The 144179-nt window shown below is 36.2% G+C and overlaps 3 protein-coding genes across 8 annotated transcripts in view; 2 read left to right on the top strand and 1 right to left on the bottom strand.

Moving 5' to 3' along the window:
* Positions 1–14618: 14618 nt before the first annotated feature.
* sem1 (SEM1 26S proteasome subunit) lies at positions 14619–16392 on the top strand. The gene is made up of 3 exons (XM_067412094.1): positions 14619–14756; positions 15270–15363; positions 16159–16392. Exons 1-3 carry the CDS (start codon positions 14681–14683, stop codon positions 16199–16201), a joined length of 213 nt encoding a protein of 70 aa, XP_067268195.1. The 5' UTR covers positions 14619–14680; the 3' UTR covers positions 16202–16392.
* Positions 16393–30332: 13940 nt separating this feature from the next.
* LOC137037348 (electrogenic aspartate/glutamate antiporter SLC25A13, mitochondrial) lies at positions 30333–86288 on the top strand. Of its 2 annotated transcripts, XR_010897276.1 has the most exons (19): positions 30333–30385; positions 30507–30561; positions 32548–32690; positions 42095–42210; positions 46024–46163; positions 48758–48904; positions 49932–50070; positions 54044–54137; positions 54899–54983; positions 59331–59415; positions 59962–60120; positions 61734–61786; positions 63264–63344; positions 69619–69759; positions 76607–76745; positions 79841–79999; positions 82853–82943; positions 85061–85822; positions 86199–86288. XR_010897276.1 is itself a non-coding variant. In XM_067411272.1 (18 exons), the coding sequence occupies exons 2-18, from the start codon at positions 30550–30552 to the stop codon at positions 85227–85229; spliced, it is 1953 nt and encodes a 650-aa protein (XP_067267373.1). In that variant the 5' UTR covers positions 30333–30385; positions 30507–30549; the 3' UTR covers positions 85230–86254. The 2 variants fall into 2 exon arrangements, 1 of the variants encoding a protein (XP_067267373.1); XM_067411272.1 differs by having other exon boundaries at positions 85061–86254.
* Positions 86289–89518: 3230 nt separating this feature from the next.
* Positions 89519–144179, bottom strand: part of dync1i1a (dynein cytoplasmic 1 intermediate chain 1a) — an 84945-nt gene continuing 30284 nt past the window's right edge. For 3 of the 5 annotated variants that reach the window (XM_067411277.1, XM_067411275.1, XM_067411276.1), the window contains 11 exons: positions 138446–138541; positions 133564–133726; positions 132348–132447; positions 132041–132166; positions 115087–115233; positions 111415–111528; positions 111201–111334; positions 109912–110056; positions 99398–99538; positions 92113–92238; positions 89519–89655 (listed from right to left, as the gene is read on the bottom strand). In XM_067411277.1, the coding sequence (XP_067267378.1) occupies positions 89545–89655; positions 92113–92238; positions 99398–99538; positions 109912–110056; positions 111201–111334; positions 111415–111528; positions 115087–115233; positions 132041–132166; positions 132348–132447; positions 133564–133726; positions 138446–138541 (1403 nt within the window). In that variant the 3' untranslated portion in view covers positions 89519–89544. The remainder of the gene's footprint in view (positions 89656–92112; positions 92239–99397; positions 99539–109911; positions 110057–111200; positions 111335–111414; positions 111529–115086; positions 115234–132040; positions 132167–132347; positions 132448–133563; positions 133727–138445; positions 138542–144179) is intronic. The other 2 variants (XM_067411278.1, XM_067411274.1) reach the window with 1 other exon arrangement.

The raw sequence follows: 144179 nt of genomic DNA on the forward strand, positions 1-144179 counted from the left end.
TCATGGAACTGTAGTTATATGGGTTTTATTTCAACAAAGTTATTACATTGCAAATCTTTAAAACGGTCAAAATGACTGCCTTGGTAGTTCTAGTGCTAGTGAACTAGGGAGCTGATTGAGACGCACGCTATGCGTGCTCTGCCAGTTCTTGGCAATACCAATAGATGTGTATTATTTCTGTATTTTTGCTGTTTTTTTTCTTTTACATTCAAGAAATATAGTTGAGAATGTCTATTTCATAAATGTTTATTTGCACTACTGTTTCTGACTACCATCTCTCATATATGCCATTTAATATCTGCATTTTTATATTCTTTAACTTTATTAATATCATAAATATGTTTATTTGCACTACCGTTAAGCACAAGCGCCACATACTGTCAGGGAGTGAATTTGCACGTTCACTCTGCGCATCGCCAGTGAAAATCATTTGGGTGTGAACACAAAAAACGTCTCGAAAAACGCTGGCGATAAATGTGTACAGGCCTTGAGACAGCATATGATTGTAAATTCAGTTCTCTTTCACGTCTTATTGTGCCTGAATAGTCAGATAAATGCTCAGTAATGTGTCTTAAATTAACGTTAACAGTTGGCTGAAAACAAGATGTGTGTCAGTATATCGGATCAGTGAATTCGGTCTTACAGGGACAGCAGCATATTGTACTACTGTCTGTCTCATTAATGTTAATCAAACAATAAAAGATAACGAGAAAATCACTCACTGCTCTTGACTGAATCACTTGTATCTGTAATAAGAATCAGTTCATCTTTGATTCATACAGTGAAGACTATGAAGTTTTAGTTATACTCTTGATTATTCAATTTCTTACTACGTTAAATAAACCAACTGTAGCTGAAAAACAAAGTTTATTAATTTGTATCTTTGCTCTATTGTATTTGTCCTACTGTTTATAATTTGCTTCTTTGTTCTTATTTTTAATAACAAACATAAACTAAAAATAGCTATATCAAGATATAGTTATTGTGAAATATAGTTTCTAATACCATGAAATGGTCATTTCGCCCACCCCTACATTCACTATTAGTTTGGTGTTAGAATTACAGTTATTCAAATCATTTATGAGGAATTCATATTGAGAAAAAAAATGTTATTAATCACAAAAACATGCACTTATCCATACTAGACCTACCACTGAAAATGTATCATACTTGCAGGTAATCAACACTCAAATTTTCCATAATGCTGCAAAATCGCAGACGATCTTAGTGATCAAAGAACATATATAAATACGGTCTAAAAGAGGCTCCCCAAACAATTAGTAAGCTGAGAGGCTTTTTTGTTCAGCCCAGATGCAGCGTCTCGCCTTTGAGGACAAGTGTGTGGCTTTGACCTCCGTTCGGCGGTAATGACGCAGTCTGACCCCTGAAATACTTCTCCACATTAGAATCACTATTCACATCCTTTGCTAGCGATGTGCCTTTCGCAAGCCTCCAGCCGACAGTCGGGAACGTGTGCATTGTTGTATTCTTGGAACGTTCAACCTCCCCCTCTTCCTGCTATCTAGAGAACTAATCTAAAACCCTGCTATTATGATTCTTGTACTTGGCGTATCTGAGGCCAATTTAGAACATCAACACCATCAATCACAAGACAGAGGGGCCAACACTGCTGTCCTGAAGGTTTTCTTGTCACCCAGGTCACGTCCTTTTCCTACATAAGACTTGTTCACTCACAGGACAGGCCTGCGTGAACCCACTCAAACCGCTGTCTGTTATTGTGCGTTCTGACGAACTTTCGATGACCAGGCGATGTGAGTTCATCCAAACAAGGGCACCGCATTCTCTCCGCAGTTTTTGAAAAGAATGGGACAAGGACAGGAGATGGAGGAAGAAGACGGACAAAAAGAAGTTGAAAAAGAAATAAGATGAAAGGAAAGGTATTTTCAGCCTTCAAAATGTCTGCTTTTATCCTAAAAAAAAATTACGCACTAAATAAAGCCTCCGAGCAAGCAAATAAACAAGAAGCTCTGAGTCATCACCTAGTAAAACATTGTCAGGGCTTGTTAGCATGAACGCATAAAACAAGAACATGTCTCAGGAGGAAAACAACTTTGCCCTTTTCTATTCCTTAGTATGCAGAGTTTATAAGACTATAAAACTCATATAAATGGCCTACAAAAAATTAATCTAGCCATAAAGTGCTTATTATACGCATGTATTTCCAGCGCATTCAATTTATCTGTGCTGCACGGACATTAGCGAGAGATGTGTTTTAATCAGTACAAAATATTCAAATCACTGCGGTAAAGTATACATTGATGAACAAATGCATACTAGACAAAGGACTGGTTGCATTCATTCTCCTCTGCTAATAGAAAATGGCTGGGCTACTGGCACAGTGCCACAGTTGTGCTCATCAGTGGATGATATCACATGTAATTATCCTCACACACCCACCTAAGCTTCTCAATATCATCAAAACACACCGAGTACAAATAATCATGTGAATGAAGGGCTTGGAGGATGCTGCATTTACAGTACAATCCAAACGCCATTACAAATGTGTGTGTGTGGAGAGTTTTAAATATTATTTATGCCTCAATTGGAGAGAGGGAAAAGAAAGTAGTGGGGAGAGCCTGATAACGAAGACGAATTTATCAAAAGGGAAAATATTGAAAACAATTTCAAGGATGCGTATACATCACGTCATATTTACTCAACACCTTAAATATACACTATCGTTAAAAAGTTCAGGATCAGTAAAAATTTTGTAATGTTTTTCAAATAAGTCTTTATGACCAAAAACACAGTAAAAACTTTAACATTGTGAAATATTATTACAATTTAGTTTTCTATTTTAATATTTAAAAAAATATATAATTTATTCCTGTGATGCAACGCTGAATTTTCAGCATCATTACGCCAATCATTCTAACATGCAACATTTCTTATTTATATCAATATTGAAAACAGTTGTGCTGCTTAATATTTTTGTGGAAACTATTATACATTTTTTCAGGACTCTTTAATGAATGGAAAGTTTTAAAGAAGAGCATTTATTTGACATAGAAATCTTTTTTAACACTATAAATCGCTTTACTGTCACTTTTGATTAATTTAATGTGTGCTTACTTGCTAAATAAAAGTATTAATTTCTTTCAGAATATCTTTTTTCCCGAAAATATTTCATAAATATAATTTTTGGGGAATTGCACAACTTAAAATAACCATAAAAATATCAAAATTCGTTTTAATTCAACATACAAACATGCTCATGATGGTGTATTCAATTCATTGTATGTATGAATTGCACTTTTAAGGTGTTTGTTTGTGAATAAATAATAAATACAACAAAAAATGTAATCATGTTATTGACTCCAAAACAGAACTAACTGTTCAGGCAGACCTTAAAGGGATAGTTCACCCAAAAATGAAAATACTGTCATCATTTACTCACCCTCAAGTTGTTCCAAATTTCATTCTTCTGCTGAACACAAAAGAAGATATTTAGAAGAATGTTGGTAACATAACAGTTGATGGACGGATCCATTGACTTCCATAGTATGGAAGAGAAAAAAAAAACTATGGAAGTCAATGGGGTCCATCAACTGTTATGTTACCGACATTCTTCAAAATATCTTCTTTTGTGTTCAGCAGAAGAAAGAAATGGATACAAGTTTGGAACAACTTGAGGGTGAGTAAATGATGACAGTGTTTTTATTTTTGGGTGAACTATCACTTTAAAAAGTCTAAGTGGGCTGTTCTTGGCCAGAACAAATGGAGACTGGACTAGATTATGTCGAAAAGTCTGGCTATGCACAATTTACAAACAGTTGCCCAATTTAACCAGCTGCTTCATCCATTTTAATATCATGGCAAATGATAATGACTTGCTAAGGAAGTAATCAAGCAAACAAAGCAACTAATGTAGACATAGATCATCATGAGGGACATTTTTGACTACATCTACGATTCAAACTCACTGCAGTTCTATCATCTTGCTTAGTGGTGGTGTACCCTGGGGCAAACATTTTTGGGCAAACGCCCAAATAGAAAGTCACTGCCCTAAAAGGAAACAAGTGGTACATGGTTCTACTGTCCCAGACATGTCACGCCATCTCCAGACCCTGTCTAAGATGGGGGAATCCCCTGAAATTTTGTGTGTGCTAAGGATGATATGTACAAATGTGATAGATTTTGTAACAAATAGCTGACAAATTAAAATAAATTAAGTGTTTGATGGTAGTTATTGTGATGCATTGGTATAGCGTAACTAATCTCTGAATATGCAAAACATGCAATACCATGGTAGGGAGGCTGACAGAAGAAAGCTCTAATGCTGACTCTAGTATCTAGGAGGAGACATATGCATCAAAGGCCAAGAACCACCCCCAAACAAGCTAACAGAAGAAAAATTATTGGAAAATGAAGCATTTTAAGCCAAAATGATTCATGCAAAAACGATTTTCCTCACAAGCACCTTGCTGTTTGAGCAAACACGATAAATAGGCCTATTGTAAGATAGATTTATAATAGGAAAGACAAAATATGACGCACTGCAAGGATTTGAGTGACAATCTGAGTGAATTTATATTTTCTTTCCGTGTGTGTACGGCAAACAGGAGTCACTCCCGAAACTGATGACTGACACGCTGACAGCAGGCCAATGACTTCCCACAGCCATAAACTAACATGGACAACTCATGAAATATGATCGCGCGGTAAAGTATTATCTTAATAATAATATTAATATGTCCTGGACTCGACGTAAGTGGCGTGTTTTGTTTCCTCTTTTTAATCAGCACGCGATTTCTGGATCATAATCTATAAGTTTCCCCCCGAAAAAATGTTTTATAGGTTTCCATATGGCATGCAGTGGAGAGAGACAATTTCAACATTTGTGAGTTTGTCAAGACTCATACCTGTTTCTGTGATTTTCTACTAGCACCTCAGTAGAGCTGCAATTGTCCAAACGACAGCGACGTCACTTCTTCAACACCTGTCAGTTTTAGGGATTGACAACCGCATTTACTTAAAGCGTCAGTTCACCCAAAAATGAAAATTCTGTCATTTATTACTCACCCTCATGCCGTTCCACACCCATAAGACCTTCATTAATCTTCAGAACACAAATTAAGATATTTCAGTTGAAATCCGATAGAAAAAAAAACAAAATAACGACTTATTTTGTGATGGCCGATTTCAAAACAATGTTTCAGGAAGCATCGGAGCACAGATGAATCAGTGTGTCGAATCTGCTGTTCGGAGCGCCAAAGTCACGTGATTTCAGCCGTTGGCAGTTTGACACGCGATCTGAATCATGATTCGACACACTGATTCATTTATGCTCCGATGCTTCATGAAGCATTGTTTTGAAATCGGCCAGCACTAAACTAGTCGTTATTTTGTTTGTTTTTTGGCGCTCCAAAATATTTTTGTCGCTTTATAATATTAATATTGAACCACTGTACTCACACGAGCCGATTTAAATATGTTTTTAGTACCTTTATGGATCTTGAGAGAGGAAGAGTCCATTGCTCCCTATGGAGGCCTCACGGAGTTATCGGATTTCAACTAAAATATCTTATTTTGTGTTCTAAATATTAATGAAGGTCTTACGGGTGTGGAACGGCATGAGGGTAAGTAATAAATGACAGAATTTTCATTTTTGGGTGAACTAACCCTTTAAAGGTGTGAGTCTCGAAATGTCCCGTTCACACAGCAACTTACAGTCGCGTCTCGAATTATTGTCTGTATGAACGTGCAAGCCCATCTCTTACTAGTAGGCTAACCATAGTGACAATGACCAAAGTAATATCAAAGATGGCGACGTCCATAAAACTGAAAAGTCTTATCACTTTTGATAGGACAGAGTCAGATTAAGCCGCGTTATCCATTTAATATTCATTAAATCACACAGCAGCTTCCTTGTAAATATGCGCTCGCCCCGTCTCACGTGCTTTGCAGCGTCTTGCGCATGACACTCAGAACACAAATTAAGACATTTTTGATAAAATCCTATGGCTCAGTGAGGCCTCCATTGACTGCAAGATAATTAACACATTCAGATGCCCAGAAATCTACTAAAAACATATTTGAAACAGTTCATGTGAGTACAGTGGTTCAACCTTAATGTTATGAAGCGAGAATACTTTTTGTGCTGCAAAATAAATAAATAAAGACTTTATTCAACAATATCTAGTGATGGGCGATTTGCTTCATGAAGCTTCGATGCTTTACGAATCTTTTGTTTTGAATCAGCGGTACAGAGTATATCAAACTGCCAAAGTCACGTGATTTCAGTAAACAAGGCTTCGTTACGTGATAAGTTTTGAAACATTTCGAAATTTCAATGGTTCATGTGACTTTGGCAGTTTGATACACGCTCCGAACCACTGATTCAAAACAAAAGATTCGTAATGCTTCGAAGCTTCATGAAGCAGTGTTTTGAAATAGAGGCCTCACTGAGCCATCAGATTTTATCAAAAATATCTTAATTTGTGTTCCGAAGATGAACAAAGGTCTTACAGGTGTGGAACGACATTTCATTTTTGGGTGAACTAACCTTTTAAGGACTCAAATACAGGACTGACAACCGAATTCTGTTGCTGTGTGAACGTGGCCACAAATTCGTTTCAATGCGCTTTGTAAATGTTTATAGCTTAAATGTCTCACCCTGTACAATCGCTTATAAACTAAATAATGCCTATAAATAATGCTAATAGAAACATATTGTAGAAGGATTGTAAATATGCTGTTTTCTGATAACTTTTTCTTTATTTAAACCAACATTTATATTATCATTAATTATTCAAAACTTGAGATTATAAAAGTTTATTTTTTATTACATTTATATAGTTATTACTAAAATAATTTTATGTAATAATTTAATAACTTATAACCATCCAGTGCTAGTTTGGATATTAGGCTATATTTATTGCTTTGGATTTATATATTTATTTCTAATTTAATAACTTGTACAAAACATCCAGCGCTGGTTCGGATATTATATTTACTGCATTTATGTTTAATTTAATCAAATGTTATAATTGATATACTTCATATAATTTTAACAATTAAAAGGTTGGTTCTGTGCATATTATGCAGATTTTGTATGACTGAATTTTTTGGAAGTAAATTGAGTTGTAAAACGTCACTCTTGTAAATGATCTGTGTGGACAGAACGCCATTAAACACTCAATATTGGAGTGACACTGTATTTTGCTGCAGTGTATGAGCCTCATATTTTTGTCAGAACTACTTGTTAAAAATATCACATTTTTGTAAATCTTTCTCAGACATGCCAAAATTTGTATTACATTTCCAGCACAGATCTTCCCATATAGCTCTGTTACAAGAAAAAAAAAAACTAGCATTATATTCCTCACAAAGAGCTTGATGTGTGTTCTGAACAAGGCAGGTATAAAAACCATAAATTGGACCCTTGGCATCACTATTCTTTGAAAAGTCCTAATGACAAATCACTACTTTCCCTTTCACCCCCTAGTATTTCATCTGCAGACTACCCATGGTGCTCTGGTCTCCTTAAAAGCTTGTCACTGGCCGAGCTGTTCAAACTTCGCCTTTGGCTATACTCTAGACAATTTTTCTTGGTTTCTTGCCCTAACTTACAGACACACAAGAGAGGCTTGATACTCTCCGCGATGGTTTAAAAAACCCAGGCAGTCACATTGGTTAAATGCGACCTGTCTACAGCTCAGAAACAGAGACGATTTTGCTAATGGCTCAATATGAAATATTTACTTAATCATGCGCCTCCTAACATGTATGATCCTTGCGCAAGTGGTGCCGGAGTACTCAAGCATAAATGGGGTTAGGGCAAAAATGTATCCAGGCATTTTTGTAAACAAACAGCTAATTTGATTCTCACCCATTCCATATTAATTAGGGGATCTTTTAGACTGCAGGGTGTGTTAAAATATCATGAGCCAAAAAACAATAGCGACTTTTATGCTTGGTGTGTTTTGTGACCACCACACTTGCATAATTCTCAATTAGCCGCTAACTGCTCTCTGTATATGCGAATGTTTTTGTGAACTTCAAATTAAACGCTATCTTGGAAATAAGCTGTCTCACTCAATACGTCATGCATAATTTTATTTTCTTGAGAGTTGCAAAAACATTCACGCCTCCTCCACTTTACGGCGACTTCTCTTTTAGCCTGTAAAGCGCGGGTCAAGGGGACAAAGACTCATTGGAGGTAATGCTGAATGTTTACAAGAAATGCTAATAATTATGTCGCTAAACAGCCCGGCAAGCTGTAAAAACACACTACTTCAGACCTCAAGGGAGAAGAATGAGGATTATGCCCGTTGTGTTATCTTGCCAGCTCGCAACCAAGAGTCCACCGTTGACCAATGGGGTCTCAGAACCAACAGACACACACCCAGGTGACCACTGCATACACAGTCTAACTACTTAATAAGTGGCTGTTAGAGGTTTTCCTGGACAAAGTCCAGAGCTGAAAGGGCATGCTAAAAAACAAGGACAGCTTCATTTATCAATCAGTCCAATCAGGGCTATTTCCGGGCCTATGTAGTCACATGGTGAGCATTACTCAATTCCATATTGCAACCTGAAATCAAGGAGAGTATAAAACACTGGTTAAATCAATATCGTTTCAGTTATGATGGACGACAATATATATGGTTTATAGTAGGCCTATGTATATTTGAACTGATCATGGTCATAATCAACAGCAGTTTGACTTCTTTGATCAAATCCAAAACACATTTTCCCTCTCCATTTATATGTTTTACAATATCCCTCTGTACGCTTTGGAGGTCATTATATCCTGAAGAATGTTGCTTCATTTCCAATCCTCTTTATAGATGACAGATGAGAAGCGGGCAGGTATTAGAGTGGAACACTTTATCACTTACTCCGTAAGCCCCTTGATGAGCGACATTCACTTGAGAATGTCATTCCAGAGAGAAAGAGAAAGAGAGAGAGAAGCCACCAATCACAATGAACTACTGTAATGTGAGGTCGGACAAATATGACCATTGCAACTCCTAAATATTGTGTTGCCAAATTCGGTTTAATATGTAATCTACTAATTTAATAATGCTTCATTTGCACAAGCAGGGCCGAGGCCCAATGTTTATTGTCATTTTAAGCGGAATGTGGGATTAAAAAATGATTGTGCCCATATTTTGATAGAGGGTCTGATGAAATTGCGGCTCATATATGCTTCACACTGTTCATATATGAACTTCACATGTGTGACCCATAATATGCTATTCATCTTTTTTATGCCATGAATCATTTTGTTAAGAGCATTTAATATAAATAATGAGTAAAATTAACATTATATGCAGAATATGGCTTTGGGTTGTTTATGTAGCCATGACTGATGTACTCTAAATAATGGAGTGTTTACATTGGAAAACATTTTCTTTATTCTGAGTTTATTTCGAGTTGCATGGAGTTCTTTGTTTCTGAGTATGTTTGTCTTGGACGGATATGCATTTCGCAGCAAATCTGGGGAAAAGCTGTGACAGAATGATGGAAACAGATCTACTGATGTATTATCTAAAATGTATGGAATAAAAAAGCATATACTTCCTTTTCACATTTTCAGGTATTTTTTATAATACTGCACAAGCTGAAAAACATCAATTCTGTCTAACCACTGGATATCTGCATCAGTGGTGGTTCAGTGCTGAAATAAATGTCTGTTCTTGCAACTTGAGATAGACCTCCCATATTTCATTTCTCTCTTGCTGATAGCATTTATCAGCAAAATCCTGATAAATACAAAATATGCAACTTAAGCCTGAGCATAACTAAGCCGCAAAGGTGGACAGGATTACCGGACGGCTGGGACAGACATCAGATTGTATTGCCGTAAAGGGTCATTAGGCTGTTGGCAAACTGTACCTCAAGCTCCAGCTGACAGGCCTTTTCAAGAAAGACAGATGAAAAATATGAGAGTAAAATTCCTACTGACAGACAGTTGAATTAGAAAGGAAGAAAGATGGGTTGATTTTTTTTTTTTTTAAATATTTATTTTTTTCACAAATTAACATATAATACCCTTTCGGAGTTCTATCACACTTTTTGACCTATTTATTTTTGTTAATAAAGTATTAGTTTACTTTAAAATTAAAATTATCCCAAGCTTCACTCACCCTCAAGCCATCCTAGGTGCATATGACTTTCTTCTTTCTGATGAACACAGTCGGAGTTATGTTAATAAATATCCTGATGCATCCAAGCTTTATAATGACAGTGAACTGGACCAATGAGTTTGAAGCTGAAGAAAGTGCAGCTATTCATCATAAATGTACTCCACACGGCTCCGGGGGGTTAATAAAGGCCTTCTGAAGTGAAGCGATGTGTTTGTGTATGAAAAATATCCATATTTAACAAGTAATGAAGTAAAATATCTAGCTTCCGCCAGAATGTATTCTACTTACGAAGAAAGTGTAAAACTCTCAGACTTCACAACTTTTATGCTACGTCCTACGAGTACTATATTAAACTTACGAAAAAAGCGTAAATGATGTGATTTCGTAAGTCGAATACAGTCTGGTGAAAGCTAGATATTTTACTTTATAACTTGTTAAATATGGATATTTTTCTTACACAAACACATCGCTTCACTTCAGAAGGCCTTTATTAACCCCCTGGAGTACATTTATGATGAATAGATGAACTTTCTTGAGCTTCATTATAAAGCTTGGATGCGTCAGGATATTTATTAAAGGTGCCGTAGAACGTCTTTTTAAAAGATGTAATATAAGTCTAAGGTGTCCCTTGAATGTGTCTGTGAAGTTTCAGCTCAAAATACCCCATAGATTTTTTTAATTAATTTTTTTAACTGCCTATTTTGGGGCATCATTAAATATGAGCCGATTTAGGCTGCGTCCCCTTTAAATCTGGTGCTCCCCGCCCACGGAGCTCGCGCTTGCCTTAAACAGCAAAAAAAAAGTTTACAAAGCTAATATAACCCTCAAAATGGATCTTTAAAAAGTGTTCGTCATGCAGCATGTCTAATCGTGTAAGTATGGTATTTATTTGGATGTTTACATTTGATTCTGAATGAGTTTGATAGTGCTCCGTGGCTAAAGCTAACATTACACACTGTTGGAGAGATTTATAAAGAATGAAGTTGTGTTTATGAATTATACAGACTGCAAGTGTTTAAAAAATGAAAATAACGACAGTCTTGTCTCTGTGAATACATGGTAACTTTAACCACATTTAACAGTACATTAGCAACATGCTAACGAAACATTTAGAAAGACAATTTACAAATATCACTAAAAATATCATGTTATCATGGATCATGTCAGTTATTATTGCTCCATCTGCCATTTTTCGCTATTTTCCTTGCTTGCTTACCTAGTCTGATGATTCAGCTGTGCACAGATCCAGATGTTCTGCCCTTGTCTAATGCTTGAACAAGAGCTGGCATATGCAAATATTAGGGTCGTACATATTAATGATCCCGACTGTTACGTAACAGTCGGTGATATGTTGAGATTTGCCTGTTCGTCGGAGGTCTTTTAAACAAATGAGATTTATATAAGAAGGAGGAAACAACAGTGTTTGAGACTCACTGTATGTCATTTCCATGTACTGAACTCTTGTTATTCAACTATGCCAAGATAAATTAAATTTTTAATTCTAGGGCACCTTTAATATAACTGCGATTGTATTCATCATAAAGAAGAAAGTCATATACACCAAGGATGGCTTGAGGGTGAGTAAAGCTTGGGATAATTTTCATTTTAAAGTGAACTAATCCTTTAATTTAATATTTAATGGGTGTGATCAGATGTACATGACAGACATTTAGGAAGCATATCACTCAGAGATTTCAAAAGACCAAAGCTTTTTATTTAATGATTAAACTTTTTTTTCTCTTCATGATCATAATCATTATCCCCAAGAGTCAATCCTTCCTATTTGGAAAATAAGTTTTTCATTGCAAAACCAAAAGTTCATATATAGCACATGCACTTTTACGCCAACAGTCGGTCTTCAGGTGAAGCATTTGGCATTCTTCTATTTATGCCGAATGAAAGGGGCGATTATCTCATCAAGAGCACTTGGACAGGTAGACAGGCCCATGTTCTGGTGTGTTGTCACTTTCACTGGCAGAAGGAGAGTCGTGTCATTAATCTGAATGATCAGTGAGATGGGAGCTGGGGGTGATGACGGCCTCCGTCCTATAAAACCCTCCTGTCCCCGTTGCTCGTCTTATAGCACCCCTCAGGCCATATTGTGATCTCCATCCTGATAAGGACCAGTGGAAGCGAGACTGCCAGACTGGCCGGGCAGGGTTGGAGCCTCTATGAGGACTCAGTTGCGATACTGTCCTGGAGGGGCCAATGAAAGGCATTCTCACATACGAAGAAAGGCTGCGAGTCAGTCTGGGCAGCCCCGCTGACGGCCCCCCTCCCCATCTCCTGAGACTCCAGGCGCCACAGTGTAACTGCAGTCTCAGGTATGCTCCACGGACACTGTGAGAGATTCCCAGGCCCTTACCTGAGATGGACTGCAATGATCCTTCCACTTTATTCCAAGGCTTCTAAGCCTTATGCAATTATTTGGATTAGTAATTCACCATCTTTCTGGCACTAGTATAAATCTGAAGCAAAATGGGATTCTCCTCATCTCCATGTCCAGAATGTCCTCTGTTGTTTTACTGAGTAAGCTGGATTTGTCAGCAAAAATGAGCACACTGTCATCATCCTATCTAAATGACTTCCTTTTGCTGTCTACTTATATTTGGAGTTTGGATGATTACAAAATAATTTGAAAACAGAATTACTGAGTAGAATCTTGGTCAAAGTTTTCATCGTCTGTCAGCAAATTGGAGCCACAGGACAATTTTCATTGTGGCATCTGTGGTTTTGTGGTCTATGTGCTGTCATTTATCTAAACTAGTCAATGTTCTTGGTTTTGGCTATAAGATGTTTTTTTTTTTTTGAGATACACCTTCTTTGGAGTACTTTCTACTCATTGCAGAATTTGTGTGTGTGTGTGTGTGTGTGTGTGTGTGTGTGTGTAATATAATATGTAATATATAATTTATATATATATATATATATATATATATATATATATATAAATTATATATTATATATATATATATAAATTATATATTATATATATATATATATATAAATTATATATTATATATATATATATATATAAATTATATATTATATATATAAATATATATAAATTATATATTATATATATAAATATATATAAATTATATATTATATATATAAATATATATAAAAAATATATTATATATATAAATATATATAAATTATATATTATATATATAAATATATATAAATTATATATTATATATATATAAATATATATAAATTATATATTATATATATATATATATATAAATTATATATTATATATATATATATATATATAAATTATATATTATATATATATATATATAAATTATATATTATATATATATATATATATATAAATTATATATTATATATATATATATATATATATAAATTATATATTATATTACACACACACACACACACACACATACATACGTATACATATATATATATGTGTGTGTGTATATCTGTGTATATATGTATGTATACATATGTATGTGTGTGTGTGTAACATTATTTATTTATATATATATATATATATATATATATATAAATTTTGTGCTTACATGATGTATGTATGTGTATTGTGTCTATTTATTATGTATATATAAATACACAAACATGCATACATATATTTATCAAAAATATATTATATTTATATATAATATAAATTATATATATATATATATGTATATATATATATATATATATATGTATATATATATATATATAAAAGTTTGTGCTTACATGATGTATGTATGTGTATTGTGTCTATTTATTATGTATATATAAATACACAAACATGCATACATATACAGTATTTATCAAAAATATATTATATTTATATATAATATAAATTATATATATATATATATATATATATATATATACATATATATATACATGTAAACGTAAATATTTCTTTAATAAATATGTGTGTGTGTGTGTGTGTGTGTGTGTGTGTGTGTGTGTGTGTGTGTGTGTGTGTGTGTGTGTGTGTGTGTGTGTGTGTGTGTGTGTGTGTGTGTGTTCTGTATATATTATGTAAACATAAACTTTTATTTTGTATGTGATTAGTCACGACTAATCGTTTGACAGCACTAATATATATATATATATATATATATATATATTATATATGTTATTTTAAATATTATATAAAGAAATAAAGAATATAATGGTTTATTTATATATATTTACTATAACAAATACATATTATTATAATATATTGCTATATATTATATTTTAAAGTGTGTTATTTGCACAATTTAAACACAAACAAATAAATGTATATTTCCATTGTTTATTTCAAACAAATAAATAATGAAAATATATATTTTCAGAGAAAATCTTTTAGAGAATTACTATAATAAAGCTTAAAGCTTATTCAACTACATTCATTATACAGACCCATAAACTCTTCAAAGCCTAGCTCATATAATAAATGCAGTGAAACCCTTATGCAATGCATATCAAAGAGCTAATGTAAGCCCTAGCCATACGCATGCGCACAACACATTCCGTTATTACGTCGAGCGTGCATGAGAAACTGTGTTGAACTGCTGAATCGCTAGCACAACATGTCAGAGAAAAAACAAACAGTGGATTTGGGGCTGTTGGAGGAAGATGATGAATTTGAAGAATTCCCAGCAGAAGGTAAGTGAACTGAAAATGATTGTGTGTTTGGCTAGAAATGCGCTCTTTTGTCAATTATAAACGCCAACAATATGACAGTGACTCAGCTAGCACTGCTATGCTAACCGACACAATATTATTTGCTTTATTCAACAAATGGTTGGTTTGTCGCACTTGAAAAGAAAAGACATGAATGAAACACAATGTGCGTTGTTTCTTATAAAATGTTTGCGTGCTCTAGTCAACATACGTAAAGAAACAACATTACTACGCATTTATTAGCAGCTAGCATTTTCTAAAGCTAACAGTTTAACATTGTTTGCAGTGATTATTTCTCTTTTGCTTTGTCATTTAAATTCATTGACAATCATTGGGCGTATGTACTGAAGTTGGCGACCTTTAAATAATTCATTTAGGCTGAAATGAACATGCTATACACAGCTTCTCACTATGCACAATGACTCGTGTTTGTGGACCTGGGCTGGCCTATGCAAGTACATCATCAGCCTCATTGAATTGTCATGTCATTCCCAGACTGGACAGGCCTGGATGAAGATGAGGATGCTCATGTTTGGGAAGATAACTGGGATGATGACAATGTAGAGGATGACTTTTCTAATCAGCTAAGGTAGGTTTTTACTTGCTGAATTTATGTAATTATACATACAAAGAGGAGAAGAACGTGGGGCACGTTTTAATTATAGATGGTTAAATACTAAAAAATATGGAGTGTACTAACCTAATCTAAATTCACAACGAATGAATCATGGTAGACGAGACGTACTTATTATTGTGTTGTCCTCTTGTCTGTTGCTAGAGTCTTCAGACCCTGTGAAACCCACTTTTTTCTAAAGAATTTTGTGCGGTTACACTCATTTAGAAGAAAACAGTCCCTAAGGGATCCAATGTCCAATGGCTAACCGACACTCATGGTGGCCTCAAACCACATTTACAAACTTTCCTATGTGTGAGGACTTGACCTCAGTAAATATAGCCATTTAATATACTTGCATATGCAAAAAATATGAGTAGATCGCTATTCTGAAATGCTTTCCATCTGTTCCCCATATTAAATGCATTCATTTCCCTTTTCCTGAAGCCTAAAAGCTATAAATCTATTGATATTTTTCTGGAAATGTTTATGCTAGTGAATCTGTACAACACATTATTAATGAGACTTAATTGAGAAAAATAGTAGAAAAAAATTGTAAGTTTTAGATTATTACAGTTTGAAGTTAACATATTGAGATTGAGTTTTAAAATAAAAGTTAATAAAAATAATTTTTAAATTTAAATAACACTTTTTTTTAATATTCATAATAATGTTACAAATGTGAAAATGTAATTCTTTCTATATTTTTATTTTTTTTTTTAGTTATTGCACTGTTTAACTTTCCCCCCACTTTTTTTCCTTTCTTCTAAGAGCGGAGCTTGAAAAACATGGATACAAGATGGAAACCTCGTAACGGTGGATTACTTGAGCTGAAAATAGATTTTTCCACATTTGAATATTGTCAGCTTGGTCTGTCAATAGAAAATGTGATTTCTCTTATTACTTCTGTAAGAAGCCCAACATTGTAAAACGGGTCAGTTGAACCTGATATCAATGTTTTTCCCACTCCCTTGTGTTAATAATTGTGATAATAAAGAAATGTTTTCCCTATTCTGTTTCAGTTTTCTTATTTTATTTATAAGTAGAGCATTGTTTTGCATGCATGATTTGTAATTATTTTTTTCTAATCATCAATCTAAAAAGCACAGGAAAGTCTGGTAAATATTGTTAGGCAGTGAGCAGACTTTCATGAAACATTGAGTGTGATGCAGCTGCACACATCCATGGAGGGGCTCCAAGCCTTGATCTGAAACTGCTCCCTTGTGCCCTGACTCTTCCCCCTGAGCCCATACAGGTTTGGCAGAGTCTCTGGTGGGGAGATTATCCAGTGAAGTGTTTGTCAGAGGCATGGAGGTGGTCACAGCGTGAAGCCCCAGCCGGTCTTGCCTGGGCCTGCCCCCTCCCGACCGGGCCCTGCTCTTTTGCTCTTCACAGCGAGGGCTCCCACACGGAACCAGAAGCCAATTTGCCCAGCCGCACTCCCCCCCAGCAAAATGATTTCTCTGGATTTGTGGCTGCGTGTCCTAAGGCCATAATGAGCTGAAATCAATGCCAGTAAGGCATCTCCTACCGCAGAGCAGTCCACCATTATTTCACTCGTTTTAAAGCCTCGTATTGCGCATCTTCTCTACCATAATTCAAAATACCATTTGTTTTATAGCATAAATTCTTTGTGACTGAAATGTGCATGTTTGGCTATGACATGCATCACATTGGTTTATTATCACTGGGGGCTTTTCACACTGAATGTCATTTTAAACCCCGCTTTTAACCCTGGGTAAAGGAACGTTTCACACTTTTGATTTAGATGCGGGATTAGCACCACTTTTTATCCGGGGTTAGTAGGCCTACCGCTCTTGCGCTGTTAAAGGGATAGTTCACCCAAAAATGAAAATTTGATGTTTATCTGCTTGCCCCCAGCGCATCCAAGATGTAGGTGACTTTGTTTCTTCAGTAGAACACAAATTATGATTTTTAACTCCAACCGTTGCCGTCTGTCAGTGGTATAATGCAAGTCAGCAGGAACTTGGAATATAAGAGTAAATAAAACACGACAGACAAATCCAAATGAAACCCTGCGGCTCGTGATGACACATTGATGTCCTAAGACACGAAACGATCAGTTTGTGCGAGAAACCGAAAAGTATATAATTTTTACCTTTAATATACCACTATGTCCATCTGCGTTCAGCACTCTCTTAGTGAGGTCTGATCGCGCTCTGACAGCCGAAGTGATGTCTAGCACTCATTGAAGTATATGTGCGAGACATCACTGCCGTTGTCAGAGGTCATTTTAGAGGTAAAAAATGATATAAATACTGTTTGGTTTCTCGCACAAACCGATCGTTTCGTGTCTTAGGACATCAATGTGTCATCAGGAGCCGCAGGGTTTCACTTGGATTTGTCTGTGCGTGTTTTTTTGACTCTTATAGTCCAAGTTCCCACTGACTTGCATTATACCACTGACAGACGGCAACGGTTGGAGTTAAAAATCATCATTTGTGTTCTTCTGAAGAAACAAAGTCACCTACATCTTGGATGCGCTGGGGGTAAGCAGATAAACATCAAATTTTAATTTTTGGGTGAACTATCCCTTTAACCAAAGTCCCTTTTAAGACAAGTCATTTCACTCGGCGGCCATCTTCAAACACCTCTCAGGCATTCAAGTGCAGCTCCTATCTCTTTGAATGAGGAAACATCAAATTCTCCAAAGCTGTTCACCAAGCTTTCGATTAAATTTCATATTTGAAATCACCAATAAAATTTGACAACTCTCATAAATTTTGTTTCTAAATGCTCAAATCATGGCAAAAAACAGCATTTTTTTCAGGCTGGATCAAGTTAATGAGCATGCGCAGTCCTAAGTGCACGTCTCTATAGACCTTATTTTTCAGAGAAACAAGCGCGCCGCCATCTTTAGAATATAATCTTTGAACTTCCGGTTTTGCGGTAGCCCTGTATATTTCTATGTAAATAATAAGAATAATTAACTGATGAAGTGGATTTACCTGTTGTACAGTCAATGAAAGTTATCACGATCATTGTTATGTTTAAAGCAGATGTCTTAACAAATGTCAGTAGACCGGGAAGATTTTAAAATGAGCAGTTCATTCATAAATACAAGATCGCTGTGGAAATACAAGCCGGAAGTCAAAATACAACGAGCGCAGCGCTGAAAAGGGGCGGGGCCTCACTTTCCCGCCGGAACGCGCTCCCTCAGCTGGACTGAGTGGCAAAAGAACCTGCTGCGTGACTGGATTTAATAGGAGAAACTGTGAAAAGGCGAGTAAAACAAATGATTACACTAAAGTTTGGGCTATATAGTGTTCCTTATAGCATGTCAAAGAAACCTAATCCATGGATATTGACATGCAACCAGGAATCGTGTTTCCTGACATTTATATGTGCCTGATTTTGACGCTGGGGAAATACATAAAGCAAATTTGCCTGTGAACGTTTTATATAACTACAATATAGGGTAGGTCTAAAACCGGGGGATCACTTATATCAATGTTAGGCTATCGTCATATCGTCCAGCCCTAAAACGTGTATAGTTTTTGTCAGTGTTTATTTAAAAACACCCAACTATGCAGAATATAGGATTGTAAATATTTAATTGATGATCTGTCAACACAATATATAACAATACAATATATAGGGTATGATTTTACCCCAAAATCCAACATTTTGACAAAATAACTGCAAAATATGTTTCTCTGCCAGGAGTCCATTTGTTTCTGTGAATTGCAGAGACCTATTTACTTCTTTTTTTCTGTAGCTTTCAGCAGTCTGTAAAAATATACCTCAGATTTTGTGTCAAAGCTATTTGTACAGTCAATCGCAAAGCTCTTTGCCATTTTGGATGTGTATTTCGCTGCATTCGCGTTGAAAACCAATGCTTCAACCCAGTCTTTTTGCCACTCAGTGGGCGTAACCGCAGTCATAATGCCAACGGTGACGTCATGCACATACCAGTCGGAGGTCGGAACCGGAGCTTCTAACTGTGCGTTGCACTTTCTCTGTCAAATGGTGACAGAAAACGAGTCAGTTGAAGTGAATAAGAGACCATTTCATTCTTACCTTTTATAGCCCAAAAAGTAGGCCTATGTTAAGGATAAATTTGACAGTCGGCAGTATGTGAGGACTTGTCATGCTAAAGCCTTTATTTAATCAATATGGCGTGCCGCGTTCGTCCAATCAGTGAGTGACATTGAATGCAAACAAGGATGTTAACCCGGAGTTTAGGAACATACAGTGGTAAACGTCAGCTTATGAATATCCAGGATTGGATAAAATTAACCCAGGATTCAGTTTACCAGGGGTTAAGAATGTCCCAGGGTTAACTATTTCAAGTGTAAAAAGCCCTTAAGTGTGCATTTATGAGGCTGCATCTACTTGCCAAACTACGTGTTTTTTAAATAGATTTTCAGTTGTTGTTTCTGACTTTAATGACCTGATGTCAAATTTATGATTACATCCTCTTTTTCTGACATCAGGGACACCCACATCTCGCAGGCACACACAATCATAACATGTAAATCCACCCATGCCCTTCAAAATAAGTGCTCTGCGCTGGATCATTATTTTAATTGTTGAAGAGTCATCGAGGTGTGAAAATCACTAAGTGAGAGCAACAGTGGAGATTCCAGGGCCATTTTGTTTGTGCCTGAAGGCGGAAGATTGGCCTCTTGTGTTTGAGCAAGGTGGGTCTTTGTGGCTTCCCCAAAAGTCAGTTTCACAGTTCATGAGAATGATTAAGAACGCATATAGTATTTTCCACTATATTATTTCTTTTGTCCTGTTAGCAATTGATTGTGAATTTGGATCCTTTTAAATTCTGTCAACAGGTCACTCGTCCTGACCTGAAATCAATGGCGACAAATCTTAAGGTTTTTTTAAATGTATGAATCAGTCAGGAAAGACAGATTCAATGCTTTAAAATAAAAAATCTGATATTTTTAAAAATATGTAAACATTAAACACTGTAAAAAATTATATGATCAGTAAATCATGGCAACTTATGTTTTTACATTACTTTAACTCATCAAAATAAGCTATTTATAAGTTATATGAGATTCAACTCAATTTTTTAAGTCAAAAATGTCAATAAGTGTAAAATAAATTAAGTTGAATTGACTAATCAGCCAGTTTGATTATACTTAAACATTTAAGGCAGTAACTGAACTGAACACTAATGATGCATTTATTTGATCAAAATACAGTAAAAAGTAATATTTTGAAAAATTATTACAATGTAGCTAAAATATAACTGTTAACTTTTTGGTTTTTAATATATTTAAAAATGTTATTTATTAAAGCTTCATTACTCCAGTCTTCAGTGTCACAAGATCCTTCAGAAATCATAATATGCTGATTTGTTGCTCATTTCTTAATATTATCAATGTTGAGAACAGTTGTGCTGCTTAATATTTTTATGAGAAATCTGATTTTTTTTTTTCAGATTCAAAAAAGTTCAAAAGAACTTGAACTTGAAACTTTTTTAATATTATAAATGTCTTTACAGCCACTTTTATTCAATTGAATGCATCCTTGCTAAATAAAATTTCTTTAAAAAAACATAGTATATGCTATATAAGTAATTCAATATCAATATATCTGAAAATAGAATTAAATGTAACATGAAATGAAATGGAAGGTTCTTCATGGTACCATCAATGTCAATAAAGAACCTTTATTTTTAAGAGTGTTTCTGTGGTGTTTCTGACACACAGGATGGGTGTTGCGGTCGCACTGGGGTGTTTGCAACCACAGCAAGCATCTCCACCATGAGCCAAGAGAAGACAGGGGGCCGTCGTGCAGGGAGCACGCAGCTGCTGCAATAATAGGCCTAATTGCACGTTTCTTTTGTGGGTCTGAAATTAGTGGCAGAGCACAGCTACAATGCCCAAACCTTGAGTAAAAAAAAAAAAGACTCACAGGGGCAACTGTTCAGCAGTGCGGCCCATCACCACCACCCACAACTCCCTGTCCCACACCTGCACTCGCCCTCGCTAAAGTAAACACAGATAATAAGGTGTAATTACTTCAAAAAATAATAACGAGAGCCCTCCATGTGACAATGGTTGGCCTGTTTATTGAGGGTGGAAAATAACTTCTGAAGACACAGATGAGGGTTCCCCCATTGAGGGACTCTAAAAGGACATGTGTATCAGTGTAAGTGAGAGTGTTAACCTCATTTCAGGCCCCTTTTCTCTCTATATGTATTTCTTTGTCTGTCTTTCTTTTCCCAATGTATGGACTGTGGCACTAAAAGAAAGAAGTCACTTATGGTGTTTTTAGCTGTTACTCTTCATTTACTCTGCTGTTCATTTGCCTGTACAGCCCATTGTGACATTTGGGAATATTTCAGTGTTTTGCTGTGTCACTAAAAAAAAAAAAAAAGAAGAAAGAAAGTAAAGCCCTGTTTATGTAATTTTCTGCTAAAGAGACATTTTCATGACTTCTACATATAGGAAATTATGTATTTATTAAATATATAATTTATATATTTATTTATACATATATAAATAAATGTACTATATATATATATATATATATATATATATATATATATATATATATATATATATATATATATACATCATTAAAATGTATTAATATTTTATTTATTAAATATATATTTTATAATTATAATATATAATAAATTTTATAATTTTTAATTTATAATTAAATATATATAATTTATATATTTAAACTAAAGAAATAAATTTATAATATATGTGCATCAATAAAATGTATACATATATATATATATATATATATATGAATTTTAGTTCTGAATTTTATACAGCTAAAAAATTTCATTTCTAAATGAAATAAATCTAAAAATTAGGATAAATAAGGAAATTAAGTAAAACAGGTTTTGTCAGCAAATGCACCATATTATTTTTTAGGCTAATTGATAAAAAAAAGACCATTATTTAATGATTAAATAATTCTGCTCTCATATTATTAAAATGCCATAAATGGTCTTGGTTGTTTGTTTAAAGTGTGAAAAGGTTTTATTTATTTGTTTATTTATGTAGTTCCCCACTGGGCCTCTAAACCATCTTTGAGCTCAGTGATACCCAGCAATTACAGGTTGTTTTTATTCAATCATATTTTAAGCATGCCCAACATATCAAGGCAACCCACCGCACTTAATAACCCTGGACAGTCAGGAGGAAAACACATCAAGACTTGTCGGGGCAATTAAGCACTCTTGATGTTGTCCTCGCTGGTGAATTATCAGACCTCTGGTAATTGTTATTAATTAATCATCTCATTCACTCAAGATCTCTCATTTCCACAATAACTGATAGGTGACTCCAGGTAGACTCCAAATAACCTTTTCGAATGTGGGGAACACTTTGTGTTTCTCTCAAACCATTAATATTTACCAAACAGCTTTTAAAATGGTGAATAGAATGATTGAGATTATACACAAAATCTTAACATACTATACCAGTGAAAGATTTAGACACACCTACTCATTGTTAATTATTACTACTGATCACAAGTTATAAAAAAAGAAATATATGCTGTAAAAAAATTATTTTCATGATTTATCACAACTTTTTTTGTTTTGTCAAATCAACTTAGATAATAAATGTGGTTCAGATAACATAATATTTTGAGTTTCTGTTGATTAAACCAATTGCCTTTATTGTATTAACTTGCTGCTTAAAAGTACATTTATCTCTTTAAAAAATATTTTCGACCCCAAACTTTAGAGTGCTAGTGTATGTAGTGTTTTGCAATTTATAATTATATATAAAATACTTTTTAAATATTTGTGTGTGTGTGTGTGTGTGTGTGTGTGTGTGTATATATATATATATATATATAAATAAATTATGCAGATGGTTCATCTCCACTAAAATGACAATAATGTGTTCTGATATTTTTTCCAACTTTAAATTGCTTTCATAGCTGAGTTTGACAATTAAATAAGGACAAAATGGAAGCTGTGCGGAGGCCCAATAGACTTGTGAACAAATGAATTGTGGAGTGCAACTGTATAAATCTGGAAAAATGCAGCTTTGGGGTTTGAGAGCCTGGGAGGCCTGGCGGAGGCACAGGCTTATAGTACGAGCTCAACACGGAAACAATTTATCATGTGTGAGCGGCTGTCTGCTCACAAGACAACAACAATGTTCCAAATCTCACCCTCAGGCAGGACACGAATCCAGCAAACCGCTCAGGCATGTGGGCCATATCTCTCTCTCTTACACACACACACACATATACGCACGCACACAGGTGGTTAATGTGCTATCAAGCACATCTGATTCCTTACTATACATCCTAATGGGAATACGCACTGAAAACACCCCCTTCTTTTTCAGGATTCAATAATTCAGTCCTTTCATTGGTAATTTTTCATACATGGCGAATTAATGACCCATTCACATTGCTTTTTCTCCTTCTAAATGCAGGATGGGAAAACCAAAATTTTACATTTGTCAACCTCATTTCAAAAGCAAACTCAAGCTTTTTTTTTATTCAATGTTGGGAAATGTAGTCATCACTTAGTCATCTTTAATTTAACCGTTTGTCCTCTGAGTGGCAAACTTCCTTAAAGTGAGCCAAAGCAGGCAACGCCTACTGAAATGAAATGGAAAATGTGCAGTTTGTTTCGTACCGCTGTGTTTGGGATTGGGAAATGAAAGAAACACATAAGCAAACAAAGAACTGGTGTGTGTTTCACGATGAAGCGTCTGCTGGCCATCACGCAGCTCGACGAAATTAGGAGTGACACGTGTTACTGAAGGGCTCCCTGCTAAGGAACGCTGTTCTGTCATGAGCTTTGAATCATGGCTTATTGTGCTGGGTTACATATCCTCTGATTAAGGGAAGCAGAGTGTGTGGAATCTCACCCATTTTTCTCAGAAGAGTCCACATACGGCAGTGCGTCATTAAAAAGAATATTGTACTCATAGATTGTCCTGGAAGATTCAGTGATCTTGACAGATCAGATTCAGTGCAAATAAAGAAAATAATAGCTCTTCTCTTTCATTTGGAAAGGCTCATCTCTTTAGTCCATGTCTGAGAACACTTTTTGTCCTCTCGTCTTACAGGCTCCCGTCAGTTCTGACAGAACAGTGAACAGGATTGTTCGTTTTTGCTTGAAATGGATTGAGTGACATGTAACATGATGCATCCTTGGTGATTTTTGTTTTGTATTTTTGCACGGGCCACTCTGTAGCCATGAGAACCGCAATATGCAGTGTCTTTGTTCCTCATCCAAAATGCAGATGTCAAAATAAAAAGAATAGAGCTATCTGTTGATGCACATCCATTCATCCCTGAGATGTGCATTTTGTGTTGTCAAAATCTCTAAAATATCATATCAAATGTTTTGACTAGGGAAGCACAGTATATCAGTACCACATCGGTAATAGAAGTAAATATTTTTTTAATTTATCATTAGCATTCAATTTCAGACATTTGAGATATTCTTTTACTAGTGTGCATGACACTATAGTTTATGTAAGTTAGGACAGCAAAATAAAGTAAACTAAAATACCCACAAATTCTCCATACAGTGGACTACACGTAAAATTTATAAAAATTTGGCACCAAAATGTATACAGTCAAACCAAAATTTACCTTGAACTTTTCATTCATTAATGAAATTCATTCATTTCTGTTGTTTAAACCAATTGAATTCATTGTATTAACTCAAATTTTAAATTTCAATGAACTCAAAATTTAAGGCAACCACGTAGCTTACTTTTTTAAGTTAAACCAACAATGATATATATATATATATATATATATATATATATATATATATATATATATATATATATATATATATATATATATATATATATATCAGACAATATTACACTTATTAATATAAATTTTTACTATAGGCCTATACTTGATTCCCATATTTCCACATTTAGATAGCCTTCATTGTTATCTAACACTCACAGAAAGTTAATCTTTAAATAACACCTATTAAATTTAATCTTTAGCAAATTTCAATATTAATATCAATTTTTTTATACATTATAATGTTGCCTTTTATAGATTATAATGATGCCTAAATTTACTGTATCACCAAGGCTGCATTTATTTGATCAAAAATACAGTAAAAACACACAGTATTATTGTGAAATATTATTACAATTTAAAATAAATTTCTGATGTAAAATGTAATTTATTCCTATGATCAAAGCTGAATTTTCAGCATCATTATGTCAGTCTTCAGTGTCACATGATCCGTCAGATATCATGTTGGAAATATTTCTGATTATTATCATGCTTAATATTTTTGTCGAAACTGGAATATATATTTTTTCCAGGATTCTTTCATAAATAGAAAGAATATTTATTTTATCAAAAGAATATTTATTTTAAATATTATAAATGTCTTTACTGTCACTTTTGATCAATTTAATGCATTTTTGCTAAATAAAAGTATCAATTTATTATTATTAATATTTTATCTTACTGACCCCACTTTATATTACTTTATATTGTACAGAATTGTAATCCATAAAATGAAAATAATTATTGGCTTAAACGGCTACAACATTTCCATATATATATATATATATATGGAACACACATAGATTTTTCTAATGCATCCAACAACTTTCCAGATTTCTAGCACAGCCTGTGTATCTAGATCTGTGGCCAGGTGGTATGTCCTCAGGAGAAGGAAAAGGAAAAGACTTAAAGATTTTCTGGTGTTCTTGTTTTGTTCAAAGACGAACAAGGCTGATAATTTCCCTCCCACAATGCTGTTGAACAGCTCCTATGATCAGCAGCTATGAGAAAGAGCAGGAATCTGAGGTCCAAGTGTGCAGCCCAGAGCCTTTGAGTCACTGCGCAGTGTTTGTGGGCTGCATCTGGATTCACTTAGGTGGAGGGGTACCCTTCGTCCTCTCAGGTTGCAGGTCTGAGTGTGGGCTCTTGTTTTTCGAAATGGCTAAAGCCTGCTCGCCTGGACCTTCTCAAACTGCCCCGACGCATCCGCCCGTCCCTCCAGAGGGGCAATTTCAGCCCATCCCATATGCCCCAAAGCATGTTTAGTGTAGTCTCTCATTTGAACCGAAAGATGTTAAACAGATTCATTCAGGAGCCGGACTCCATGAGGAGTGAGTAGGTTCAGGTGACTGGAGTGTACAGATGTGTATGTACAAGTGTAAATACAGAGGAAATGCATGGCCAATGAAATCAATAGTGAAGAGTTTTACTCTATAACTGTGTAAACAGTGCAGTCAGTCTTTTCCTTGGTCAGGTTTAAAGATCTAGTTTGAAACAACAGTTGCTCATTTGTCCATTGTCAGAGCTCTTTATTGTTTTGCACATTGAATTGAACCAGACTTACTAAGTTAGCTGGTGGGATGTTGTTCAAACATGTTTATTTTTGTGTCTGTCAAGGCCCATAATGCTCATTCTGCTTTTGTCAGTGAGATTCTATGTACCATCTGATTGCCTTCTGATTCATTAGAGAAAGATAAAAGAGAAATTAGAGACATAGACTGAAATACAGAATAAAAGAATGCAGTAACCATAAAACCTTTGAGTGCTGACAAATATTTCAATAAGGAAAAAAGCAATGGAATATTGTGGATTTCGGATGTGCAATTTAAATTACATTTAAAATATCTTTGTGAACTAGTTTCTGGGGTTCTGTGCTATGTTGTGCTGATATATATGTAATATATATATATAGATATCTAGAGAGAAAGATGAATGGATGGATGGATGGATGGATGGATGGATGGATGGATGGATGGATGGATGGATGGATGGATGAATGGATGGATGGATGGATGGATGGATGGATGGTTTAACTTTAAAAAGTAAGTTACCTGGTTGCCTTAAAATTTTGAGTTCATCGAAATTAAAAATTTGAGTTAATACAATGAAGGAGATTAATTTAATCAACAGAAACTCAAAATATTTTGTTATCTGAACCACATTAATCATCTTAAGTTGATTTGACAAAAGAAAAAATTTGATAAATCATAATATTTTTTTACAGTGCGGATGGATGGATGGATGGATGGATGGATGGATGATTAGATAGATAGATAGATAGATAGATAGATAGATAGATAGATAGATAGATAGATAGATAGATAGATAGATAGATAGATAGATAGATAGATAGATAGATAGATAGGTGAATGGATAGATAGACAGATAGATAGATGAATGGATAGATAAATAGATTGATGGATGGATATAGATAGATAGATAGATGGATGGATATAAATAGATAGATGGATGGATGGATGGATAGATAGATAGATGGATAGTTAGATAGATAGATAGATAGATAGATAGATAGATAGATAGGTGAATGGATAGATAGACAGATAGATAGATAGATGAATGGATAGATAAATAGATTGATGGATGGATATAGATAGATGGATAGATGGATGGATGGATGGATGGATGGATGGATGGATGGATGGATGGATAGATAGATAGATAGATAGATAGATAGATAGATAGATAGATAGATAGATAGATAGATAGATAGATAGATAGATAGATAGATAGATAGATAGATAGCTTGGACACATGATGTAATGTCTAACTTTTAGAAATAAAGTCTTGACTATTGATTTCATTAAAAGATTTATGTTTAAAAGAGGCAGACAAGCTCAAGTAGAAGTTAAATCATGTCAGTCATCCTCATCAGTGCTTGAAACACTATAATTAAACTGTCAACATCTCAAATAGACACAACTTTGTAAACCACATCTTCATGTCTGTGTTACTTAAAACAGAAGGTATTTAACCTTAGAGACCTCTGGAGTCCCCAGTCGCTGACCATTATTAGAGACTCTCCAGTGGTGAAGGGCGACAAAGTGGTTCAATCATTTGTTTATTAGTAGTTCTATTTTTAAAACTCTCAGTTTAGACAACTGAAAATAGAGGGGTTTTGCCCCAAAGATGTCCGTCTAGCCTTCCAGTCTTTTTTCTTCAAAGAAGTGTTTGTCCCAGGAGAGGTAGAAGGTGACCCTGACCAAGACATGTCAAAGGTCTTCTGGTTGAGCAACAAATCCAACCACTGGGGAGTCGAAGCACAGATACGTTTTAATCGTTATTTGGTATAGGATAATATATCAGTGTAGTTAATAAAGGGAATTTTTGGTACTTTTTTAAATATTTACTTATTACTTTTTTGCCTATACAATGGAAGTCAATGTTTTTTTATTTTATTTATGATCGACTTCCAGAAGTGTTAACACAATGCATCACTATATAAACCGCTTTAGAGATATATTTCTGAATATAAAATGGAGCAGGTGCCATGGATATTTGGGGGAAGAGAATTTCCCCTGCGAGGCCCATTTGAGTGACGGAGAAAGCCTGCTGTGAAAAATACTGTGGTTCCTACTGGTTCTCCAAGAACCCTGAAGCCACCAGAAAAACACTTATTTTGAGCTCAAAATGCATTTTATTTCTGAAGACCATCCCCTGTCAGAGACCCTTTCCACCTTTAAATGTTTTTTTATACCAAGGGAAAATTATAAACTTCTTCTTTGTTCAGTAGTCAATGGTTGAATAAAAAAAATTAGATTTCCAGCATGTCATCCAGCTCTTATTGTAATTATTTTACTTAAACTCATAGCTTATCAAAACTCAAAAGAGTGTATATATTTAATGCATTTAATTTCACCATGATGTAATCATTCTTTTAGATGACATGACATCAGTTATTCTCCATTGCTGCAATTATGATCTTTCCATTTCATCAGCGTCATCATGAGCACATCATGTTTTATTATAGAGATAAAGGGTCTGAGAAGACATGGGTCATTCCTGTTATGCATTTTAACTTTTTAAGAAAGAATATGTTTTTATATGACAGACTTTCAGAAATATGTTCAAGCTCAGGCACTAAAACTTGAAATTATAATGGAAATAAAGAGCTAACATTAGACATTGCTCAGTGAGACATTGTTACCAAAATGATATTGACTGATGCCATGAATGGCTTTTTGTTTAGGTTAAGAAATTTGTAATTACTTTTATTTATTAGGCTATATATTACGAGACTATCAGGATTTAACTAGATATTGACAGCACAGGAAAAAAACCCTATCAAGTGATACATAATATGTGCTTTGTTTGAAATATTTCGATAGAGAAAACAAAGAAACACCAAGAATATTAAAAAAAAATCCTGTGAAAAGTTACTCAGAAAATGGCGTCAATATCCGCTCAAACCAAAGCAGTGAAATTATTTAAAATTTGATTAACATAATTAACATCCTTACAAATTGTGAAACCGATTTTTTATCCAATATATTAATATATATCTGACAAGGACACGATTCACAACAATCTACTTCACCGGAACGTGCGCGTTTCATCCGCTTTCCTCCACGCGCAACAGCCGTTACAGACCCGCACGTGATCTCCATGGAAACGTCATCAAGCTAGAGAAGTCTATTAGTTGTGCGCTAGCTGAGCATGGCAGCGAAGGTAAGCTCTATTCTCGCACAGAAACAGCCTGGCTTTCTGCAGACGAAGGGTTTGATCGTGAAGCACACGTATATGTCCAGAAAACATCATCGCGAGACATTGGAGAAACGCGGATTAACTGATAACCTTCTGTACACACAGTAGCCGGTGTGATAGAGCTAGTTAGCCTGCTAATGACCTGGGTGAATGTTAGCGTCTCTCTATGACATTGAGACATAAGAGCACTTCAGAGAGCTCTGATGAAGTATCAAACCCCTGTAGATAGACTGTCCAGCGTCTGCTTGAGTGCCTGAATGGGTGTCATGGGGTTTATAGGATGCTAAACATGCCTGAAGTGAGCTTGGGTTGCTTAGAAATAAGATGCTTTTAATAATAATAATAATAATAATAGATCATCATTACAAGTGGAATATCATATCATTATAAAAAAACAATTATCCTATAATAATGTTAATAGACAGCACTGGACCTAATGTATACATTATATATGTACTTCACAATGTGTTTATGTCAACAGGTAATGATAAAGCGGGCTGATCCAGCAGAGCTCAAGTCCATTTTCTTGAAGGTATGTCACCTCTAATCTCCCCTGAGAGTCTGGAAATGAACGGATAGGAGCCATAGCCCAACATCTAAGCACTGGTGTCAATGAGATCTGATGTAACCATTTAATAAATTTCTCATTACAGAAAGAAAACCTGAGGATTAATTTAAAAATGCACCGAGCACTGTATGGAACTCATAGTAAGTTCACATGAATATACGAAAGCAGAGTTCCTTAAAAGCACGGGAAAAAACTTTGCATGAGTAACGTATAATATAAGTAACATCCTAAATGAATCTAACAGCAAATAATTAAAAAAACTAACAAATGCTTCATTAATATTCCTTTCAATAATCAGCCTTTTTCTTGCCTTCCGATATTTGGGTTTAAAGGTAGGGTAGGCAATTTCGGAGAGGCTAGCTAAAGGTCGTCTGAGACAAATTTTGAGAATCCTAAAAGATTCATTGGCAAAAATCTGTAGTCTTTGATCGCTAGTTTGACATGTTCACCGACACCCGATTAATGGCCGTTGCGATAAAAGTTTACCTCCGACAAAATTCTGGCAGTGTCAGGAGATTTGGCGCACAGTACTGCAGTGTGACTTCTACCACAAATTGTCTTAGTTTTTCAAGATAAGCCGTGATCAAAATTAACGCTAGAGATTTCTTTGTTAGCCACCATTTCAGTTCCGTGTGTAATGCAGCTCACTGTCACCGAATGTGTGTGGGTTGATGATGTAAAACTCAAGTTTTCAAGCGCGTGTCCGTTTTTAACGCGTCTTGACTGTCATACAATCTGACATATAGGACAGCTGAGATCCCACAGTGTGACATGAGGATCATGTTCGTACAGTCTGACAAGCAACAATCGTAAAGGACTAAATTGCACAGTGTGCACCCAGCTTTGCTTTGAAAGCATTAGATCCCACCCTCCCTTCAGAGCGACTCCAAAGCAACGCCTCCTTTAAAACACATGAACGCACACAACAGAGTATCGCGAGAGACTGCATTAAATTACCTCATGTTTCAAAGCACAAAACATTACAATAATAATGAACATAAGCAACTTACAGAGCTCGGTCTTGTACCACCTGACTGCTACAGATTAAGTTCGGCATTAATAGTGCTGACATAGAAACGCATCAATCTGAATTTGAGGATGTGAAAAGCTCCGGGCAGAACTCGTAATTACGGTTACGTCATGGCATGAACGCAGCACAAACTCCTTGTTTTGGTTCAGGAGGAACTGTAAAAGGTGGCTGCTGTTTGTGGTGCTCAGTGACTGTCTGTCTACAACTCTGCATAGCCTTACAGAATGTGCTGATGACGTGTGATGCAGGGTTGCCAGGTGTTCACAACAAAACCCGCCCAATTGCTACTCAAAACTAGCCCAAAACTAGCACAATCGCATTTCAGGGGGTTCCCCCAGTAAAAACCGCGTTCCGGGGGGTAAAATCCGCTTCTTGGCAGGGCTCCCCTAGTAAAAATCGCATTCCAGGGGCTAAATATCATGTTATTTGGGGTTGCTTCAACCCGCAGAGTGTGCAAGTGCACAGATGTATGGAAATACATATGATTGGACGAATTGTTTTTGGTCCTGAGACTTCCGCTAAATATATATGTGCATGTTTTAATATTTAGACCACTTCTGTTATTGATTGCTATCAGGATGTGAAGCGTTTCAACCAGTATAACAAAAAGTGTTTTAAAAAAAATATTGCCTACCCTACCTTAAAACAGTAGAATCTACCATCTTTATGATTGTAAATTGATGATGTTTTTGTTTATTTTCTCTTTAACTGTGAAGATTATTTTTCTTTCTATTTTGTCTCGGGTTTGTTGTACTAAATATTTATGGTTACCATTTTGATCTATGCGATATGTGATTTTAATTGAGATGTGATTGGCCATACTTCTTCATATAATACTACATTGTACAAGGCACTGTATTAAGTGACTATTTCAATGACTGCTTGCTGTCTTATTATTTAAAATGTTTTGTATAAAATGCATTGTATAGACAAGTTTGCTGGTTTATTGTATAAAATGCATCAGTTACATATTTTATGTTAATTAGATTGCTGGTATTTTGTGAACAGAGTATTTTTATCCACAATATCAATTCAGTACTGCAGTGGCCTCAGCATAATATATATAATATTGGCCCAGTTTTCTTTCCCTTCACAGTATGCCAGTGTGGAGAAGAATGGAGAGCGCCACATGTCCCCAGAGGACTTTGTGTTCAAGTTCCTCCATGCACAAACAGATATAAGGCTGTCCAAAGAGGCCACCGTTCTACTTGCAGGTGTTCTGGACCAGACCAAAGATGGGTTTGTATTTATTTCTATTGCTGCTATTAAAAGTTTGTGCTGCACTTGAACCTTTAGCTGGTTTTAATTTGAAAACAAATCAAATTGTGCTACCAAACAAAAATGCCCCCTAAATAAGACTGTTGGTTTTTGTTTTTAAACCACAGCGTGAATTTGTTTTTCATTAATAATTCACAACATGTGTAAATTACAGTTTATAGTTCATTTGATTCATAAACAAAGCATTTGCTGTGAAATGGATGTGGATTATGCGGTGGTATCTTCCGCTTTTAATCCTGCATTAGGATGAAGGGTCAGACATCTTAACACGCCACACTTTGTTCAGGTGCTGCTCCATTCAGGCAGCACGGCTCAACCCCTTTTTGCATTAATATGTATGCTTTTAATGATACATAATGATGGCCAATGATACGCAAGCGTAAGTCCAAAAAGATTCTGCGTTACCATGGCAACCAGCAGGGCCACATGCATGTGGTCATGCGGCACACATTATTAGGGCTGCCATAGACCGGGAGAGGTACACACGCACTGTAATTGCCTGTGCCATTCAGCTCTCGTGCTTTGTGCGACTTTGAGGATGGATAAATTGCTGCATCTCAGCTATTAACGGATAACTATTAGGGAATCATGGCTTGAGCTCTCTCTCAGAACATGATTTTTTATTTATTTGCAGGGCTTTGAGTAAAAAAATAGAGAGGGATTGTTTGATTTAATCAAGATTATGGAAATTTAAGTGCTGTGCTTTTCAGTTTATCTTTGGATCTTTTTTATGTTATTCACACAATGTATTTAGGTTACTGAGCTAGTTAAATAAGGATCTGGATATATATGGATTTCTATATATGGATTTCTTTTTGGTCAGCACCTTCATGCCGTCAGGGTTGTGGAATGTTACAAATGAAGAAACGTTTGTTTTGAGGCCTTCGTCCCAGAATTGCGATGACATAAAGTTCTAACAGGAATTAATTTTTTTGTACAAATGAAGCTTGTAATAATATTAAAACGTATTCAAAACCATAAATGAATCTAACAGCAAATGTTTTAAAAAACTGACACATTCTTAATTAAAATTCCTTTCAATAAACAGCCTTTTTCTTGCCGCCTTATATCTGGTTTTAAGAGTAGAAAGTACCTTCTGGATGATTGTAAAATTGTTGTTTTTGTTAATTTTGTCTTTAACTCTGATTGATTTTGTTAATGTTGTCTTTAACTCTGATTGATTTTGTTAATGTTGTCTTTAACTCTGATTGATTATTCTGTCTTGGGTTTGTAATGCTACAGATTTATGATTAACATTTTGATCTATGCAACATGTGATTTTAATTGAGATGAGATTGGCCATACTTCATGGAATACTACATTGTACAAGGTGCTGTATTAAGTGACTATTTCAATGACTGCTCCGAGTTTGCTGGTTTATTGTATAAAATGTATCAATTACATATTTTATGTTAATCAGATCGCCAGTATTTTTATTAGGAGTGTAATGGTACACAAAACTTGCCTGGGAAATCCAGCCTCCCCACTGTACTAGCGGATGAGTCTGGTCGGCCATTGAATCAATTCGATTTCTAGGGCGGAGCGAATCCGAGCAAACAGGAAGCGGAGTAAACCAATCAGAGAAGGGCGGATATGACGTTAGCAAAGCGACAAGAGAGTCAACAGCGAAAAGTAAATAATTAATGTGTTTTTGGTCATTTAAAACTGAATTCACGCCTGAATAGAACAAACTCTCGGGTCTCCCGTGCGCAATCTTTGTTGATATTGAAGGGACTTTCACCGCACTAGAGTGATGTTGTTTGCGTCACTGAAATAAACGAATCTGATTGCACGGTACGGTTTGAAGTTGACTTGAATCGCGACAGAGGGCGGACTGACCAGACTGATATATCTTGTAGAAGATATATCAGTCTGGCCTTGCCAGGCAAACACAAAACGGTATGTACCTCAGTTTTGAAGTCATGGTTCGGTTTGGTACAGCAGTGGGAGAAAACTAAACTTGCTTTTTTTTATTAAACAGTAGTTTAAAGAACAAATTGTGTCTCTGTCTTTTAATGAATTTAATTATAATTAAAAGTTTCTTAAGGACAAAAAAAATAACTCTGCTAATGCTGTAAACTATATAGGGAGCCCCTTACTATAATAACATTACTATAATAATAAAGGTTCAGAGCCCAAACTATTAGCCTAAATTCCATTGCTATGTATTTTTTAGATATAATAATCAACCATTAAAAAAGAAAACGTATGCAAACTTGTAAACTGCACTCAAGGCATTGCATTAACTTCTATCTAATACAAAATTATGTTTTTATTCCAATTCGTTGTTGAAATATAATAATTTACACAGTGGCTGTCATTTTCATGATAGATTCATTTAAACATACATTGAATAATCAAGACACCACTAAGAAGTTAAGTAAAATATAACGAATATATAGGCTAATATAGTGCATATATTTAGCAAAAGATTCATTTCTCTGGCGGACTAACCAGCTGTGGACTCGCCTGAGGTAAATGCTACTTGACACAGTGTTTACAAGCTGTTTTATTGACGTCTTTCCGCCGTTGAAACACTGATTGAACGATTACACGAGATATGACACATTCCAGTAAGTTGTACTGTATCTTTCAACATACTTCAGATGTTCTTTCATGTATATTCTGTAATATAAAGATCAGATGAAGAGATGATCGCGTTCACCCACGCGCCACGCTGCCGCCTAAACTGAGGTGCCTGTACAGTGATCTGTCATGCCACATTAAAGAGCGTCAAAATGGCATTTTTTTTTTGTTTGAATTTTGTGATAAAATGAACAGAATTTTAAAGATGACGCTTTGTTTCGTATTGAAACTAACAAAACGTGGAGCTTATTGCGATTATTGGTGGTTAGGCTAAAATGCTGTATTCGCCGTGTAGATCCAATGGGCCAGGGTTGGTTGGGGCAGCAGGGAGCGGGGCGCATTCGCTACGCCATGAGAGTATCGCGGTTCATATCGGTTCAGTTTGAATATAGTTACACCATAAATTTTATCCACAATATATGTTCTGTAATGCAGCGGCCTCAGCATATAATATTGTTTGGTTGTAGTGGTGGCTGTGGTCAGAACCTTCATGCCGTCAGGATTGTGCAATGTTGGAAATGAAGAAATTTTGAGGCCTTCGTCCCAGGATTGCGATGACATAAAGTACTAACATCAGTTCATATTTTTGTACAAATGAAGCTTAAATAATATTGAAATGTATTCGAAACCTTCAAGCTTCAAGACCAAAAAGCTCTGTTTGTGTGGGTGCCGATGTTTTTGCTGAAAACGAAGTGTTTTACAACCTCGGTAGGTTTTCATCTGATTGAGATGATTCACAGGTTATCTCTGTTTCATGAGATGGATACAAACAGCATGATGCATTTTCTACCTCCTCCTGAGCTGGAATAAATCAAGTGATATGGTGACATCCATCAGGCACCGAATCACTTCTCCTTTATTCAACTGCGGCATCCTGCCAACGTTTCTGAATCAGTCATTCAACACATGTAGACTTCCCTGCTGATTCAAAGATCTGCCATTCTCTCCTTTTCTGCCTCTATCTTTTCTCCCCTCTCCATTTTTGATGGAAAAACTCCTCAAGTGTGAAACTCTGCAGCCTCTTGGGGGTTAAAACTTTGTAAAGAGCACATGCTGAGAAAATGGCAGTCCGTGCCCATGTGGTTTCAGGCTGGTCTGAGGTATGCACTCAGGGAAAGCTAAACCAGCCCGCGTCCCTCCGCATGTACGCTTGTCAGTGACAATGACAGGGCCAGAGCTTATTGAAGGTGCTCTCTCTTCACCTGTCACGGATAAAAGCTACAACGCTAAACCACTGAAATAATAAGTCTGTAAATAGTGTTTCTGCTAAGGACAGTGTTTACCAGCACCTTTCGGTTTTAGAAACAACACAATTTAAAGGTGCGTGGCACCCACTGGGAGATATGCTTTGTACAAACGTATTCCTGTTTTGATTAGCGGAACACATTAAAATTTAATAGCAGCATAGTATTATTTTGTTTTATGAAAATAAATTTATTGATTTCTACAGTCTTCCACTTCTGAGTTTTAGTGATTGTAACATAAGATCAAGAATTCATAAATGTTCCATATTACACTATTCAAAAGTTTGGGGTATGTAAGATTTTTTTAATTGTTTTGATGTCTTTTATGCTCACTAAGACTGCACAAAAATACAGTAATAACAGAAATATTGTGAAATATTATTACAATTTAAAATAACTTTTTTTTTATATTAATATATTTTAAAATGTAATTTGTTTCTGTGACGCAAAGCTGAATTTTCAAGTAAAAGTCACAAAAGTATTGATTTCTTTAAAAAAAAAAACTTTTTTTTTTACTGACCCCAGACTTTTAAATTGTAGCACATTTAACATTTTCCAGGTTTTTTTTTTTTGTTCCACAAGAATTGTCCATATTATTAAATCGTTTCAGTGTCATATTTGAGAAACAAAACATTTTGCATTCCCCATGTTACACTTCTGGTTCTGTTCCATTTCAGTTGATGGTTGGAAAATGTTCTTCATTGGGCTTATTATTTGAGCTTGGGTTTAGTTTGTTTTACATGGCTACGGCATCTTAGTGTGTTTGTGTACCAGCATAATTGTTCTCTAGTAGTCAAGGAACTGCTAATCAACCATCATAAGCCTCATGCCTGGCATGGCGCTTGGGAAACTACATGCACAACTCATTTTTGTGTACGTTGATTGGAGGGTATTTAATGCAGATACACTCCAAAATCAATTACAGTGACCATCAAGCTGATCTGAAATGAAAGCGATACCATCTGGTGATTAGAAGTCCCTCCTTGCCTTCCGGTGGTTTCCAATGTTGGAGATGCGTTTTAATACTGTGTGTACCGGAAAGCATACTGAAACTCAGCGAGGGATTATGTTGCCTTCTCATGATATCGGAATTATCAGAGTTTCCTAGTTAAAAATTGGATATGAACACACTCTCAAGTCGTATTTACCACTTTTAGTCTCTGACCAAGGCTGTATCTCAATACTAGTTTTTCTTGAACCCAGTGCTGCGTTCAACACTATAGATCATAAAATATTACAAAATTACACTGGTATACAGGGACATTAAAGGTGCCCTAGATTCAAAAATTTAATTTACCTCAGCATAGTTAAATAACAAGAGTTCAGTACATGGAAATGACATACAGTGAGTCTCAAACTCCATTGTTTCCTCCTTCTTATATAAATCTCATTTGTGCAAAAGACCTCTGAAAAACAGGCGAACCTCAACATAACACTGACTGTTACATAACAGTCGGGGTGTACGCCCCCACTATTTGCATATGCCAGCCCATGTTCCCAACATTATGAAAGGCATTTGACAAGGGCAGAACATCTGGATCTGTGCACAGCTGAATCATCAGACTAGGTAAGCAAGCAAGAACAACAGCGAAAAATGGCAGATGGAGCAGTAATAACTGACATGATCCATGATATCATGATATTTTTAGTGATATTTGTAAATTGTCTTTCTAAATGTTTCGTTAGCATGTTGATAATGTACTGTTAAATGTGGTTAAAGTTACCATCGTTTCTTACTGTATTCACGGAGACAAGAGCTGTCGCTATTTTCATTTTTAAACACTTGCAGTCTGTATAATTCATAAACACAAATTCATTCTTTATAAATCTCTCAAACAGTGAGCATTAGCCGTTAGCCATGGAGCATAGCCTCAAACTCATTGTAAACATGAAAATAAACACTGTACTTACGCGATTAGACATGCTGCATGACGAACACTTTGTAAAGATCCATTTTGAGGGTTATATTAGCTGTGTGAACTTTTTTTTTATGTTGTTTAAGGCAAGCGCGAGCTCTTGGGGCATGGAGCACCAGATTTAAAGGGCCACACACCCTGAATCGGCTCATTTCTAATTATGCCCAAAATAGGCAGTTAAAAAAATGAATTAAAAAAAAAATCTATGGGGTATTTTGAGCTGAAACTTCACAGACACATTCAGGGAACACCTTAGACTTATATTACATCTTTTAAAAAAAAGTTCTAGGGCACCTTTAAGGTGGTTTAGATTGTACCCATCAGACCAATACAATTTTGTCTGTTTAAAAGGGGAACATTTTTAAGATAATGTCAGTAAATTATGGAGTGCCACAAGAATCTGTGTTAGGCCCTCTGCTGTTTTCAATATATATGCTGCAACTTGGTAATATTATAAGAAAACATGGAATTAGTTTCCACTGCTATGATACTCAGTTATATATATATTTCATCATGACCAAATGAAATCTCTAAATTATACAAGTTGACACAGTGTAAACAGGTATTCATTGCTTCAATGAGCTCATTGTTTCTGCCTTAAATGAATACATTGCTTAAATTAATACATTGTTAGCTAACTTTGTGATTTGTGTAAGTACATTTCTGAAATTACATAATTTGGACACAGTCACCTCTGATAACAGATTTCTCTAAACTGTAATGTTGACATGCATTTTCTCTTAAAGCTGCTTTGAAACGATATGTTTTGTGAAAAGCGCTATACAAATAAATGTGAATTGAATTGAAATTCCAGAATTATAGATAGTGCTGTGTCAATGAATGGGAATCTAAATATAATTTTGGCTTCAACAAGATTTTCTTAATAAATAGGCAAAAATAAACCTGGTGTCCTCCATGATTCCTGTTCTTTCTGACAACAAAGCACTTGAATGCGACAAGCTCGTAATCACAACTTCAGAAGCGGGAAGTAGGAAATTTCTGATAACACGTAAAGGCAGCATTATCCCAAAGCTTCCCTGTGGTAAATACAACTTGAGAGGGCGTTCAGTGTCCAATTTTTAACTAGGAAACTCTGATAGCAAGTGAAGGGAGCATAATCACTCTCTAAGTTTCGTTACACTTTTCTTTTTGTATCAGCATCTGTATCATTTCTCCTTGCTTTCTGATTTTAATCATCAATGCCTGGGCCCAGCGGATCGCCTTTGTAGCTCTCCACCCACTCTGAAACAGCAGGCTCCTGTTCTCCTACTGTCAGCTTAGTTAATAAAACAATTACTCTTGACTCCACAATGTGGCTGATTTGGCATGCTGGAAGCGCACAAATTCTCAGTTCCTTTGAATTTCATCAGTAACAAAATTAATTAGAGTGGCCACGAAAATGTAATCATTGCTCCCTGGAAATTGAAATAAATTAGAGATGCATGCATTGGGACTGCTCGTTAGCAGTGACCTCGAGTAATTGCTGTATCCATTTGTGAAATTCATAATGGAGTTGAGGCAACTTTGAACTGCGCTTAAATAAAGACTAGATTGCATGGTCCCCAGGGTTTCCTATGAACGCTGAAATTGCTTATTTGATGAGGTAGATACGTGTGTGTGTGCGTTTGTGTGCATGTTTATATGTTTTCTGATATTCAGCAAATGTCATGCTCTCCATTATGATTCAAACTTTCAGTCATTTGCAGAAGTAGTGCTGTTAGTGTTCCCTTTTACTGATATAAATTTTTTAATCTTTCTGCTGGTTTACTTGATTATTTGTTGAACAATAGCACCCATTTACCCTCACTGTAAAGTGAGCACACATATAGGAACTAATGAAATAATCTTAAAATCGTGCCAAATATATGAAAGCTTCCTATCTTTTACTCTAAATGTGCACTGTCAGTCAAACGTTGAGCACATCTTATCATTTGGCACTTTTTAAAATGATAGCAAATATGGGTGTGTGATATGATTTTGGATCATGGCAGTCACATCACATGTTAACGCATAGGTAGGGTTAAACTCACATGACATGGTAATTATTCTCAATCATGTAAGTTTATTATTTGCATGCATCATTTATCCTTGCTGGTTAAATATTTTATTTGCACGCTGTACTGACATGCAATTGTCTTTCTGAGCATGTACACACATTAAAAGCCTGTCAAACAGCATGTGAGTACTGAACTATGTTATCTTTCGCATCTCATATTGATTAAACTGTCAGTTACACACAAGGTTAACATAAACATAGCTGATTATGTCTTAAGTGAACGTAAACAGTTGGGAGAAAACCGGATGCGTGTCTGAATATTGGATCTGAGATCTTAAAGTGACAGCAGCCTAAAAAACCTTCTGCCGCTTGTCATTAAAGTTGATCAAACAACAAAAGACAAAGAGAAAATCACTTACTGCTCTTTACTGAATAACTTCAGTAGCTTTAATAAGAATCAGTGCATATATAATTTAAACAGTGAAGTCCATTTAGTGTTTTATTTTTACATTTGTTTATTCAAATTCTTACTTGAATGCTGTACTGTTAAATACACCTACTGTTAAAAAAATAATTAAAGATTTTTACTAACAAAGATAAAATAATGAAATAAATATTTTCATCTCCGCCCACCCCTACTTTGGCCTAAATATTCTGTCATTCTTTTTTCTTTTATATTTTGTTAACTTGTAAGGCTACATTTTTAAAATAGGGAAATTAGTTTGTCTGCACTGCTCAGTCACTTGCAAAATAGTAAAGCCAACATGACAAAATTGTCAATCGTGATTTTCTTAAAAAATCATGATTTGATATTTTTGTCATGTCACCCACCCCTAATAGCAAATCATTTTGTTTCACTCTCTGGTTCAAATCATTCATTAAAAAAGAAAACGAATTAATATTTTTGTTTTGCAGTAGAAATTTCTTTCATTATATTCATTATATACATTTACAATTATTTTATAAATATATCAAAACAAATATTTTAAAAGATATTTAGTATATTAATGTATTGTTAACTATATATCTTTTGATTAATATATTTATATATGAATATATTTTCAAACATTTTAAGTATTCGCCTGTACATGAAAACACCATGACAAACATTGTCTCCTTTTGACTGGCAGTGTATGTGTATACCAATAGTTCAAGATTATTTCCTTCCTGTACTGCTGCTTGACTTGTTGGTTGGTTCTCTAGTAATCACATTATTTACTGAGTTCCCAACCATCCTGTGGGTCTTATATGAACTGGTCCCATTTTCAGTAAGGTAATGACATTTGACAGTCAAATTGGAAGCACTTCAATCAAGATTGGGATCATTGAATAGCCTGTTATGTCAAATTGTTTTGTCATTCACTTAATCTCTGGGCCTAGAATTGAAGCTGGACTGTGTGTTTAGATGTTTTGTACATCATAATTTTAGGCTGATAATTACAGTTGAACAAATCACTCAAGTGTCAAGTGTTCACAATGAAAATATGTGCTACCTTTTTTTGTTTGGCGACGAGAAGCAGTAATCAGCGAGTGATACCCTCTCATCATTCAATAATGTAATGCCAGGCTGGTGGAGTGAAGTGTCCACAATATGTACGCTGTAAGTCTGTTTGTCTCCATCAGGTTGATCTCCTTCCAGGAGTTTCTGGCTTTTGAGTCGGTGCTGTGTGCTCCGGATGCTCTCTTCATGGTCGCCTTCCAGCTCTTCGACAAAACTGGAAATGGCACTGCCACTTTTGGTAAGTGTGCAATGCTCTTTATAAAACAGAGTTCAGGCTCGAAATTCTGATTGGATGAGCTGCTTTTGAATGTTGATAAAAGTTCACCTGTGTCCGTGCACGTTCTGTGTAAATGGGCATAGTTGCTGTGTTGCTTGGCAACATCAAACAGCCTTCAGTTACAAGAATTAACTATATTACTTGTCAAAAAAGCTGCTTTAATTAATCTATTAATTATTAATAGTAAATATAAATGTTTTTTCGAATATTGGTGTCTTTTATTCAGGCATTCAATAGCCTTGTTACAGTGAATTTTCCATGTTTAAAAGTTTTTAGGCACTTCACATTCTTTAATAACACCCATTTTGTTTTGTTTTGTTTTTGTTTTTGTTTTGTTGTTTGAAGGTTTTTTGGGTTTCGTTTTTGTTTTGTTTTTTTGTTTTTGTTTTGTTTTGTTTTATGCTTTTTTGGGTTTTGTTTTGTTTCGTTTAAATGATAAAAAGTGTGTACTGGTGTTTTTAGTATTTTTTTGTTTAAGGTTTTAGGCACTTAGGCACACCCATTTTGTTTTGTTTTGTTTCTCACATTTAAATGATGAAGTATTTTTTTAGTTTAAGATTGTTGTTTAATTTCCAGGAATTTCAATTCATTTGAATTTCCATCCTATGCATTTCTGTATTTTGGCCTAATCGCTGTTTGTATCAGCTGAATGCCTAAATCAATTAGGTTATCAAGTATAACTCTAAAGCACCTTTTGTTCAGTCACCAGCCTCAAAACAAAGGGCTAATGTTAAGTAGTCTAATCTGAATATTTGCTTTGACAGACAGATTCCTGTCACTTAGCGAAGTACTACAGGATCAGCAAAGGTAAATCTCTTAATCGGGTTCATTCAGCCACTGTCAGAGATCTTTAAAATGCAGATCGATTTCAAACAGACATCAGTATAATCTTCCGCTGTACATTCATTGTGGCTATTTGATTCCAGACAAGACTAAGAACAAAGGATTTTAATACACCAATAGTATGAAATGTTGCATTTGCAGTTACGTTCATGTTGCAAATGAACTTGGCAAAAGAAGAATGCATGTGTGTGTGTCTCATGCGTTAAATTTCCCTAATTGACTTAAATAGTCTAATTTGCCTTTTGTAGGCGAGACCTGTCAGATCAGCTCATTTCAAATGCACTACCCAAAGTGCCTAGGCGAAGAGAAAGAGACTTTCATCAACCTGTTTTAGTCAATAGGGAATAAGATCAGATAATGCATGCACATATACGTAGTTCATATTCATATGACTCGGTTATTTAGATGTGATGTTACAGTGCTGTTCAAAGGTTTCTTGCTGCTCATGTCATCAGGAGTATGTCTGGGTTTAGTTGTAATAAGAATGCATAGGCAGTATTTGTCTCATACACCTGTTTTTCAACTGCTGCAGTCACCTAAACATAAATAGTAAATAACTTCTGACTAAGATTATGGTCATGTCAAAATCACTTTATTGTGATGCACTACAGAGGGTAGGAAAATGAAATGCTGCTCTGTGTTAAAGTGAACAGGAGACTCCCGTTTATAACCCTCTTAATGTCATTAAAAGCATTAAAGGTCTCTTGCTGTTACATTAAACAGTCTTTTTTCACCATTTAATAAACCCTGTCATTGCAAGTCATATTATGAAGGGCTATTTTTTAAGGGTTTGGAAATTTTAGGTTTTAATTAATGAATGACTAGCATTTTTTTTTTCACCCCCCCCCTTCAACTTCAATTAGGTGAATTAGAGGTAATAAACTTGCCGGCTGCCATGCAACTCCAAAGCGATATAATGAAAGAAGGACTGAGAAGTGTTGACAGGTTCATAAACACTGATAAAATAAAGGTCTGGAGTAGCTCCACAGTGGAACTCTGTTGTAATAGTATAAAAAGCATCTGCTAAACGACTGTATATAATTTGTCATAAATGGGAAAAACCTGTTGGAGTTGTTGCACGTTGCATGAGGAATGCTTCTGAGCAAAATGTTAAACCCCATTTTTCTTTGCTTTTATTGTCATGTTCTTCAATGCATAGATGTATTTTGCCACTTCTGTTTAGCATTTTTTTCTAATTTAATAAAAATGTTTCATTACTAGGGCAGTCAAATCACTAGTTAACCCAAATCACAAATTAATAATTAATCGCGATTAATCACATCTAACATAAGTGTTTGTGTGTATATGTATATATGTATATATATATATATATATATATATATATATATATATATATATATATATATATATATATATATATATATATGTATATATGTATATATATACACATACATATACACACTTTATTTAATTTTATATTAGATGAGATTAATTGCAATTCATTGATTTGACAGCACTATTCATTACTAATTTTATCATCAGCTTAAGCGAACAGTTGAATTGAAAAATCAACATGAATATCACAATGTCTTAGTATTTTTCTTACAACTTGAGGATCATATTTTTAAAGATGCAGTCCATAACTTTTTTTGGTTAAAAATTATCCAAAATCAATTTTTGCGCAAGTACATAACCAGCCAGTGTTTCATTACTAGTGCTGTCATATCGATTAATCGCATCTAACATAAATGTTTATGTATCTGTGTGTGTGTGTGTATATTTTACATATACCGTATACACACACACGCATTATGTATTTACAAACTTTATATTAGATGCGATTAATTGCGATTAATTGATTTGTCAGCACTATTCATTACTAATTATATCATCATCATGAGTGAACAGTTGAATTGAAAAATCAACAAGAATATCACAATTTCTTAGTATTTTTCTAACATCCTGAGGATCATATTTTTAAAGATGCAGTCCGTAACTTTTTTTGGTCAAAAATGATCCAAACTCAATTTTTGAGCGGGTACATAACCAGCCAGTGTTTCATTACTAGTGCTGTCAAATCGATTAATCGTGATTAATCGCATCTAACGTAAATGTTTATGCATCTCTCTGTGTGTGTATATTTTATATATACTGTATAAACACACACGCATATTATGTATTTACAAACTTTATATTAGATGCGATTAATTGTGATTAATCGGTTTGACAGCACTATTCATTACTAATTCTATCATCAGCACGAGTGAACTGTTGAATTGAAAAATCAACATGAATATCACAATGTCTTAGTATTTTTCAACAACCTGAGGATCATGTTTTTAAAGACGCAGTCTGTAACTTTTTTTGGTTAAAAGTTATCCAAATGTCTGAGCAAGTACATAACCGGCCAGAGTTTTATTGCTAGTGTTGTCAAATTGATTAATCGCGATTAATCACATCTAACATAAATGTTTATTTGTGTGTGTGAGTATATATTTTATATATACTGTGTATATATATATATATATATATATATATATATATATATATATATATATATATACACACACATTATGCATTTACAAACTTTATATTAGATGCGATTGGTTGCGATTAATTGATTTGACAGCACTATTGAGTGTAGCGTGAGTGAACAGTTGAAAAATTAACAAGAATATCACAGTCTTTTAGTATTTTTCTTAGTTTATTTGATTTAATGAACGCCACAACCAAAACCAGATTCCAGACGATCCAAAGAGCAAGAACATCTGACTTTCATCTCACTTTTCAAAATGCTTTAACTTTGTGTATTTCCATGTTTACAAACAATTTGATGCCTTGTGTATTTTAAATAAGATTTACTTTTAGACGTGTTTTGCTGGTACAATCATAGAAATCAAACAATGCATAGTTTTGTAACTCAATCCTCAACGATGACATTTCTGACACCAGGGTTATCTCTGATTTCAGAGGATGTGAAACAAGTTTTCGGTCAGACCACTATTCACCAGCACATCCCCTTTAACTGGAACTCAGAATTTGTTCAGCTTCACTTTGGCGCAGAGAGGAAGAAACACCTTAACTACGGGGAGTTCACTCAGTTTCTGCTGGTGGGTATGACTGCTGTCTAATTTCTCTCTCTTCCGCCCACCTTTCCCCCCACGTACACCCAAACACGTTCACTTTCATACTATCCCCATCACATACTTTCCTTCCCCGCCGCCGAGCTCAGATCGATGTAATGTCTTGTTTGGTGTATATTGTGCCTGGTCTTGCCTAGATTGACACACAGCTCTGGGCACGCTTTCCAGCAGCACAGCGAGGCATATTGACCTAGTTAGTCATTAATGAAACACTGGAGTTATATTCCTACGCCAGCATTTGTTTCTCATTAGGTGACGTAACCTCAGTGCAGTCTAAACCAGGTAAAGTTTTTCTCCTACACGAAGAATAGCAGTATTCCTTTTGTATTTGTGGTGTGCAAGACATTTTCCAATATTACGTCTAGACCTGAGAGTAGGCAGAGGGGGTGTGAGGGGTCGGCTGTGCCAAGTTTGCATCTACGCTCGCTATATATTTGAATGAGCTTTTTATATTAAACTTAACTTGGACCAGATGGGTTTTTGGGAAACTACGAGAAACACGCCGATATTGTGTTTGTGGCCAAGACGGGATTAATTTTGTTTTTGGAACTTGAAAACGATGAAAAAACACATTTCCTGTTTCATTTATTTCATTTTCTTTGAATCTGCAACTTTTTTACGGTCATTTGGAGTGATTTTAAAATCCGGTGTTAGATTTTATCCACTACAGAAATGATACAGTATCATCCAGTACTGTAAAAATGAACCAGCGGCTTCACAGATGAGAAAATTTAGTCTCAATGAAACCCACAAATTCTCGAAATTATTTTCCTTTCCTTTATGAATGGATGCTTTCCAACACTTTGACCACCTACAAATAAGACATGTCGGAAATCTGGCTCTTCTGTCAGAAATGGTATTACTGTCTTAACCAAAGGTCCAACATCTTGAAATTTCTTTAACCTGAACATCGATGATGAGATCTTTAAGACTTTTTTCACTGTTTAAATGCGGTTTTAATGCCAGTGCTCGAATTGAAATAATTGACCCAAACAGAGGTGGCTCATCAAATGTTTTTATTTGAATCCAAAGACAATTAAAGGCACAATAAATGCCATGGTGGTTTGAATATTGGCTTTCGGAGGTTCTGTTCTTCTCCTCCGTAAATAAAAACCATGCTTTTGAAACACTCACAGTTGCAGTAATTCAAGGTTTTAAGAGACTAACTGTAAACTGTAAGGTTCAGAGCCACAATTATTATGCAATTCCACATGCTTGTGGCTGGAGCAGCACAATGCAAGACAGGAAAAATCTACAGCCAGATATTATTTACCTCTACCTCTGCTCTTGTTTTATTTACAGTGCTACTGGCATTTCCTCCTTGTTTAAAACATTGTTTGTGTGTTTGTGAAAGGCAGAGGAGCATGTAAAAAAAAAAAAAAAACGTATTTTGTCTAAATAAATCATCTTTGTTTTTCCAGCATCTGATTTGCAAATATTCAAATAAGTAAATTGATGTGAAAAATAGGTTAATAATAGAGAAATTACCAGTAGCAATCTGTGTTATTGCTGTATTTTTATGAGGACAGTCAGTGACATTTCTATAATATCAGAAATAGGTTAGCATGGAGTCTGACATTCAAAGCTTTGACATTTTCTCTAATAGAGTTTTTTGCGCAGGCGTTTCTTCTATACGAAGACACGTCCATATTCACACAGCAGACCTATATTTCCAGTATTTTGCACCGGCAGCTCATTTATGCGATGAGAGAGAAAAACAACTCTCTTTAAAAGCCTGAGGTGTGTAAGAAAGTCATTCTCGTCTCTTGATGTGATACTGCAACCCTTCCAGATGAGTTGCACAATCGACAAAATGAGAGTTTCCTCTCCAAGTGTCTTTATATCAGATGTCTCAAAGCAAAATAAATTAGTTTAAAATAAACGAATACATAAAATAAACACGTGGAAATATCATGAACAAAAAAACTGATACTGTTTATTTATTTATGTATATTATATTAAAATATACATAAATATACATTATATATATATATATATATATATATATATATATATATATATATATATATATATATATATATACTTTTTTTAATATATTATAAATATATAATTAAATAATAATATAAATATTTTTTGTAAATAATTTGTTGATCCTAAAAAGCTCATTTAAAAAAATAATAATATTGTAAATAAAATTCATATAATTTTTATTATTTATTTCGAATTTATGATTTAAAAAATAATATAATTAACACTTGTTTATCTATATTATATTTTAGATGCATTTTGATTCAGCTCAACGCATAGGGGTCAGTTAATCTTTAGCCTGTCTTTATTAATATATATATATATATATATATATATATATATATATATATATATATATATATACACACACACACACACACACTTTTTTTTATATCTGGAGCTAATTTTACCATTATTTATATTATTTACATTTGCATTTATACATAAAATTGCCAGTTGTACAGCATACATCTCACTTATTTTATGTTATAAAATCACATGCATGTAATATATCTATATCCGTTTGTTTTTTCCAGTACAAATCGCTCAGATTGACATTCACTGTGTTGCAGGAGATGCAGCTTGAACATGCCAGACAGGCTTTTGCGCAGAGAGACAAGGCCAGGACAGGCACCGTCACGGCTCTGGACTTCAGGGACATTATGGTGACCATCAGACCCCACATGCTTACACCATTCGTGGAGGAATGCCTAGTTGCAGTGAGTTTATGTTTTAATTATGTTTTAGCCTTTTCAGCCAGTGGTTGTACTTCATGATAGTTTCGGGATAGACTTTTTTTCACATAAACCACCAGGAGATATTTGTTTGTAAGGGCTGTGTGTGTGTGTGTCTGAGAGCAGTCTGTTTTATACACACTCCGTGGAGTCTGTCATTTTCTCCACGGTTTGTGCCTCATAAACCTTGGGATTCTGGGAGATGTTTGTAAACACACAATTTCGAGGCCATTAGAAATAAATTAAAGACAATACGCTCGTCAGACCCAGTCTATACACTCAATCCTCTAATTTAGATGGCTTGCAAAACAAGACAGGAGGTATAAACATTTTATCACATCTACATAAAGATTTATACTTTTTTGTGGCCAGGTTTATGCAGGGGTTTTACAAATGACATCTTGGTTAAGGAAACTTTAGAGCAGGTCTGATTTTTGTGGGTTCAGGTAGACTCCACCATTTCTGCAAAGCACACAGCGCCATCTAGTGAGAGACAATCTGCTCTCGCTTTTCTTTCTCAAACCCTCTTGGGCCTGAAGACAACTATGTAAGCGCTCTTTCAGCTCCTTTCAGTCTCTAAAGTCATCAGATACATTTAAAAAATGTTTAATATCATAACTGCTTAATATTTTAGCTGGTCACTACCTAGTTTTCCTTTTCCTCCTTCCATTTTCTTTTGCCATCAGAGTAGCGAAGGCGAAGCATTCTGTCAGATGCTATTTATAGATTTACCTCATGTTAGTTTTCCACTTTATATGTCCCTCTCCTCATAAAACAGCTTAATTAAAAATGGCCCTCAAGCTTGAATCCCTCTGAAATTACCAGTGTGGCTCTCTGTGAAACACATGTATTTATTTAGCGCTCTGTGGGGTGGAAGTGCTAAAGATGTCGCCGCACTGTAGCTTGATTAATGTTTGGCACTCCATAGAATTCTCAGCTATTTATCACCTCTGTCCCTCATAAAAGGATGTCTTCGTGCAAATGTCTGTGTGTGCATCTGCCAATTTTGCAGGCAGCCGGTGGCAGTACGTCACATCAGGTCAGCTTTTCCTACTTTAATGGCTTCAACTCTCTGCTAAACAACATGGAGCTCATTAGGAAGATCTACACCACCCTGGCAGGCAGCCGCAGAGATGTGGAAGTTACTAAAGGTTAGTGTTTTTTTTTTTGTTTTTTTTTATCCTGTTTTGTTTTGACTTTGTCCTTCCTCCCCTGATTAGACTGACTGCCGCTGCGTCTGAATATGCAATCTTCCATTCTGTAAACTATGTGAAAAAAACTATATATGAGCAGAGAATTATGTCCGAATTCATAGTATTCATAAAACAGTAGGTGAATAGTACCCGGATGACGTGATTCTGAATTTGATGGACACTGAGAGGATTTGTAAATGGCTGCGAGGCGACGCAACTGACGCCGTAGGTCACATGACAATGACAACATGACAACATTTCATTTATACTACACCCATTCATACTATATAGAACATACTTTTTAAAGGTCATGAAGTAAGATTCAAACCAAATGTAGTACGTACTATACAGCGTGAATGTGCCACAAAAAACACAATGTTACCCACAATGCATTGCTGGAGATATCCCTGTTCACTTGTCATGTATATGTGCACTCTAAAAAGTATTTACCTGTTACCACAACGTAAATAAATGCATGGCTACAAGTGAAAAATTCTAATTGTTTTAATTCATTGTTTTAATTATCTGTTGATAATAATGTTGATCATTAGATCAACTTAATAACGTCTAATTTAATGTCACATTTCTGCGTTAAATGGCTTTTTTTTTTTTTTTTTAATTTATGTTGTAGTAACTTAATGAAATTTTCTTGATAACCTCAGAAAATAGCAGTGGATTTCTAGTTCCCAGCATGCTTTGCATAGGACTGGATAAGGAGAATAAATGTTAAAATTTTATATATATATATGTATATATATTTGTATATATATATATGTGTGTGTGTGTGTGTGTGTTATATATAAAAATACATTTTTTGTTTACAATTTTACCTATTTCTTACGTATGTTGTGAAATATGTAGTTTTTAAAAATATATATTATATAAATTGTTAATGAATAAATGAATTAATAATGTTTTATATATATAATATATATAATCAGTTTGCTGTTGCTCAATTTTTAAAATTAATTTATTAACAATTTTGGTTACACTTTATTTTAAGGTGTCTTTGTTATATTGTAAATATACGTTTAAGTACAGAATAAACCTGTCAGTTTTGAAACAAAGCCTTAAAAACCTTAAAAAACCTTTAGTCTGTGTCTCCCTGGCCAACTGCTGACCTGTGAAACAGCCCTCATAGTCTGGCTGCAATGGAGCTCTGCGTCTCGGACACACACTCTTGCTGCACACACCCAGCCTGCGATGCTATCAGCCCTGTGGAGACCGGGGCCAGGGGTGGGGAGGCTACATTTACCGCTGCTGTTCCCACAGAGGCTGTAGGCCGCCATCGGGCTCCGCTGGGACCTGTGCGTGCGAATTTCCATGTCTACTTCTCTTGTTGACCCTCAGCTGATTGGTTCCGTATGTTTTGAGCGGTACGCGAAGCATAGTTTCGTCATTGCAAAAGCTATTGCTTGCCACCTGGGGAAAATAGGGAACACATCACCCCGCACACAGGCCGCAGATAGCAAAAAGAGCTCGCAATTGTATAAAAACATTCAATGTGGCTCAGTTTACTGCTTTTCTGCTCATTCTACAGCAGAATTTTATCGCTACCGATAACGACTACGTGATTTCAGAGTTACTTTTCCACTCTGATGCTTGAAAGTCCAACTTTCTGAATCAAATATGATTTTTGGCACGTCGAATCCTCTCGGCGGCATGTTCCTCGCACTTATCGGTAGCCTGTGTTTGTTTTTGGAGGGAGCTGAAGAGACTGATGCCCTGCGTGATCTTTGATTGGAGCGTTCTTCACACTTCACAGCATGTTTAAGGCCGGAGTAAGCTGAGCTGGTCTTGATTCAATAGGGCTCTGTGTAAGAACACTTGCTGCCTTTTTCAGACTAGTCACTCTATACCAGAGCAGTGGGAATCCCACTGTTAACCGGCCTGTGTTCATTCTGCTCATTACCACTTTACACTTAACCTGCACAACCAACTGATATCCAATACATTTCCGGACTCAGTGATTTACTAAATATTTGAAGGAATTATAAACATGTAGGGATGTCAAGTCAAATCAAGTCACCTTTATTTGTATAGCGCTTTTTACAATACAGATTGCTTCAAAGCAGCTATACAGTGATAATAATGATCAGTGATGCAAACATAATTCACTTCTGCTCTAAAAAATCAGATCAGCATTGATTTGGTTCAGTTCAAGAACTGTGTAAAGTTAATCATTTATGGAATGATTTCAATTCATGATTTCATGTCATCATCCAGTTCAGTTCAGTTCAGTTCTAGTGTCAGTGCTGTCAATAATATTGCTGAATATTAAGTGTCCCCTACTAAGCAATCCAAAGGCGACAGTGGCAAGGAACCCAAACTCCATCAGGTGACAGAAATGGAGAAAAACAGAAAAAAACAAAACAAGCTCAGTCAGGCCAGATGAACATGGCATGATTGATTCCAGGCTGCATCACAAGTCAGATTGTGCATTTGTCATTCGTGTAAAAATAATAGTTTATTAATAGAACAGCGATTATACAATGACACTAAAATATATTTGGACAGCTTAAAACTTTTAAAAAGGCTTTTATTTTAATGAAACATACTGAATGGCATGGTACCCATAGGGTCGTTTTAAAATAAAATGATCAGCCAAATCCCTGCATGAAGAGCTCTTGCACAAGGCTGTTAGTGAAGGGAACATGGCACTTTGAGGAAGTAATTTTACTGTTTATAATCATGTTATTCATTTTGAGGTAATTTAAACCCTCAATTGTGGACTTTTAGTAGACCTAAAGACTATTAGTTGAAAATATATTATTATATATAATAATATAATGTATAAAAAACATATTATTTATGTTACTTTGCTTGTTTTTAGCGAACAGAGATGGTGCACAAATTGAACTTGTATTGAATTAAAGACACAACTGGCAATATTTAACTTGAAAGAATAATTTTTACAGCTATAAATGAGAATTTTGCGTTTGATAATGCAGTGTTCTAATTGACAATAGTGGCAGGGACATATTGCTTGATATAGGATGTATGTGACCGTGCTGTCCTGCACTCTTCAGTGTGTTTACTTCAAGTGCTCTGCCCTTCTGACTGAGTAGGACATAGCGATGCACACTTTCAAACATAATTCACCTACTGACTTCATACATCCACTAAAAATGACCATTTGGCTAAAAGTAATTGCAAAAACGACTGAAAAAAGGTTTTCATCATTTGTTTGCAGATGCCACTTGATTTAATATTGTTATTTATAATTACAATGTCATAATAATGTCATATATTTTATATGTTGCTTAAGTGGTCAAATACAGTACCATTCAAAAGTTTAGGGTGAAGAAGATTTTTTTTTCTTAAGAAATTAATTATTAAGCATGGATGCATTAATTAATCAAAAGTGACAGAAAAGACTACAATGCTACAAAGAAAAAACAAACAATATATTATTATTATATATTACATATATTATGCATATATTATTATTATTATTATTATTATTATTACAAACAATATATAATTATATATATCAAATAAATGCTGTTCTTTTGAACTTTCTGTTAATCAATCCTGGAAAAAAAATCACATTTCCACAACAAAAAAAAAATTAAGCCACACTGTTTTCAACATTCATGATAATAAGAAATGTTTCTTGAGCAGCAAATCAGCATATTAGAATGATTTTTGAAGGACCATGTGACACTGAAGACTGGAATAATGATGCTAAAAATAAAGTTTGGCTGAATAAATATTTTATTACATTCAAATGGAAAACAGTTGTTTTAAACTGTAATAATATTTCACAATATTACTGTCTTCACTGTATTTTTGCTCAAATAAATGCAGCCTTGGGGAGCATTATTTCAAAAACATTTAAAAAACTGTATATCTTTGTGAAACTTATTGCTAATATTTAATTCATACAAACCATACAAAAATAAAATCACTCTCTTTCTCTGTTCCCCAGAGGAGTTCATCATTGCTGCCCAAAGGTTTGGCCAGGTGACCCCTATGGAAGTGGACATCCTGTTCCAGCTGGCTGACCTGTCTGAGCCGAGAGGGTGAGTCACCATGGCGACAGGGCCGTGCTGAATCATCGTCTGAGAGCCTCTCCCCATCAAGAGGAGGGTTCGAGTCTCAGCCATAACATACTTGAGCTCAGCCTCTGTGTTTCAGAGCTCTCTAGCCACTCTCGCCTTCTAAAAACGGCATTGTTTGACTTCTGTAATTATATGTGAAAAGTTTTCTGGTCTCTCTATTCTGAGTCTTGTTCTGGCAATTGCATAGTCGATGATACATGACTCTTCCTATTATTGTACAGCGGGAGGTTTTGAACACAGTCCAGCTTGTTCTGCAGCATGTAGCGAGCACACATGTTTCCACACTACTGTAACTGCTGCAGAATTCTTACCAGAACTGTAATGAGCTTGGAAGTGTATTTACTAAATATCTGCTCTGAACCATAGAGCGCTGTAATCATGGTGAGCTAAACCCATCTTTTGAAAACCAAAGATATCACATGAACATATTTGAAGAGTCAGATACCCTGACCTATGAACTGACTTATGGCTCGACTGGGTGGGTCTCAAAGTATCTCTGGAGTAAACGGTGATCAGGAATTGCTTTGTGGACATTATTATTTCTTTGCAATGTGATACTGTAATTGCCCAACTCACTTTGAGTCAAGTGTGCCTGTGAGGGCACACTATACCTACCACTCTTCCTTAAACATCTTGAAGATGTTGTGCTCTGAAATGGTAGAAAAAAGTTGGAATCTGTTGAGCTGTTTTATTATGTCTGCCCATGTTTTTGGTCTCTACAGGCGTGTTGGTTTAGTTGACATTGAGAGGATTGCACCTCTGCAGGAGGGAGCTCTTCCTTACAACCTTGCTGAGATTCAAAGACAGGTAAGCTATAGAAATTGAGTGTTTTAAAGAGGACCTCTTATGCTTCTTTTTTACATATTTAGCTCTCTTTAGTGTGTTATGTTGCTGGTTGAGAATAAAAAAGGTCCACAGTTATAAGTTATAAAGCACAAAGTTCCCTCCAGCGGGAGTTATTCTCTATATCTGTGTGCACTGTTTTACTGAACTCCCTGAAACGCCTCCATTAGTTTTCTTCTGGTAACAAACGTTGCTCGTTTGAATAAATCCCGCCCAAGGCATAGGCACAAAAAGAGGACGAGGCCTGGTTAAGTTACACTGTAAACCGGAATAAGTTGGCAAAAAAAAAAAAAAAAAAAAATTAAGTTTTTTTAAGCAAAGTTTAAGTAAGCAGAACTGGCAGATTTCAATTTTGCACTCATATATTTTAATTGCTCTTAACTTGAAATTTTTTAGCAAGTTAATTCATAAACTTATAACTTATGTCATATAAACAGACAGGAAGCTTAGTGGGAGAGAGAGGGAAACAGGAAAGGTCCATGAGACAGGACTTGAACTCAGGACGGCCGAAGTGCAATAGCGCTGTCAGCGTGCTGCCCACGAGGCTATCAGCGCCAAAGTCTTAAACTCTTAACTATAACTAGCTAATTCAGCAAATTCTATTTGTAACACAATGGTTTGATAACAATAGCATAGCAATTGCAGAAAGAGTACAACAATATAGAACATTTATGAAATGCTTGAACTTGAACCTGAACTGAAACCCCACATAACATAAACTCTTCTAAACTCTTCTAAATAAGTACTACATCCCCCACTTTACATTAATCTTGCACAAAAAAAAAAAAAAAACATGATATAACACTTAATTTTAACATTTATTCTCTCTTTCGAGTGTCATGGCAAAGCATGCTGGGAAATAGAAATCCCAGCCCAGTTTCAGGTAAATTTGAGTTTATCTAAATTAAAAGAAACAAGTTCATAAAACTCAAAACAATGAAACAATTCAGATTACTTAAATGTGTCAGTTTGGTGAACTCAAAAGAAAAAGAAAGTTCTAAATACTCATAAAAGTTAATTTATTAATTGAACTAACTTGTTAGGGCCCGAAGCCCCTCTCGCTACATTTCACTAGGTTTTGGAATTCGGTACACACATTTATCAGCCCAATACCTACAAAAAAGTCTCTTGGAGACTTTAATCAGATCAATGTCATATTTGGTCAGTCTAATCTAAAGGCCTTTGCAACGTTAAATTGCGAAGATCTAGAGTTTTCACCAAAGGGTGTGTCCGTGGCGCCCTAACAAAGTTCGATGTTTTGCCATAAAACAGGATGCTGTATGACAATATTCAGTTAGCTATAGCGCCACCTGTTGGCAGCAGGAAGTGTGGCACTTTTACATGATTTTGCTATAATTCTCCTTTATTTACTCGCTTACATGCATGTCTCCCACTTTTCACTGTTTTCCTGAGGCCAACAGGTGGTGGTTAGCCCGGGTGTGAGGGCCCTTTCATCGCTGCTTGCAGCTTTAATTTAATTTGAGTTTGCCCTACTCAAACCAATTAATTATTTTGAGTGTTAGGGTTTATAGTCAGTAGTAGTGTGTTGAAACTCGCTGTTATGATAAGGGGCGCGACATTTCCAAATCATGCTCAAAGCGTTTGACCAATCACAACACACTGATCCAGCTGACCAATCAGAGCACATTACTCTTTTCAGAAGGAGAGACTTAATAGAGATAGGAACTAAACAGAGCGTTACTGACAGACTGGGAAGAGAGGAGCTGCAACAATGTCAAATATGGGAAAAATAATGAACATTCAAGCATGAAAACCTATTCTAGTAAATGTCTTTGTCACTTTTGATCAATTTAATTGGTGCTTGCTGAATTTTTCTTCCAAACTAATTTTACTGATTGCAAACATTTAAGCAGTAGTGTATAAATGAATAAATAAATAATAACAAAAAGAGATGCATAAAAGATAATTACAAACAAAATACACTTGCACTCATTCTCTGAGAATTTGAGATTCTTAAAAGACATGACAGCATTTCCGATAAGTAAATGTAGTGGTATTTACTGTGCATTCTTGGAATGTTTGTGCACTTGAGCGATTTTGACAGTGATGGAATGGTTTTGATCTCTGGTTAGCAAACTGAAATATGGAGCAGATTGTTCAGTTTTTCTATTGTTCTATCATTGTAGAAATGTGACTTATATATCCATAGATATCCTATCACAACATTTTGACAAGTTATAATTATCTAAATGTGATATTTTTGATCATGTTGATGTTACTGGTTCACTCCTTTTTTTTAATGTCTTGGTTGCTTTTTTGGTAGATAAAGATAATTTGAGAACTTGTTTTTTAAAAATTCAACGCATCATTTCCAGCCCCTCTGGATTTTTTCATCAGCTACTGCTGAGCTCGAGCCTTCGCTTTAACCAGAGCAGTGAAAGAAGAGAATATCTGAATCTGTCATGGGCACACAGATCCCAAAAAGAAAAGCTGTAAATGAAACGCAAGCCCAGCAGTCGAGGAAACTTATCAACGTCTGACGGCGAGATGAGGGGAAATGAAAACAGACAGAAAGGCTTGAATACTCTACAGGGAAAAGAAAGAGTGTGTGTCTGTGCCTAGATATTCCCTCTTTATTTTATCAGAAGTTCTGCCTCCAAACACATTGAGGGCTGAGTTATTCCTTCGCGCAGGGCCGTACGAAGCGGGGGCCCGGGACAGAGACGCCAGTCCCACCACAATGAGCTGCTTTGGGCTGTGGTCTGGCCTTATGGGCTGCTGGCCAGCTCTCCCTCACCACCTTCCCCCCCAAACACAGTTTATCCCACACCCTTAACCCCTCAGTGAGCCTGAGAGGGGGGGCTCAGTGGCGGTCCGGGCAGTTACCTTGAGGTTCCTGACAGGTGGTCCCGGGTAGGCAGGCCGACTGTATCTCTGGCGGGGAATGCAGCATGGGACGCTTGGATGGTTCTGGCTGGCCTTATTTCTTGTGCTCTCTCTAACTGTGGGGCTATGGCCATGGCTCGGCCCGCTTGACTGTGGTTTCTGCTCGTCTCAACTAACGCTGTGCTAAGAAATGGCAGTTCTCATTAACAAGAGTGGTTGGATCAACTAAATTAAGTATTTTACTATGTTCTAAAATCCTAACAGTTCTTTTTCTCATGAATTAAACTAACAGGAAGCTGAATGAAATTCTGTCTGCTTTTAGTCAAAAGTTTCGACATGCCTACTCATTCTATTTTCTTGTTCATTTTAGAATACTCAACTCAAACTTCAAATTTCTTCAAAACACCAGATTTGAGTCAGATAAGCAAAAAGCAATTATCTGGAAAGTTCTATAAAAACAGTAATATTATTGTAATTTAAAACAAGTTTTTTTTAAAAATATATTTTAAAATGTAATTTAATTTTCAGCAGCCATTACTCCAGTTTTCAGTCTTACATGATACATTCTAATTATTGTATGCTGATTTGGCGCTCGAAACATTTCTTTTTATTATCAGTATTGAAAATGTGTATTATTATATTATATTAATATAATATTTATATTATTCTGTTCTACATAAAGTCACTTTGATTTTGATAACACCTTTTCAGCATTCTATTTCTATTCTATTTCTATTCTATTCTATTCTATTCTATGTAAAAAGCCACTTTGATTTTGATAGCAACTTTCCAGCATTCTATTTTTTAAGCTTCTATTCTATTCTATTCTATTCTATTCTATTCTATTCTATTCTATTCTATTCTATGTAAAAAGCCACTTTGATTTTGATAGCAGCTTTCCAGCATTCTATTTTTAAGAGCTATATAGCTATAAGACAGAATATAAGCTATAAGCTATATATTCTATTCTATATAAAAAGCCACTCTGATTTTGATAACACATTTCCAAAATTCTATTTTTAAGTTTTGTTCTATATAAAAAGCCAGTTTAATTTTGATAACACCTTTCCAGCATTCTATTCTATTCTATTCTATTCTATTCTATTCTATTCTATTCTATTCTATTCTATTCTATTCTATTCTATTCTATTCTGCATTAAAATTGGCTGAAAAAAGCCACTCTTTAATTTTCATAACACCTTTGCAGTGTTTTATTTATAAGTTATTATATTATATTACATTATATATGATATTTTATAATATTATTAAAATTTTCTGGAAAAAGCCACTCTTTGCTTTGGTAACAGCTTTGCATTTATTCTATTCTATTCTATTCTATTCTATTCTATTCTATTCTATTCTATTCTATTCTATTCTATTCTATTCTATTCTATTCAAATCTGACTAGAAATTTTGCATAATGGTGGGAGTTCTGATTCTCTTGTCTTTTTTTGCTGTCCACAGCAGTCTGGTGGGGACGCGTCTCGCTCGGTTCTGATTCAGGTCGCTGAGTCGGCGTACAGGTTCACCCTGGGCTCCGTGGCTGGAGGTGAGTCAGTCACGGATCATTGTGCACCACCCCTTTACCTGAGCCTGCAGCAGCAGCCCCTCCTCCACACGAGAAATAGCTAGACTGGACAAAAAGAAAAACAAAGCCTGCCCTATTGCCTTCTTAGGGGGCTGTTTCTCCCGTTTAATGAGGTTATGCACCATGGGAACCTCCTGGGTGGATTCTTTTGTACCTGTGAGTGATCAGAGGTGTGTGTGTGTTGGTCTGTGTGTACGTAAGGAGGTGGTGCTTGGCCCTGCGTTTGGCTCCAGACTGGCTCTCTCGGAGGAGACAAGGTAATAAGGAGGTAGTGCAAGGCGACTCACTCTTTAATTAAGCCTGTCGGTGCTGTATTCCCTTTGTGTCCACCCCAAAGTTGTCAGATAAGAGTTGACTGATGTGTTCTGTGAAAATATCCGGACTTTCTTCCCGTCCGGTCTTTTTTTGTTGTTGTTGTTTGAAGTGTCCTTCATCAGCCCCCTGGGGTGTACATCTCTTTTAACAGTCTTGCTTTTCCATATAATAACAAATTTTCTCTCATGACAGCCGTGGGTGCCACCGCCGTGTACCCCATCGACCTGGTGAAGACCCGCATGCAGAACCAGCGTTCTTCAGGTTCCTTCGTTGATGAGCTGATGTACAAGAACAGCTTAGACTGCTTCAAGAAGGTTGTGCGCTACGAGGGCTTCTTCGGTCTCTACAGAGGTCAGTGGCTCCGCACGGCCAGGCCATCAGGGACGCAGCAACAAAAAGCGTTTCATGAAAGCCAGGGGCAGGTCATCTTCCCTCTGACCTTACCTGCTTTGAAGAGATTAAGTCTACCTTTGCTGCTTGAGGGGACAATGTGCAGAGCATGAAAGGGCACATACCAGCACAGGAACTTAACAATGAAGAACATGAATGCTCTATGCAGTCAATGGCGCTCAGATAATGAGTATCTGCTCTGCTTTTAGAGCAAGAACATGAGTTTTTAAAGCATTCTGTGAGGTCACAGATTCAAATTGTGATTGCAAGGTGCAATTGCCATGTGACCTCCATTGAGAACACTAACTACTGGTATTTGTCAATCATAAAGCTGACAAAAGAGAGGCTGAGATCCTCATCACCCGTGCCGAATTATAACGGGGATGGTACGAACATTCAGTGCTCGTTTTAGCAGAGCGTATCAGAGCTTTATGACAGAGAGCACTATATTTGAAGTGAGCACAAAGTGCTTTTGTTTTACATATAAATAGAGTAGTTTAGTTTTTAACAAGGAAGTGGGCAGACCAGGCTTTTAGCAAATGCATAAAAAAATACCTTAAAGAACGACACAAAGTTGAGTGTACATTTAGTACACAAGCATTATTCCCATTCTCGCTTGAAAGGGAAGATTTTTTTGAGCCACATGATTTTGAATGCAACTTCAAAAAAATAAAATAAATAAATCAGTTGGACAGTTATTGTAGGTAAAATTATTTTATTTTATTTTATTTTATTTTATTTTTTATTTTATTTTATTTTATTTTATTTTATTTTATTTTATTTTATTTTATTTTATTTTATTTTATTTTATTTTATTTTATTTTATTTTATTTTATTTTATTTTATTTTATTTTATTTTATTTTATTTTATTTTATTTTATTTTATTTTATTTTATTTTACAGGTTCTTTCAGATTTCTTCATTTGCATGTCTGCTTTTCCTATCAGATCCCGCAGTGCAGGGCAGTAATAAACATATATTTACTGATATTCGAACAAAATGACGTTCAAAGTCACACTAATTGTTTACTGACAAAGCAGAAGCGCAGCCGAGGTTCCTGGCAAACACAAAGAAATGAGCAGCATGCGAGAACAATAACTGTTTATGAGATTTTCGACGGATGATTAAATTTGAAAAATATATATTTTTTTCTAATTCTTTGCTTGTATATAAACGCAAAAGCACTCCGTTGGCCATGCATGCAGGAAATGTTTTTGTATTCATCTAGCTGTGTGGCCTATTTGGACTGGTAGAGTATGCCCACATTACTGAGTTTGTTTGTTACTGCCGGGGGTGGGTCATCACTTTTAAATCAGATTATTTAGTTTATTTTTGTCTAAGCCAGAAATCTGTGTTGTAATTGAGGGCTGTGTAAACTTTGGTTAAGGCTGTTTTTAAAGGGAAAAAGAGTTTGTAGTACTGTTAAGTTTCCAATATTTAAGCACTCCACATCAATAGTGTTCATTAGTGTGTGGATGATAGGGAATTGGAGGCAGCGCTGCAGCTTTTATATTGAGGAAAGTCGTGCTTCCCTCACCCCTGTCTTTTTTAATCAACTTGTTTTCTAATTATAGGCCTCGTACCGCAGCTTCTGGGCGTGGCTCCCGAGAAAGCCATAAAGCTTACAGTAAGTGCTCTGCCTTCACCACATCAGCGTGGCCTCTTAAAACCAAAGACCTTAACTCCTCGGAAATACACCCCTCTGCTTTTCTCGCCCGCCTGCTGCCTGATTTCAGTGCCTCGCCTTAGCCCCTTGAAAAAGAAGTGAATCTGGTTTCTGTTTGATCCCCTGTCAAAGCGGTATACATTCTTACATTCTTGCATTCTTGCGTTGGGCATCAGCAGGCTCACTTATACTTTATTTTTCATAGTTTTATCTCACAATCGTGACTTTGTATCTCGCAGTGCAACTTCATATTTCACACTTGCGACTTTTTCACAATTGCAAATTTACATCACAGTTGCGATTGAGTTTATATCTCAAAATTGTGACTTTATATCAAAATTTTGACTGGATATATCAAATTTGCAACTTTTAATCTCACATTTGACTTTTTATCTCACACTTTTTGTCACCCACTTTATACCTCAAAATTGTGACTTTATATCTCACAATTTCAACTTTATGTTAAAATGTTGACTGGATATCTCAAAATTGTGATTAAATCTCACAGTTGTGACTATCTCAGTTGTGACTTTACATTTCACAGCTGCCAATTTATATCTAAAAATTATGATTATATCTCAAAAGTGCAACTTTATATCAAAATTTTGACTGGATATCTCCGAATTGCATTATTTTTCTCACAGGTTTGATTATATCTCAAAATGGCAACTTTATGTCTCAAAATTATGGCTTTATATCTCGCAATTGCAACTTTGTACCAATTTTGACTGATATCTCAAAATTGCAACTTTTAATCTCACATTTGACTATATCTCACAGCTGTCAGCTGCTACTTTATATTTCAGAATTGTGACTTTTACAACTTTATATTTCACAATTGCAAATTTATATCAAAATTTTGACTGGATATCTCAAAATCTCACAGTTGTGACTTTATTTCCGTTGTGACTTCACATCTCACAGCTGCCAAGTTATGTCTCAAAATTGCTATTTTATATTTCAAAATTTCGACTTGATATCTCAAAATTGCAATTTTTAATCTCATATTTGACTCTATACCACAGCTGTCAGCTGCCACTTTTTATCTCAAAATTTTGACTGGATATCTCAAAATTGCAACTTTTAATCTCACGTTTGACTTTATATCTCACAGCTTTCGGCTGCCATTTTATATCAAAATTGTGACTATATCTCAGTTGTGACTTTATGACACACAATTGCCACTTTATTTCATAATTGTGACAAAAAGCATGTCTTATTCACTAACTGCATGCAATCCAGTTTAACCAGTTTAGTTGTGTCCATTTAAATTAAGTCACTTGTTGTATAATTCCTTTATTGAATTGAGTGCTAAAGCCACCCACAAACAACTTGCAAGAAGCATTTGAATTCTGCAAAAAATTGCAAAACTATGCATGTGTAGATGTCTTCCTTGAAGAAACAATAGCCGACGCTACATTGTTTTTTTTCTCAACAGGTTAACGACTTTGTGAGAGGAAAGACAATGCAAAAAGATGGCAGCGTTCCTCTACATGCTGAAATCTTGGCTGGCGGATGTGTGAGTAGCTCTTTGCTTTGATACGCAAACATAATCCATACATCATGCAGTAACAGTACACTGACAAAAAGGAGTTTAGTTTTGAATGTCAGTGGACTTTGAGGTCTAAGCCTTGGCCTTAGGGAACACTTCTCTCCTTTTGTGAGGTGATTGAAAAGACACTTCAGCCCCATCAGTGTTTAAAAACATGTATAAAAACACTTCTCCTCTGTCATCTCACCTCTAAATCATAGTCTGCCGCCCCACGGCTGCCGGTTCTCGAGCATGAGGGGGGATCACTTACCCTTTTCATTAGAAGCGACTGACGCTATTAATACATCGTTTCCATGAGCTTCAGCTCGTTCTTGTCAGATCTGTGTGAAAGTGAATTCCGTCAGTTCAAGTTTCAGAGAATACTAGCCTTCCTGTTTGTGTCATACCTGAGACCTGTCAAAACCAGACCCTGCTTCTTCATGTCTCCCCCGACCCAGGACATTGAAAGAGCCTCTTTCATATGACAGTGATCGCTAAAACATTTCTACACGCGTGGGTTTCCTTTTAAAAATGACTCTTAGATGATTGCGAGTCTCGAATATACCAACATGAGTGCATTTAGCCCACATGATCTCTGCTCTGAGATTTGAAAAGAGATGGCCATGGAAACATCGGGTTGGTTGCAGATGAAGTCAGCTCAGAAAGGCAGCTTGTGCTACGGAGATGTGTTTTTCCTCTTCTGATTTCTCTGACAGCTCCTTTCATCCCGCATCGAATCCCCAGTGTTTGGCCTGGCAGGATCCGCTCCCTTTCTCACGCCTGTACACGCGCCGCTCGCTCAAAGCCGTGTTTATTGACACTGCAGCCACTGCAAATCAAATCTATTTATTTGGTTTGAGAGGGAAAAGACTAGACTGCTGATTTGTGCACCATGAATGTGCACGTCTGAAGGAGGAGAGTAAAATCACAGAAAACGAGAGGGGAAAAGCAAGAGATGGTGAGGGTTATGGAACTGCTGGGATTAAAATGTTGTTGTTTTTTTACATTTTTAAGGGACAGTTCACCCAAAAATGAAAATTATCCCATGATTTACTCACCCTCAAGCCATCCTAGGTGTATATGACTATCTTCTTTCAGATGAACACAATCGGAGATATATTTAAAAATATCCTTTCTCTACCAAGCTTTATAATGGTAGTGAACGGGGGGCGTGTTTTGATGCCCCCCCCCAAAAAAAATGCATCCGTCCATCATAAATATAGTCCATACATCTCCAGGCAGTTAATAAAGATTTGATAAAGAAATTTAAAACTTTATAATCTAAAATAACTGGCTTTCGCCAGATGACCGTACAGATACTGCACAAGTCGACTTGCGCCACAAGAGTAACCCCTGACGCAATACTTAAAGTTTTAAATATGAATATTTTTCGTATCAGAAAGCCTTTATTAACCCCCTGGAGCCGTATGGATTACTTTTATGATGGATGAATGCATTTATTTGGGGCTTCAAAACACGCTCCCCATTTACAACCATTATAAAGCTTGGAAGACTCAGGATATTTTTAAATATATCTCTGATTGTGTTCGTCTGAAAGAATATAGTCATATACACATAGGATGGCTTGCGGATGAGTAAATCATGGGATAATTTTCATTTTTGGGTAAACTATCCCTTTAAGCTCCTCTCCTCTCCCATTGAACCCTTTGAATTAGGCCCTTGACAGTTGCCAAGAGTTGATCATTTGGTAAGAACAGCATGCTTCGCTGGCCAAGCAGTTGGCTGGATTCTTATCTGGTTGTTGCTGGCCTTCATTTGAGGGCTGGGTTACTCAAAATACTCGCTTAGCCAATGCAAAGTGCCGTAGAGAGTGGGGAAAAACCGTGGCACGCACACAGTGACGCTTTGTTCATTTGCAGTGCGAGCTGTGTAATTTAGCTTGTCCGGTATTTCTCAGCATTTGTAATGGTTTGTTAGTCTGTTGCGAAACTTTTTTTTTTATCGCAGTGCTTCTATTTCTATGCATAAAGCTTGTGTAATCCATGTTTAAGTGTGAGGAATGTGAGCGATATTAATGAAGGGAGGCTAATGTTTGTGTCTGGCACTGAGGTATTGTTTTTAGAAGACTGTAGTGTTTTATGTGTGTGGTGCTGACGCGCTTGGTGTGCGTAAGTATTTGTCTTCAGTTGCTCTTCTCGCCAGTAGACCGTGTATTCGGTAAGCACCCCCCCCCCAAACACGCACGCACGCTCTCAGTGCCTCTGGGGATTACCTTGCCTTGTAATTACCACCGAATTATCGAGCCGACGCTGGCTCACTCTGCACTCAAATCGCATTTCTTGCAGTCACGTTGCAACGCGTGCTTCTCGCTCTTTAAACTGTCTCTCCTCCAGAGGTGATTGATCTTTTGTCTCCCTCTAACCGATGTTCTTGTTTGCTTGTTGCTTGTTCTCTTTGTGTAACTTTTTAAATATCCAATTAGTACCCAATTAATGCTGCTAATAACCTGGCCGTCTCCTTTAGTGCATTATTCCTTTCCAAAACAAGTTTGAAAAAAGGTTGCTCTCAGCCCTGATGCCATAATTAACCATAAAAGATTACTTTCCACATAAATAAGTGGCATTTTCCATGAATAGGATACAAAGTAGGATGGGAAACTCGTAACTATGTTTTGTTTTTTTTTTTTTGTGATAGGAAGTACTTAACCTTCAGAAAATGTTGATTGTGACTTGTGTAATTAAGCAATAAACATAAAAATTAAACACAATTTTAACAGGGTTGAAATTTGGAACTTTTGCTTTTGAGAGCTTTAATATTCTTAGATCGTTTGGGTAACAGGGTTTAAAAGTGAGCTTTATGCATTCAACATTACAATTGTGTAAGAAAAGAGAATATAGGATGTGATTTATTTATAGTTTAAATTTGCTTATGCTGTTGAAAGAATCCAAATAATGTAACAAAAGTTCGGTGTCACAAATTAAAGGAATATATATATATATATATATATGACAATGTTGTGTCTAAATATAACATAATAATAACTTCTTATTTATTGAACTGTTGTATGAAATCAATATCACATTTGCATTCGAGACAAAAACATCACTCGTGTGAAATTGTACTCGTTACTTGTGTGATATTGCTTAATTATATAATGATATAAATATGCATTCTAATGGCATTCTATAGGATCCATCATGCAGTGAGTTGTTGTTGCTTGACATCAACAACATCAACAACCGCCAAATGCGGATGGATTTCAGCTGTGGCGTGTAACGTAGTCACTCCTACTGAAATAAGGCATCTGAAATAATAAACCAAGTGCAATGTGGTGTTTTTAAAAAATATAGATTTTTTGATACATGTTGATACTGAAATATCACTTCCAATACTCATTTTCCAAAGAATAGATACACAATACCAGCTGCGCTTTCTTGCTTTCTCATCTCTCCGACAGCGAGTTGACACATAAACCCACCTCACTCACTTGTCTCATTTGCTCCAGATGATTATTGCTGGTGTTAAAGGGCTTGAATTTCGGCATGGGATTGTACGCAGATTTTGTGCTCCACCCAAAATGCGCGCACATATAGCCGCCTCTCAGTATTAAATTGAGTTATTTTTCGCTTCTTTTTGCACTTAAACAGTCAAATACACACAAAATATTGTCAAAATGCAATGCCAGTCTTGGTGAGTATTCACGTAAACAGTCAGTCATGTTTTAAGTGAACGTAAACAGTTGAGAAAGAAAACGCATGGGTAACAGTATATTGGATCCGTGCATCAGGTATTAAAGTGACAGCAGCCTAATATACCTACTGCCAAATTATGAGATAATATTAAAAATATCTATATGCTTTTTTTCCCCCCCCATGGTATCAATGTCAAAATGGTGGCCAGTGAAAATGCTGAGTGGCTAATAACTTTGGAAAACCACTAGCCACAGTATATATATATATAATACACACATACAGGTGCTGGTCATATAATTAGAATAAATATGATATATTTCAAATGTTTATTTCTTTTAATTTTGATGATTATAACTTACAACTAAGGAAAATCCCAAATTCAGGAAGCATGAAGTGCTCTAAAACTTCCTGGTATACGGCTGCGTTGACCTTGGACCTCAGAAAAAACAGTGGACCAACACCAGCAGATGACACGACACCCCAAACCATCACTGACTGTGGAAACTTTACACTGGACCTCAAGCAACGTGGATTGTGTGCCTCTCCTCTCTTCCTCCAGACCCTGGGACCCTGATTTCCAAAGGAAATGCAAAATGTACTTTCATCAGAGAACATAACTTTGGACCACTCAGCAGCAGTCCATTCCTTTTTGTCTTTAGACGCTTCTGACGCTGTCTGTTGTTCAAGAGTGGCTTGACACAAGCAATGCGACAGCTGAAACCCATGTGTTGCATATGTCTGTGCGTAGTGGTTCTTGAAGCACTGACTCCAGCTGCAGTCCACTCTTTGTGAATCTTCCCCACATTTTAGAATGGGTTTTGTTTCACAATCCTCTCCAGGGTGCGGTTATCTCTATTGCTTGTACACTTTTTTTCTACCACATCTTTTCCTTCCCTTCGCCTCTCTATTAATGTGCTTGGACACAGAGCTCTGTGAACAGCCAGCCTCTTTTACAATGACCTTTTGTGTCTTGCCCTCCTTGTGAAAGGTGTCAATGGTTGTCTTTTGGACAACTGTCAAGTCAGCAGTCTTCCCCATGTTTGTGTAGCCTACAGACTGAGAGACCATTTAATGACCTTTGCAGGTGTTTTGAGTTCATTAGCTGATTAGAGTGTGGCACCAGGTGTCTTCAATATTGAACCTTTTCACAATATTCTAATTTTCTGAGATACTGAATTTGGGATTTTCCTTAGTTGTCAGTTATAATCATCAAAATTAAAAGAAATAAACATTTGAAATATATCAGTCTGTGTGTAATGAATGAATATAATATACAAGTTTCACTTTTTGAATGGAATTGGTGAAAAAAATGTTATAATTATATGACCAGCACCTGTGTATATATATATATGTTTTAAGTATATACATTTTTTTTTTGTGTGTGTGTGTGTGACCATGAATTAAATAACTTTTCAGTCAATTGTGAAAATGCATTTGATTTAAACTAATTTTAATTGTTAGATACAAAGGAGAATGTCAAGACCTCTGATGTGGGACAGGACAAAGCAAGTCTATTTTAAAGGTTTTTTCATGCTAGATTAATTTTATGTTAGATAATAGTTTAGCTAATATTTCTAATTCTTCTCACAAAAAAAACAAAAGAAAACATGGGATTTGTCCTTCTAATACTTAAAAAAAAAAAAGATAATTGAACACAAAAATAAACTGTATTCACGAATTGTGCCAACTATTAAGTCGTAACTGAGTTCTGAAAGGTAAGCAGCCCTTTCTGCATGTCGAGCTGTAATTTCCTCTGGAAGGGAAGTGTGGGTTAATCTACTCCGTCCTATTTAAAGTGCACCTTCAATGAGATGATAATGATCTTTATTTTTAAATATGCTGCCTCGTACTCAATGGGATTTTTAAATGTGCGCACTTGTGAGATTCGAGACTCATTTACCAGATTCCCGTAAGACGGCCCCGTACGTTAATATCTCTGAAAGAATGGAGGAATAAAATCAACAACAAACAAACAGTAAGGCCCTTATGTATTCAAAAGGAGGGCTGAGGGAAGGAGAAGAAATCCATGGAAACTGATTTCCATCTAATTACACTGCTCTGCTTTTCTGTGTGCAGCCTCAGTAACTAGGAGCAACAGGAAAGATAGGGCACGGAGGCGGCAAGCGGCCAGCCTCTTTGGCGAGACGCGTTTAAATGCTTCTGTTGCAGCTTCAGATGCTGTCATGTCAAACTCGAACCATTTCAAAGAGCTCGGAGGAACCTGTTCCAACCTGCAGATGCTTTTTATCTGCCTCACAAGTACAAGGTTGGAGACATGAGGTTGTTTTTTTGAGAGGCCCCCAGGGGCCTGCGTTCTGTGTGATGTTTCAGACACCGTCTGTCTTTGGCAGATTCAACCTCCTCCTCGTCCTCCTACAAAGAGTGACAATAGCACAATCATTCTCAGGGCCCAGTTTAAAGCATTGTTCTCTTAAAACAAGAATATCACATTACTTCCCTTTTGTCATTTTTGTTTTTTCACTTTGAGTTCATCAGAATGTATCTACAACAGTTACCTCAGATGATCTGCACGTACATTTACATTTCTCACTCAAAAACATGATTGTCTATGAAGCTCTGCGAGGTATGCTTGTGTTGTTGATCTTCAGGCCGGGGGATCTCAGGTGATCTTCACAAACCCTCTGGAGATTGTGAAGATCCGTCTGCAGGTGGCAGGAGAAATCACCACAGGGCCACGCGTCAGCGCTCTCTCTGTCATCCGTGACCTGGGTTTCTTCGGCCTGTACAAGGTATGTCTCACTCGCACAAAACAGCCTGAAACCTAATTCGCATACATCAGATATATCTACTATACATCAGATAAATTCACTATGCTCATTACATTAATTAGATATCATTTATATTTATAAAAAGTGACAATAAAGGCGTTTATAATGTTACAAAGGATTTCTATTTCAAATAAATGCTCTTCTTTTGAACTTTCTATTCATCAAAGAATCCTGAAAAAGAATTATGAATGATTTTAACATTGATAATAATAAGAAATGTATTTTGAGCAGCAAATCAGCATATTAGAATGATTTCTGAAGAATCATGTGACACTGAAGACTGGAGTAATGATGCTGAAAATGAATAAATTATATTCTAATATATATTTAAATAGAAAGCAGTTGTTTTAATTTGCAATTTAAAAAAATGACTGTTTTTACTGTATTTTTGATCGAGTAAATGCTGTGTTGGTGAACATAATAATTCGTTCTTCTTTTTTCAACCCCAAACGTTTCAATAGTAGTTTATATTTATTTATATTGTTCTATGGTAATATAAATTAAGGGGATGTGATATATTTCTAAAAAAAACATGCATTCTTAATCCTACATACTAGGATTGGTATTATGCAAAAAGACATTTAAGACTCTTTATTTAATTTAGTATATAGTTTTTTTTTTTTTTTTTAAATGTTCATTTAAAGGAATAGTTCACTGCAGAATAAAAATTTCCTGATAATTTACTCACCCCCATGTCATCCGAGATGTTTGTCTTTCTTTCTTCAGTTGAAAAGAAATGAAGGTTTTTGAGGAAAACATTCAAGGATTTTTCTCCATGTAGTGGACTTCAGTGGTTACCAACGAGTTGAAGGTCCAAATGTCAGTTTCAGTGCAGCTTCAAAGAGCTCTACATGATCCCAGACGAGGAATAAGGGTCTTAATTAGTGAAACGCTCGGTCATTAAAAAAAAAAAAAAAAAAGTATATAGGCTACTTTTTAACCACAAATGCTCATCTTGCACTGCTCTGAAAAACTCTTTATAATTTTCTTCTCCAACTTCAAAATGTCAAACATTGTTGTTTTACCTTTTTACTGTTTGACCTGTTTTTGTTTGACTTAGTCCTTGCACGTTTGCTTTTGTAGACAATGGATTGATACTTTTGCCTATGCATTGCGTGACCTTTCCAACGTGATTACGTAATGTGTGTCAACACAGAGCTAGTGCAAGATGAGCATTTGTGATTAAAAATTATGTACTTTTTTTTAAATTATTATTATTTTTAGAAAATAACGATTTTTTTGCTAGATAAGAGACTTATTCTTCGGCTGGGATCGTGTAGTGCCCTTTGAAGCTGCACTGAAACTGACATTTGAACCTTCAACCCATTGGTCCCCATTGAAGTCCACTATATAGAGAAAAATCCTGGAATGTTTTCTTCAAAAACCTTTTCTTTTTGACTTAAGAAAGAAAGACACAAACATTTTGGATTACATGGGGGTGAGTAAATTATCAAGAAATTTTAATTCTGAAGCGAACTAATCCTTTAAGACTTTGTATATTTAATGTCTCCTCAAACATCTCTCGAAAATACAGTCGGACCCACCTCCTACCACACTAAAGACCCAGAGGAGCATCCTCAGCTCTCTAGCGCCTCCCACCTGCGAATTCACTCCCTACACTCCCTCTTATATCCCAGAGTGCCTCAGTCATACTCCACATTCTCCAGCAAGTCTCCACACCCACCCACACACACCATCGTGCCTCAATCCACCCCCTGCGGACTGCTGTAGCAGTCCGGCCAGGTAGCACCAGCCTCTCAGATCCGTGAATGCTCCACGGCTCCCTGAGTGCTGCTTTTGTGTCCTGTTTTCCCCATGAGGCTCAGCAGCACTGCAGGCGGAGATCTCCAGTTATTCTGTTGCTGCTGAATGCATCTGAGCAGGGATGCAGGGCGGCATTCCTGAGGCTTGGAGCGCAGGAGGTTGCGGAGAGCGAGTGTTTTGGTGTAAACAACATTGTGGGGACTGCCATGATGGTGTTGGGTCGTATCTCATGCAGTGGCTGTGTTCTCTGACATTAATGGACAGCTGGAGAGAGATGAATGAGGCGTGTTCACCTCTGCGTAGGTGTTATGTGTGGTGCTAATTATATGTAGATGCTTGATGTTGTTCTTTGCTGTAATAATAACTGATGTTCACTTTTTTAATTATTTATTTATTTATAGAAGCAGTAAAGAGGACAGTAAATAATAAGAGGAAGAGGAAAACTTAAATTCTAACTGCTAGGCCACAGCTCTGTCTCAACAGCATATATATATATTCACAGACTACCATTCAAAATTTATATATATATATATATATATATATATATATATATATATATATATATATATATATATATATATATATATATATATATTGTTTTAGAATGAAGTCTCCTCACAAAGGTGATCAAAAACTACAGTACAAACAGTAATATTTAAAATAACTGAATTTTCAGCATCATTTCTCCAGTTTTCAGTGTCACATGATCTTTCAAAAATCATTCTAATATGCTGATTTGCTGCTCAAGAAACATTTCTTATTACTATCAGTGTTGAAAACAGTTTTTATAGTAATATTTTCATGGAAACTGTGATACATATCTTCGGGATTCAGGATCATTGATGAATATACATATACATAGTAGCGGTCAAAAGTTTGGACATTACTATTTTTAATGTTTTTGAAAGAATTCTCTTATTCTCATTAAGCCTGTATTTATTTGATCAAAAATACAGAAAAAAACAGTAATATCGTAAAATATTATTACAATTGAACAAAATGGCTTTCTATTTTAATATACTTTAAAATATCATTTATTTCTGTGATGTAAAGCTGAATTTTCATCGGCATCATTACTCCAGTCTTCAGTGTCACATGATCCTTCAGAAATCATTCTAATATGTTGATTTATTATCAATGCTGGAAACAGTTGTGCTGCTTAATATTTTTTTTATAACCTGTGATACTTTTTTCAGGATTCTTTAATGAATAAAAAGTTAAAAAAGAACAGCATTTATTTAAAATAGAAATCTTTTGTAACAATATACACTACCATTCAAAAGTTTGAGGTCAGTAATTTTTTTTTGTTTTTTTTAAGAAATTAATACTTTTTTTCAGCAAGGATGTGTTAAATTGATAAAAAGTGATAGCAAAGACTTATATTGTTAGAAAACATTTCTATTTTGCTGTCCTTTTTAACTTTTTATTCATCAATGAATCCTGAAAAAAGTATCACAGGTCCCAAAAAATATTAAGCAGCACAACTGTTTACAACATTGATAATAAATCAGCGTATAATGATTTCTGAAGGATCATGTGACACTGAAGACTGGAGTAATTCAGATTTGCATCACAGAAATAAATTAATTATTTTAAATTGTAATAATATTTCACAATATTACTATTTTTTTTTCTGTATTTTTGATCAAATAAATGCAGGCTTGATGAGACTTCTTTCAAAAACAAAAACAATTGTAATGTGTCCTAACTGTGTGTGTGTGTGTGTGTGTGTGTGTGTGTGTGTGTGTGTGTGTGTGTGTGTGTATATACATATATATATATATATACAGAATATGCATATATATATAGTTATGCATGTATGTATATAAGTCAGACTCAAACCCACTTTGCCTGCACAAGGACCACAGCTCTTTTACACTGAGCCTTTTATTTCTCATGTTGTCTCTTAAGTAGCAATATCTCACATACAGTTTCGATATCACTCAGTAGATTACAGTAGAATGTGCTTCACTTATCAGTAAATCAGATGGCTGGTCACTGGAAAAAAGCCTGCGCTCCTGTCGTCTGGCCGAGGCAGGTAAGTCTCCAGGGCTCACCTGTCAGCCTGTCGTGGGAAAGAAGCCTTTATTTCAGAGTCATGGTCGGAGGGGGGTCACTACGGCACACAACAGCCTGTGTGTGTAAGAATGTTGAATCCGGTGCCTCCCCTCCATCTGTGTCTCTCCTGAGCCGCGCGGACAATGTGCTTTGAGTGCAGGAGACGCGCTGCAGCCTGCTTCTCTCAGACGGCCTGGCTCCTCAGGGTCCGGCCCAGGCACAGAGCTGTCTTTGTCAGCCTAATTACCCCGCCTCTCCCCTTCTGCCGCTGCAGGGCCTCCACCACCACTCCCTGCCCATGCTCCAAAATGAAGAGCCTCAGCACACACACACTTCATATCACATTCACACACACACACACACACCTGCGAGTGTGCGGTTGGCGAGTTATCATGCACACTGAGGGCCAGTGGATCCAGATGTTCCCACATTAACACAACCTTCACCTCCGGCGCTCCGGGCTCTGCCAAACGCAGATGAGCCAGGCCGGGCCTTTTGGACGCAGGGGTGATTTTTATCTGGGTTCGCAGCAGGCAGTCTGCCCTGGCCCTCAGGAGAGCACAAAGATCGCTTCAGGAAAGAGATACCTCGGCTATCTGCGATACCTGTGTACACGCTGCAGATTAACCTTGCGAGTTTAATGAAGCCTGTCTAAAGCGCACTTCAGCCGGGCTTTAAAGCGTTCTGCTGAGAGGAAAATCTCTCTGTTTCTTCACTCCTGGCTGCTCGCCAGAGCGCTGGAGACGAGGAAACCGAATCCCGTTGAAGGTACACTGTAAAAAAAAATTCTGTTAAATTTACGGTAAAAAAACGGCAGATGTGCTTGCCAGAAATTCACCGTAAAAATACGGTAGTAACATTTTAGGTTTTATAGATTTAACTTAAATTTACAGTAAAATACCATATTTCACTAACTGTTATATCAGATAATGAAATATGGTATTTTACTGTAAATTTAAGTTATTTATGTTATATATGTTTATTTAACAACCTATTGAAATACTAATATCTGTTTTGTACCTTTATAATACACCGACAACCACCAAACACAGTGGTGATATGAGAGTCACATGATGAATCAAAGTTCATCACAAGCAGCTTTTCCACCAGCTGAGAAGATATAAACTAATAAATAAGGTGCACAGTGTCATTTACACAAACACTAAACACCATCATGGTAACACACATGACATTAAAAAAAAACCTTTAATTTAACAACAATTAGATGTAACATAAAACCGTATAATGTACATAACTGATTAGAAAAAAAACTATGAAGAAACAGTTATTTCAACAAAAATACATCAAATGTGAAGTGTCATGTAGAGAATTGTTTTTTTTTTACTGTAAATTATACAATGACTTATATTTTTTTACTTCCAAAACTGTAAATTTAACAGCATTTTACTGTAAAATTACATTGAATCACTGTATATAGTATTGAATCGTTCTGTTAACAGTTTTTCACCGTAGTATTTTTACAGTCTTTTACTGTTAAAATGGTTAATTTTTTACAGTGTACGGCTTTATGGTGAGATAAAAAAATTGCAATAAACATTAATTTAACAACATTAGATGTAACATAAAACCCTAATATACATAACTGAAAAGAAAAAACTAAGAAGAAAGTTATTTCAACAAAAATACATCAAATTTGAAGTGTTTCAAATTCTGGGAATGTCAATTTATGTGTTTTCCCCCTGTAAATTATATAGTAACTTGTTCTGTTTTATTTCCAAAAACTGTAATTTAATGGTATTTTACTGTAAAATTACATTGAATTTACAGTTAGATCTATTACAGTTATCCAACATATATAGTACGTAAACTTTGTTTACCAATTAAGTTTTTCACAGTAGCATTTTTACAGTCGTTTACCGTGAAAATCACATTTTTTTTAGTGTACAGCCTTGTTTACTGTGACATTAAAAAAATGCAATAAACATTAATTTAACAACATTAGATGTAACATAAAACCCTAATATACATAACTGAATAGAAAAAAACTAAGAAGAAACAGTTATTTCAACAAAAATACATCAAATTTGAAGTGTCCCGTAGGGAATTCTGGGAATGTCAATTTATGTGTTTTTCTCCTGTAAATTGTACAGTAACTTGTTCTGTTTTACTTTCAAAAACTGTACATTTAATGGTATTTTACTGTAAAATTACATTTAATTTACAGTTAGATCTATTACAGTTATCTACCATATATAATACGTAAACGTTTTTACTTTTGTGTACTATAAACTTTAAACCAATTAAGTTTTTCACAGTAGCATTTTTACAGTCGTTTACCGTTAAAATCATTTTTTTTTAGTGTACAGCCTTGTTTACTGTGACATTTAAAAAATGCAATAAACATTAATTTAACAACATTAGATGTAACATAAAACCCTATAATGTACATAACTGATTAGAAAAAGCTGAAAAGAAACAGTTATTTCAACTAAAATACATTAATGTGAAGTGTCATATAGGGATTTTCAATTAGGGAATGTCAGTTTACGTTTTTTTTTTACTGTAAATTATATAACTTATTTTTTACTTCCAAAAACTGTAGATTGAATGGTATTTTACTGTAAAATTACATTTAATGTACGGTTAGATGTATTACAGTTATTCACCATATATAGTACAGAAACTCTGTTAACCAATTAACAGTTTTTCACAGTCTTTTACTGTTAAAATCACAATAATTTTTTTACAGTGTACGGTTTTGTTTACAGTGACAGACACAAAAATAGTCTCCGCGACCGTTCCATCAAAGAAAAAACAGCATGGTGAAAGATTATTTGATGTGACAAGTCAGAAAAGGCACAAAACAGACTCATTCCAAAGGGTTGACATTAACACACCATAAACCAAATCCCAGAATACCTCACAATACTACACTACTGCGGTCCCTGAATAAAAAATGCTCTCTTTCTCATGAAATATTTATGTCTTTGACTCGACATCATGCGTCCATCTTTCTGGCCCCCAGGGTGCAAAAGCCTGTTTCCTGAGAGACATCCCCTTCTCGGCCATCTACTTCCCCTGCTACGCACACACCAAGGCGGCCCTGACCGACGAAGAAGGGCGAGTGGGACCTGGCAGGCTTTTGCTGGCAGGGGCGCTGGCGGGTAAGCCACCACGCACTCTCCGGTAGCCGCCTGCCACCGCTGGCTCCATTGTGGTTGGCCGTAATTAGAGTGCTCAGTGATTTAGGCTGTGTTTTGAAGTGCAGCGCGCCTGCCAAGGGTTGGATATTTTCCACTGTTTAATATAAAGGGGCTGGAAGTTTGTGCTTTGAGCTTTGAGAGTGTTAAAAGAGGAAAAAAATATCTCAAAGTCCCAAAGTAGCCATACTGCTGGAGCAATAAACAGATCCTACGATACTGGCATGACCAGGACAACACATCCAAGATCTGACTTGCTATATTTTTACAAGTCTCTCTTTCCTCGTCACGTATTAAATACGATCCAGATCTGATGTTGTTTTTAATATTTTACTCTTGTGGTTCATCTTTAAGAAAACAATGTTTAAAAGACCATATCTTTAGCCAAGCCAGTATGGTTTGGAATGTAAGTGAAAGAGAATTAATATTTATTTCTAATCCTTTTTGCCTTTTTAGATTTACTGCTTCTTGACGTGAGCATGATACGAGATCGAAAAGCCATACATGGTCAGAAAGAGCTTAGCATTCCTGTCTTTCCCAATGTTTTATATCTGTCAGATGGTTTAAAGCAAGTTTTTATGGTTAGGTATGTTCTTATGGCATGTATCACTCAGTCTACCATTTATCAGCAATTCGAGCTTCAAGGCAATTAGTGATTTACAGTCAGTTCGGGAAATTTAATTACACGCTCAGTTTGTGTGCCATTATTGGTGAAGCAGGCAGACTTCTAGGGCATCGACCAATGTACAGTTGGCTTTATCCCCTACTTCTGCATGTTCTTGTGTAAATGGATGTATGTATTGCATTTTTAATTTGTCTTCAGTGTTTAGTTTTTTTCTTTTCACTAGAATTCTATATCTAGAAAACGCGAACGGAATCCTGTTATGAAAACGGAATTTACTGTATAGCGTGGAATGTCACGGAATTTGTCATATTTTTGGTGAATAAATAAAAAGTAGGTCTGCACACTTCAATCACTTAAATCGCGATATAGACTAGTGTCTGTGAATATTAAACTCCAAAAACACTATTTAAATATGAATCCTGCATGTTCTGTGTGTCTCTGCGTGATTAAATTGAGCCGACACGCGGTTTCATTTACCTCACACACACACTGAGGCACGTATGATGCTTGCGGTGTTTTCGGCCTCTGTCATGAACGCGTGGACTTCATCTCCAGAGCAGCTCTGAGAGTCACTTCATGAGCGTTTTACCGTTCATCATATCATAAACACACAGAAACTCAAAGGTCTTCACGGCAACTCGTCAAAATAAAAGTTTGGTTTAACTTTAAAGAAATTGTGACAGAAATGTATTACTGTTGTACAGTAGAATTTAGCTACGTCTCAATTTAATAATAATACTAACACTAATAACAATAATAATAATAAATTATTAATAAAACTTCTTTAAGGAATAATCACAATTTTTCATCCGTGTTTTAATTTGAACAGTAATTCTCTGTTGTGCAGCACTTTGTTTAACAAAAAAGTTTGTTTAATGTCATGAGATTAAAAGATAAATTAAATTAATATTTTATGTCTTCATTTGATTGCCAGAAAAATTTAAACACAGAATTTCTTGAAAAAACACACAAAATCAAAACATTTTTTGTTTTGAAAAAAATGAAAGATAAAAAAAATAAAAAAATAAATGTTGTTTTTAAGAATTAAATTAGTTAGACATGCTTTTTGATTATTAAAATTCAATTAAACCATTAAAATGGAATCCAGAAGACTTAAAACAGAAAACACAGAATTTGGTAAAAAGAAAAATGGATTTAAAAAAAAAAAAGAGAAAAAAACATGTATTTCATAGGGCCCTAAATTTTTTTAATTTTTGTTAAACTTTTAATAATTTGCTGTTAAATTGTGTATGTTTCATGATTTTAAATAATTAGACATGCATTTTGATTACTAAAATTTTATTTAGTCCAAACAAATTAAAATGAAAAAAAAAAAAAAAAAGGAATCCAGAAAAAATTAAAATGGAAAAAATGGGAAAAAATAAAACTGATTTCATAGGGCCCTAAATCTAGTGTTATTTCTGTCTAGTGTCCTGTTTATGTTTAATATGGGCAAGTTGTAAAGATTTCACCATATGTGACCCTGGACCACATAACCAGTCATAAGGGTCAATTTTTTTAAATTGAGATTTATATATCATCTGAAAGCTGAATAAATAAGCTTTACATTTTGTTAGGATAGGACAATATTTGGGCGAGATTTTGAAACTATTTGAAAATCTGTAATTATATATATTTATGGTAGGAAATTTACAAAATATCTTCATGGAACATGATCTTTACTTAATATCCTAATGATTTTTGGCAAATCGATAATTTTGACCCATACAATGGATTGTTGGTTGGCTGGTTTTGTGGTCCAGGGTCACATATATTAAAAACTGACATTTATTTGTTGCCAGTTTTATTTTTGTAACAAACATTATTTGAATTTAGTTTCAGTAATTCATTTTTATGCTCTAATTTATTATGCTCTTTGTGCTCCAGTGAAGGTTTGTCTATCGAAACAGGCCAGCAGAGAGAAAGGCATGTAATTATTCAAATATAAATATTTTATGTTAAATAAAAGCTCTTGAACATGCGGTGGAGTTGGTGTGATGGCGGCATGGCTGCTCAGACTAAATGCTATCGCTGATTCAGGCTATTAAGAGCTGAATTGGTGCCACAGTGGCCTTTGTGCCGGACAGCATGGGCCAGGGCTTATGTCAGCCTCGTTATTAAGCATTGTCTGGACCTTTAAATAAAAAAGACGTTGCCTAATGCTGGATAAATGGAGCTTTCCGCTTGAGATATTTATTATATGTGATAAAATAGGCTGCCTGTATTTATTTGCTAGAACTAATTCATGGTACGCTGTGCATTAATCATAGATGGAGTCGCAGAGTTTACATACTCTAATGTTTTAATCCTGGCCTGAAAAATGAATTAAATTACATTCATGTGATATGTGAATCAAAGGTACTCAAAAACGATGTCTGAATCCTTCAAGTTATTCAAATCAGACTCTTCATTGACATGTGCGACTTCTCTTTAGGCATGCCTGCCGCATCCCTGGTGACCCCTGCTGATGTTATCAAGACCCGGTTACAAGTGGCTGCCCGTGCAGGCCAGACCACGTACAATGGACTCATTGACTGTTTCTGGAAGATTCTTCGGGAGGAGGGGCCTCGTGCCTTCTGGAAAGGAGCTGGAGGTGCATCTCGCCAACTTACCTGAAACTAGTCATGCTAATGTTGCTTTTTTGCTTCAAAGGATTTTGCAGTTGACCTTACACAGTAAAGGTGCACTACAGTCCAAATTCAAAATATTAGAGAGAGTTGTGTTTCCCCCGCATCCTGTTCCTCAGACTTGGTTGCCAGATTGAGGACAAGGACAAAGGATTTTATCCGCATTTTAATATGCCTTAGGTCATAGAGATTTTTAGATGGATGCTGAGACATTTTAGGTCGGGTACATCTCTAAACCAGTTCGTTTGTTGGCTTCCATGGCTGCAATAAGTTGTGTTTTCCGCCAACTGGCAACCTGGGGTGTCGAAATACTATTGGCTGAAATTGCAGTGGGCAGGATCACACAGACCAAAACAAAAACATTCTGAACTGGAACGCACATTTCAAAGTAGAATAACTGGCTGTAGCATTGTTTGTCAGAGAAACAAGTATTTGAACTTAGCATGATTCCTAAATCTCTGCAATCCAAAACTCTGGTATTTTTATGCTTTAGTACAGACAAACATTTTTAGAGAGGGTATGCACGTGACATCAACGTCGACCGTTACGACTGCGGTCACGCCCACTGAGTGGCAAAAGACTGAGTGGCAGCATTGGTTTTCAGCTTGAATGTAGCGAAAAAAAACACAAAACACATCCAAAACGGGAAAGAGCTTTGTGATTGACTGTACAATTAGATTTGACACAAACCCTGAGGTATATTTAAAAACTGCCGAAAGCTACAGAAAAAAAGAATCAAATGGATCACTGCAATTCACAGAAACAGCTCGACTCCAGCAGAGAAACATGGATTTGCAGTTATCATTTTGTGTCAAGTCGTTGGATTTTGAGGTAAAATCATACCGCATATATTGTATTGTTATATATTAGTTTGACAACTCATCAATTAAATATTTTCCATCTTAAATTCTGCATAATTGGGTGTTTTTCAATAAACAACACTGACAAAAACTATACTATATATGTTTTAGGGCTGGACAATATGACGATATATATAACATTGATATAAGTGATCACTCGGATTTAAACCTACCTATATTGTAGTTATATAAAATATTCACAGGCAGATTTGCTTTATGTGTCACCCCACCATCGAAATCAGGCACATATAAATGTCAGGAAACACGACTGCAGGCTGCAAGTCAATATCCATGGATTAGGTTTATTTTTTGACAAGTTGTATGGAACACATTCATTTCCAACTTTTAGTATAATTGTTAGTTTTACTCGCGTTTTCACAGTTTCCCCTATTAAATCCAGTCACGCAGCAGGTTCTTTTGCCACTCAGTCCAGCTGAGGGAGCGTGTTCCGGCGGGAAAGTGATGTCGATGCATACCCTCTATAAAGGACCTTTTAAAGGTTTAATTCAGCCAAAAATGAGAATTCCATTACCATTTATATCTTTCCAAACCTGTACAAATTTTTTTTCTTCAGTGGACCACAAAAAGTTTAGTCACCAAAATCGCCCACTTCTATCGTAGCTCTCAAATCTCATTCAATTTAAATCCGGTGTGTCCGGATGCGTCACAGTTGGTTTGACATCAATGATGAGATGTTGTTGACGTTAAACACATCTTGACGTGCCACATATGAATTGAATGCAAGCATAAATGTGATTTGAGACCTATAGGGGAAGCTTTTCAGCGAAACTTAAATTTCACTCTGTTTCTCATAGAAAACTGCCGTATGGTTTCCGAAGACTTGAAATATAGCACACACGTCATGTGGACAACTTTTATTTCACTTTTATGATGCTTTTTCATAGTTTTTGGAGATGAGCAGTCTCAGTTCCCATTATAGAGCACACTGGACTTTATGCAATTGTTTTTGGAACAAAATTACTCCTTTTTGTTTTCCACAGAAGAATGAAAGTTATACAGGAGCTGAATTCTTTATAAATCTTGCTAACTTAAGAACAGAGTAAAGGGGAGCTATAATGCCCGTTTTACAAGATGTAATATAAGTCTCTGGTGTCCCCAGAATGCATCTGTAAGTTTCAGCTCAAAATACCTTTTTATTATTATTATTATAGCTTGTCAAATTTCCCCTATTTGGGTGTGAGCAAAAACACAGTTTTTGTGTGTGTCCCTTTAATGCAAATGAGCTGCTGCTCCTGGCCGCTTTCCAGAAGAGGGCGGAGCTTTAACAGCTCAACAACAACAAAGCCGAAGAATCTCACGCAGGCAAAATGAGGATTGTCAGTAACGGTGTTCAGCCTTACATTCAGCCTTTCTGAATGGTTAGTGGGTAAATTTATGTAGTTGCTGTGGAGTTGATTCAACTCATCCACTAGCATGTGCCATCATGTTAATCTTTTGTGTAAATCCAGCATTGAATTGACCCTCGTTTGTGAAGCAGTCTGGAGTAAAATGACGGCATGTCAACAACACTCTTCTACAACAACTCTTCCTCTTCTCTAAAGCAGCCCAACATGACCTCACCCACTTTGTTGTGTGTTCTCGGGGGCGGGGTTTATGTAAATTTTAGAGTTAGTGATGTCACCAACCTGGGAAGAAGCTCGTTGTAGTCCCTAGCAGCCGTTTGTTGTAGTCCTTAAACAACAATTTCTGAAATATCTCCTTTTGCATTGAACTTTGAGTGTCGTAACTTTGCAGATGTTGTTTATGCTCAAACAGCAACATTACACACTAACTAAAGTTTAAAAAAGTGAAATCATAATCAATGACCCCTTTAATAATTGTGTGTATTAGCTCTCCTACATGACCTTCTCCTAAAGCATTTGTAATAAATGTAGAATCTGTACAGACTGCTTGCTGAAGCCTCATATGAATGTCGTATTGTTTATTTTTCTCGCTCAGCTCGTGTGTTTCGCTCCTCGCCGCAGTTCGGAGTGACGCTGGTGACCTATGAGCTGCTGCAGAGGTGGTTTTACGTAGACTTCGGTGGACAGTAAGACTCTCACACTTCCTAAAACTTTAAAATGGTATAGTAACACTTTAGATTTCTTCCATTAGGAAAAAAAAAAAAACTCTGGGGCAAACAGTGTGAATTTGAAGAGCACTGAAATGTCAGATGCCCTGAAATTTCATTAATAGCTGTTTAGAGAGGGCTGGCTTTGTAGCAAAGACTCTCATTTCGACGGGCACTTTGTTACAGCTGAGGCTGGGAGGCCTAATTGCTGCACAAGAAAGCGTCAAATGCCTGGACTGAAAGCTGTTTGCCGCGGCATCTTTATCTCTCCTGCTGAAGCGAAAAACACCCTCGCTTTATGATTTAGAAAGGGTCAGCTGACTCACTGAAGCCTGGAGGTGACATTTCTAGAAATGCTCTTCCATAGCCACATGGCTCCATGTGTCCAAGTGATTTGAGGTGGGGAGAATTGCTTTGACTGGAGTCTGTTCCAGTTCTGGACAGAATGACCTTATTTTCCCATGGAACATTGTGCTGTCCTGAAACCCAGAAACCACAGGCACATATAAAAGAACATCGTATATATATATATATATATATATATAAACCTATGTGTGGATTTGTTTTTATACCTGTTTATATATTGATTCATGTGGCTCAGTGAGCACTTTAATAAATATACGTGTTGTCATATCGAAAAGTTTACTGGAGATAAACAGCCTGACTGAACTGTAAAAACAAGAATATTTTCCTCTCAAGTTATGGAACATAAAATCTCAAAACCTTTCCATTCAGGGTACAGACTGTATTTATGACAATGTTAACTCATACAGTCATGTAGCTCAGATCTGAAACATTTCTTCTGAGACTAAATTACTGCTTTTGAAATTAATTACTTTCATGTTATGACTGTTAACCAATGACCAATGGTACTATGGATATGATAAAATAATAATATTATAATGCTCATTCTAATAGAGAAGAGACCCGTGGAATGTTTTTAAAGGGACAGTGATTTTAAAGGAATAGTTACTCACCCTCATATTGTACCAAACCCGTATGAATTTCTTTCTTCTGCTTAACAAAAAAGAAGATATTTTGAAGAATGTTGATGGACCCCATTGACTTCCATCGTATGACTGTCAATCAGCTGTTTGGTTACCATCATTCTTCAAAATATCTTCTTTTGTGTTCAGCAGAAAAAAGAAATTCATACAGGTTTGGAACAACTTGAGGGGGAGTAAATGATGACTCATTTTTGGGTGAACTATCCCAACTCTGGCCATCCAGATCCACTTTCCTGCAGAGTTTAGCTCCAACCCTGATAAAACTCTCCTGCCTGAAGCTTTTTAGTCATCCTGATGACCTTGATTAACATGTTCAAATGTGTTTGATCTAAACTCGTCAGGACAGTGCCAATGTTGCCCATCTGTCTCAAAGCGTTTAAGACACTACCTTTTAAAAGTAATGTTTTTGAAAGAAGTCTCTAATGCTCACCAAGGCTGCATTTATTTGATCAAAAAATACAGTAAAAACTAATATTTTTGATGTCAAAGCTGAATTTTAAGCATCATTACTCCGATCTTCAGTCACATGATTCTACAGATTTTTCATCATAAATGCTGAAAACAGTTGTGCTGCTTAATATTTTTAAGCAAACTGTGAGATTTTTTTTTTTTTTAGGATTCTTATAAATATAAAGTTCAAAAGAACAGCATTTATTTGAAGTGATTATTGATGCATTTTGTACGTAGTCGATTTTTCCATTATTTCCTTTATCATACGTCTACATAAGCACATTGACATTTTATTGCTTATGTGGACACTCAAGTTTAAAAGTATTTTTTTATATTCATGTCTGGTTTTGGATCTTCAACAGACTGACTTGAGCTACTACATGATTATGATTTCATTCAAGCTAAAATGTTAAGACGACATCCTAAAATAGGATTTGTGTCCTAAATGGAAATTTAAAAAAAAGAAAAGAAAAAAAGAAAAGCAAGAAACCAGTTCTGGCCTATTCATTTATTTCATGTTCCATAACTTGAGGGGAAAGTATTCTTGTTTTCACTATACAGGCAGGCTGTTTATTCTTTTTTGACAGGACGGGGCAGAATGCTCCTCCTCCTCATCCATCTTTTCTCTCCTCACCACAGAAAACCAGCTGGCGCAGAGCCTACTCCCAAGTCTCGGATCAGCCTCCCGGCGCCCAATCCTGACCACATCGGTGGCTTCAGGTTGGCCGTGGCCACGTTTGCTGGCATCGAGAGTAAATTTGGACTTCATCTTCCACGATTCCGAGCGCCTGCCACCCCCCATGCTTGAGGCAAACGCGTGCACATGGGGGTGACGGTACCTCATGTTCATCTGCACTGGAATACAAACACACACTTATGAATCTCTTCCTTCATGTTGAGAACGTAAAACCTTCAGCAGATGAACTGGAACGAATGTTTTATGTGATTATTAATACAAATTACAGCTTTAAAGTAGATGGGGATGATCTACCACAAAGTTCTGGATTCTTACATGTAAATCATTGTACATTTGAATCTTTCAGTTGTTTTACTGTATTTTTATTTACCCAGAAAAATATATATATATATATATTGCAGTTTTAACAGTACAAGCACATCCAGTTGAAATTGAACAATGATTTAATTTTATTTTTAATGATTTCTTTTCCCATTTTCTAATAAAACTATGTAATCACATACTACTCACATTCATTTCATTACTGATGTGGACAATCACATTTGAATGTATTATAGTATTTAATATTTATGTTTGTATCATGTTTTGGGGATCTACAGGACGTGCAATAGTCCAGAGACTCCAGAATAAGGTTTGACAGATAATGTTTGTTAGTACTGTATTTCTTTACCCCAAGAAAAATAATGTGAAGACACTATGTTAGGGTGACCATATGTGCCATTTTTCCAGGACACGTCCTGTCCAGGATTTCCAAGTTGCATAAAATATAGTTTGGGTTTTGTTTTCAAGGTAATGATTAAAAAATTATTTTACCAATAGCGTGCAATCGTGGTTTGCGAGAAGGCTGGATCTACAGAGAACGGTCAAAGCGTTGCAAATACGACAACATTTTAATGCATTGCATGAAGACTGTCAATAAGAACAGTGGCTTGCACAGACCTCGCGTTCAGGGGGCACATCGATATGACCACTTTCACGATTAAAGAGGCAAGGGCTCAAGCCATTTTAGGCAATTTACAAATCCTGGACGGGACACGTCCTGGGAAAATGGCACATATGGTCACCCGACACTATGTTGAGCTGTACACTACAGTAGAGTTGATTGTACATATAGTGTGTAAAGAGTGCCTCAGATGCACTGATGGAAAGTTTTATTAAAAGATCAAAACGAAACTGGTTTAGCATGTTTTATTTGTCAATACTTGTTTCATTTAACCACACACTTCTCACTTATGGTTTTCAATAACATTTCTAAAATGTGAAACATCTCTTAGCAAGCACACAATATACCTGTTTGCATTGCTGTAACACTGATGAGAAAGCCACTATTGACACAGTTACCAAATTACATGACTTAATTTGTCGATACTTCATGCAGGGGGCTCAGTACAAAAATATACACACACTGTTCAAGTATACTAAAAATAACCACCAACCAATGTCGAAAATGCCTTCCTAGCAGCAGGTTATTTCAAATTCACATTTTCAAACATGTTACTGATTTAGCAGTAAATTGCTATCAAGGAAATGAGACGAAACATGAAAATACAATGAACTTTCACACAACAAAACTGCACACAAAGCTCACAGAAATAAAACCTATTTTTATGCTTAACAAACCCATAAGCAACGACATTAAAGGGATCGTTCACCTAAACTGTCATTCACCCACTTTTGTGTTTCCAAAACCGTAGGACACAAAATAAGCAGCTCTTTTTTCTATAATAAGACTGTGTTCATTACTCACTTTCATTATTATGAAATGACGACGGCGAGTAAACAAAATGGCGATTCGCAACCCAGATAGCACACATACGTCTGCAAGATGTCTGTTAAAGATCACTTCACCTGGAAAGCATCTGCTGTTTACAAACATCTGATAGACATCTTTAAGATGTCCGTTTTACATACATTCTAAAGCATAAACATCTTAAAGACATCTTCTAAACATCTATTTGACATCTGACAGGAAACGTCCTATAGACGTATTGCAGATGAGCAAACACTGTAAAAAAAACACATCAAATAGACGTCTTCGAGATGTACGTGTGCTATCAGGGAAACTCGATTCACTCGATTTGCTATCCAAATGGGTATATTTCAGTTTAAATCTTAATTTTGCTACTCTGTGCTAAAGCTGTAAATGATATAAATCATGAAAATAATGATTCATTCGAGTCATTCATTTATGGAATTGGACTCGCGATGTGTTTTTGATTCGCTAAAACGTCCGACTTATGTTCGTGAATGAGACAACACGGCTCGTTTATGTTTCCGTGAATTCCGCTAAGACAACTCATTAGAAAGACGTTTCTTTTTATTATTTCACTGTACACAGTCATCACATTAAGTATACACACTGCAGTCACATTTACTCGGGTAAAATATGATTATGATTTGCTGTGGCGCTGAAGATTCAGGGAAAATGGCGATGCTGAAAAGCGTTGTGAGAAACTTGATACATGGAACCTTCTAACGTTGTAAATTATGCAAAACATAGAGAGTGAATTGACTGAATTAGTTACGCTTAACAGCGACATCTTCAGGATATATAGTGCTGTACTAATAGCCCACATTGCCACGCTGCCTCTGAGTAAAATATTAATCTTGGTATTTTAAGAATTATCTGCAAATAATCGCAAAATCGATATTTTTGCTATCCCCGCCCCGCAGCCGATTCTACAGATTTCATTGGTCATGTTAATCACAGTGCTGATTGCCTACATAGCATTGAAATAGAGTACCTCAGGGATGACGTGTTTTTGTAGGCCAACCCGGAAGTTAGCGGCACACGGGTTCCCTCGGTTGAAAGCCTATGCATTTTTCCCATAGACTTTTGGAAAATCGCAGAAAATAAGCTCGGTGTTTACGACACTTACACGTTTTGTCTATCAAGATAATCTTTACAAGTTAACACAACATTTATAGATTTTGAAGCCTAAATAAAGTCGTCAGATTTAAAAGGCTAACAGTAGGCTATAAACGGACTACAGCACACCATGGTCGTGGATCAACGTCGTCACCACCAAACGTCCTCAAATTGTATTTAAAAAACAACTTTATTTATAAACATGCTCACTGATTATGATATGTGCTGTTATTAATACTTAGCTACTTTTTCATGAGAAATGCTGTCCAAATGTCCCATTTTTAATGATGACGTCTAAAGTCCCCGCCAAAGGAAGTGCCTTTTAGCAATTTGTTAGCAACCGCCGTTTTTAAGACACAGTAAAATTTTAAAATATCACAAGTGGGTTATAACTGGTGTGTTTTATGTCATAGATCAAAACGTGAAAGTATTTAGAGGCTTTGTTAACCACAGACCTTATTTCAGGCGATTTAGCAAAAACCCATTCAAAAAAACCATAGACTTTACGGCGTTGGAACCGGAAGTCCTAAAATGCTAACTCACTTCCGGGTTTTGCCTACAAAAATGCGTCATCCCTGAGGCACTCTATAGGCTACGCTTTTAAAGTGACAGTTAAATCAAAATTGACTTTTATGGAATATTGGAGTATTTATTATAAATGGTTCATCCATGTACTTAAATTCAAGTGCCCTCGTAATCTTTAATTAAAATAACTTTCAGCGACATCTCTTCTCTGATGATGTTTTATGGCGTGAGGGCGGAAAAACCTGTCACTCACGTGAGATCACACCCACAAACCACAATCAATCAATCAATCAATCAATCAATCAATCAATCAATCAATCAATCAATCAATCAATCAATCAATCCCATGGACAAAATCAAGTCCCGCCCTACATTTTTTCTTGTTTGAGAAGCAGTGTTGCCAAGTCCGCAGTTTTCTACTTTTACACTGTTGCCGCGGGTTGTTTTTCATGTGACCCTAAATAATATAATAATAATAATATTTAGCCCCTGGAATGCGAATTTTAAGAGGAACCCAGCCAAAAACTTGGAACACGATTTTTTCCGTGGGACCCCTCTGAAACACGATTGGGCTAGATTTGAGTAGCAATTGGGCAGGTTTTGTTGTTAAAACCTGGCAACCCTGTAGAGAAGCCATTTCAGAAGAATATGGCAACTTCCATTTCATGCTGACTTTAACCCTAATCTAAATCCTAACCTCAGTATAACACTGGTAGCACATCCTGATAGATAAATCACGATCACGATCAGACCCACCGATGATATTTCTGAACTGAATGCATGAAGTCTGAACTTTTCTTGTCTGGTTGACCAATGAAATCGTCTGCGAGGTTGGGTTTGTGCTTGAAAAAAATCATGCAGTATTTTTACCCAGCCTTGGTAAACAATGCCACATTTCTCATTAGATTTGGACAAACGGTCACTTTGGATAAATGGTAAACAGCACAGTACTAGTGGGCATGCTAATTGTGTGTGTTACATCAGGCTCAGTCTGGGTTTGTGATGACGCTGATCCTGCTCATGGGTACGTGTTTACGTGGACAACTCCACAGGCCCCTCCTCCTCACCGTCCCCGCGGTTGGCACGGATCTCCATCAGTGTGCGGCCGAAGTGGGTCCAGTCCTCACTGTGGGGCACGGCCAGCTGCAACAGATAAGCATTTTAGAAATCCAGTGCCAAAAACACTCCCCCCACCTCTCCAAAACGCCACATCAAGAGCAAAGCTACGCATTACATGTGCTGTCACAGTGTGGGAGAGGAAAGAGATCACCACACATTGTGATTCAGAGACAGAACAATAAAGCTGCTTGTTTGGCCTTTGAGTGCTGAATATTTATCGTGTCAGTTCTCAGGAAGGGGAAGATGGGGACTATAGGCCGGCTGGGTGACGATGTGGGATCGCTTTCTGCTGTCAGAGTCAGATTTAGATGAGAAAGGAAGGCTGCCTGCCGCCCATGCTGAGACAGAGAGGGAGAGAGATCGAGAGAGAGAGAGATCTACAGGGTTTAATTAAACAGGAATAGAGAGGTGGGAGGAGATGACAGCCACTTCCAAACCAAAGACCAAATCAAGCTCTTTTATAGTACAGCAGGGGGTCTCAAGAGGCCTTCACCTCACAACACTGGGATTTGATCACTATATATGTAGGCTATATTAGAGAGATAGAGTGTGCATATGAGAGAAAGTTATAGATTTGATGTGGAAAAGGTTTCATAAAACTTGAAAAATACAATTTTTAAGAAAAGTTTAAATTTAATAAATGCAAAAACATTTATTATCAAGTAAAACGTATCGCCATATTTTGTACCGTGTATATTGTAATTATAATTTACATTATTTAAAAAAAGGTTTAAACATTTTTTTAAGGTATCGTCATACATTTTGCGAAATTAAATAACCTTGTCTATATCTGACATTTCACTGAGCTTAAAGGGGACCTCTAATGCCCCTTTTACAAGATGTAATGTAAGTCTCTGGTGTCTCCAGAATGTCTCTGTGAAGTTTCAGCTCAAAATCCCCCACAAATCATTTATTATAGCTTGTCAAATTTGCCCCTATTTGGGTGTGAGCAAAAACACACAGTTTTTGTGTGTGTCCCTTTAAATGCAAATGAGCTGCTGCTCCCGGCCCCCTTTCCAGAAGAGGGCGGAGCTTTAACAGCTCAACAACAACAAAGCTGGAGAATATCACGCAGCCAAAATGAGGATTGTCAGTAACGGTGTTCAGCCTTACATTGTTCAAACCGGAGTCGAACACTGATGGAGAGACTCAGGAAGAAGTTACAACTTTTAGAATGAAACTGGACGTTTCTGAATGGTTAGTGGATAAATTTATGTAGTTGCTGTGGAGTGGATTCAACTCATCCACTACCATGTGCTGTCATGTTCATATTTTGTGCAAATCCAGAGTTGAATTGACCCTCGTTTGTGAAGCAATCCGGCGTAAAATGACGGCATGTCAATAACTCTCTACTACATCAACTCTTCCTCTTCTCTAAAGCAGCCCAACATGGCCTCATCCTATTTGTTGCGTGTTCCCGGGGCCAGGGCCAAATGTAAATTTTGGGTTTGTGATGTCACCAACCTGGGAAAAAGCTTGTTGTAGTCCATGCATTAACTAATGTTAATAAATGAGACCTTATTGTAAAGTGTTACCATTTTTTTAGGAAATAATAAAATATGTTAAACAACTCTGAAACAAAAAAACATGAATGCAAACACCCCAAAATGTCTGAACAGAATGTTGCTTCCTTTGTTTTGCCACAAGGGGCACTATAGCAGATAGTCACATAGAAGTCTTCTTCTATGGTCCACTAGAACAAAGCAAGATTTTAAAGACAATCTAAAGCATATTTCTAGCCTTAAAAACACTCTGTTACTAGTGGTGACCTGCGGTTTTAGAACAAAACGCATTTAATGATATCTGAACTTTACGCAATGTGACTCAAGCGTAGTGAAAACATGCGGTGGTGATCCAAAGCAAATATTTAACACAGTCTACTAAATATAACACAAAGGGGACCTTGGCAGTCCTCAGAAGTGGTACTTCTCACCACGACTGGAAGATGGTGACGGTCTCTGCTGATGGAAGCCATGTTGAGTGCTTTTTGTAAATAAGCCCCCGTTCCACCGAAACCCTTCAACTTTCCTTCACTTCATTTTATTGATGACCCACCATTATCATCAGCCCAAGGAGCCCACATGCTCGACCGACGTACTCTCCAATTACCACAATACACTGCGCTAAGATTAGCACTGCCCCACACATGAGGCGAACCCGGAGCCCGAAAAGAACATGGTGAACATGGGAGTCCTCGTGGTTTGCTGCTCTGTGGCGGTGGTTAATTCATGTGGAGACGGCCTTAAAATAAAAGACTCAAACAAAAACGAGCTAGCCATGCAGAGAGCTAGGTAAACATGCAAACCCTTTATGTCAAACTCTGAGAGATTCAATTTCACTTCCACTTTCATTCCGCATCCAGGCAGTGCTGGGTTCATGATGTTCGTAAAGCTGCTGTACAGCTGAAAATAATCCCGAGGGGATAATAATAACAGTAATTTTGCACATTACGATTCTTAATTACTGACAAAAGATTCATACCTCTCCAACGTCGTATATCCACACACGCCCCTCCGAGTCTCCCACGGCGACCTCTTTGCCCCCAGCGGCCCATCTGACGCGGTTCAGAGCGGGGGCTCCCTCTATTGTCACACTAGCGCTGGGCACCTGGACTCAAAACACACCTCTAATCAAACACAGCTTCATATCAAACACACGATATGTCAGTTATGCTCTCACAGAGGACACTCTCTCATAGTGCAGGAGACTTAATGGAATTCTTACTGTAGGTATAATGTACCGTTTTTGAAAGAAGGCTCTTCAGAAATCATTCTAATATGCTGATTTGATCCTCAAGAAACATTTCTTATTATTAACAATATTGAAAACCATGGAAGCTTGTTTCCACCACTGAATAAAAAATAAAAAAGTAATTGCGACTTTTTATGTCACAATTCCCACTTTTTACTCAGAATTGCGATATAAACTCACAATTCCCACTTTTTTCTCAGAATTGCGTGATATAAACTCACAATTCCAACTTTTTTTCCTCAGAATTATGATATAAACAATTCCCACTTTTTTCTCAGAATTTCGTGATATAAATTCACAATTCCCACTTTTTTTCACAGAATTGCATGATTTAAACTCACAATTCCGACTTTTTTCCCTCAGAATTGATATAAACTCACAATTCCCACTTTTTTCTCAGAATTCCGTGATATAAACTCACAATTCCCACTTTTTTCTCAGAATTTCGTGATATAAACTCACAATTCCAACTTTTTTTCCTCAGAATTATGATATAAACAATTCCCACTTTTTTTCTCAGAATTTTGTGATATACACTCACAATTCCCACTTTTTTCACAGAATTGCATGATATAAACTCACAATTCCGACTTTTTTCCCTCAGAATTATGATATAAACTCACAATTCCCACTTTTTACTCAGAATTGCGATATAAACTCACAATTCCCACTTTTTTCCTCAGAATTGCGTGATATAAACTCACAATTCCAACTTTTTTTCCTCAGAATTATGATATAAACAATTCCCACTTTTTTCTCAGAATTTCGTGATATAAACTCACAATTCCCACTTTTTTTCACAGAATTGCATGATATAAACTCACAATTCCGACTTTTTTCCCTCAGAATTATGATATAAACTCACAATTCCCACTTTTTTCTCAGAATTCCGTGATATAAACTCACAATTCCCACTTTTTTCTCAGAATTTCGTGATATAAACTCACAATTCCAACTTTTTTTCCTCAGAATTATGATATAAACAATTCCCACTTTTTTCTCAGAATTATGATATAAACTCACAATTCCCACTTTTTTCTCAGAATTCCGTGATATAAACTCACAATTCCCACTTTTTTCACAGAATTGCGTGATATAAACTCACGATTCCCACTTTTTTCTCAGAATTCCGTGATATAAACTCACAATTCCCACTTTTTTCTCAGAATTGCGTGATATAAACTCACAATTCCAACTTTTTTTCCTCAGAATTGATATAAACTCACAATTCCCACTTTTTTCTCAGAATTCCGTGATATAAACTCACAATTCCCACTTTTTTCACAGAATTGCGTGATATAAACTCACGATTCCCACTTTTTTCTCAGAATTCCGTGATATAAACTCACAATTCCAACTTTTTTTCCTCAGAATTGATATAAACTCACAATTCCCACTTTTTTCTCAGAATTCCGTGATATAAACTCACAATTCCAACTTTTTTCACAGAATTGCGTGATATAAACTCACGATTCCCACTTTTTTCTCAGAATTCCGTGATATAAACTCACAATTCCCACTTTTTTCACAGAATTGCGTGATATAAACTCACGATTCCCACTTTTTTCTCAGAATTCCGTGATATAAACTCACAATTCCCACTTTTTTCTCAGAATTGCGTGATATAAACTCACAATTCCAACTTTTTTTCCTCAGAATTGATATAAACTCACAATTCCCACTTTTTTCTCAGAATTTCGTGATATAAACTCACAATTCCCACTTTTTTCACAGAATTGCATGATATAAACTCACAATTCCGACTTTTTTCCCTCGGAATTATGATATAAACTCACAATTCCCACTTTTTTCTCAGAATTCCGTGATATAAACTCACAATTCCCACTTTTTTCTCAGAATTCCGTGATATAAACTCACAATTCCCACTTTTTTCTCAGAATTTCGTGATATAAACTCACAATTCCCACTTTTTTCACAGAATTGCATGATATAAACTCACAATTCCGACTTTTTTCCCTCAGAATTATGATATAAACTCACAATTCCCACTTTTTTCTCAGAATTCCGTGATATAAACTCACAATTCCCACTTTTTTCTCAGAATTCCGTGATATAAACTCACAATTCCCACTTTTTTCTCAGAATTTCGTGATATAAACTCACAATTCCCACTTTTTTCACAGAATTGCATGATATAAACTCACAATTCCGACTTTTTTCCCTCAGAATTATGATATAAACTCACAATTCCCACTTTTTTCTCAGAATTCCGTGATATAAACTCACAATTCCCACTTTTTTCTCAGAATTCCGTGATATAAACTCACAATTCCCACTTTTTTCTCAGAATTCCGTGATATAAACTCACAATTCCCACTTTTTTCACAGAATTGCGTGATATAAACTCACGATTCCCACTTTTTTCTCAGAATTCCGTGATATAAACTCACAATTCCCACTTTTTTCACAGAATTGCGTGATATAAACTCACGATTCCCACTTTTTTCTCAGAATTCCGTGATATAAACTAACAATTCCCACTTTTTTCTCAGAATTGCGTGATATAAACTCACAATTCCAACTTTTTTTCCTCAGAATTGATATAAACTCACAATTCCCACTTTTTTCTCAGAATTTCGTGATATAAACTCACAATTCCCACTTTTTTCACAGAATTGCATGATATAAACTCACAATTCCGACTTTTTCCCCTCAGAATTATGATATAAACTCACAATTCCCATTTTTTCTCAGAATTCCGTGATATAAACTCACAATTCCCACTTTTTTCACAGAATTGCGTGATATAAACTCACAATTCCCACTTTTTTCTCAGAATTCCGTGATATAAACTCACAATTCCCACTTTTGAATGTAATTTGGAATCATATTTGGTGTTCTGAAAACTTGATGTTGTAATTTTGTAATTGTATAATGTGAACATTTACAGGCTATTGCATAAAAATTCAGGAAAAAAAGATTTAAAAAAAAAATGGAAATCGGTCACAAAACATCTTTTTGAAAATAACACATATCTGAAAATTTAATTTACAAAATTCAAACCTAACTCCATATTTCTCCAAAATATTAATGGCAATTATTTAGGGGCAATAAAAACAGACACAAATGACATAAAATGTTGACAGTTTAAAACGCATTTAAAACCCCAAAAATATCTGTTTTTCTTGTAGAAAAATTTGACTTCCATTGATGAAGTTGATGTAAAAACCTCAAATTCAAGGAAGATCATAGATACAGTAAATTACAACAAGAGGAATTAGAGTATAATAAATGTGTTAGTGCTATAACTGTTGGATTGGATATTATATAATATAAAGTCATGTTGTTAGGATGTCTAGTCGATGCTGAGCTCCAACAGGAAGAAGAGATGAATCCAAAGGAAATAGCAATGAGTGCTTTTAATGATTTCATAAATCAACATGAAAAGTTGCGGCGCACACATTAAAGCGATACACAGGCTCTGTTTGTGCGCGTGTGTGAGGTTGATTTCTGCCTATTACTTATGACAGTTAAGACTGGCCTGACATATGTTGTCAGCAAAGATGGAAGCTGTACGCTGGCTAATACAAAAGCTTCCTCGCTTCAGAACAGGCTAACCACAGCCTGAGAGCTATTAGCGAGCAGCTTCCTCCAAGAGTCAACTGCAAGGTTAAATTGGCTGCAAGCTTCTCTTCGCGTAAATTGGAACCAGGCGAGCCCACAGTCTGTTAATGGTGTTATGGGTGAATTTCTTTATAAATTGACAATGGAGAACTGTTGGCTGCTTTCTGGCACAAGATCTTTGCCTGTTTACGCATGTGTCGGTGTGTGCGTCAGCACTGGGGGCTCCTGGTGTTTTGGACAACATGCATTGTTCTTGAGGCAACACACACTCTTTCATTATCTCTTCTTAACAGACCAAACAAGCTGTTGACACTGGAATATGCAAAAAGACAGAGAAGGGGCACAAGTTACATAGGCCAGGGTCAAAGGTTACTGATATGAGATATATATATATATATATATATATATATATATATATATATATATATATATATATATATATATATATATATATATATACACTCTAAAAAATGCTGGGTTAAAAACAACCCAAGTTGGGTTGAAAATGAACAAACCCAGCAATTGGGTTGTTTTAACCCAACCTGCTGGGTAGTTTTATTTAAACCAACTATTATTTAAAAATTGCTGTATGGCTAGCTTAAAATGAACCCAAAATAGTTGGGAAATTAAAAACCAGATGCAATTAGAGGCAACAATAATAGACAAAAGGTGAATGTTTATTAATAAGCTTTAATATTTTATTAATATAAATTTAATAGTTTCATAGTTTATTAATACATTTATTAATAAGCAATTTAATAAATGTTTATTGTTTAATAATTATTCATTGAACATTAATAAATGTTCATTTCCAACATTATTTGGGTTAATTTTAATTAAGCAATACAGTCATTTTTAAACAACAGTTGAGTTAAATAAAACTACCCAGCAGGTTGGGCAAACATTTAACCCTACCGCTGGGTTAAAACAACCCAATTGCTGGGTTTGTCCATTTTCAACCCAACTTGGGTTGTTTTTAACCCAGCATTTTTTAGAGTGTATATATACATACATACAGTATATTTGTTATTATGCCGAATATCAGCTAACATTAGAGCAAAGTAGAGGAAATATCAAATATTGGCTATGATATGGGTTTGAATTCAGCTCACGTTGTGTCCCCATTCACCAAAGTCTTTAAATCTACATGAAATGGTGTTTGCAACTGATTTACATTTGTATTTTACTAGTTTACTTGAGTTAAACAGGATGTTTAAAAATATATAAGATGGGATTGATCTTATATAATCAGATGTGACATGAAAAGTGGTTACTATATGAGAGCTGGTTAGAAAAATAAGAGGGCTTGATTATAAGAAAAGGCAATTTTGTAAAATAAAAGATTACACTGACAAGCATTATTTTCCAAGAGTCATTCAGTCGGACCAGAAATGTGTGTTGATTTCAAGTTGACTTTAGTATATATGATTTACAATCAGTGAGCTGGTTGTTGGTTACCTTCCACCAAACACACATGCAGAGAGAGGGTGAGTCGAGAACAGCGAAGAGAATCTCAGAGCAATATGTAATTAAAGTGGGTGTGTATTCCTCAGTGGACAGGCAGTGTCAGTCAGAGCAGATCTCATTTCACACAGGAGAGATGTAACACCCAACAGCTCTGTGGCCTCAGGGGTCGGCATGTCCACCATTACGGACTGACGTATTGTGTGTATGGTCCATGTAGCACTAAGTCAGCTGTCACATGAAACAACATCATAGCATGTGATGTACAATGACACTCCATTATCAGTGATAAACGCTGCTGGATCCAGGATATGACAGTTAATATGACCTCATCATTCCACAGTCTGCATGCCAATACACTGCAAAAATCAGTTCAATCTGTGTTTTTGCCTTGTTTTCAGAAAAATAAAGATAATAAGACTCATTTTCTGTTTTATATTTAATTTTTTGTACTAAAACAATTATGCATATATTTTGAAGTTTTATTTATTCTTTAAATAATGTTTATTTTCCTAATTCAATGTTTTTTTTTGTTTTCAGAAAATATATCTTAAATATTTTATTATTTTAATATTTTTATTTAAAAAATTATTTTCATATATTTATATATATATTTATATTAGTTTATTTTCATATAATCAAAGTAATTGCATATTAAAGTATAAAATTAACAAAATTAAGCTTATGTTTGAAACAAGATAACAAAATAAATTCAGTGGACTAAAAAAAAACAATTACATATTAAATATTAATAAAATTAATTATACGAACTATAGAAATATATACAAAACAACTACATTGGAGTAAGAAAAATAATTAATTATATATATTAGTCAAACCAAAAATTATTCAGACATTTTTGATATTTTTATAGCAGGACAATATAGTTAATTTATGTAAAGTGAGGATAGCAAAATAAAGTAAACTGTTACATATTATACCTAAAAATTCTTCATACAGTGAACTACCAGTAAAATTGATAAAAATTTGGAACCAAAAATTATTCAAACACTTTGACCTGACCATGTTTTGCTTAAGTGTTATTTTTTTCTGACACAGTTTAACTCTGAGATCTTGTCATATTTTATTACCATTTTTATTTTTTAAACTACAGCTCTGGAAAAAAATAAGAGACCACTCCAAGTTCAGAAATCAATGTTAAGTGGTCTCTTAATTTTTTTCCATAGCTCTATATATATTTTTTCTGTCAGGCGCATCATATATAGAACCTTTTAGGATTACTCATCATGAGATAATTTTATGAATTTAATTGAATTTATGAATTTAAGCTGTAATTCTTTAATTCTGTTTTAATTAAATTTTTAATTTTAAATTATTATTATTATTATTAATTTTAAATTGCAAACACATTTTAGAATGGAAACAACCTGTTAGAATGAAAGTATTATGCAATCATTTAAGTAATTTCTCCTCATCTAGAAACTTTTTGGCATAAAGTGTTCTTTAAAATTGAACTCTAGGGTTCTAAACAGAATCCCATTTAATCCTTTTTTTAAGAGTGCACTCGTTTTTTCTTCCCAAGTAAATGTGTCTTGTTTTAGGAATGTTTAAAAATATTGAAACAAAATTTTTTTTGCAGTGTACCTCAATCCCATACATAAAGTGATTGTCCGCGACATCAGGTCTTGAGGGACGGTGGCCCTAGAGGACCAGGTTAAACCGCTTTGCTGGGCCATAGCCCATGAGAACTCAATGACTCTGGAATGGTGGAGAGAGAGGAATCCGCACACATCGGAGTAATTAGCCTTAAGCTTGCAGACTATGTGTGTGTGGGAAAGAACGTCGCTGGAGTGTTGTGCGAGCTGTTGGTGAGGAGCTGTCAGAAAGCTGATTTAAAGGCGGGCTGTGGGGAGACGCCCACACAGAAAGGAACTTGTTGTTGTTTTGATGCATCTTTGGCCTGGCGTGATATGGGGGACCAGATCGACCGAGAGCGTTACCTCACCTCAGTGTCGTTGTTCAAGTTCCACAGATCCAGGCGCCCCATGCCGTCCACGGCGGCGAAGAGCGAGGGGTGCACGGGAGACCACATCACATCGTAGACATAGTCTGCATTATCCTCAAACGAGTAGAGCGGCTTGTTTTGCTGAGGGGGACACAAAATGAGAAAAAGAAGGTGAAATATAAAGAGAAAGGGGCAATGAAAGGGCAAACAGGACAAGCAAGAAGATGGTGGGGTTGTAAGAGTACAGCCTCTGCCGAGAGAGCGGGTGAAGACTGAGAGAATGAGTGAGTGGCATAGGCAGTAGACAGAGTGGCGCTGCTGCAGCCCTCGGGCCTGTCTGGGATTGGGCTAATTAAAACCTTTGCACATTCAAGCAGTGTCATAAAAAAACACTAGATGAAAGTCTCTCCAAGGTGTACTGTAACCTAAGTGTAACAGCTGTCTGTGGCATAGAAGAAAAGAGAATAAAGGAGAGAGAGAGAGAGAGAGAGAGAGAGAGAGAGGGATAGGGTGAGGTAGAGATCCTGAGGATTGCTGGATGCATTCCGAACAGGTACGAAGGAGACAGCTGGGCGGGAGCGATGCAAACCACAGCACGATAATGAACCACAGAGAGACACACTGAAGAATGTGCACTGAGCCACGCCACCACACCAAAAGACAACATGCTGTGTGCATACTTCATCTGAAAATCTTAATCTGACATGGTCCAATCATAAAATGATAAAGAAAAACATACACAAAACATTAAATATGAATGAATAAACAAAGCTTTTTTTATATGCACTAGTGTTCAAAAGTTTGGGGTCAGTATGTTTCAGTAATACTTTAATTCATCAAGGATGGATTAAATTGAACAAAAGTGACAATTAAAAGGCACAATATGTAAGATTTTTGGATTAAATAACCAAAAACCACTAGAACAATGTTATATATTTTGTTGACTTGTGTACTTACATGATCCTAAATGTTTCAAAGAATGTTTTAATCCAGAGAAATAAGCCATTTTAACCAGGACACGGACTGTGTCCGTGCATTGCCTTTCAATGACATCATACCTGCGTAACCCTTGATTTTTTATTTTGTAGAAACTATGGAAACACCAAAGATGCTTTAAAGGTGCAGTATGTAAGATTTCTGTCTGCTAGACGCCTATTCAAAACAAGGCGTAGCTTGATGACGCCAATTTTGAGCGCGGAATCTTGGGACATGTGGTCTCCATCTCAACGGACGATGGATCAGAATGGGGATTGGACTCGGGAAGAAATCATGTTCATAGATGCGATTATTAACGTTACTGAAGTATGAAGCAGAGCAGGAGCGAGTGTTGTGGGAGCTGAAAGAGGCTGCTGGAGCGACTGCGCAACACACGGCGTGAGCAGCGGGACTTTTATTATGACACAGTCGCCGGCGCTGCTACCACTTTTCCAGTCATGAGTATGAGGTAACACAGCTCTGTTTATCATATTAGATACATTTGAGTGTGTTGAAAATGATGTTATAATGTTACTCTGTGAGTTCGCTTGGCAGCTGCTGTGAGAGAATTGTTGCACACTACAGTAAGCTAGATTGATATTAAAATATCATATGAAATGCTGGATGGCTTGTGTTGATAAATGGCATGCAATTAATTTTAAAACAGAGAAAATGCTGTATTACTGTCATTAAAAATAAAGCTGCATCTGATTATGCTATGTTAGCTGACAAAAAATTGTGTTTTTCTCTGAGGCGTGGTAAAGCATGGTACTCACAAAAAAAAAAAAAAAAATCAAGAAAATTAGATTTAAACTATAAGACTAAAGGTGTTGAGCTATATAACAATAATTAGTTTTATGTCTATAAATATATCAAAACAGTTGTTTCCTTGTCTATTAAAATGTGTAATATATTAAAGCGTCTTTGGTGTTTCCATGGTTTATACAAAATAAAACCGGAAACCGAGGGTAACGCGGGTATGACGCAACTGACAGGCGACTCCTCACACGTCTCGGAGCCTTGGGTAAAATTGCAATTTTCTCATGATTTACAAATAGTTGGAAACATTTGGGATATTGCAAGTACACTGGCCTAGTGATTTTTGGATATTTTACTGCAAAAATATTGCACCTTTAATATATTATGTATTTATTAGACATGTGAGCAACTGTTTACATTCATCGAAAGAAAACTAATCATTGTCATATAGCTCAATATAGTAAGTCTTATTGTTTAAATCTTGTTTTCTTGATTTACAGCGAGTACCATGTTTTACCATGCCTGATATTGATCTAGCTTACTGCAGTGTGCAACAAGTGTCTCATAGTAGCAAGCACAATAACAACTTTCAACACACAAATGTATGTAATATGATAAAACAGTGCTGCTTTACCCTACATACACATGACCGGAAGAAGCGGAGGCGGTCGTCTTCGGCATAGTAAAAGTTCTGCAGCGCTCATGATGTGTGTCACACTCGTCTCTCATTAGCAATCGCTCCAGCGGCCTCGTTCCACTCCAACGGCTTACAGCCACATAATGCTTCATACTACAGTAACATTAATAAATCTTTAATACATTAGCTCATCCATGAATATGATTTCTTCCCAAGTCCCGTAGGATTCTATACCATCGGCTGTAGACATGAAGACAACACCTCCCATTCCGTGAAATCAAGGCTTCATCAAGCTACACCATTTGTTTTCAATCTTAATAATTATCAGCAAATCAGCATATTAGAATGATTTCTGAAGGATCATGTGACACTGAAGACTGGAGTAATGATGCTGTAAAATTTCAAATTTTAAAGTATATTAAAACAGAAAACAGTTATTTTAAAAATTTTAATAATATTTCACAATATTACTCTTTTTACTTTATTTTTGATCAAATAAATGCAGCCTTGGCGAGCAGAAGAAAAAATCTCACAAACCTTAAACTTTTGATCGGTAGTGTTACTAGTGTAGATTAACACCTAGAGTACAACAGCCAATAAAATGTTCTTTTTCTGATGCAAAAAATATATGATGATAAAAATTTTTTAGACAGAACACAGTTTGTGTGAAAAGTCAACCACTTATTCAACAGTTACAGGAAAATACTGATTTAATCAACTTCAAAACAGATTGTCATTGCACATGAGAGCTCATGAGTCAGGAAACTTTTGCAATGCAAGCCGACAAACATTGACAACACAGAGAGAGTATTTCATTTGATGCAAATAAAACTAAGGCTGTGAGAAAACCCATGAAAAATCCACCAGTATGAAATGAATGGTGGTTTATATTTCACTTTCAGTTTGTTATGTGGCGCTATGGTAATTTTGTTATTTACTTATGCTATGATCAAACCAGTAGGTCCAATTAGAACTTTAACTATGCTCAACAGTCGATCTGATCCACAGGATCCACGGCCACAAATCCAAATCCTGAAGGCGCCAGTGCTGATTCTGCTCTCTCTGAGAACTACAGATCAGTTTGCAGGGCTTTTTTTCCCCTCTATTGCAAAGCAGCAGACCTCTCATTCATTCGATAACCTCCCTGATGCCTCCGCAGAGATCTAGTGATGGGATTTAGTATTTGTACTTGTTTAATACCCACTGTAAATGGTGATTATTCATGTCACCACCATCACAGACCTGGAAGAGGACCGTGATGCAGATCGAAAAGTCATCAAGGACTCGCCACGGGCACTTAAGGACACAAATTAGGGCACAAGGAGGGTTTTCCGAGCAGTGACTGGTCTTTGAAGGAAAACATACCAATGGTTTTATTTTCCATGTTTTAAACACTATTAGAAGAAAAAGTTCTATATAGAGCCTTGAAGGGTTTGGTTTAGGACACCAATAATCCTCTGGTGCTCCTCATTTAGAGGTCACAGTCATACTTATCCTGGTCAAAAGTGGCCGAACACCTCAAATTTAACTTTTTACAATCATTTTTTTTTTATTTAATATTTATTATTTTGAGAGAATTTGATGGTACTTAGTAATGTTTTTGCAATATCTGACCCACTTGGTTGTCCACAATTTTTACAGTAGAATACAATTAATTCATTCAAAATTATTTTTTTAATTAATTCTTTTTTTTGCTGTGCTTTTTTTCCTGCATCATGGGTGATTTGTAGATGTGTACCTCCAAAGAACTTTTATTTTCATTTCCCATTCATTTCTATGACAATAATTTCTGACGACGAGTGACTACATTTTTTAGGACCATTTAACCTTTTCGAATCATATCCACATTTTTTGTGTGTGTGTGTGTGTGTATGTGTGTGTGTTCAAATACACAAATCAAAAGTCACCAAGTGTCATACCATTCTGATAAGGTAAAAAAAAAAAACCTTTTCAGACAAAAGTGAACGAAGAGCACCAGAGGGATAAAGGGAACAAAATTATCTGTTAGCTCCAACTTGGTTATATAACATCCACAAAAATGGAGACAACTTTGTAACTCTTTTCCCGCCATTGAATAAATTTTCCGCTGTGGTGAGAAATCGAGTCCTCCCAAGAATTGGGTCTCCTTTAGGACCCTGAGTGATCCCATTAGTTCAATGGACTTTTAATGGGTAGTATTTTTAGCGCCTGATTATAATTCCTGCAAAATCACGTTATGATTTATATTGTTTAAAATGCGTTATAATGACCATTAATGTCTTTTAAAGCAGAACTAAGCAAGATTCGCGAAGCTCCCCCTACAGTTTCCTTCAGTGAATAACACTGTCATAAATACTCAAAGCGCAGCTCTGGACTACAATGACTACAACACTCGCCAGCGCAGTAGTTTTGCAAATACAGTACAAGAAAGAGGAGGTGGGTAATTTGCAAAAACAGTACACTCGATGGAGGTGGGTAATTTTCGAAATTGTCGTATAAAGACATAATATATACATTGTTTTTGAATTACCGTAAAGCATTTTGTCACTTTCGCGTGAACGTGAACATGAGACGAGATTGTTTCGGGTCGGTGCAGCTCAAGTTGCAAGTGCTGTATTCTGGCGTAGACGTGCCAGAGGGGGTTATAGTGCTCGCCTCAAACACACCACAACAAGTCAATTAACCATCGTAAGGACTTAGAAAACTATTTATGAAGGTAAAAAAAGTTACTTAGTTCTGCAATTACATGGTTCATATAACGTTACTAGTATTTAACTGCAGCTATAGGTTGTGAAATCAAGCATTTCTCATTCTTAAGGTGATGATACACGGGGCAACTTTTTGAGCAATGTTGCCGAGCAACGTTGCTTGGGCACTTTCCCATTGAGAATGAGCAACAAATTTATATCTGGATACGTTAGATCGGTTGTGGGCAATTTTTTGAGATCCTCCAATCAGAATGTTAGCAGCCGATCACGTGACCGGATCGGAGATTTCAGAAAAAATTCAAACAAGATGGCGGCCTCTCAGCGGCAGTGGAGCGGAGAAAAGGAGTGGGAACTTTTATCTTTTTACGCTAGTAAGTTGTCATGCGTCAACCCAAAACAGGGAATTTACCTCATATATTGCTTAAAATACCAACAACTGTCCGAAAGTAATGTGTGTATGCTGTAATGAAGCTATTGAATGATTTCAGTTAAATACTAAAATGACGGTATTTTTCAATGTCTGTAGTAGCGTAGGCTGTAGGGCGTTTGATATTTGAATAGCTTTTGATGCGATCGACGCGGGTTCGAATCCGCCTTTTGCCGAACTCGCTCTTCTCCCTTTTCCTGTCACAAATCAGATCGAAAGGAATTTATTTTTAATAAAAATGAAGAAAATATTTGAAAAGTTGAAATAAAGTGCCTAATAAGTGTTTATAATAAAGTATTTATTGAGTTGGCAATAGATTTGCTCCTCTCTGATTGGTTGCTACCAACTGTCTGTTTCCCTAATTAGTTGCCCTGTGTCTCATCAGGTTGCCCGTTGACGGCAACATTGCCCAGCAACATTGCTCAAAAAGTTGCCCCGTGTATCATCACCTTTACTTTTTTTTAAATTAGCCTATGTACTAGAATAGCATACATCTACCCGATTAGCCTGCTAGCTTAGCTTACATTATATTAGGTATGTTTTTTGCTTCCAATATAGTTCCCAATAACGTTTCAAATAAATGAAGTTTGTGTGTACTTAGCATGACTATACCATACCACTATACTATACTATACCACATTGCTATTATTGTATAAAATTAATTTTAAATTACTTTTACAGAACAAACTATGTTGCAACAATCCATATCCTTATTAAAAATATATTTTAGGCATGGTTGTGTTTCCAGTTTGTTTTATTATGCAATACATAGGCATTCATTTTATATTTCAAGCATGTTGTCTGTGCACTTAATTTAATAAACATCATACAATAGTGAAATGGGTTATAATTAGTCGAGACATTGTGATAACTTTTGATCAGGCATTACTGTCTGGGTCCTAAAGGAATCTCGATTCTTGGGGGGGACTTGATTTCTCATGACAGCGGCTTTCACTGTTAAGTGGTAGGGGGCGCTATTATGCATCTTCTCAAAGAGTAGAGAATCTCTAGATCAAAACACAGGCAAAAAAGGAGCAGAAACAATCAATAAAAGCATTGCCTATAGGGCTGCACAATTTATTGCATGATATGAAAAATAACATTGAACTTAAACGCGTTTTTCGCTTAAACAGAAGGATGCGATTATTTCTTTATGCGCAGCTTGTCAATGAAGTATGGCTCCAAGTATGGCTCCATCTGAAAGCACTGTGAGTTTGAGTCGCTTATAATGTACATTTGAAAAAGCAACACGCGTCAAACATCTTTCCAGACATGAGAAGCAGTTATTAACTTCTTGTCCAACAAAAAACAACATTTAATAACATGTTTTTATTCCAAACTCACTTCATGACAGTTGAGCATCGTACTGTGACATGATGTGGCTTCTTACACAGAATAAGGCAGTCGTGTGTTTATTAATCATGTTTAATCAAAGCATTTCAATCTTCTGTTTATTCAGATACAGCGATATGACGCATGTTATCTTCTTCTGTGGCAGGGCATATTTAGAGTTTCTGCACGAGTGCGCCCTCTGGCTTTCAGATGGAGAAGTATTTACTACCCATCACAGAGCCGTAAAGCTCTGACAAGCTGCGCATTAAATAATCCTTTGCCAAATCGCGTGCGGTATAATTGTGATAGATCGTGCAGACCTAGTTGCTTATGCACATTTTAGTCTTTGAAAAAAATGTTTTTGCTGAACATGTTGCTTTTTTATGAAACCCACATTCAAGTGTTGATAAAAAAAAGAATGCAGGTTTTTCAGAGGCTCTGTCCTTTCTTTTGATATATTGCATGTTCAGATATTCATACGGCATACAAATTTTGTGAAAATGATCAAAATGGCTACCGAGCTGGAAACGTATATATACAGCTATGGAAAAAATTAAGAGACCACTTAACATTGATTTCTGAACTTGGAGAGGTCTCTTAATTTTTTCCATAGCTGTATATATATAAATAAAGAAAAAACGCTGGTGGGGAAAGAGTTAATAAATACAAATTAAATATTATATATATTTTTATAACATAAAATGACAAATACTAACTCGTCAATGTCTAAAAATAGTAAGCCAGGTGTCATTTGAAATTCACATTACTGCATGTGACTGATAATGTGCGGAGACTCACAGGGTGCTTCGATCCGACTGAAGGTGTGCCCACAACCACACACAGGAGAAATAGACAGGACTGCATTCCTGCGGCTCTCCTCAAAGGGGAAGGAATTCCCCCGTCCCCAAAAAATAACACATGCACATCCATAACATCCCAGGAATGTTTTAATATCTGTCAGAATGCACAAAGTGTAAGATTTGTAGAGAAAATGCATGGAACACAACTTAAAGTGACAGGACGGTATGTTGTGGTTTCAGGAAGCTCAGCACTTTACGTACGCTTGTGCATATAGATAGCGATGAGTGTGAGAACATAATACATATACTGTAGCTCTCATTCATGCTGCTCTGCTGTATTAACCATCGCAGGGCCTGAGGCAGTAGATGCACCGCTTCCTTGTTAAATGACCCGTGTCCTCCATGTACTGCAGTTTATCTGGCCTTTTCTGCTTTTTAACTCCTTGTTAACTCGTTTTAAAGGGACGGTTCTCACAAAATGTATGTTTGTGTTCGGCAATATTTTTTAATGTTTTTCATCTCTTATGCTCATCAAGGCTGCTTTTATTTGATCAAAAATAGAGTAAAATGTTTTTGTGAAACATTATTACAATTTAAAAACATACAATTTAAAATATATTTTAACATGTAATTTATTCCTGTGATCAAAGCTGAATTTTCAGCATCATTACTCCAGTCTTCAGTGTCACATGATCCTTCAGAAATCTGATTTGCTGCTCAAGAAACATTTCTGATTATTATCAATGTTGAAAACAGTTGTGCTGCTTCAGATTTTAATGGAAACCAAGATTTTTTTTTCAGGTTTCTTTGATGAACAAAGTTCAACAGCATTTATTTAAATTAGAAATCTTTTGTAACATTATAAATGTCTTTACTGTCATTTTTGATCAATTTAATGTATCCTTTCTAAATAAAATGTTATAATTTCTTAAAATATATATATATATGTGTGTGTATATATTATTGACTTTTGAATGGTAGTAAACAAAATTCTGTAATCATTTACTCATCATCTTGTAAATTACATCATGTTTGGTCTGTTTTCTCACACAAAGCTATATTATGATCTCGAAAGACTTGAAATTTAACAAAAAGACCACTAAATTTAGCAAAATTTAGACCACTTTTATAGCTCTTTTTGATGCTCGAAAGCTTCAGTCCCTATTTACTGTAATAGCATTGGAAAAGGTCAAGCAACAGTTTCATTTCCACACAGAAATGAATATACTACAGGTTTGGAAGATCATGAAACTATCCCTTTAACTACTACTTATCCTTTCCGTTTCCACCGGGGTTGTGTCATCAACGTCTCTTTGTCAAGCTATTCCACTTTTCCATCGCTTTTTTAAATTTGTGCCTCTCTCCTCCCCTAACATTCCTTCTACGTCCATCTTTTATTCATACTTGGCCTTCATGCTTCCCTCACTCTGTGGTTAATGTGATCTGAGCCAGTATCTCCAGACACAGATTGCAGTATCTGTGAGCACAACCATGTCCATACGTCTCCCACCCTAGCCCGCTCTTGCTCAATCTCTTTGGTCCATGTGGTTTGAACCCCAATCAAGAGACTCAATCATTCATTTCTGAACTTGCAGATTAAGCTTCAAGGCAAAAAGCCATTGTCCAGTGGTCTCAAAGCTTTGGACACAGAACGGATTTACTTGCATGTACAAGACAGTGCCAAGATACTGTCCTCATTAACAAAGCAGAGCTTAAAATGCCCTTTAAAAACAATGTGCCTACATTAATGTTGGAAACGGTGTGTACATTTTGAATTAGCTTGGTTTGTACGCTACATATTAGGGTTTCGTACACAAAAAAACTGCATTTTATCCTGCTTTCCAGTCAAAACATCCTTAAAACAAGATGCATTTGTTTGAGAGCCAACAAAGATAAGAAAATAAATAATCTTGATTTACATTTTTTTCTGTACAGTAGTGGCCAAAAGTGATGTCCAGAGAGGATATTTATTTTTAATGACCCTACAAGTTCCATTAAACCATCAAAATATGAGGAGAATATATATATATATTTTAAATATGTTAAATATGAGGGAAGAACAAAATACTAAAGTATTTGGCTAGGCCTACAGGTTTTATTTTACTATGCAAAAGAAAAAGCATAGAAAAATGAAGCTCACAGAAAACAGCATACACTGTACAACTATAACATCAGTTATTAATATTTCATTGGTTCCCTCTTGTTTTTGCATGTGTTCATGATTTCTTTGTATGACAGCCTGGCCAAAATTTATGTCCACACAATTTGGCATGTTTCATAGCGTTATCACAAATAAAACTCAACTATGCAATATGATTACAAAATCTTTAACATATTTTTAATAATATTTGAATATTATGTCAATTTTCCTAGGCAGGACATCACTTTTGGTCACATGTATACTTAAAAACATCCTATTATCTTACATTATTTTGCTTTTTTTAAGTAAATTAAGATTTTAGATATTTGTTAAAACAAGATAAGATGGATTAAGAAAATTATAACACATTATCTGACAAGTGACTTTTCAATATCCAACCAGGAATTAAGGATATATTTTTAATAAGCTATTATTAATTTTGTACTTTCTAAGTGTATAAAAACCTCATACAATAAAAGTCTGCTGCTGTTAGAATGAAAAGGTTTAAATATTAGCATGTTTAAATATTCCAATATCACTGAATGAATAAAATTGCTACAAAACTTCAGACTCTTGAATGAATTCATTAATGATGCACTGGTAAATGTTTGAATGGTGACTCATTCCAGTCCATGAGGCGGGAATGTGATGTTATTCATGCATATATTTGCTTAGAATATCTTGCAGTGTGGTGTCAATAGAGAAGAATGAGGTACTCTGATGAGGCTCAAAAGGTGTAGAAAATACTCCGTCTTACCTTTGTGCTCCACAATTTTACAGTCCAGTCGAAAGAAGAGGTGATAAAGAGGTGGGAGAAATCGACAGGGCCCACAGCACTGTGACAACTGATGCCCGTCACTGGCCCCTGATGGCCCTCAAACATCTCACAGATGCCAGCTTTACTGTGGAGCAACACAAACAGATGGTCAACGGATTTATACACCTGCTGTAAGTCTTGTGCATGCATATGTACTTTCCTGTTCAAAGCTTTTAAAAGAAATTTGACTTTTATTCAGCAAGGATGCATTGTTTAAACTGACAAAAGTGACAGTACAGACATTTATAATGTTACATCGGATTTATATCTCAAATAAATGCTGTTCTTTTAAACTTTCTATTCATCAAAGATTTTGAACTTTTAAGTTTTATACATTTTTTATATTATTTACTATATAACAATATTGTATTGTATTCAACATTGATTGTAATTAGAAATGTTTCTTGAGCAGCAAATCAGCATATTAGAATGATTTCTGAAGGATCATGTGACACTGGAGACTGGAGTAATGATGCTGAAAATTCAGATTTGCATCAATTATATTAAAATAGATATTAGTTATAACAAAAAAAAGGAATAACATTCCACAATATTACTGTTTTTACTGTATTTTTGATCTTTGCCTTGGTGAAACACACACAATTTTTTTTTTTTTTTTAAATACTACCGACCCCAAACTTTTGAACGGTAGTGTACATGCTTTTCCAAATGTTTTGATCAGAAAGCCATACATAACCAGCAAACTGTAAAACCTTTGTTTTGACTGACAGGTGAGTAGGCGGTCCTTCGCTGAACATCACTACAAATGCGATCAGAAAATGTGGCCACGTGCGTTTTTGATTAACTCTGAATGTGGTGATTGTATCACATTTTGGACCCCATTTATATTTTATTTATCTCTGACCACTTATGATTGGATCGCCTGAGGCAGTTCTTGGTGTCTAAAGACCTTTTCACACCAAGGACAATAACTATAAAAATAAAGATATAGTTTAAAAATCGCTCCAAGCTATTTTTACCTCAACTATAACAATAACAGCACAGAGAAACTATATAGTTGGAATCACTTTCAGCTGATGAATGATAAAACACTGACAGCCAATCAGAATCCATCCTGCTTTAAAGAGCTCGAGCATTTAAAGCGACAGACGACAAAACTGCAGTGCACGCTTAGAATAAACAGAATGAAATGTTGGAGTGGACACTAATATAGTTAACATTATAGTTATTGTTCTTGTTGTGAATATATGCGTGTATGTGCCACTCACCTGCCGTGTCTGGACGCTGTATACACTGTCCCCTCCTCACTGCCAACTATATAATTATTGACGTCTCCAGTGGGAAAGGCCATCCCAGTCACAGCCACTGGTTTAGACTTGTTATAAATAAGCTCCATGCTCTCCTACAACAGACACAAGCAGACTTTCATACAGGTGTGATGGATGCTGGTAGAGTGTCAGCTGATCAGATGTCAGTACTGACCTGAGGCTGTGACAGCATATCCAGGCTCCAGGAACACATCCGGCCATCCGTGGACACAGTGATCAGGTTGTTGGCGTTCTGGGTGCCGACCACATTGACGCAGTACACTGGGTGCTTGGAGAAAAAACATATGCAGTATGTCACCTACAAATATTCAAGAAGTGTCATACAGTAGTAGTGACCTAAAATGATGTCCGGAGAGGATATTTGTTTATTATGACCTTTCAAGTTTGATTAAACCATCAAAATATGAGGAAATTAAAATATTTTAAATATGAAGGAAGAACAAAACACTAAATTTGGTTAAGGTATTTATCTGACAAAATTATTTGGGCAAACTACAGCTACAGGTTTTATTTTACTTTGTCAAGCCAACATACTGATCTACTATTTAAACGTATTATTATTCTTCTGAGCCAAAATTTGCACTGTATCTCCTCCAAGTATCTCCTGACTCGGGTTGCTATATCTTTTTAAACTGATCCGACTTATGATTTTCGGATGATCAAAATTACGAAAAGCTCTACAGACTTTTGTACATTTAAGCTGTCTATCACTAGCAAAGCTTAACGACTATCTTAAAACATGTCAGCAACATGCTAATTCATGCTAATAACATGCTAAAAACCTACTTATTCATGCTAACAATATGCTAAAACATGCAAGTTTCTTCTTTCTCTGAGTAAAACCTTCAACTTCAAGCTGTTCAAAATTATTTTAAACTTTCAGACCTGGCTTTGTCAAGCCAACATCAAAGTTTGTCATTAAACTTTACTCATCTAGTTTTATTATTTAATGCATTGAAAAACTCACAGGAAAAAGCATACATTGACTACCACATAATAGGTCTAAATATTTCATTGGTTCTCTCCTGTTTTGCATGTGTTCATAATTTCTTTGTATGACACTGGACAAAAAATATGTCGACACAATTTGGTATATTTCATTACGTCATTATCACAAATAAATCAATTGACTCCAAGCACAACTATGCAATATGCTTACAAAATCTTTAAAAAATAATATTTGAATAAAGAGTGAAGATGTCAATTTTCCACTACTGTATGGCCAGCAAACATGTTGCAAAATTACAGCTATGAACTGAATGTGTACACAGACACAATACCTAGACTGTGAACTAACCTGGCTCGGGCATCTGCCCGTCTGCAAATACAGTTGATTGTGTGAATCCATTATGTCGTTACTGCCGTCAATTTGATTTTGTTTTTTGACCAACAATGGGCTCTTTCAGATGAGCCGGTGGAGTGGTGAGACGGCGGTGGGGACATTGGCTTTCATTATTGAGGGCACGGGAGTTTAAACCCTCAGCATGTATGGCATTCAGGGGCCGTGTGTGTGGCAGCTGAGCACAATAAGGGTCTATGGACGTCCCTTTCCTCTGCTACTAGGCTGTACTGTCTTTATTGCATGACAAGGAGTTAGATGGGGCTCATTGAGCCTGACTGTGCTGACAGACAGAGTCTAGCCCTGGGTAGACGGTGGGCGGCCTTTTGCACAGAGAGAAGACGAGGTCAGGAAAACGTTGAGGGGTGATTGCAACCAGCATCATGTCCGATTAAAGGGATAGTTCACCCAAATTAAATTCTGTCATCATTTACTCACCCTCATGCCATTAAGTTTTTATTTCTCCCATGGAACTCAAAAGGAGATGTTTCATGCCATACAATGAAAGAAAATAGGAAATCAAAAGAGTCAAAAAATAAAAGAGTTACACACCCCTTGTGAAAAAGAAGTATACTTTAGAATACTTTTAAAATAAATAAATACTTTAAAAGAATATACTTAAGTGGAAACTGAATGTAATGTTATTTGCAATTTAATTAAAATGTATTATAGTTTAAAGTAATATTAAATGCAATTAGTTGAACTTTTTGACCTATTCAAGTAAGACTTAAGTACCTCTTTATATGTACTTTCATAATTATTAATATTGTCTTTTGAAATATGGTAAAAGTGCTGACAAGCATTTATGGTTAACTAAAAAATGTGCTTTAATGTCATTTCTACTGCAGCGTGTATTTAAATATATTTATAATTATACATTTGTACTGATTAAGTTGCAATTTAGTACATTTAAAATATATTAACTTAAGGTGCCATAGAATTGAAAATTGAATTTATCTTGGCATAGTTGAGTAACAAGAGTTCAGTACATGTAAATGACATCCAGTGAGTCTCAAACTCCATTGTTTCCTCCTTCTTATATAAATCTCATTTGTTTAAAAGACCTCCGAAGAACAGGTTAATCTCAACATAACACAGACTGTTACGTAACAGTTGGGATCATTAATATGTACGACCCCAATATTTGCATATGCCAGCTCATGTTCAAGGCATTACACAAGCCAGTATTAACGTCTGGATCTGTGCACAGCTGAACCATCAGACTAGGTAAGCAAGCAAGAACAATAGGAAAAATGGCAGATGGAGCAATAATAACTGACATGATCCATGATATCATGATATTTTTAGTGATATTTGTAAATTGTCTTTAAATGTTTAGTTAGCATGTTGCTAATGTACTGTTAAATGTGGTTAAAGTTACCATCGTTTCTTACTGTATTCACGGAGACAAGAGCCGTCGTTTTTTTCATTTTTAAACACTTGCAGTCTGTATAATTCATAAACACAACTTCATTCTTTATAAATCTCTCCAACAGTGTGTAATGTTAGCTTTAGCCACTGAGCACTATCAAACTCTTTCAGAATCAAATGTAAACATCCAAATAAATACCATACTTACGCGATTAGACATGTTGCATGACGAACACTTTGTAAAGATCCATTTTGAGGGTTATATTAGCTGTGTGAACTTTGTTTATGCAGTGATAGAGTCGAGATCTCTGGGGGGCGGGGAGCACGAGATTTAAAGGGGCCGCAGCCTGAATCGGCGCATTTCTAATTATACCCCAAAATAGGAAGTTAAAAAAATTATTTAAAAAAATCTATGGGGTATTTTGAGCTGAAACTTCACAGACACATTCAGGGGACACCTTAGACTTATATTACATCTTGTGAAAAAAACGTTCGATGGCACATTTAAATGTAATATCGAACAACACTCTACAGTTAAAATTATATTCAAGTACTTTACATGTGCATTAGTATGTTAGTTAACATATCAAAATAAGAGTACGCCTTTAACGCTCTGGGGTCGGCAGAGGTGCAACCACTTTTCCTGATAATGACGAAAAGAACTTAAAATACTCCATTTTCTGTCATACAGAAACCAGTAATACATCATTCGAAGATGTAAAGGGTCTTAAATCACTGTAAAGCCAGTGATTCTAGTTTATAAGGTTGTAAATATGGATATTTTTCTTCCAAAAATGCATCGCTTCACTTCAGAAGGCCTTTATTAAGCCCCTGGAGCCTTATGGATTACTTTTATGATGGATGGATGCGCTTTTTTTGGGCTTCAAAATAACAGTTACTATTCACTCCCATTATAAAGCTTGGAAGAGCGAGAATATTTTTAAATATAACTTTATAACTTTAAATATTTTTAAATATGATATTGTTTGACTGAAAGAAGAAAGTCATACACACCTAGGATGGCTTGAGGGTGAGTAAATTATGGGATAATTTTCATTTTTGGGTGAACTATCCCTTTAAGTTTAATAAGGATGATTAAATCTGTAGTGTTCTTACTGTATGCGCTGCAGCGGACAGGGGCGTCCTCTGAACCGGCGTTCTTCGGTGACTTCTGTTGTCCCAGAGAACAATCTGACCCGAGTATGTGCCACCCACCAACAGGTTAGGATGAAACCGAGCAAAACCCACCGACACCACCGGAGACTGGAAAAGAGATGATAAGACAAAATCTTCAGAACAAAAAGACCAAGTAAAGAGAGAATGATGAAGCTGATGATAAAGGCAGAGGAGGAAGGATGGGCAGAGTACCAAACTATGCTAAGGATTGTGGGAGCAGCAGTTTTATATTACAGCATCATAAACAGAGTGCAATAGAGCGAAAAGCGCTGCCTTTTGTTGTGACAGCCTTGGCCTTGAACTTTCCCTCCGTCTTCACTTTTATTAAGTTTCTGGTTCCTCTTCAGTGCCCGTCACATGAAACGTACCCTAACGCTTACATATTTTCACACAAAATTCTCTGTAGTGCCCTTACTAAGCACTTTTACAATTATCTCAGGAGACCAATTACTGACAGCAAGGAGACAACGATATTTTGTTTTACTTGCAAAACTGCCCTTTTCGTCGTGATGTGACAGCAGTGGGACTGAAGTGTAAAAAGCATGTTTTCACAGCGCTCTCCAGTCGTCTGTAAAGCAAAGACTACGACTGTCTCCCTTCGTACACCGCACCATCTGCGGCCTCCCCGTCATGCACCCAGAGTTCATTTTAAAGTGACTGGAAAACAAACCAGAGAAAAAGAAAACACGCTTCTCTTTTCTTTCATTCTTTCCCCCCTCTAAAAAAAATACAGCTTCTAAGAGGGTTCGGGAGCAGCCTCACATGTGAGGTGGTTTTTTAAAAGGACTCAAAATAAACTAAGTTGGAGGGGTAAAAATAAAGGCGAGTTGAGTTTATTTACACTCAGGACACGCAGGCCAATCTGGTTTAAAGTTTAAAAGCATTAAGACAAAATCGTTTGATGGTTGGACTGGAGATTATTTGGAAAATTTTGAAATACATGTGACCGATTGCGTGATTGACTGCGGCCTGATGGAGAAATACTACACAAATACAGAGAACCAGCTCTTATTTAGAAACGATTTCCTTAATTTACATACGGAATGACGTTATGTTCCATTAAAGTCACCATGAAACCAAATTTCTTATTTTTCTGTGGAATATTGCATATTTAATATAGTTAACTTCCCCTCCCTTTTGCAGCGACATCTCTTCTCGTCTCAGATGACGTGTTTACTGACGGGATGGCGAGGCAACCTGTCACTCATGAGATCGACTAATAGCAAAAATACAACTATCCAATAACTTCTCCATGGACAAAATCAAGTCTCGCCCTACATTTTCTCTGGTTCGAGAAGCAGTTGCGCTCGGATATACATCCCAATAGGGAAGGAAAGACAATCCCAACTTCTGGTTTTAATGCCGACTGGATTTTACACGTGCGTTCTTCAAAACAAATACTCCTGGATCTATTTTTTAGCGGCGTTGCAACACAGAGCAAAATCTGAATGACTCTTAAGCTGTTTCTGAATGAAAATACAGGAACTTTAAAGGGTTAGTTCAGCCAAAAATGAAAATAATGTCATTTATTACTCACCCTCATGTCGTTCCACACCTGTAAGACCTTCGTTCAACTTCAGAACACAAATTAAGATATTTTTGTTGAAATCCGATGGCTCAGTGAGGCCTGCATAGCCATCTCTCAAGATCCATTAATGTACTAAAAACATATTTAAATCGGCTCATGTGAGTACAGTGGTTCAATATTAATATTATAAAGCAATGAGAATATTTTTTGTGTGCCAAAACACAAAACACTTTTTTAACAATATCTAGTGATGGGCGATTTCATAACACTGCTTCTTCAAGCTTCGGAGCTTTACAAATCAAATCAATGGATCAGAGCGCCAAAGTCATGTGATTTCAGCAGTTTAGCGGTTTGATAAGCGATCCGAATCACTGATTCGACTCAAAAGATTCATTACGCTCTGAAGCATTGTTTTTAGTTTTTTTGGCACACAAAAAATATTCTCGTCGCTTTATAATATTAATATTGAACCACTGTACTCATATGAACTGATTTAAATATGTTTTTAGTACATTAATGGATCTTGAGAGAAGAAGTACCATTGCTGTATATGCAGGCCTCACTGAGCCATCGGATTTTATAAAAAATATCTTAATTTGTGTTCCGAAGATGGACGAAGGTCTTACGGGTGTAGGACGACATGAGGGTGAGTAATTAATTACATTATTTTAATTTTTGGTTGAACTAACCCTTTAAATACAGGAGTCAAAACCATACAGTTCTCAAACAAATGACTTTTTTGAGCCACTTTTATAGTCAATCAAAACCATACAATACACCCAGGGTAATCCAAATGATTCATGAACAAATGATTCTGATGACGAAGTTCTTTTCGGTGAATCAGAAATCTACAGATTGACCAGTGCAGTGCAATTCTCGGATGAAAGACTCTTCCGTATCAATTCTTTTTAGTATATCAAAACCATACAGCAGATCCAAATGATTCATGAACAAATGACTCTTATGAGCAAGATCTTTTTAGTGAATCAAAAATATACAGAGTGACCAGTGCACTCCGATTCTCGAACGAAAGACTCTTTCATGTTGTTTCTTCTTTTTAGGGAATCAAAACCATACAGCACATCCAAGTGATTCATGAACAAATGACTCTCTTGAGCAAGTTCTTTTTGGTGAATCAAAAATATCCAGCGCAATCCATGTATTCCAACTGATTCACAAATAAATTGTGAATAATTTGGTTCTTCTTAGTGAATCAAACACATAGAGCTTATATGAGACTTAAATCAGTTTTGATGTTCATCTTATAACATGTAGTTTAATATACACATTACATGTTCTGTAATCAGTGGTATTTTATAAATGAAATGTCACCACATTTTTTGTTTGTTTAAAATTGTTATTTAATTCAGTTAAAGTCAATATTTGGATTGCATTTATGCCGCCTCTAAAAAGACAAATAGTTACTGAACAAATGAATAGTCTTTAAAAAAATCACCTTTTGCAAGAACTGATTTAAATGTATTAGCTTCAAATTTATTATGATTCCCACCCCAAACTACAGTATTACTGCAGAAAATAAAACAGAAAGTAGATACTTGCACCGGCTGCAATAATACAATCACTGGACATCAAAAGCCCACATTTCAGTTAATAAATTGATTAGTATCTTTTAAGAGGTTGAAAAGTTTCACTCAAGTCTTGATTAGTCTGATTGCCAGTACCGCTGGAAAAGGATCTCTATTGGGTGATTAATGATCAGTCAGTCCTGAATACTAACACAGAGACAGGGGAACATTGCTGCTTAAATACACGGCTATTTCAATCAGAGCCACAAGCCGACCTCTGAACCAAGTCTCTTTCTTTCTCTCTCCTACAGTCATGTGTCAGGGACACGCTCCCCAGACCAGCGCTTCATTACTGGGCTAATGAACATGAGCTGGGGTCACCACAACAAGAGGGTAATAACTCCACTATGAAGCCATTAATCAGAGACTTAATGAAGTATCGTAACCTGAAACTTCAGCTCAGGAGAGCAGTCCAGCTAACAGCCAATCACGGCCTTCCATGGCCTCTCTGCACACCGCAGGCTTGTTTATATCAGACTCGTCTGCTGTATCATCACTGTGTCCTGCAGCAACCTCTATCTGTCTGTTTTCTTTTCTTAAAGATGCTATATCTACAGCATAACAGATTAATTTTCTGATTAGTATCTGATTAGATTTTTACAAAACTTTACTGTCTGGACAGCAACCAGTGTGACCTGGTTACAGAACATGTAATGTGTATATTAAACTACATGTTATAATATGAACATCAAAACTGATTTAAGTCTCATATAAGCTCTATGTGTTTGATTCACTAAGAAGAACCAAATTATTCACAATTTATTTGTGAATCAGTTGGAATACATGGATTGCGCTGGATATTTTTGATTCACCAAAAAGAACTTGCTCATGAGAGTCATTTGTTCATGAATGTGGCAGGGTTATTATCGTTAACTAAAATCTAAACTTTTTTTTTCTGTTTATTGAAATAAATCTGAAATAAAATAAAAAATAAATATAAGTTGAAAAACTTAAACTAAATGAAAATTAGAAATGTTGACTGGCAATAAACTGAATTAAGCAAGTTGAAGCAGTACAATTATTAACTGGAAATAAACTAAAACTGAAATAAAAATAAATGTAACCTAAATAGCAATATTTTAAATACATAAAAAAAAAAAAAAAAAATCACATAAAAGCACAACAAAATTACTAAAAATGAAGCTAAAATTAACATGAAAACTAAAAATAAAATGCAAAATATTAATAAAACTATAATAAAACTACAATAAAAACTAAAATAATGGCAATATTGGACCATTTTTAATCACAAAATAATTAAATTTAAAACAAAATGTAATAAATGTTTCTTTGAAGTCATACCAAACTAACATTGGATGTTTGTAAACCAAGCATTAGAAAAAAAAAAGTGTGTGTAATATATATATATATATATATATATATATATATATAAACACTAAGGTAAATATAAACTATATAAAAGGAAATTAAGGCAAAAAAATGAGAGTTTCATGAGTAAAAAAAAAAAAAAAATCACAAACTTAAATTCTGTAGGTCCAAAGTTGGACCTTTCAAAAAAAGGTCAAAGAGGTCAAACCACAAAATGGGTTCAAACACAAAATAGTTTGAAATTTGAGCACTGGACGACATTGCCTGGCTATGGTAACACTGTAGTCGTCGTCTCACTCCATAAAGTTCAATGCATTGGACAATGCTGACACAATGTGAACGGGCCTGTAATGATGAATAACATGTCATAGGGCAATCTCAGTTTATAAAACATCAGATGTATACTTCCCTCATTACCGTAACCACATAAATCCAGAGAGACCTTCTGCTCCATAACGAAGCGCAGAGAAATATGACAAGTATTTGAACTCTCTTTAAAGTCATAATCTAAACATGGCAAAGGCGCAAGATGCTGAGAGGAAAATGGATGAAAAGGCTGTATATTCACACCATATGGAGAGCGTAAGTTAAGATCTGTCGATCTTCAACGCATGGATCCTGAAACTACCTCCTCAGTTTTACTGGAAGCCCATAAACGTCACTATTCGAGCATTGTGCTCCACATGAAAGCTTTTGCTACTGGAATTAGCTCACTTTGTCCCAATACAATCGTTGGCTGTGATCTTTTCAGTAGTTTTCAGTTCTGTAGTAGAATTGGAATGCAATTTAGGTGGTTTAAAAATACAGGTGGGATACATATTGCTATATAACATTGAACAACAAGTATTGTGTCAGAATGCTTGAGTGAAAGAAGAATATAATTTCATGTGCCACAATTCACTTCGTATTGAAGGATAAAGAATACAATAGTACCATAATGACCAATAAATCATGGTAGCACCATGCTACTTTAGGTATTTTTGTGAGTGTGCAGTCAGTATTAGGAAATTTCCTGTTTGTTGTCCCCTTTCACTATTTCGGCAATGCAGTCATTTCACTGACTAATTAAATTGAGAATATTTCTCATTACAAGCTCAGCTTGACGTCTAACAACCCGAAGCTCTGATGAAAGTCAAATAGAAAAGTAAAACGCAAGTGAAAACACAATCCCACACCTTCCTGCAGCTTAATGGGTTTCACTGGGACATAATAATATCAATGGGAATGGTTCAGAATGGGATAATCCACAGGACTAACCCTGTGAGGAGAGATGGCATGAGGAACACTCCCTCCTTTGTTGCCCCCTTTTTTTGCGGGCCGAAAGGGAAAAGAGGGGAAAAAAAAGTTGGAGCCATTTGTCAGGGAGCAGATGACTGTGTAACAGACAGTACATTCACTGCCGCCTCCTCCTGAAGCACCACAATCATGTGGTTCTCAGCAAAGCTTATCAGCTCCAGATGCACTCCTCTGTCTTCCACCAGCATCCTTCGCTCCCTACCTCTTTTTTTTTTTCCCAAACGGCACCCCACGGATTTTGTCACTCTGCGGTTACTGGCACAGGCCTTGTAATACCATATCTCCGTTTCAGGGAACAATGGAGGAGAAGCCAGTGAAAGCGAGCAGCTCGATCTCTCTCTCTTTTACCTTAGGACAAGAGGAAAGAACGGCCGTGCCCCAGTCAATGTGAATGAACAGCATTCTTAGCATGGTCAAAAATGGATTTCAGTTTCATTTGATTTAGTGGTGCACTTATAAAAGTGAATTTGTTCCTCCTCAAAATAGATAAATCTGATTTATTCCATTCAATTTCAACATCCAAAACATGTGTTTCTGTTCCAATTCAAGGTTTACTAAAGATCTGTTTTTTAATCTAAAGCATCCACTTTTCAATTTAGTCAACATTCTCTCAAATTCAGCATACAGTTACTGCTACTACATCATTTCAAAACTGTCTAGTCAGTGGATTGCTTAAATGGCTGGTTGATTATTTCACTTTTTTAACTTTAGTTAGTGTGTAATGTTGCTGTTTGAGCATAAACAACATCTGCAAAGTTATGACGCTCAAAGTTCAATGCAAAGGGAGATCATTTATTTTAAAGAATTCTCTGTTTAAGGACTACAACAAATGTATGGTAGGGACGACAACGAGTTTCTTCCTGGGTTAGTGACATCACCAACCCTAAATTTACATAAACCCCACCCACGAGAACACGCAACAAATAGGTTGAGGCCATGTTGGGCTGCTTTAGAGAAGAGGAAGAGTTGTTGTAGTAGAGTGTTGTTGACATGCCGTCATTTTACGCCGGACTGCTTCACAAACGAGGGTCAATTCAATGCTGGATTTGCACAAAAGATTAACATGACGGCACATGCTAGTGGATGAGTTGAATCAACTACACAGCAACTACATAAATTTATCCACTATCCATTCAGAAACGTCTAAAAGTTGTAACTTCTTCCTGAGTCTCTCCATCAGTGTCGACTCCGGTTTGAACAATGTAAGGCTGAACACCGTTACTGACAATCCTCATTTTGGCTGCGTGAGATTCTCCAGCTTTGTTGTTGCTGAGCAACCGAAGCGTGAGCTGTTAAAGCTCCGCCCTCTTCTGGAAAGGGGGAGGGAGCAGCAGCTCATTTGCATTTAAAGGGACACACACAAATAGGGGCAAATTTGACAAGCTATAATAAATGATCTGTGGGGTATTTTGAGCTGAAACTTCACAGACACATTTGGAGACACCAGAGACTTACTGTATATTACATCTTGTAAAAGGGGCATTGTAGGTCCCCTTTAAACGACGAGTCGACTGGTTGGTTTCAGTATAATTAGTCCTCAGTCAGACATGACTTGAACCTGAACAGATTTTAAAACACTTGGCTTCATACACTTGCTGACTTTGTAAAGAGTTGCAGAAAAAAAATATGCATCATACTCTAAATGACTGAGTAACACACCGAACTCTTGCAGAAACATGGTCCTCTTTACTAGGAGACGCATAATAAAAAAAAAACACGATGTGTTCTAAAATCAACTCAAAATATCAAACATGTTTGATATCCTCTGACCTCATAGTCTGAAGCTAAAAAAGTGCCCATCATACACAATGTGCCAACAAAAAAAAAAAAAGAAGAAAAAAAATCCAAATAAACGAGTCAACCATCATGATCCAGCCCTACCTACTGTAATACTTATATGAGGATACAAGAGTAGGCAGTAAAACCATAACGGACTGGAGGTCTCTGCTCTTCCTGTCTCAAAAGCTGTGAGTGGTTTTGAAGCCTTTCTACACTCAGTTTTATGAGCACATGCAACTCCATCCACCAGCATTATGCAGAGCGGGCATCTCTCCAAGCTCCAGCGAACACATCTTCCTCTGTGCCAGTGAGCCTCAGGCATCCAGCAGGGGTTTACACAGAGTCATCCTGGGTAAAATATATAAATCATATCAATAAAATACAGGCGATGCAGATGAGGGCTGACAGTATCGGTGAGCAGTTTTTTTGGGTGTGCTCTTGATGTGGCAAGAGGCAGCCCACTTTAGAAGGTCATGTGATGTTACTGGCGAGCTGGGCCTGCTGTGATGATGGGCCCGAAAGAACAGCAGAGAGCAGGGAGCCAAGATCATGCCAAACAGAGCCCAAAACCAACCAAAACCACCTCAGAAATATTCCACAACTGTCTGAACAGGAGTGGCCTTCTGTAACCATCCAAAGCCAGAGAAACTGTGAAATGAAGGAGGAGAGGATGAAGACAAACATAAGAGAGACAGAAACTGTGCTTCAAAAGCTAGTGTGCTGTCTTCGTAGGCTGCATGTTAAAGTCTTTTCCAGACGTGAAGTTATAAAAAGTACACTACCGTTCAAAAGTCTAGGGTCAGGATGATTTATAAAAATGGAAAAGTACATAAAAAAAATAATACTTTTTATTCAGCAAGGATGCATTATATTGATCAAAAGTGGCAGTAAAGATGTTTACAATTATTATAAAACATTCTCTTTTAAATTCTATTCTTTTGAACTTTTGATTTTTCAAAGTATCCTAAAAAATGTATTACGGTTTCTAAAAACTATTAGCAGCACAACTGTTTACAAAATTTATAATAAGAAATGTTTCTTGAGCAGCAAATCAGCATATTATGATTTCTGAAGGATCATGTGACACTGGGGACTGGAGTAATGATGCTGAAAATTCAGCTTTGAAATTACAGGAAAAATCTAATTTAAAAAAAAAAAAAAAGTAATAGAATTGTAATCCAAAATAAAAGTTTGTGTTTACATAATTTATGTGTGTTTACTGTGTACATGTATCATGTATATATAAATACACACACATGCATGCATATATTTAACAAAAATATATTATTTTTATATATAAAACACACACACATATATATATATATATATATTATATATATATAAAAACGCAAACTTATTGTGGATGCGATTAAACGCAATTAATCGTTTTACAGCACTAAATTGTAATAATATTTTTACTGTATTTTAAATCAAATAAATGGAGCTTTGGTGAGCATAAGAAACTTCTTACAAAAACATTGAACAATCTTACTTTTTAAACTTTTGAATGGTAGTATATATGTAACTCAAGTATGCAAGATACCCCATTCAATCCATATTCAAAGACTGCGTTGTATGCATAGACTGTAAAAAAAAGATGGACGACGCAACGCCGCTTCCTTCCATTGTAATGAACTGAAGGTAAAACGGACGATGATGGGCGTTGACATGTTGGAACCTGGGCATGCGCAGAAAGACTCATCAGTGAAACCAGGAGGCGGAGGCGGAGTCGCGGTATCAAACTTCCGCCCAGACGTCTGCGTCACCAAGATCAGATCACCTATTTGTTTTATTATCTATTGTTTATTATATTTTTCTTTTCCTCCTCCCTTTTTCATTTGGCTTAAACGATGCTAATTACATTATTGTTTATTAATGCACATTGTTCAGTTTTAAACTAAATTACTCATAACTAGGTCAAAACAATTGTAAAATCGTAATTTTAAATTTTACTTTAAATAAATAAATTATACACAAATTAAAATTGTACTTGTAAAAAAATATTCTGTTTCTAGAGCAATAATATTTTTGAAACCTCGGTAAAGTTGAACTAACTCTACAGCAGATCGATTGCTGTAACGTTAGACAGTGCTCTTTAATTAACTAGAGTATGATTAGTTTTGTCCTGATAATTATTATTTTATACCCATAAAGATAATTAGTAACTGCCAGATTATGATCACCTGCTTTTTCCGTCATGGCTAACATTAGCCGTGTTATCTTGGCTAATAACATTTAGCTTATAAAGCCCACATTTAACGTGACCGAAAAAAAAACTCAGTGATCCGTCAGATCTGTAGGTCGGTTATAGGACAGTTTACTGCTGAACAACAACTTTTGTCAGTGAGAAATAACACAGAAATCGAAAAATAATAGTTATTTATTCATCTTCAATCTCCCCTCAAAGCTCCGACAGTCCTCAGAGAAGCTGTCAATCAACTGTAAATCGTGACGACACGGCCCGTTTCTATAGCACCAAATTGCTTGCAAAAATCACAAAAATGAACTATTGAATATATATCAGCATGATAACAACTACCTTAAATGACCAAAACCATCTTTCGGAAAATTTTATTGTATGTGTAATTAATTTTTTGTTATTTTGACAAGTGCCATTCGTTTGCATTGAGAGGGCGGGTTTATGACTTGTACTGCATCCAACCACCAGGGGGCGATCAAAGAGCCCGCGGCTTCACTTTTCAGGACGTATGAGACACACCCGGTTGTATGTGTCTATTGTGGAGCTGGCAATCCCAAAATGCACTGTGATGAGCACAGTGGAAAAAATAAATCCGAGAAAGCAGGAGAAATGCTGATTACACTGTAAAAAATATTGTTGGTTTAACTTAAAAAAGTTACCTGGTTGCTTTAAAAATTGAAAGTTCGTTGAAATTAAAAATTTGAGTTCCTACAATAAAGGAGATTGGTTTAATAAATAGAAACTCAAAATATTTTAAATAGAAACTCAATATATTTTTTTTTTCAGTGTATAAATAGTGCTAAAATAATAAAATAATAATAAAAATCTGCAAAATTTTAACTAATATCTGTGTGTCCTATGTATTTATGCTTATTAACTAATCACTTTGTTTGCTAAAAGCAAACTCCACTGAAATCAATTGCCTCCAATTATGTATGTGATGTGTGGAGGAGGGTACCGCCTATGTAGTATGTTCTCTTATGAGATTCCATTACAATTAGGATGCTGCCTAAGTAGGCAACAAGGTAGCTCACTAGGTTTTTGAACAGAGCTAGAGTATGAGAAGAAGTAAGGAGAGAGATGGAGGGAGAGATGTGGCAAAAAGAGGTAAAGTTGGAACTGCAAAGAGAGAAATTGAGGGAAAAGCGGGAGACAGCGGTGCTGGAGGGGGGGTTTCTGAAGTATCCAGCACATGAAAGTTGCGGCTGTGGGTAAATCTGGAAAAACGACTGCAAAACTGCTGAACTCCGCCGTACGGCCTGCCAAGAGTGAGGGAAGCCGCAAAGGGAGAATAGGAGGGGAGAAGAAGAGAGGAGAGGAGCGTGTGGGGGATGAGTATATGGCTCTTGCATGCGTGTACCTCAGAGGGAATAAGATCAGTGTGGTTTGGAGAGGTTAAGCGGCAGAACATGCTCGCACATTAAGAGCCATCAGATTCCTGGTCTAGTGAGAGGGGAGCACCGCCGTTTAGAACAGAGCCCAGAGCGAAAAACAATATCTCGGCAAATTGGCCCAACCTCTTTCATCCTCAGCCAACGGCCAAATGTTTGGAGATCCTGTGCTTCTCTCTCCATCTCTCTCCTCATGATGAAAAAGGGATGCTCGAACCTCAGGCCACACTGAAGGAAAGCTGTGAAATGCCATTGTGTGTTGTTCATTTTGTATTTTTATATATACATCCCATCTTTTCTATAGCGACTGAGCCGTAGAGAACAGATGGACAGAGTGAGGAAGGTCAAAGTGAGTCTTGATTTATGTTCTTGTGTGACACCGCAATCAAATACTCAAAAGCACTTTCTACGAACACCATACATTTTAGTGTCCCGTATATTTTTTTAAATCATTAAATCCAATGTGTTCTGTTGTGAGAACTGATATGTTAGATAAATTACATAAAATTGACCTAGCATGACAAGCAGATATACACATCAAATGTTTGTAACCATTATCCCTGTTACCTTCTTCTTAATACAAAACAGTATGACACCCATAAAAAAAAAAAAAAAACATAATACAGCATGCAAATAAAGTAAATAATCTTATTCCATTTTCTCAATTTTTTACACAAATTGTAATGCTGAATGCATTTGTCAAGTGAAACACTGTTACACGAATTTACTGTAAGAAAAATGATCAAATATTTTTCTTTATTTTATTGGAAATAACTACAAACCAACATTTCGTCCCAAACTTTCCACTACTCAGTGAAAGCTTCATTTAAGCTCAGTTTGCAACCGTTAACCATTATGGGTACTTAGTTTTGATGTTTATTTAATGTTTATTTCTAAAAAATAAATAACAAAATCACACAATTCAGGATTTTAAATGCTCTTTAGACATTTCCTGAAGGCTACTTCTTTTTACTGACCATTTGCTAAAAATATATATGTTTCAGGGGTGATTTTGTTTTGTAAAAAAGTGCTAAATTAAAGAAATTATATCTAGAAAACATTTCTTATGATTCCCGTCATACTCTCTCAGAATGGCCACAGAAATTGACAAAGAATTTCTAAACCAGTGGCCAAAAACCTGTCTGTAAGTCCTCAGCATTATCATTATTGGGTTAATTACTAAGCAATGTTATTACTGTAACTTAATTACCTTTCCCTTGAAAAGTAAGGGATTACTCTTAATTTTTCTGTAATTTAATTATTTACTTCTGATGTAATTGCATTAAACACTGTACAGACTATAGAACAATTCTATATAAAACAATTGTGGATTTAACATCAAAATTTAATGTTAAAATGTTTTTAATGTAACCTTCTCCACACTTTGGTCAGTTCAAGAATATTTTATGCAATTATATTTTGTTTATTTGAAAGAATCAAAAGTTCAGTTTCGTGTCTTTCCTCATACTGAACATTGATTGTAAATGTACAACCTTTGACAGCGTTTTATGACTCAATTATCGTCCCTCAAGAACAGCTGCAGTGCTTTACAACTAGAGCTAAATAAACTTTTCATTGTGTCTAAACCAACAACATGTTTATTAGATCCAATACCTACTAAACTACTGAAAGAGTTACCTGTTGCAGAATAGTCTCTTCTCAATATTATTAACCCGTCTTTATTATGTCCCAAGACCCACTTGGTAATATTATAAGAAAACATGGAATTAGCTTCCACTGCTATGGCGACCACGTTGATCATGACCAGATGAAATCTCTAAAATATCCAAGCTGGCAAAGTGTGTTAAAGATATAAAATATTGGATGACCAGTAATTTTCTTTTATTAAATTCAGATAAGACTGAGGTATTGCTTATTGGACCAAAAACCTGTACACAGAATCTCTTAGAATACAATTTACATTTAGAAGGATGTACTGTTACTTCATCCTCTACAGTTAAAGACCTGGGTATTATATTAAACAGAAACTTGTCTTTTGAAAATCTAAATTTTATATTAAAATGAAAAGTCTGCTCTTTATGAACATGTCAATATGGCATGCTTCGGTTGTAACTGTGTGTAAACGAGCACGTATACATGTATCCGTCCGTCTATGTGCATGTGAGAGGTGCTGGGCATTGGAAAAGCAGCACATGCACGAGCAGTCCATGTGGGTGGGCAAACATATGCGGCTGGTAGGATTAGGAAGTGGTAAGCCACATCTTTTTATTACAGAAATGTCTCTCTAATATCTCTCCCTCGCACCAGGCTGTCGCCTCCCAGACTTGCTTACTTGGTCGTCTCTCTGAAAAGACTCTCAACCCAGAGTCTTTTATAATTAGCATCAAAACCGACACCAGATATGTTTTACACACAAACCTCAGGATTTTTTTGGCCTGACCCAAGCGGACACACACCGTAATAAGGTGTTCTGTTCCGCTGCGGTTCTCCAAGGCCAGCATGCACCTTTAATTAAATATCACCTTACACTCATTTAAATCCATGTCGTCATCTGAAGTGGTACGCTTCATTAGACCTCCCTTTTATTGAAGCTACCACTTCCTTTATCATGGCTTTCCAATTAGGTCATTTTGGTATAAACTTATTGTGAAGTGCTTAGAATACTAAGTGTATATTCTAGTGAGCTGCTTACTGCACAGTAACAATAAATATATTTTTAACTCAGCGAATAATAAAATCTATAAAATAAATGGTAATTTTCCATTTTAATCTAAATGTGTGTAAAATGTCTTAACTTTGTGCAGTATAAGTAAAAAAAATAAATAAAAGGTGTTATTAATATCTCTGTTCTGTCGATATACTACATGAATCAAGTCAAAGTGCATATATTGCACATTCTGAAAATTCTAAAAAAAAAAAAAAAAAAAAGGTTATTTCAAGGGGTCTAAGTTTTGTTGGTTAGCATCGCCCTGTTAGCCCCTTCTGGTAGATGCTCTTATGGGTCCTTTCTCCATTGAGTCATTCAATCAACCCTTCACTCAATCAATCGTTCAACCTTTCAACCAACCAACCAACCAACCGTTCAGCCAACCAACCAACCAACCATTCAACCAAGCAATCCACCATTCAACCAAACAACCCACCGTTCAACCAACTGTTCAACCAACCAACCAACCAACCAACCAACCAAACAACCGTTCAACCAAACAACCCACCGTTCAACCAACTGTTCAACCAACCAAACAACCCACCATTCAACCAACTGTTCAACCAACCATTCAACCGTTCAAGCAACCAACCAACCGTTCAACCAAGCGACCAACCGTTTAACCAACCAACCGTACAACCGACTGTTCAACCAACCGTTCAACCAACCAACCATTCAGCCAAGCAATCCACCATTCAACCAAACAACCCACCGTTTAACCAACTGTTCAACCAACCAACCAACCAACCAACCAACCAAACAACCGTTCAACCAAACAACCCACCGTTCAACCAACTGTTCAACCAACCATTCAACCGTTCAAGCAAACAACCCACCGTTCAACCAACTGTTCAACCAACCAACTGTTCAACCAACCAACCAACCAACCAACCAAACAACCAACCAAACAACCGTTCAACCAAACAACCCACCGTTCAACCAAACAACCCACCGTTCAACCAACTGTTCAACCAACCATTCAACCGTTCAAGCAAACAACCCACCGCTCAACCAACTGTTCAACCAACCAAACAACCCACCATTCAACCAACTGTTCAACCAACCATTCAACCGTTCAAGCAAACAACCCACCGTTCAACCAACTGTTCAACCAACCAACCAACCAACCAAACAACCGTTCAACCAAACAATCCACCGTTCAACCAAACAACCCACCGTTCAACCAACTGTTCAACCAACCAACCAACCAACCGTTCAACCAACTGTTCAACCAACCATTCAACCAACCGTTCAACCAACTGTTCAACCAACCATTCAACCGTTCAAGCAAACAACCCACCGTTCAACCAACTGTTCAACCAACCATTCAACCGTTCAAGCAAACAACCCACCGTTCAACCAACTGTTCAACCAACCAAACAACCCACCATTCAACCAACCATTCAACCGTTCAAGCAAACAACCCACCGTTCAACCAACTGTTCAACCAACCAACCAACCAAACAACCAACCAAACAACCGTTCAACCAAACAATCCACCGTTCAACCAAACAACCCACCGTTCAACCAAACAACCCACCGTTCAACCAACTGTTCAACCAACCAACCAACCAACCGTTCAACCAAACAACCCACCGTTCAACCAACTGTTCAACCAACCAAACAACCCACCATTCAACCAACTGTTCAACCAACCATTCAACCGTTCAAGCAACCAACCAACCGTTCAACCAAGCGACCAACCGTTTAACCAACCAACCGTACAACCGACTGTTCAACCAACCGTTCAACCAAGCAACCAACCAACCAATCAACCAACCAACCGTACAACTGACCATTCAACCAACCAACCGACCGTTCAACCGACTGTTCAACCAAACGTTCAACCAACCAACCGTTCAACTGACTGTTCAACCAAACATTCAACCAACCGTTCAACCAAGTGACCAACCAATCAACCAACCAACCAACCGACCGTTCAACCATCCGTATAACCGACCATTCAACCAACCAACCGTACCAACCAACCAACCGTACAACCGACCGTACAACCGACCGTTCAACCAACCGTACAACCGACCGTACAACCGACCGTTCAACCAACCGTACAACCGACCGTTCAACCAACCAACCAACCGACTGACCGTTCAACCAACCAACCAACCAACCGACCATTCAACCAAAGTTTCAACCAACCAACCAACCGACCATTCAACCAAACATTCAACCAACCAACCAACCATTCAACCAAGTGACCATTCAACCAAACGTTAAACCAACCAGCCATTCAACAAAGCGACCAACCAACCAAGCGACCAACCAACCAACCAACCAACAAAACGTTCAACCAAATGTTCAACTGACCAACCGTTCAACCAACCGACCAATCAACCAAGCCTTCAGTCTGTTTAGTAACATTGTGTTTTGGTTCTGTTTTCCCTGTTCTGGTTTGCCAGTGTTCCCTGTGCTAGTTAGTCTCCATGGTTGTTAATTTAGTACCACACCTGTTCTGTTTTCCCTTGATTACTCCCTTGTGTATATATAAACCTTCAGTTCATTCAGTTCTTTGTCTGGTATCGTTTGGATTTCTGTTGATGTGGTTGTGTTTCTCAGTGATTCTCCTGCATGTTCTTTATTACCGTACATTGTGAAACAAACATTTTCTTTTTAATCTCCAATGTTGTGTGCATGAGCATGACAATTATCTAACAATTTTTGTGCTGAGCAATGCTAAAATACAGTACAATTGGTATGGTAATAGTATGCTGTTTTGTTTTTTGCACTGACCTTAAAGTCATAGTTCAATCAAAAAAGAAAATTCTGTCATTTACTTACACTTATGTTTAGATATTTTAAGAAAATTCATTTATTTATTGATTTTTTTGGTCAATGTTCACCAAAACTGTTTGATTACCAACATTCTTCCAAATATCTTCTTTTGAGATTTTCAGAAGAACTGTTCTGAGTTCTGCAGAAGAAAGAAAGTCATACTGTTTTGAAAAGACATGACGGTGAGTAAATGATCACAGAATTTTCATTTTTGGGTGAACTATCCCTTTAACACTTTCCTGCACAAGTTCCAGTCCTTTAATATTCTGTGTGACATGATTTTTGGAGCGTACAAGTGTAAAGTCGTGCTGTGTTAAGGGTTTTCACCTGGCAGTGGTAGATGTACTCTGGTGTGGTCTTCTTGAATTTCATATTCCACACCAAAGCCACACCATCTGGCTCATGAGGAGCGTCTTCATTGTTGTTGTAGGAGGCCACCAAGAGCTCAGGGTACTGGAAATATAAAGAGAAGATAGTGAGGGCAAGAGAAAGATATGTGTGTGAGAGAGAGAGAGAACAGAGAAGAAGATGAGAATGAAAAAGCTGACTGAGAGACAGAGCAAGGGAAGATTCTCCCTTTTAAATGAACAGGTGTTGACATAGAGGGAGAGGTCAGAGAGGGAGGTCAGTCTACCTGAGGGGACCAGTCCAGACAGGTGATGACCCGATGCTTTGACCAGTGCTCATCATAGAACAGACGACTGAGAGAGAGACTGGAGCTTCCCTGCAGATCTCTGAGAGGGGGAGAAACTCTCAAGTTTTAATACACACTTAACCATATGTATATAATGGTTTAATTACTATATATATATATATATATATATATATATATATATATATATATATATATATATATATATATATATATATATATATATATATATATATATATATAATATATATATACATACATATATGTGTGTGTGTATAAAACAAACTTATTTATATATATATATATATATATATATATATATATATATATATATATATATATATTATTTTTACTTGCTTACATAAATATTTATATATCTATATCTATCTATCTATCTATCTATCTATCTATCTATCTATCTATCTATCTTATATATATATCTAAAAATGGTGCATCAAAATACTTTTAATATATTATTGTTATATCTACTTATATAAATATTATACAAATGTAAAATAAGAAAAAAAAGGTCATAAAATAACTGTTTGTAATACCCATACAGAAGAGCAAAATGAGAGCTTGTTAATAGATGGCATCATGCAAGAATTTCTTTGAAGAACAATGCGTGCAGACACACACACACGTTTAGCTCATTGAGGACATACTATAGTCTTTTATTGTTTTCATATTAGCCTGATTATAAATACTACAAACTCATACTAACCCTACCTGATTTTGCTATAATTAATTTTGCTATAGTTCAGGGAAAAAAGAAAAAATGCACTAAAATGTGATCATTTTAACAGGCTTTGACTAAACATAAAACACTGGAGAAGCCATTGCTTAAAGAAATATTTATTATGTAAATATTACATTTGCATAATATGCAAATCTGACTGCATCCAGGTGATTTAAGCAGTTTATATTGTGTAACTACATTTTGGGTTTTGGTTCCATTTTGTGTACATTCATTTGAAAGTCATTGTTGTCCACTTTCTCACATTAATTACATTTCACAACAATCAAGTTTGTTTTAATATAACCATTAGTAATGCATTCATTTATTATTTAAGATTGTTGTTAAATTAAATTCTTAATTTAGCAATAAAATAATAAAAAATTGTTTTTAAAAAATAAACTTAAATAATACATAAAATACCCAGAAATCATTTTTGTGTGTTACGCAGCACATTCTCACCCCTCTTTATCCTCCAGGTCTCGTCCGCTGTAGTCGAAGAAGATGTTGGAGTCCTCAGCTAAAGCTCTCTCCATCACACGAATACTACGGTCAAAGAAGATGAGGAACTCCTCCGAGTGCAGAACCTGCTGTTTCTCTTCCTCCGTCAGCTCCCGCGGGTGGCCTGATACACACGCGAGACAAAACACAACAAAATGAAGATGTAAACACAGCTGCCTAGTAAATAAACACAGAACAGGCCGTATGTTTTAATACACAAACACACAAAAGCACATGTCACAGCCACAACGATGGGCTACATGTTTATACCTACTACTTACATACAATAACACTAACAAACGGATCTAACCACAGACAAAATCATGGCCGTACAGCATAACAATGAGCAGTAACTGTACAAACTGAACCTAAACAAACTTGCCCGCATTCTTTTTCCTGACTCCCAACAAGCTTTGAAGGTAGTTAAGCCAATTAGAAGGGAGATATGGGTGTAAAAAAAACAACAAACAAACATCTAAATGAATAAGCAAATACACAAACAGCTCTTAGTACATCTTTCCATAATGACAACACGCCCAGTTTTTCTCCTCCTTTTTTGATGTTATTGCGTTTCTCCATTTTCTCCCAGACTATTAGGGGCCCGTTCCTTTGATCCGAGCCCACTTGATTTGCGTGCCTTTTTTGATGACTCATAAGGAAGACAAAAGCGTGATCAAAGCCAGTGTGGAGTCAAAGCCCTCGTGTGCTTTCACAGTCTGCCTCTGTCCGGCCTCCCTCTAGTTATTTACCCTGTACACTTGCACAAAGAATGCACTCTCCGCTCGCTTTGAAGTCCACTTGCTGGGGTCTAGTGACATTAAAGTTCGATCAGGCCTGACCCAGAATGCCGCGGCCCGATAAGCCCAGCCCCCGGCCAGCGAGAATGCCATCTGATACGGCTGCGGGGTCACACGCGAGTGGCTACTCAACGCTCTGCTGATCCTGTTTGGTGACTTTGGGAATTTGACGTGTGGGAGGCCCAAACATGAACTAGTAATACCAGCACAGGTAGGAACAAAAGTGATTTGTACAGTAGTGGAAATGTTTGCATCATAGTTAGAGCTGCACAATTCTGGATAACATGAGAATCACGATTTTTTTCTTTAAAATCGAGATCATGATTTTGAACAGACAACTAAACAAAATAACGTAATTTACTAGAGGTTCTGACAACATATAAATTACTGCAGTCGATTTAAAGAGGTTTCATAAATTTAAATGATTTTTTTTAATGGTTTTGAATGAATGACTCACTCCCAAAGACTTCACTTGTTTCATTACTGGATGAATCAGCTTTTTTGAACAAATCTTTTGAATGAATGATTCAAAGACTATACATTTTTTAACAGTCACTTGTCGCCACCTAGTGGTGTAGCAATATAAGTGATACTTTCAAAAGGTGGTTTGCTCTTTTTTAATTGCTACCGTAGACATCAGTGTTTATATACGAACTATAAACTTTTATCTCAGTACTTCTGTGATAAATTGAATATTTGTAAGACAGAAATATCGATACTGTGTGGTTCAAAAACTGCTTTCTCTGGCTCAGCGGCAGCATGAATGTTCCTGTATGATTTTGTCAGAGGTTTAATAGACATGGGCAAATTTTTATCAAAAATAAATAAGATTACATGGGTGTCTGAATCAAGATCGCGATTAATCGTGCAGCTCTAATCATTTTAAAGAGGACTTATTAGGTTTTTTACAAAGTCTTGAATTTGTTGAGTTCTACGAAAAAAAAAAAAAAAGTTTGTATTATTTATGTTCAAAAGACATTGTTGCAGCACCTCTCTTCCCAGTCTGTCATTAATGCCCCGTTTAGTTCCTGTCTCTATGAAGCCCCTCCTTCCGAAAAATCATAATGTGCTCTGATTGGTTGGCTGCAGTGCGTTCTGATTGGTCAACTGAGCGTGTTTCGAAAATGTCCCGCCTCTTACCAAAACCGTGAGTTTCGACACACTACTAACTGACTCAACCAGGTCTTCATTTTGCATATGCCTTGAGCAGGAATTAAGTGAGGAATATAGACCCCTTAAAAATTTGTAAACATTGCAATGTTTCCTGGTGGGCGGGGCTTAGCTGGAGGCAAAAAGAGACGCTGGACTCAATGTTGACAAGCATAAGCTAGCATGTTTTAGGAGGGATTTATTAAACATAGATGCAGAAGAAGGTTCAGAACTGTCCGAATATGAGTCTGCGGGACAGTGACAGCTATTTTTTTAAATTAACTTAAGTTTTGGATATTTCCTAGACAACATATGAATTACTTTCGGATGGTACAGGGAATTTTGTCAAGGCTTATTGTCTAATGTAACCTAACGCTGGGCTAACTATGATTATGGCTAGCAATGTGGATTATTTTAAGAGACCATTCAGAGGATGGCACACTCATCTATCGCTGTATGTTTGTTTAACATTTAAGCTAGCTAGTGCGCTGAAGGTTGGCGATTTTCACCTATAAAACAGAAACTTGCTGATTTGTACTAGATAAAACCAACACACCATTACATATGCACCGATTATTTTACCTGATATGAAGTGTGCACTGCAAACACGGGCATTATTTATGATCGTCTCCGTCCAGTCTGTACGCCGTATTGCATTCAACCACAATTATCTTTTTGATTTCTGTGAAGGAATGTCTGCTGGGATCTGGTAAAACTTTAGTTTTGAACCTAAAGTCCTGTTCCTTCTATTCTGGCAGCCAAAAACACAACAAGATGACATTTTAAAGTCAAAACCTCAAACTTTTAGAGTGCCTGCAATGAGTATTTATTTATGGTTTGCCTTCAGCTAAAGGGGTGACGTCACAGTGATGTAGGCGATTAAGGGGTCTATTATGACGGGTTCATTCCTTGAAGAAAACTCAAGACTACAATTGAGGTGTTTCAGGGAGTATAATGATATAAAGAATATCTCCCTATGGAGTGACTTTGTGCTTTGTACCTTTGCAGACCTTTTTCTTGCTCAAACAGCAACATTACACACTAAAAAAGTAAAAAAAAAATGTAAAAAAGCATAATAGGTCCTCTTCAAATGACCTTTTTGAGAATCTTTTGTCACTGTAAATAAATTAAATCCTGTAATTGTAAGATGCACACACTACTTCACTGGTGGAAGGTTTTACATCGCATGGCTTGAGTAACAGCGCAAGCTGTAAATCACATGGCAAATTATTAGAGGCGCTACGTCATGTTAATAAACCCCTCAATGTCATGTCACTCCACCCATGGCTCATTAACCGCTAACAGGATGCATTTCCCTTTGAAACATCAAAAGACAGCGACAATAAAATCCCAGCTATGCCAACACAGAAGGAATTGCCCTTGTGGAACAGCCAAACTGGATGTCATTTTAGTCAGTCTGGGTAATTTATCTACAAATCTGTTATGGTTTCTATTGGCACTTATGGAACATGTGCGCAGAACATGCGCCTCAACGTCAGGCTTTACTGTAAAGAGACGTCTCTCTCGCCGAGTCTGAACTGAGCAGATGTTGTTTCGTGTAACATCCGACATACAGAAGTCAAATGTGCTAAATTTGTGCCAGGTGGAGGCTGTTGGTGTAGGGAACATGTTTTTTTTAACAGAGTACAGCCTTAACTTAACTTACCTTAAAGGATTAGTTCACTTCAGAATTAAAATTTCCTAATAATTTACTCACCCTCACGTCATCCAAGATGTTCATGTCTTTCTTTCTTCAGTCGAAAAGAAATTAAGGTTTTTAAGGAAAACATTGCAGGATTTTTCTCTATATAGTGAACTTATACAGGGTTCAACGGGTTGAAGGTCCAAATGTCAGTTTCAGTGCAGCTTTAAAGAGCTCTACATGATCCCAGACGAGGAATAAGGGTCTTATCTAGCAAAACAATTGTTTTCTAAAAAAAAAAAAATATATATATACTTTTTAACCACAAATGCTCGTCTTGCACTGCTCTGCGATTTATAAAACGATGTGATCACGTTGGAAAGGTCATGCGTGACGTAGGCGGAAGTACCGATCCAGTGTTTACAAAGCGAACGTGCAAAGTCAAACGGCCATTACAAGAAAAGGTAAAACAACGATGTTGGATGATTTGAAGTTGGAATAGAAAATGAGATGGTGTTTTTCGCCCTACCGTGGTACTTCCGCCTACATCACGCATGACCTTTCCAATGTGATTATGTAATGCGTGGCGTATCGCAGAGCAGTGCAAGATGAGCATTTGTGGTTAAAAAGTATATAAATTTTATTTTTTTTAAGAATATGACCGATCGTTTCACTAGATAAGACCCTTATTCCTCGTCCTGGATCGTGTAGAGCTCTTTGAAGCTGCACTGAAACTGACATTTGGACCTTCAACCCGTTGAACCCTGTTGAAGTCCACTATATGGAGAAAAATCCTGGAATGTTTTCCTGAAAAACCTTGATTTCTTTTCGACTCAAGAAAGAAAGACATGAAAATCTTGGATGACATGGGGGTGAGTAAATCATTTCTGCCTTTGAGGACATCCCTGGACACCCTTAAAGGGAGTTTTGTGAAATTTAGGTTGCTTTCACGCTAGAACTTTTGGTGCGCACCCGGGTTCGACTGACATCAGAGTTCGCTTCGTTTGGATGATGTGCATGCTTTCTTTGCACAAACCGTACCATAGAAAGAGTGGTCTGGGGTACGGTTCATGTGAACTCCGGTAAGGTTCACAGCTGATATGATTGCAATCATACTAAATAGCGGAAGTGAACCACGTATGATTCATTAAAACTGTGTTTGTTTGTGTTCTCACTCACTTTCCTAACAAGCAGGGAGAATGTATATCTCATATCTGCTCACCTTCAGCTAATAAGCAAGTGCATTCAGACCCACTCTTACCTTCTTTTGTCTCCTTGCTTTCTTCCTCCTCCTGCAGGTCAGTTTCTGGGCCATCTTTCGGTTCTGTGACCTCTTCATCCTCCTCTTCATCTTCTGAAAGGACACAAAGAAGGTCACATTCAGTTTCTGTTCTATGACACCTGCTAAAACTCCACTGCCTCCCTGTGACCCACCCCGAGACCCATAATAATAGCTTACAGATCTTCTGTGTCTGATATACTGACTCAGACTTCCACTCATTTCACAATCAGACTCTTCACTAATCAGACGCGCTCAACTAAACACCTTGTTTTGGATCAACACGGCCTGTTGTTTTTTCGGTTTGATGGGGATTTGCACAGCTGCTTTTTCACAACCGTGAGCTCCAGAGAAACAACACAGTTAAAAAGACACTTCCCTCAGGTCCCCAAGAACATGTGTGCTACACGTGTGTGTGCGTTTATGAATCCAGAGGTCCGCTCATGAAGAGAGGCACAGATACCCCACAGGAAGCGGAGCTGGTGAGTGGCGTGGCCTCTTTCTGCACTCGTTCAACCCCCCGAAACCCCCCAACCGCCTGCCCTGGGGCCCCGAAGTCTCACCCCTTAATTAACCTAGTCACCCCAGTCAAAGACCCGGCCTAGTGCTACCCGCTCTCAGCCACCTGCTACGCCGTCCGTACCCCTCCTCGGCCCTGAAGTGCTGGGCATGTGTTCCTAACCTTGCCCCACGCCTGCAGATGGCTATAAGGATGACGCTTAACACCCTCAGAGGCACCTGTAGATGGAGCACACACACAGTCACGCTAGCATACACACAGAGCTCTGTGGGATTGTTTTCTTGTTGAACCCCAGTGGCAGAGGTTAATTATCCGGGGTCGGGTTGACAGTGGGTGCCCAGTCTGCAGAAGGAAGTGATCCCATCATGCCAGACGTGTTGCGGCTGACTCTCTCAACACCAGTGTATTTGTGTTCACACCAGTTAGGGAGGAGGCAAGGGCCTGGAGGCGAGCTCAACAATGATTTAAGCTTTGCAAGAATGCAGTCGCTAACATTGTTATGAATTATGCTGTAGTATGACAGATTTGCTGCCTTTGTTTATTTATTGGTGTTTAATCTCAAACAATAATGTTTTTTTCCTATATTTATTTTTATCCAATGGGTTCTGGAAGGAAAAATGAAAACTTTTTCTATAGTGAAAGCTAGCAATAATGCACACTGCCATTCAAAAGTTTGGGGTTAGTAGGAAATTAATACTTTTATTCAGAAAGGATGCATTAAATTGATCAAAAGTGACAGTTAAGATATTTCTAATGTTACAAAAAGGATCTATTTCAAATAAATGCTGTTCTTTTGAACTTTCTATTCGTCACAGTTTCCACAAAAATATGAAGCAGCGCAATTGTTTTCAACATCGAAAATAATAATAAATGTTTCTTGAGCAGCAAATCAGCATATTAGAATGATTTCTGAAGGATCATGTGACACTGAAGACTGGAGTAATGATGCTGAAAATTCAGCTTTGCATCACAGGAATAAATAAAAAATATATTAAAACAGAAAACAGTTATTTTAAATTGCAACTATACTTTTGAAGAGACTTTAACTTTAATAACATTAGCTAATAATAGCTTAAAATAAGAGGAAAATATAATTTAAAATTAAAAAATAATATGAAAAGACAAAACTCAATGGACCAATATATGTATTTAACTGATGCTCCACTAAGCTCCGCCTCATTTAGTTAATGTTGTTAACTGAAATACCTTATACTGTAAGTGATTCTGCAACATTATTGCAGTAATTTTGGATAATTTCTGTAAACGTTTGTTTAAAACTATTCAAACACATACACTGTCTATAGGCTTACATTAGAAAAAGCATCAGCTTGCTTAAGAAAGTGCAGAACGACAACAGTTGCAAATTGGTCAGTAACATTCCTTACATTTGAGATATTTTCATACAGTGGACTACCAGTAAAATTTATAAATATTTAGAACCAAAAATTATTCAGACACTTTGACCCGACCATGTTTTGCTTAAGTGTTATATGACATAATTAAGATAATTTTTTTCTGACACAGTTTAACTCTTGAGATCTTGTCATATTTTATTCCCATTTGTTTAAACTATAGTGAATAAAATGTATTAATGAATGAAATGTTCAAGGTGTCTGAATACATTTTGGTTTGACCGTATATAGGCAATTAAAGGCTCATTATTATGATTAATTTGGTTTATTAATATAAACGCACGATTAGTCAACTAAATCGCTTAACTAGTCGACTAGAAAAATCTTTAGTCGAGGGCAGCCCTAATATTCTGCATACAGGTTTTGAAAAACATAAGGGTAAGTAAATTGTGACAGAATTTTCATTTTTGGATGAACTATCCATTTAAAGAGAAGTCACTTTGAAACAAACAAAAGTTCTGTTCTTCTTTTGCATCAAATTAAACCCTACCTTGACTAGTTGCAACATTAAATACAATGTGTTTTGCTTTGAATCAAATGTGCATAGAATGTAGTGTATGTTGAATTTATTGTGTTAATTCAGTGTGTATTGTGATTTAAATCCATAGCATGTGAGTATAAGCACTGAGACAATTGATTCCCCAGAGGTTGAATGTGGATCACTGATGTGAGCCGAGTCTGGCCTGGCCTGGAGAAAGTGTGGTTTAGCTGCTGAATACGACTGAGCTTCTGAGCCAGAGACCAGCGGGGAAGAGAGGAGTCCTTAGCCCCAGACAGGCAGCCAGCCAGCCCAGGCCGACCACAACAACATGGCCTACTCTGGCCTTCTTTCTCTTTCTCCCTCTCTCATCTGGTTTTGCCCTATGAGGAAGAAAGAGCCCTGCCATTCATTTTGAGTTTGTTCCTTCTCTCTGGGGCCTGACAGAAAATAGCACAGGCAGAGAACGGGACACCTCTTGCATACCAGAAGACCCACATGCTAGACAGGCTATGTCAGAAGGTTTTGGATCGGGATGTCCAAGTCTAGAGCAGGATGTGACCTGATATAACCAGGACTGGAGGAAAGTCATCCACACGAAGCCACCAGAAGTGTTGACCACACCGACCGGGGACAAAGCAACAACAGTCCTGATTCATGGTTGTGGTCTGAAGGTTTGCAAACAATGTTCAAGAGGTTCGCAATATATCAGCAGATCCCTGTGGCTTCCTGCCTAAAAGCGTGTTTTCGTGACACACCATATCGCTCTGCAAAACAACTGTGGGCCAAAACTCAAGGGAACTTTCAAGCCAATTTGTAAATTAAATTATGCCCCAAAATCCATTTTTATCCATGTCAAAATGTTTATCTGTGCTTCCCATGAGGTGACGGCGACCCACATGGCATCAAGGGATCGGTTAGACGGCTTGAAAGCGAAGAAGAGAAGGATAAACGAGACAGCTTTAACACACTCTACCCTGATGTGTAATACATGTTCACTCAGTGGGAAAGAACACTAGGAAGCATCTACCCTGTTCACCAGGTTGATGAAACTCTGGACGTGCCCTGCAAGGTAATAACATCCCCCCTCTATCTTACCTGCCTTCAATCTCCTCTCAGTTTCCTCAAGCTGCTCGGAGCAATTCAAATCCATCGCTTGTCAAGCTGCTAGTCGTAATGACCAACACAGCAGCAGCGCTCAATCAAAACAGGACTTCCATCCTTAAAGCGACAAGCTTATCTCCGGGTGTAGGACTCAAGACACCTGAGCTAATTAACTGCTTAATTAGGCAACAGAAATCACTATTTGTGCAACAGTTGGGTGCAGGGTATGTGGAAGATTAGTTCTGGTTATCACATATTAGAGTCGCAGTGGAAACGTAAAAAGGTTTGATTCGTTATAGAGGGTGCGAGAGCGAATGCCTCTGAATGTGGTAAGGAGGATCTTAGCACTTCCCGCTGTTAAGACACTGCACGCGATATACCAGATGCAAATGGTTCACAGATGGACGTGGTCTTGGAAAAATCAGTGTTGAAGGAGAGTCACTGTGCACTTGTCAGGCTCACACTTCCATTCAGTTTTCATGATGGTAAAGCATCTTAAACTGGTTTAACTTGAGATCAGTAATCAGTGATTTTGTATATATGTGTGTGTGTGTGTGTATGTGTGTGTGTGTGTGTGTGTGCGCGCATGTATTCATGTTAGATTCAATTAATCATGATTAATCGATTTGACATCACTAATTATATATATATATATATATATATATATATATATATATATATATATATATATATATATATATATATATATATAATAATAATTATTATTATTATTATTATTATTAACTGGTAAACTAAGAAACTGTCGATATAGGTAAACTGATTAACCTATACTTTGTGTGTTTATACATATATGTAAGAAACTGTCAATATAGGTAGATTTGATTAATCATGATTAATTGATTTTACAACACTAATTATATAATAATAATAATAAATAATATATATATATATATATATATATATATATATATATATATATATATATATATATATATATATATATATATATATTATTAACAACTGGTAAACTAATAAACTGTTGATATGGGTTTAAAGATTAAACACAATTAATTTTATGATTCCAGAATTTTCATTTAAAAAAAAAAAGACTTTTAAATTATTTTAAATACCTAGATCTTGTTTTTTAGCGTTTTAATTAAGAGATTAAGAATTAAAAGGATTATTAAACTTAAATAATAATTAATATTAAAATTATTAATATATTGATAATAACATTAATAGTATTTACATTAAATATATTAATTATATGTTGTATTATATTGATCATATTACAATAATAATAATAATAATAATAATAATAATACTATTTAAATATAATTATAAGTTTTTCTGAGAACCACTGTCCTAGATTTGAAGAGAAACAATTACAGTATATTTCTGTAATTTATGAAATAAGTAAAATAAAAAGTAAAACTCATGACTAATCTTATGATTTCTGGCTTTAGAAAGCAGAATTAAAGTAATATCAAATTGGATGAAATATACTAATTCATATTTTATGCAAATAAAGTTACAGTCTATCTAATGTGAATTCGTTTTAATAATCTTTAAAATATAATAATAAAATACAAAAAAAAAATTACATAAAAAACAAGTTTTCTGCAGAGCCCCCTGCAGCCCATCATCAACTAGTCGACCATCACTACCACACAGAAGAGCTTTGAGCACCTCTGTAAAAGGCACGTGACATGATATAAAGGAGTATGGTGGTGATAAAATGCCGCCAAAAGCAGTATAAGATGCCATCGATTAAACGGAAGAAGGATGCGCCTCAGCCTTTCATCCAGCATTTTATTGGACCAAGCTGCACTGCTCCAGGCCTCTGGATTGGGATATGGAGCTGATTAGACAATCAAAAAATCCCCTCATCTGACAAGTGGGGATTTTTTTCTGTCTGTGAGAAGGCGGGGGGTGTTTGTTTTCCTCAAGGCCTCTGAAACAGAGAGAGAAACTGAACTGAAGGGCCTAGGGTATTTCCATATGGGGCATGATACACAGTAGGGAGGACACCCCTAAGACACTTTCAGGCCTACATTCATACAAGTGTCGTCCTCTTTTAAGAAGCACCACATACATTTCACATACTGAAATTAGGCTTCAGAAGTTGGGTGTCAAGCAGCCTGTAGACCACAACAGAGGCAAAGCACTGAGGAGGCGGCAATAGGAACATGAAAGAGGTCTGTAATGTGGAACTGACACGACAAACTGTGCATG

Source organism: Chanodichthys erythropterus, chromosome 15 (genome assembly GCF_024489055.1).
Source record: "Chanodichthys erythropterus isolate Z2021 chromosome 15, ASM2448905v1, whole genome shotgun sequence".
NCBI classification, from domain to species: Eukaryota; Metazoa; Chordata; class Actinopteri; order Cypriniformes; family Xenocyprididae; genus Chanodichthys; species Chanodichthys erythropterus.

Bases quoted from the DNA above. Each gene is read 5' to 3' on its own strand.
- sem1 (XM_067412094.1), top strand. From the start codon at position 14,681: ATGTCAGAGAAAAAACAAACAGTGGATTTGGGGCTGTTGGAGGAAGAT. The intron at 14,757-15,269 runs GTAAGTGAACTG...TGTCATTCCCAG, and splicing joins TGAAGAATTCCCAGCAGAAG to ACTGGACAGGCCTGGATGAA. The intron at 15,364-16,158 runs GTAGGTTTTTAC...CTTTCTTCTAAG, and splicing joins GACTTTTCTAATCAGCTAAG to AGCGGAGCTTGAAAAACATG.
- LOC137037348 (XM_067411272.1), top strand. The intron at 60,121-61,733 runs GTCAGTGGCTCC...TTCTAATTATAG, and splicing joins CTTCTTCGGTCTCTACAGAG to GCCTCGTACCGCAGCTTCTG. The intron at 63,345-69,618 runs GTGAGTAGCTCT...GTTGATCTTCAG, and splicing joins AAATCTTGGCTGGCGGATGT to GCCGGGGGATCTCAGGTGAT.